This window comes from Mytilus californianus, unplaced genomic scaffold, assembly GCF_021869535.1.
Source record: "Mytilus californianus isolate M0D057914Y unplaced genomic scaffold, xbMytCali1.0.p SCAF_13, whole genome shotgun sequence".
Lineage (NCBI taxonomy): Eukaryota > Metazoa > Mollusca > Bivalvia > Mytilida > Mytilidae > Mytilus > Mytilus californianus.
The window spans coordinates 33,129,199-33,273,377 of record NW_026262615.1 but is presented as its reverse complement, the minus strand read 5'-3'; the positions used below and the strand labels follow the sequence as shown (position 1 = coordinate 33,273,377).

The 144,179-nt window shown below is 33.9% G+C and overlaps 4 protein-coding genes across 4 annotated transcripts; 2 read left to right on the top strand and 2 right to left on the bottom strand.

The window, feature by feature from the left end:
• Positions 1-49,559: 49,559 nt before the first annotated feature.
• LOC127723532 (uncharacterized) lies at positions 49,560-53,205 on the bottom strand. The gene is made up of 3 exons (XM_052230173.1): positions 52,906-53,205; positions 51,821-51,973; positions 49,560-51,262 (listed from the first exon to the last, which is right to left on the bottom strand). Exons 1-3 carry the CDS (start codon positions 53,174-53,176, stop codon positions 51,009-51,011), a joined length of 678 nt encoding a protein of 225 aa, XP_052086133.1. The 5' UTR covers positions 53,177-53,205; the 3' UTR covers positions 49,560-51,008.
• A 7,011-nt stretch (positions 53,206-60,216) lies between these two features.
• On the bottom strand, positions 60,217-63,115 carry LOC127723806 (uncharacterized). The gene is made up of 2 exons (XM_052230540.1): positions 62,967-63,115; positions 60,217-62,026 (listed from the first exon to the last, which is right to left on the bottom strand). The coding sequence occupies exon 2, from the start codon at positions 62,021-62,023 to the stop codon at positions 60,353-60,355; it is 1,671 nt and encodes a 556-aa protein (XP_052086500.1). The 5' UTR covers positions 62,024-62,026; positions 62,967-63,115; the 3' UTR covers positions 60,217-60,352.
• A 2,079-nt stretch (positions 63,116-65,194) lies between these two features.
• Positions 65,195-70,602, top strand: LOC127723531 (uncharacterized). Its single transcript, XM_052230172.1, has 3 exons — positions 65,195-65,501; positions 66,558-66,710; positions 68,087-70,602. The coding sequence occupies exons 1-3, from the start codon at positions 65,249-65,251 to the stop codon at positions 68,302-68,304; spliced, it is 624 nt and encodes a 207-aa protein (XP_052086132.1). The 5' UTR covers positions 65,195-65,248; the 3' UTR covers positions 68,305-70,602.
• A 12,467-nt stretch (positions 70,603-83,069) lies between these two features.
• On the top strand, positions 83,070-139,540 carry LOC127723528 (uncharacterized). The gene is made up of 9 exons (XM_052230168.1): positions 83,070-83,102; positions 96,917-97,008; positions 97,967-98,032; positions 98,485-99,036; positions 100,051-100,638; positions 101,664-101,792; positions 132,712-132,807; positions 135,650-136,819; positions 138,934-139,540. The coding sequence occupies exons 2-9, from the start codon at positions 96,921-96,923 to the stop codon at positions 139,281-139,283; spliced, it is 3,039 nt and encodes a 1,012-aa protein (XP_052086128.1). The 5' UTR covers positions 83,070-83,102; positions 96,917-96,920; the 3' UTR covers positions 139,284-139,540.
• The last annotated feature ends 4,639 nt before the right edge of the window (positions 139,541-144,179 follow it).

Sequence of the window (144,179 nt, the reverse complement as noted above, 5' to 3'; positions counted from 1 at the left end):
CAAAGGGTGCCGGGGTAATCTTCTCTGTGTTCATAATATACATGAAATATTTGCCACTGCCCCTTGTCTGTTCTATAAATTCTAACACTGAGTTTTCTATCTGTTACATGCCAAGAAATCCTCTCTAAAAATTCCGGTGGACCTCCTACGGCACCTATTAGTTGTTAAAGATTTGATTTCATTCAACAAATTAATTTATGACCTGCATGTATGTGTCGCTTAGAACACGGCCATATACCAAATGGTCAATATTAATCATCCATGTAATTTGCTCTATGGGATGTTTGCAAAATTTCAACGGAGTCAATTTCTTGGCATGACGAGACAGCATCTCAGCGATAAAATAATATGTTTGAAAGAACTATGCACTTGGCTACCTTTTTTCTTCAATTCGTTTTTAAAACGTCTTGGTTTCTTCAATTTGAATAATAGAAAATAAAACTATATACCAAACGAAAACTGGATAAAGTGAGAAACAAGTTTCTTTCATTGGTGAAAATTACTGCTTCATTGCTTATCTCAGAGTTCGAACTCTACACGTGGTAGGTAGCTTGGTTCGACTCCAATCTTAATTGACTAAGATTGACAGTTTCCTTGTCGAAGGTCAGTGGTTCTCTCCGGGCGTCCCAGCTTTCTAAACACAAAAAAGCTGTGCGCCAAGACATAGCAAATAATGATAAAAGTGGCGTTAAAGACCAACAATGAATACATCAATCATTGTATATCTTAGACGTTTCACACACATATCATAGTTTTGTTAAACACGAATCTATTTATTTGAAATTGAATTTGACAATAGCAATTTTCCCGCATCGTATAATGGTGAACCCGGATAACACTGTAATATGTGCCGCTGGACATGAACAAGCTTAACTTCTAATAATTTTTGAATAACTAGAAGAATAGATGAGTTTTAAAGCAGAACAATTTAAATTTTTGTCAGCTATTTAAGGGGAAAGCAATAGATAATGAGAAGATGTTCAAGATTTCCAAGGATAAGGCAACATTGAAGGGGCCTGTCTTTAAAGGTTGGTGTGTCCATCATATTACATATGTGGCAACCTTTTGTTTAAGGCTTAAAACAAATTAAACTTTTCAAAGTTATTCAAGTTCCATTACTAACTTAATGTCGACACTTTATAATGTAGAATATCTATTTTAAACAGAAAAGGGTAATTTCTATTTCAAAAGATTGCAAAATTTCTGAGAATGAATAGAGCAGTCCCTATTCGAATGCAGCATTCGCTAACTTAGTAGACATGTCTTTGACAAGCAATACTTTGAACCATTGACAGTGTTTTTAACGATCCCATGCGCAAAAATGACAAAATTAAAAAACAGAGTACTGTCCCTGCTAACCTAAAGAGTGTAGGTTTCAGCTCGACAGTTCCCAATGAAGACATTTTTTTTTCAGTTAAAATATTTGAGGTACATAGTCTACAAAATGAAACAAACGTTGAAAATCTGATGCTCGTCTTGGCGTATACTCAAGAATTTACTTATTCGGAACTGCTTAGACATGAAATGATGTCACAAGACACATGCAACCAGTCACGGCTTTTATAGAACGAGTTGCTCTTCATACACCTTTGACACATAGTCCCACAATGCCCTAATGTTCTAAAGCATAATACAAAATATCTTAAAGTCCAGTATAAAAGAAATAACATAACTAATAATTTTAACCAAAAAATTTGATATGAAAAAAAACCACAGATATTAAAGTTTACATTCATTACAAATGACAGGAACTATATTTGTAGACAATCGATTACGAGCGACCAAACAGGTCATTTTTTGAAAATCAGATCATTTCGTCTTTTTCTATTTTGTTCTTTGAGTCTCGTTTTTGCTTTTTTTTTTACTTTATTATTCATGACATGAAACCTTAACTTCATGTTCTAAAACATGTACGTGTGCATTGTGATTCAATGAAAAAATATGGGGTAAACGTCAATGAGACAGCCACCTAGTGACAGAAATAACCAAAAGACATGTGCTCGGTTTGACGGTAAACCAGATATATGCGAGATTCCCTCACAGGAGAAAGTAAGAAAGACCATTCACAATTTGTCTTACATTTGTTTTTCTCTCTTTTTATTAAATAAAAAAAAAAACCTTTCAAATGTTGAGTTCATATGATAATAATATTCCCTGTGGAACAACCCCACCCCCTTTCTTTTTTTTTTGTGCTCTCCAATTTCAACCCTCAAATAAGGCTTTCCAATGTAATCAAAATTAAAACCTTGCTTTCTAACCAATCTATTCATGTACCGGACCGGGAACTTTCTTTATTCAATAAGAAAATCTACAGTGCCGTTATATAAATGCATGTTGTCTGCTTGGAGTCCCCGCACGAAAAGAAAGAAATAGCCTAACTCCAAGATACTACATTCTTGCATCACGTGATTTTTGCCACGTGGAGCTTACATTAGAATGAATACCGAATATGGAAAGTGAAACTACAATTCGAAACATAAAGTCCGAAGGCACATAGAAGAAAAAGAAGGTCTTTTTTTTTACAAAGGGTGCCGGGGTAATCTTCTCTGTGTTCATAATATACATGAAATATTTGCCACTGCCCCTTGTCTGTTCTATAAATTCTAACACTGAGTTTTCTATCTGTTACATGCCAAGAAATCCTCTCTAAAAATTCCGGTGGACCTCCTACGGCACCTATTAGTTGTTAAAGATTTGATTTCATTCAACAAATTAATTTATGACCTGCATGTATGTGTCGCTTAGAACACGGCCATATACCAAATGGTCAATATTAATCATCCATGTAATTTGCTCTATGGGATGTTTGCAAAATTTCAACGGAGGCAATTTCTTGGCATGACGAGACAGCATCTCAGCGATAAAATAATATGTTTGAAAGAACTATGCACTTGGCTACCTTTTTTCTTCAATTCGTTTTTAAAACGTCTTGGTTTCTTCAATTTGAATAATAGAAAATAAAACTATATACCAAACGAAAACTGGATAAAGTGAGAAACAAGTTTCTTTCATTGGTGAAAATTACTGCTTCATTGCTTATCTCAGAGTTCGAACTCTACACGTGGTAGGTAGCTTGGTTCGACTCCAATCTTAATTGACTAAGATTGACAGTTTCCTTGTCGAAGGTCAGTGGTTCTCTCCGGGCGTCCCAGCTTTCTAAACACAAAAAAGCTGTGCGCCAAGACATAGCAAATAATGATAAAAGTGGCGTTAAAGACCAACAATGAATACATCAATCATTGTATATCTTAGACGTTTCACACACATATCATAGTTTTGTTAAACACGAATCTATTTATTTGAAATTGAATTTGACAATAGCAATTTTCCCGCATCGTATAATGGTGAACCCGGATAACACTGTAATATGTGCCGCTGGACATGAACAAGCTTAACTTCTAATAATTTTTGAATAACTAGAAGAATAGATGAGTTTTAAAGCAGAACAATTTAAATTTTTGTCAGCTATTTAAGGGGAAAGCAATAGATAATGAGAAGATGTTCAAGATTTCCAAGGATAAGGCAACATTGAAGGGGCCTGTCTTTAAAGGTTGGTGTGTCCATCATATTACATATGTGGCAACCTTTTGTTTAAGGCTTAAAACAAATTAAACTTTTCAAAGTTATTCAAGTTCCATTACTAACTTAATGTCGACACTTTATAATGTAGAATATCTATTTTAAACAGAAAAGGGTAATTTCTATTTCAAAAGATTGCAAAATTTCTGAGAATGAATAGAGCAGTCCCTATTCGAATGCAGCATTCGCTAACTTAGTAGACATGTCTTTGACAAGCAATACTTTGAACCATTGACAGTGTTTTTAACGATCCCATGCGCAAAAATGACAAAATTAAAAAACAGAGTACTGTCCCTGCTAACCTAAAGAGTGTAGGTTTCAGCTCGACAGTTCCCAATGAAGACATTTTTTTTTCAGTTAAAATATTTGAGGTACATAGTCTACAAAATGAAACAAACGTTGAAAATCTGATGCTCGTCTTGGCGTATACTCAAGAATTTACTTATTCGGAACTGCTTAGACATGAAATGATGTCACAAGACACATGCAACCAGTCACGGCTTTTATAGAACGAGTTGCTCTTCATACACCTTTGACACATAGTCCCACAATGCCCTAATGTTCTAAAGCATAATACAAAATATCTTAAAGTCCAGTATAAAAGAAATAACATAACTAATAATTTTAACCAAAAAATTTGATATGAAAAAAAACCACAGATATTAAAGTTTACATTCATTACAAATGACAGGAACTATATTTGTAGACAATCGATTACGAGCGACCAAACAGGTCATTTTTTGAAAATCAGATCATTTCGTCTTTTTCTATTTTGTTCTTTGAGTCTCATTTTTGCTTTTTTTTTACTTTATTATTCATGACATGAAACCTTAACTTCATGTTCTAAAACATGTACGTGTGCATTGTGATTCAATGAAAAAATATGGGGTAAACGTCAATGAGACAGCCACCTAGTGACAGAAATAACCAAAAGACATGTGCTCGGTTTGACGGTAAACCAGATATATGCGAGATTCCCTCACAGGAGAAAGTAAGAAAGACCATTCACAATTTGTCTTACATTTGTTTTTCTCTCTTTTTATTAAATAAAAAAAAAACCTTTCAAATGTTGAGTTCATATGATAATAATATTCCCTGTGGAACAACCCCACCCCCTTTCTTTTTTTTTTGTGCTCTCCAATTTCAACCCTCAAATAAGGCTTTCCAATGTAATCAAAATTAAAACCTTGCTTTCTAACCAATCTATTCATGTACCGGACCGGGAACTTTCTTTATTCAATAAGAAAATCTACAGTGCCGTTATATAAATGCATGTTGTCTGCTTGGAGTCCCCGCACGAAAAGAAAGAAATAGCCTAACTCCAAGATACTACATTCTTGCATCACGTGATTTTTGCCACGTGGAGCTTACATTAGAATGAATACCGAATATGGAAAGTGAAACTACAATTCGAAACATAAAGTCCGAAGGCACATAGAAGAAAAAGAAGGTTTTTTTTTTTACAAAGGGTGCCGGGGTAATCTTCTCTGTGTTCATAATATACATGAAATATTTGCCACTGCCCCTTGTCTGTTCTATAAATTCTAACACTGAGTTTTCTATCTGTTACATGCCAAGAAATCCTCTCTAAAAATTCCGGTGGACCTCCTACGGCACCTATTAGTTGTTAAAGATTTGATTTCATTCAACAAATTAATTTATGACCTGCATGTATGTGTCGCTTAGAACACGGCCATATACCAAATGGTCAATATTAATCATCCATGTAATTTGCTCTATGGGATGTTTGCAAAATTTCAACGGAGGCAATTTCTTGGCATGACGAGACAGCATCTCAGCGATAAAATAATATGTTTGAAAGAACTATGCACTTGGCTACCTTTTTTCTTCAATTCGTTTTTAAAACGTCTTGGTTTCTTCAATTTGAATAATAGAAAATAAAACTATATACCAAACGAAAACTGGATAAAGTGAGAAACAAGTTTCTTTCATTGGTGAAAATTACTGCTTCATTGCTTATCTCAGAGTTCGAACTCTACACGTGGTAGGTAGCTTGGTTCGACTCCAATCTTAATTGACTAAGATTGACAGTTTCCTTGTCGAAGGTCAGTGGTTCTCTCCGGGCGTCCCAGCTTTCTAAACACAAAAAAGCTGTGCGCCAAGACATAGCAAATAATGATAAAAGTGGCGTTAAAGACCAACAATGAATACATCAATCATTGTATATCTTAGACGTTTCACACACATATCATAGTTTTGTTAAACACGAATCTATTTATTTGAAATTGAATTTGACAATAGCAATTTTCCCGCATCGTATAATGGTGAACCCGGATAACACTGTAATATGTGCCGCTGGACATGAACAAGCTTAACTTCTAATAATTTTTGAATAACTAGAAGAATAGATGAGTTTTAAAGCAGAACAATTTAAATTTTTGTCAGCTATTTAAGGGGAAAGCAATAGATAATGAGAAGATGTTCAAGATTTCCAAGGATAAGGCAACATTGAAGGGGCCTGTCTTTAAAGGTTGGTGTGTCCATCATATTACATATGTGGCAACCTTTTGTTTAAGGCTTAAAACAAATTAAACTTTTCAAAGTTATTCAAGTTCCATTACTAACTTAATGTCGACACTTTATAATGTAGAATATCTATTTTAAACAGAAAAGGGTAATTTCTATTTCAAAAGATTGCAAAATTTCTGAGAATGAATAGAGCAGTCCCTATTCGAATGCAGCATTCGCTAACTTAGTAGACATGTCTTTGACAAGCAATACTTTGAACCATTGACAGTGTTTTTAACGATCCCATGCGAAAAAATGACAAAATTAAAAAACAGAGTACTGTCCCTGCTAACCTAAAGAGTGTAGGTTTCAGCTCGACAGTTCCCAATGAAGACATTTTTTTTTCAGTTAAAATATTTGAGGTACATAGTCTACAAAATGAAACAAACGTTGAAAATCTGATGCTCGTCTTGGCGTATACTCAAGAATTTACTTATTCGGAACTGCTTAGACATGAAATGATGTCACAAGACACATGCAACCAGTCACGGCTTTTATAGAACGAGTTGCTCTTCATACACCTTTGACACATAGTCCCACAATGCCCTAATGTTCTAAAGCATAATACAAAATATCTTAAAGTCCAGTATAAAAGAAATAACATAACTAATAATTTTAACCAAAAAATTTGATATGAAAAAAAACCACAGATATTAAAGTTTACATTCATTACAAATGACAGGAACTATATTTGTAGACAATCGATTACGAGCGACCAAACAGGTCATTTTTTGAAAATCAGATCATTTCGTCTTTTTCTATTTTGTTCTTTGAGTCTCATTTTTGCTTTTTTTTTTTACTTTATTATTCATGACATGAAACCTTAACTTCATGTTCTAAAACATGTACGTGTGCATTGTGATTCAATGAAAAAATATGGGGTAAACGTCAATGAGACAGCCACCTAGTGACAGAAATAACCAAAAGACATGTGCTCGGTTTGACGGTAAACCAGATATATGCGAGATTCCCTCACAGGAGAAAGTAAGAAAGACCATTCACAATTTGTCTTACATTTGTTTTTCTCTCTTTTTATTAAATAAAAAAAAAAAACCTTTCAAATGTTGAGTTCATATGATAATAATATTCCCTGTGGAACAACCCCACCCCCTTTCTTTTTTTTTTTTGTGCTCTCCAATTTCAACCCTCAAATAAGGCTTTCCAATGTAATCAAAATTAAAACCTTGCTTTCTAACCAATCTATTCATGTACCGGACCGGGAACTTTCTTTATTCAATAAGAAAATCTACAGTGCCGTTATATAAATGCATGTTGTCTGCTTGGAGTCCCCGCACGAAAAGAAAGAAATAGCCTAACTCCAAGATACTACATTCTTGCATCACGTGATTTTTGCCACGTGGAGCTTACATTAGAATGAATACCGAATATGGAAAGTGAAACTACAATTCGAAACATAAAGTCCGAAGGCACATAGAAGAAAAAGAAGGTTTTTTTTTTTACAAAGGGTGCCGGGGTAATCTTCTCTGTGTTCATAATATACATGAAATATTTGCCACTGCCCCTTGTCTGTTCTATAAATTCTAACACTGAGTTTTCTATCTGTTACATGCCATGAAATCCTCTCTAAAAATTCCGGTGGACCTCCTACGGCACCTATTAGTTGTTAAAGATTTGATTTCATTCAACAAATTAATTTATGACCTGCATGTATGTGTCGCTTAGAACACGGCCATATACCAAATGGTCAATATTAATCATCCATGTTATTTGCTCTATGGGATGTTTGCAAAATTTCAACGGAGGCAATTTCTTGGCATGACGAGACAGCATCTCAGCGATAAAATAATATGTTTGAAAGAACTATGCACTTGGCTACCTTTTTTCTTCAATTCGTTTTTAAAACGTCTTGGTTTCTTCAATTTGAATAATAGAAAATAAAACTATATACCAAACGAAAACTGGATAAAGTGAGAAACAAGTTTCTTTCATTGGTGAAAATTACTGCTTCATTGCTTATCTCAGAGTTCGAACTCTACACGTGGTAGGTAGCTTGGTTCGACTCCAATCTTAATTGACTAAGATTGACAGTTTCCTTGTCGAAGGTCAGTGGTTCTCTCCGGGCGTCCCAGCTTTCTACACACAAAAAAGCTGTGCGCCAAGACATAGCAAATAATGATAAAAGTGGCGTTAAAGACCAACAATGAATACATCAATCATTGTATATCTTAGACGTTTCACACACATATCATAGTTTTGTTAAACACGAATCTATTTATTTGAAATTGAATTTGACAATAGCAATTTTCCCGCATCGTATAATGGTGAACCCGGATAACACTGTAATATGTGCCGCTGGACATGAACAAGCTTAACATCTAATAATTTTTGAATAACTAGAAGAATAGATGAGTTTTAAAGCAGAACAATTTAAATTTTTGTCAGCTATTTAAGGGGAAAGCAATAGATAATGAGAAGATGTTCAAGATTTCCAAGGATAAGGCAACATTGAAGGGGCCTGTCTTTAAAGGTTGGTGTGTCCATCATATTACATATGTGGCAACGTTTTGTTTAAGGCTTAAAACAAATTAAACTTTTCAAAGTTATTCAAGTTCCATTACTAACTTAATGTCGACACTTTATAATGTAGAATATCTATTTTAAACAGAAAAGGGTAATTTCTATTTCAAAAGATTGCAAAATTTCTGAGAATGAATAGAGCAGTCCCTATTCGAATGCAGCATTCGCTAACTTAGTAGACATGTCTTTGACAAGCAATACTTTGAACCATTGACAGTGTTTTTAACGATCCCATGCGCAAAAATGACAAAATTAAAAAACAGAGTACTGTCCCTGCTAACCTAAAGAGTGTAGGTTTCAGCTCGACAGTTCCCAATGAAGACATTTTTTTTTCAGTTAAAATATTTGAGGTACATAGTCTACAAAATGAAACAAACGTTGAAAATCTGATGCTCGTCTTGGCGTATACTCAAGAATTTACTTATTCGGAACTGCTTAGACATGAAATGATGTCACAAGACACATGCAACCAGTCACGGCTTTTATAGAACGAGTTGCTCTTCATACACCTTTGACACATAGTCCCACAATGCCCTAATGTTCTAAAGCATAATACAAAATATCTTGAAGTCCAGTATAAAAGAAATAACATAACTAATAATTTTAACCAAAAAATTTGATATGAAAAAAAACCACAGATATTAAAGTTTACATTCATTACAAATGACAGGAACTATATTTGTAGACAATCGATTACGAGCGACCAAACAGGTCATTTTTTGAAAATCAGATCATTTCGTCTTTTTCTATTTTGTTCTTTGAGTCTCATTTTTGCTTTTTTTTTACTTTATTATTCATGACATGAAACCTTAACTTCATGTTCTTAAACATGTACGTGTGCATTGTGATTCAATGAAAAAATATGGGGTAAACGTCAATGAGACAGCCACCTAGTGACAGAAATAACCAAAAGACATGTGCTCGGTTTGACGGTAAACCAGATATATGCGAGATTCCCTCACAGGAGAAAGTAAGAAAGACCATTCACAATTTGTCTTACATTTGTTTTTCTCTCTTTTTATTAAATAAAAAAAAAAACCTTTCAAATGTTGAGTTCATATGATAATAATATTCCATGTGGAACAACCCCACCCCCTTTCTTTTTTTTTTTGTGCTCTCCAATTTCAACCCTCAAATAAGGCTTTCCAATGTAATCAAAATTAAAACCTTGCTTTCTAACCAATCTATTCATGTACCGGACCGGGAACTTTCTTTATTCAATAAGAAAATCTACAGTGCCGTTATATAAATGCATGTTGTCTGCTTGGAGTACCCGCACGAAAAGAAAGAAATAGCCTAACTCCAAGATACTACATTCTTGCATCACGTGATTTTTGCCACGTGGAGCTTACATTAGAATGAATACCGAATATGGAAAGTGAAACTACAATTCGAAACATAAAGTCCGAAGGCACATAGAAGAAAAAGAAGGTTTTTTTTTTTACAAAGGGTGCCGGGGTAATCTTCTCTGTGTTCATAATATACATGAAATATTTGCCACTGCCCCTTGTCTGTTCTATAAATTCTAACACTGAGTTTTCTATCTGTTACATGCCATGAAATCCTCTCTAAAAATTCCGGTGGACCTCCTACGGCACCTATTAGTTGTTAAAGATTTGATTTCATTCAACAAATTAATTTATGACCTGCATGTATGTGTCGCTTAGAACACGGCCATATACCAAATGGTCAATATTAATCATCCATGTAATTTGCTCTATGGGATGTTTGCAAAATTTCAACGGAGGCAATTTCTTGGCATGACGAGACAGCATCTCAGCGATAAAATAATATGTTTGAAAGAACTATGCACTTGGCTACCTTTTTTCTTCAATTCGTTTTTAAAACGTCTTGGTTTCTTCAATTTGAATAATAGAAAATAAAACTATATACCAAACGAAAACTGGATAAAGTGAGAAACAAGTTTCTTTCATTGGTGAAAATTACTGCTTCATTGCTTATCTCAGAGTTCGAACTCTACACGTGGTAGGTAGCTTGGTTCGACTCCAATCTTAATTGACTAAGATTGACAGTTTCCTTGTCGAAGGTCAGTGGTTCTCTCCGGGCGTCCCAGCTTTCTACACACAAAAAAGCTGTGCGCCAAGACATAGCAAATAATGATAAAAGTGGCGTTAAAGACCAACAATGAATACATCAATCATTGTATATCTTAGACGTTTCACACACATATCATAGTTTTGTTAAACACGAATCTATTTATTTGAAATTGAATTTGACAATAGCAATTTTCCCGCATCGTATAATGGTGAACCCGGATAACACTGTAATATGTGCCGCTGGACATGAACAAGCTTAACTTCTAATAATTTTTGAATAACTAGAAGAATAGATGAGTTTTAAAGCAGAACAATTTAAATTGTTGGCAGCTATTTAAGGGGAAAGCAATAGATAATGAGAAGATGTTCAAGATTTCCAAGGATAAGGCAACATTGAAGGGGCCTGTCTTTAAAGGTTGGTGTGTCCATCATATTACATATGTGGCAACGTTTTGTTTAAGGCTTAAAACAAATTAAACTTTTCAAAGTTATTCAAGTTCCATTACTAACTTAATGTCGACACTTTATAATGTAGAATATCTATTTTAAACAGAAAAGGGTAATTTCTATTTCAAAAGATTGCAAAATTTCTGAGAATGAATAGAGCAGTCCCTATTCGAATGCAGCATTCGCTAACTTAGTAGACATGTCTTTGACAAGCAATACTTTGAACCATTGACAGTGTTTTTAACGATCCCATGCGCAAAAATGACAAAATTAAAAAACAGAGTACTGTCCCTGCTAACCTAAAGAGTGTAGGTTTCAGCTCGACAGTTCCCAATGAAGACATTTTTTTTTCAGTTAAAATATTTGAGGTACATAGTCTACAAAATGAAACAAACGTTGAAAATCTGATGCTCGTCTTGGCGTATACTCAAGAATTTACTTATTCGGAACTGCTTAGACATGAAATGATGTCACAAGACACATGCAACCAGTCACGGCTTTTATAGAACGAGTTGCTCTTCATACACCTTTGACACATAGTCCCACAATGCCCTAATGTTCTAAAGCATAATACAAAATATCTTAAAGTCCAGTATAAAAGAAATAACATAACTAATAATTTTAACCAAAAAATTTGATATGAAAAAAAACCACAGATATTAAAGTTTACATTCATTACAAATGACAGGAACTATATTTGTAGACAATCGATTACGAGCGACCAAACAGGTCATTTTTTGAAAATCAGATCATTTCGTCTTTTTCTATTTTGTTCTTTGAGTCTCATTTTTGCTTTTTTTTTACTTTATTATTCATGACATGAAACCTTAACTTCATGTTCTAAAACATGTACGTGTGCATTGTGATTCAATGAAAAAATATGGGGTAAACGTCAATGAGACAGCCACCTAGTGACAGAAATAACCAAAAGACATGTGCTCGGTTTGACGGTAAACCAGATATATGCGAGATTCCCTCATAGGAGAAAGTAAGAAAGACCATTCACAATTTGTCTTACATTTGTTTTTCTCTCTTTTTATTAAATAAAAAAAAAACCTTTCAAATGTTGAGTTCATATGATAATAATATTCCCTGTGGAACAACCCCACCCCCTTTCTTTTTTTTTTTGTGCTCTCCAATTTCAACCCTCAAATAAGGCTTTCCAATGTAATCAAAATTAAAACCTTGCTTTCTAACCAATCTATTCATGTACCGGACCGGGAACTTTCTTTATTCAATAAGAAAATCTACAGTGCCGTTATATAAATGCATGTTGTCTGCTTGGAGTACCCGCACGAAAAGAAAGAAATAGCCTAACTCCAAGATACTACATTCTTGCATCACGTGATTTTTGCCACGTGGAGCTTACATTAGAATGAATACCGAATATGGAAAGTGAAACTACAATTCGAAACATAAAGTCCGAAGGCACATAGAAGAAAAAGAAGGTTTTTTTTTTTACAAAGGGTGCCGGGGTAATCTTCTCTGTGTTCATAATATACATGAAATATTTGCCACTGCCCCTTGTCTGTTCTATAAATTCTAACACTGAGTTTTCTATCTGTTACATGCCAAGAAATCCTCTCTAAAAATTCCGGTGGACCTCCTACGGCACCTATTAGTTGTTAAAGATTTGATTTCATTCAACAAATTAATTTATGACCTGCATGTATGTGTCGCTTAGAACACGGCCATATACCAAATGGTCAATATTAATCATCCATGTAATTTGCTCTATGGGATGTTTGCAAAATTTCAACGGAGGCAATTTCTTGGCATGACGAGACAGCATCTCAGCGATAAAATAATATGTTTGAAAGAACTATGCACTTGGCTACCTTTTTTCTTCAATTCGTTTTTAAAACGTCTTGGTTTCTTCAATTTGAATAATAGAAAATAAAACTATATACCAAACGAAAACTGGATAAAGTGAGAAACAAGTTTCTTTCATTGGTGAAAATTACTGCTTCATTGCTTATCTCAGAGTTCGAACTCTACACGTGGTAGGTAGCTTGGTTCGACTCCAATCTTAATTGACTAAGATTGACAGTTTCCTTGTCGAAGGTCAGTGGTTCTCTCCGGGCGTCCCAGCTTTCTACACACAAAAAAGCTGTGCGCCAAGACATAGCAAATAATGATAAAAGTGGCGTTAAAGACCAACAATGAATACATCAATCATTGTATATCTTAGACGTTTCACACACATATCATAGTTTTGTTAAACACGAATCTATTTATTTGAAATTGAATTTGACAATAGCAATTTTCCCGCATCGTATAATGGTGAACCCGGATAACACTGTAATATGTGCCGCTGGACATGAACAAGCTTAACTTCTAATAATTTTTGAATAACTAGAAGAATAGATGAGTTTTAAAGCAGAACAATTTAAATTGTTGGCAGCTATTTAAGGGGAAAGCAATAGATAATGAGAAGATGTTCAAGATTTCCAAGGATAAGGCAACATTGAAGGGGCCTGTCTTTAAAGGTTGGTGTGTCCATCATATTACATATGTGGCAACGTTTTGTTTAAGGCTTAAAACAAATTAAACTTTTCAAAGTTATTCAAGTTCCATTACTAACTTAATGTCGACACTTTATAATGTAGAATATCTATTTTAAACAGAAAAGGGTAATTTCTATTTCAAAAGATTGCAAAATTTCTGAGAATGAATAGAGCAGTCCCTATTCGAATGCAGCATTCGCTAACTTAGTAGACATGTCTTTGACAAGCAATACTTTGAACCATTGACAGTGTTTTTAACGATCCCATGCGCAAAAATGACAAAATTAAAAAACAGAGTACTGTCCCTGCTAACCTAAAGAGTGTAGGTTTCAGCTCGACAGTTCCCAATGAAGACATTTTTTTTTCAGTTAAAATATTTGAGGTACATAGTCTACAAAATGAAACAAACGTTGAAAATCTGATGCTCGTCTTGGCGTATACTCAAGAATTTACTTATTCGGAACTGCTTAGACATGAAATGATGTCACAAGACACATGCAACCAGTCACGGCTTTTATAGAACGAGTTGCTCTTCATACACCTTTGACACATAGTCCCACAATGCCCTAATGTTCTAAAGCATAATACAAAATATCTTGAAGTCCAGTATAAAAGAAATAACATAACTAATAATTTTAACCAAAAAATTTGATATGAAAAAAAACCACAGATATTAAAGTTTACATTCATTACAAATGACAGGAACTATATTTGTAGACAATCGATTACGAGCGACCAAACAGGTCATTTTTTGAAAATCAGATCATTTCGTCTTTTTCTATTTTGTTCTTTGAGTCTCATTTTTGCTTTTTTTTTACTTTATTATTCATGACATGAAACCTTAACTTCATGTTCTAAAACATGTACGTGTGCATTGTGATTCAATGAAAAAATATGGGGTAAACGTCAATGAGACAGCCACCTAGTGACAGAAATAACCAAAAGACATGTGCTCGGTTTGACGGTAAACCAGATATATGCGAGATTCCCTCATAGGAGAAAGTAAGAAAGACCATTCACAATTTGTCTTACATTTGTTTTTCTCTCTTTTTATTAAATAAAAAAAAAACCTTTCAAATGTTGAGTTCATATGATAATAATATTCCCTGTGGAACAACCCCACCCCCTTTCTTTTTTTTTTTGTGCTCTCCAATTTCAACCCTCAAATAAGGCTTTCCAATGTAATCAAAATTAAAACCTTGCTTTCTAACCAATCTATTCATGTACCGGACCGGGAACTTTCTTTATTCAATAAGAAAATCTACAGTGCCGTTATATAAATGCATGTTGTCTGCTTGGAGTACCCGCACGAAAAGAAAGAAATAGCCTAACTCCAAGATACTACATTCTTGCATCACGTGATTTTTGCCACGTGGAGCTTACATTAGAATGAATACCGAATATGGAAAGTGAAACTACAATTCGAAACATAAAGTCCGAAGGCACATAGAAGAAAAAGAAGGTTTTTTTTTTTACAAAGGGTGCCGGGGTAATCTTCTCTGTGTTCATAATATACATGAAATATTTGCCACTGCCCCTTGTCTGTTCTATAAATTCTAACACTGAGTTTTCTATCTGTTACATGCCAAGAAATCCTCTCTAAAAATTCCGGTGGACCTCCTACGGCACCTATTAGTTGTTAAAGATTTGATTTCATTCAACAAATTAATTTATGACCTGCATGTATGTGTCGCTTAGAACACGGCCATATACCAAATGGTCAATATTAATCATCCATGTAATTTGCTCTATGGGATGTTTGCAAAATTTCAACGGAGGCAATTTCTTGGCATGACGAGACAGCATCTCAGCGATAAAATAATATGTTTGAAAGAACTATGCACTTGGCTACCTTTTTTCTTCAATTCGTTTTTAAAACGTCTTGGTTTCTTCAATTTGAATAATAGAAAATAAAACTATATACCAAACGAAAACTGGATAAAGTGAGAAACAAGTTTCTTTCATTGGTGAAAATTACTGCTTCATTGCTTATCTCAGAGTTCGAACTCTACACGTGGTAGGTAGCTTGGTTCGACTCCAATCTTAATTGACTAAGATTGACAGTTTCCTTGTCGAAGGTCAGTGGTTCTCTCCGGGCGTCCCAGCTTTCTACACACAAAAAAGCTGTGCGCCAAGACATAGCAAATAATGATAAAAGTGGCGTTAAAGACCAACAATGAATACATCAATCATTGTATATCTTAGACGTTTCACACACATATCATAGTTTTGTTAAACACGAATCTATTTATTTGAAATTGAATTTGACAATAGCAATTTTCCCGCATCGTATAATGGTGAACCCGGATAACACTGTAATATGTGCCGCTGGACATGAACAAGCTTAACTTCTAATAATTTTTGAATAACTAGAAGAATAGATGAGTTTTAAAGCAGAACAATTTAAATTGTTGGCAGCTATTTAAGGGGAAAGCAATAGATAATGAGAAGATGTTCAAGATTTCCAAGGATAAGGCAACATTGAAGGGGCCTGTCTTTAAAGGTTGGTGTGTCCATCATATTACATATGTGGCAACGTTTTGTTTAAGGCTTAAAACAAATTAAACTTTTCAAAGTTATTCAAGTTCCATTACTAACTTAATGTCGACACTTTATAATGTAGAATATCTATTTTAAACAGAAAAGGGTAATTTCTATTTCAAAAGATTGCAAAATTTCTGAGAATGAATAGAGCAGTCCCTATTCGAATGCAGCATTCGCTAACTTAGTAGACATGTCTTTGACAAGCAATACTTTGAACCATTGACAGTGTTTTTAACGATCCCATGCGCAAAAATGACAAAATTAAAAAACAGAGTACTGTCCCTGCTAACCTAAAGAGTGTAGGTTTCAGCTCGACAGTTCCCAATGAAGACATTTTTTTTTCAGTTAAAATATTTGAGGTACATAGTCTACAAAATGAAACAAACGTTGAAAATCTGATGCTCGTCTTGGCGTATACTCAAGAATTTACTTATTCGGAACTGCTTAGACATGAAATGATGTCACAAGACACATGCAACCAGTCACGGCTTTTATAGAACGAGTTGCTCTTCATACACCTTTGACACATAGTCCCACAATGCCCTAATGTTCTAAAGCATAATACAAAATATCTTGAAGTCCAGTATAAAAGAAATAACATAACTAATAATTTTAACCAAAAAATTTGATATGAAAAAAAACCACAGATATTAAAGTTTACATTCATTACAAATGACAGGAACTATATTTGTAGACAATCGATTACGAGCGACCAAACAGGTCATTTTTTGAAAATCAGATCATTTCGTCTTTTTCTATTTTGTTCTTTGAGTCTCATTTTTGCTTTTTTTTTACTTTATTATTCATGACATGAAACCTTAACTTCATGTTCTTAAACATGTACGTGTGCATTGTGATTCAATGAAAAAATATGGGGTAAACGTCAATGAGACAGCCACCTAGTGACAGAAATAACCAAAAGACATGTGCTCGGTTTGACGGTAAACCAGATATATGCGAGATTCCCTCACAGGAGAAAGTAAGAAAGACCATTCACAATTTGTCTTACATTTGTTTTTCTCTCTTTTTATTAAATAAAAAAAAAAACCTTTCAAATGTTGAGTTCATATGATAATAATATTCCATGTGGAACAACCCCACCCCCTTTCTTTTTTTTTTGTGCTCTCCAATTTCAACCCTCAAATAAGGCTTTCCAATGTAATCAAAATTAAAACCTTGCTTTCTAACCAATCTATTCATGTACCGGACCGGGAACTTTCTTTATTCAATAAGAAAATCTACAGTGCCGTTATATAAATGCATGTTGTCTGCTTGGAGTACCCGCACGAAAAGAAAGAAATAGCCTAACTCCAAGATACTACATTCTTGCATCACGTGATTTTTGCCACGTGGAGCTTACATTAGAATGAATACCGAATATGGAAAGTGAAACTACAATTCGAAACATAAAGTCCGAAGGCACATAGAAGAAAAAGAAGGTTTTTTTTTTTACAAAGGGTGCCGGGGTAATCTTCTCTGTGTTCATAATATACATGAAATATTTGCCACTGCCCCTTGTCTGTTCTATAAATTCTAACACTGAGTTTTCTATCTGTTACATGCCAAGAAATCCTCTCTAAAAATTCCGGTGGACCTCCTACGGCACCTATTAGTTGTTAAAGATTTGATTTCATTCAACAAATTAATTTATGACCTGCATGTATGTGTCGCTTAGAACACGGCCATATACCAAATGGTCAATATTAATCATCCATGTAATTTGCTCTATGGGATGTTTGCAAAATTTCAACGGAGGCAATTTCTTGGCATGACGAGACAGCATCTCAGCGATAAAATAATATGTTTGAAAGAACTATGCACTTGGCTACCTTTTTTCTTCAATTCGTTTTTAAAACGTCTTGGTTTCTTCAATTTGAATAATAGAAAATAAAACTATATACCAAACGAAAACTGGATAAAGTGAGAAACAAGTTTCTTTCATTGGTGAAAATTACTGCTTCATTGCTTATCTCAGAGTTCGAACTCTACACGTGGTAGGTAGCTTGGTTCGACTCCAATCTTAATTGACTAAGATTGACAGTTTCCTTGTCGAAGGTCAGTGGTTCTCTCCGGGCGTCCCAGCTTTCTACACACAAAAAAGCTGTGCGCCAAGACATAGCAAATAATGATAAAAGTGGCGTTAAAGACCAACAATGAATACATCAATCATTGTATATCTTAGACGTTTCACACACATATCATAGTTTTGTTAAACACGAATCTATTTATTTGAAATTGAATTTGACAATAGCAATTTTCCCGCATCGTATAATGGTGAACCCGGATAACACTGTAATATGTGCCGCTGGACATGAACAAGCTTAACTTCTAATAATTTTTGAATAACTAGAAGAATAGATGAGTTTTAAAGCAGAACAATTTAAATTGTTGGCAGCTATTTAAGGGGAAAGCAATAGATAATGAGAAGATGTTCAAGATTTCCAAGGATAAGGCAACATTGAAGGGGCCTGTCTTTAAAGGTTGGTGTGTCCATCATATTACATATGTGGCAACGTTTTGTTTAAGGCTTAAAACAAATTAAACTTTTCAAAGTTATTCAAGTTCCATTACTAACTTAATGTCGACACTTTATAATGTAGAATATCTATTTTAAACAGAAAAGGGTAATTTCTATTTCAAAAGATTGCAAAATTTCTGAGAATGAATAGAGCAGTCCCTATTCGAATGCAGCATTCGCTAACTTAGTAGACATGTCTTTGACAAGCAATACTTTGAACCATTGACAGTGTTTTTAACGATCCCATGCGCAAAAATGACAAAATTAAAAAACAGAGTACTGTCCCTGCTAACCTAAAGAGTGTAGGTTTCAGCTCGACAGTTCCCAATGAAGACATTTTTTTTTCAGTTAAAATATTTGAGGTACATAGTCTACAAAATGAAACAAACGTTGAAAATCTGATGCTCGTCTTGGCGTATACTCAAGAATTTACTTATTCGGAACTGCTTAGACATGAAATGATGTCACAAGACACATGCAACCAGTCACGGCTTTTATAGAACGAGTTGCTCTTCATACACCTTTGACACATAGTCCCACAATGCCCTAATGTTCTAAAGCATAATACAAAATATCTTAAAGTCCAGTATAAAAGAAATAACATAACTAATAATTTTAACCAAAAAATTTGATATGAAAAAAAACCACAGATATTAAAGTTTACATTCATTACAAATGACAGGAACTATATTTGTAGACAATCGATTACGAGCGACCAAACAGGTCATTTTTTGAAAATCAGATCATTTCGTCTTTTTCTATTTTGTTCTTTGAGTCTCATTTTTGCTTTTTTTTTACTTTATTATTCATGACATGAAACCTTAACTTCATGTTCTAAAACATGTACGTGTGCATTGTGATTCAATGAAAAAATATGGGGTAAACGTCAATGAGACAGCCACCTAGTGACAGAAATAACCAAAAGACATGTGCTCGGTTTGACGGTAAACCAGATATATGCGAGATTCCCTCATAGGAGAAAGTAAGAAAGACCATTCACAATTTGTCTTACATTTGTTTTTCTCTCTTTTTATTAAATAAAAAAAAAACCTTTCAAATGTTGAGTTCATATGATAATAATATTCCCTGTGGAACAACCCCACCCCCTTTCTTTTTTTTTTGTGCTCTCCAATTTCAACCCTCAAATAAGGCTTTCCAATGTAATCAAAATTAAAACCTTGCTTTCTAACCAATCTATTCATGTACCGGACCGGGAACTTTCTTTATTCAATAAGAAAATCTACAGTGCCGTTATATAAATGCATGTTGTCTGCTTGGAGTACCCGCACGAAAAGAAAGAAATAGCCTAACTCCAAGATACTACATTCTTGCATCACGTGATTTTTGCCACGTGGAGCTTACATTAGAATGAATACCGAATATGGAAAGTGAAACTACAATTCGAAACATAAAGTCCGAAGGCACATAGAAGAAAAAGAAGGTTTTTTTTTTTACAAAGGGTGCCGGGGTAATCTTCTCTGTGTTCATAATATACATGAAATATTTGCCACTGCCCCTTGTCTGTTCTATAAATTCTAACACTGAGTTTTCTATCTGTTACATGCCAAGAAATCCTCTCTAAAAATTCCGGTGGACCTCCTACGGCACCTATTAGTTGTTAAAGATTTGATTTCATTCAACAAATTAATTTATGACCTGCATGTATGTGTCGCTTAGAACACGGCCATATACCAAATGGTCAATATTAATCATCCATGTAATTTGCTCTATGGGATGTTTGCAAAATTTCAACGGAGGCAATTTCTTGGCATGACGAGACAGCATCTCAGCGATAAAATAATATGTTTGAAAGAACTATGCACTTGGCTACCTTTTTTCTTCAATTCGTTTTTAAAACGTCTTGGTTTCTTCAATTTGAATAATAGAAAATAAAACTATATACCAAACGAAAACTGGATAAAGTGAGAAACAAGTTTCTTTCATTGGTGAAAATTACTGCTTCATTGCTTATCTCAGAGTTCGAACTCTACACGTGGTAGGTAGCTTGGTTCGACTCCAATCTTAATTGACTAAGATTGACAGTTTCCTTGTCGAAGGTCAGTGGTTCTCTCCGGGCGTCCCAGCTTTCTACACACAAAAAAGCTGTGCGCCAAGACATAGCAAATAATGATAAAAGTGGCGTTAAAGACCAACAATGAATACATCAATCATTGTATATCTTAGACGTTTCACACACATATCATAGTTTTGTTAAACACGAATCTATTTATTTGAAATTGAATTTGACAATAGCAATTTTCCCGCATCGTATAATGGTGAACCCGGATAACACTGTAATATGTGCCGCTGGACATGAACAAGCTTAACTTCTAATAATTTTTGAATAACTAGAAGAATAGATGAGTTTTAAAGCAGAACAATTTAAATTGTTGGCAGCTATTTAAGGGGAAAGCAATAGATAATGAGAAGATGTTCAAGATTTCCAAGGATAAGGCAACATTGAAGGGGCCTGTCTTTAAAGGTTGGTGTGTCCATCATATTACATATGTGGCAACGTTTTGTTTAAGGCTTAAAACAAATTAAACTTTTCAAAGTTATTCAAGTTCCATTACTAACTTAATGTCGACACTTTATAATGTAGAATATCTATTTTAAACAGAAAAGGGTAATTTCTATTTCAAAAGATTGCAAAATTTCTGAGAATGAATAGAGCAGTCCCTATTCGAATGCAGCATTCGCTAACTTAGTAGACATGTCTTTGACAAGCAATACTTTGAACCATTGACAGTGTTTTTAACGATCCCATGCGCAAAAATGACAAAATTAAAAAACAGAGTACTGTCCCTGCTAACCTAAAGAGTGTAGGTTTCAGCTCGACAGTTCCCAATGAAGACATTTTTTTTTCAGTTAAAATATTTGAGGTACATAGTCTACAAAATGAAACAAACGTTGAAAATCTGATGCTCGTCTTGGCGTATACTCAAGAATTTACTTATTCGGAACTGCTTAGACATGAAATGATGTCACAAGACACATGCAACCAGTCACGGCTTTTATAGAACGAGTTGCTCTTCATACACCTTTGACACATAGTCCCACAATGCCCTAATGTTCTAAAGCATAATACAAAATATCTTAAAGTCCAGTATAAAAGAAATAACATAACTAATAATTTTAACCAAAAAATTTGATATGAAAAAAAACCACAGATATTAAAGTTTACATTCATTACAAATGACAGGAACTATATTTGTAGACAATCGATTACGAGCGACCAAACAGGTCATTTTTTGAAAATCAGATCATTTCGTCTTTTTCTATTTTGTTCTTTGAGTCTCATTTTTGCTTTTTTTTTTACTTTATTATTCATGACATGAAACCTTAACTTCATGTTCTAAAACATGTACGTGTGCATTGTGATTCAATGAAAAAATATGGGGTAAACGTCAATGAGACAGCCACCTAGTGACAGAAATAACCAAAAGACATGTGCTCGGTTTGACGGTAAACCAGATATATGCGAGATTCCCTCATAGGAGAAAGTAAGAAAGACCATTCACAATTTGTCTTACATTTGTTTTTCTCTCTTTTTATTAAATAAAAAAAAAACCTTTCAAATGTTGAGTTCATATGATAATAATATTCCCTGTGGAACAACCCCACCCCCTTTCTTTTTTTTTTGTGCTCTCCAATTTCAACCCTCAAATAAGGCTTTCCAATGTAATCAAAATTAAAACCTTGCTTTCTAACCAATCTATTCATGTACCGGACCGGGAACTTTCTTTATTCAATAAGAAAATCTACAGTGCCGTTATATAAATGCATGTTGTCTGCTTGGAGTACCCGCACGAAAAGAAAGAAATAGCCTAACTCCAAGATACTACATTCTTGCATCACGTGATTTTTGCCACGTGGAGCTTACATTAGAATGAATACCGAATATGGAAAGTGAAACTACAATTCGAAACATAAAGTCCGAAGGCACATAGAAGAAAAAGAAGGTTTTTTTTTTTACAAAGGGTGCCGGGGTAATCTTCTCTGTGTTCATAATATACATGAAATATTTGCCACTGCCCCTTGTCTGTTCTATAAATTCTAACACTGAGTTTTCTATCTGTTACATGCCAAGAAATCCTCTCTAAAAATTCCGGTGGACCTCCTACGGCACCTATTAGTTGTTAAAGATTTGATTTCATTCAACAAATTAATTTATGACCTGCATGTATGTGTCGCTTAGAACACGGCCATATACCAAATGGTCAATATTAATCATCCATGTAATTTGCTCTATGGGATGTTTGCAAAATTTCAACGGAGGCAATTTCTTGGCATGACGAGACAGCATCTCAGCGATAAAATAATATGTTTGAAAGAACTATGCACTTGGCTACCTTTTTTCTTCAATTCGTTTTTAAAACGTCTTGGTTTCTTCAATTTGAATAATAGAAAATAAAACTATATACCAAACGAAAACTGGATAAAGTGAGAAACAAGTTTCTTTCATTGGTGAAAATTACTGCTTCATTGCTTATCTCAGAGTTCGAACTCTACACGTGGTAGGTAGCTTGGTTCGACTCCAATCTTAATTGACTAAGATTGACAGTTTCCTTGTCGAAGGTCAGTGGTTCTCTCCGGGCGTCCCAGCTTTCTACACACAAAAAAGCTGTGCGCCAAGACATAGCAAATAATGATAAAAGTGGCGTTAAAGACCAACAATGAATACATCAATCATTGTATATCTTAGACGTTTCACACACATATCATAGTTTTGTTAAACACGAATCTATTTATTTGAAATTGAATTTGACAATAGCAATTTTCCCGCATCGTATAATGGTGAACCCGGATAACACTGTAATATGTGCCGCTGGACATGAACAAGCTTAACTTCTAATAATTTTTGAATAACTAGAAGAATAGATGAGTTTTAAAGCAGAACAATTTAAATTTTTGTCAGCTATTTAAGGGGAAAGCAATAGATAATGAGAAGATGTTCAAGATTTCCAAGGATAAGGCAACATTGAAGGGGCCTGTCTTTAAAGGTTGGTGTGTCCATCATATTACATATGTGGCAACGTTTTGTTTAAGGCTTAAAACAAATTAAACTTTTCAAAGTTATTCAAGTTCCATTACTAACTTAATGTCGACACTTTATAATGTAGAATATCTATTTTAAACAGAAAAGGGTAATTTCTATTTCAAAAGATTGCAAAATTTCTGAGAATGAATAGAGCAGTCCCTATTCGAATGCAGCATTCGCTAACTTAGTAGACATGTCTTTGACAAGCAATACTTTGAACCATTGACAGTGTTTTTAACGATCCCATGCGCAAAAATGACAAAATTAAAAAACAGAGTACTGTCCCTGCTAACCTAAAGAGTGTAGGTTTCAGCTCGACAGTTCCCAATGAAGACATTTTTTTTTCAGTTAAAATATTTGAGGTACATAGTCTACAAAATGAAACAAACGTTGAAAATCTGATGCTCGTCTTGGCGTATACTCAAGAATTTACTTATTCGGAACTGCTTAGACATGAAATGATGTCACAAGACACATGCAACCAGTCACGGCTTTTATAGAACGAGTTGCTCTTCATACACCTTTGACACATAGTCCCACAATGCCCTAATGTTCTAAAGCATAATACAAAATATCTTAAAGTCCAGTATAAAAGAAATAACATAACTAATAATTTTAACCAAAAAATTTGATATGAAAAAAAACCACAGATATTAAAGTTTACATTCATTACAAATGACAGGAACTATATTTGTAGACAATCGATTACGAGCGACCAAACAGGTCATTTTTTGAAAATCAGATCATTTCGTCTTTTTCTATTTTGTTCTTTGAGTCTCATTTTTGCTTTTTTTTTACTTTATTATTTATGACATGAAACCTTAACTTCATGTTCTAAAACATGTACGTGTGCATTGTGATTCAATGAAAAAATATGGGGTAAACGTCAATGAGACAGCCACCTAGTGACAGAAATAACCAAAAGACATGTGCTCGGTTTGACGGTAAACCAGATATATGCGAGATTCCCTCATAGGAGAAAGTAAGAAAGACCATTCACAATTTGTCTTACATTTGTTTTTCTCTCTTTTTATTAAATAAAAAAAAAACCTTTCAAATGTTGAGTTCATATGATAATAATATTCCCTGTGGAACAACCCCACCCCCTTTCTTTTTTTTTTTGTGCTCTCCAATTTCAACCCTCAAATAAGGCTTTCCAATGTAATCAAAATTAAAACCTTGCTTTCTAACCAATCTATTCATGTACCGGACCGGGAACTTTCTTTATTCAATAAGAAAATCTACAGTGCCGTTATATAAATGCATGTTGTCTGCTTGGAGTACCCGCACGAAAAGAAAGAAATAGCCTAACTCCAAGATACTACATTCTTGCATCACGTGATTTTTGCCACGTGGAGCTTACATTAGAATGAATACCGAATATGGAAAGTGAAACTACAATTCGAAACATAAAGTCCGAAGGCACATAGAAGAAAAAGAAGGTTTTTTTTTTTACAAAGGGTGCCGGGGTAATCTTCTCTGTGTTCATAATATACATGAAATATTTGCCACTGCCCCTTGTCTGTTCTATAAATTCTAACACTGAGTTTTCTATCTGTTACATGCCAAGAAATCCTCTCTAAAAATTCCGGTGGACCTCCTACGGCACCTATTAGTTGTTAAAGATTTGATTTCATTCAACAAATTAATTTATGACCTGCATGTATGTGTCGCTTAGAACACGGCCATATACCAAATGGTCAATATTAATCATCCATGTAATTTGCTCTATGGGATGTTTGCAAAATTTCAACGGAGGCAATTTCTTGGCATGACGAGACAGCATCTCAGCGATAAAATAATATGTTTGAAAGAACTATGCACTTGGCTACCTTTTTTCTTCAATTCGTTTTTAAAACGTCTTGGTTTCTTCAATTTGAATAATAGAAAATAAAACTATATACCAAACGAAAACTGGATAAAGTGAGAAACAAGTTTCTTTCATTGGTGAAAATTACTGCTTCATTGCTTATCTCAGAGTTCGAACTCTACACGTGGTAGGTAGCTTGGTTCGACTCCAATCTTAATTGACTAAGATTGACAGTTTCCTTGTCGAAGGTCAGTGGTTCTCTCCGGGCGTCCCAGCTTTCTACACACAAAAAAGCTGTGCGCCAAGACATAGCAAATAATGATAAAAGTGGCGTTAAAGACCAACAATGAATACATCAATCATTGTATATCTTAGACGTTTCACACACATATCATAGTTTTGTTAAACACGAATCTATTTATTTGAAATTGAATTTGACAATAGCAATTTTCCCGCATCGTATAATGGTGAACCCGGATAACACTGTAATATGTGCCGCTGGACATGAACAAGCTTAACTTCTAATAATTTTTGAATAACTAGAAGAATAGATGAGTTTTAAAGCAGAACAATTTAAATTTTTGTCAGCTATTTAAGGGGAAAGCAATAGATAATGAGAAGATGTTCAAGATTTCCAAGGATAAGGCAACATTGAAGGGGCCTGTCTTTAAAGGTTGGTGTGTCCATCATATTACATATGTGGCAACGTTTTGTTTAAGGCTTAAAACAAATTAAACTTTTCAAAGTTATTCAAGTTCCATTACTAACTTAATGTCGACACTTTATAATGTAGAATATCTATTTTAAACAGAAAAGGGTAATTTCTATTTCAAAAGATTGCAAAATTTCTGAGAATGAATAGAGCAGTCCCTATTCGAATGCAGCATTCGCTAACTTAGTAGACATGTCTTTGACAAGCAATACTTTGAACCATTGACAGTGTTTTTAACGATCCCATGCGCAAAAATGACAAAATTAAAAAACAGAGTACTGTCCCTGCTAACATAAAGAGTGTAGGTTTCAGCTCGACAGTTCCCAATGAAGACATTTTTTTTTCAGTTAAAATATTTGAGGTACATAGTCTACAAAATGAAACAAACGTTGAAAATCTGATGCTCGTCTTGGCGTATACTCAAGAATTTACTTATTCGGAACTGCTTAGACATGAAATGATGTCACAAGACACATGCAACCAGTCACGGCTTTTATAGAACGAGTTGCTCTTCATACACCTTTGACACATAGTCCCACAATGCCCTAATGTTCTAAAGCATAATACAAAATATCTTAAAGTCCAGTATAAAAGAAATAACATAACTAATAATTTTAGCCAAAAAATTTGATATGAAAAAAAACCACAGATATTAAAGTTTACATTCATTACAAATGACAGGAACTATATTTGTAGACAATCGATTACGAGCGACCAAACAGGTCATTTTTTGAAAATCAGATCATTTCGTCTTTTTCTATTTTGTTCTTTGAGTCTCATTTTTGCTTTTTTTTTACTTTATTATTCATGACATGAAACCTTAACTTCATGTTCTAAAACATGTAAGTAGTATGAAAAGGCCGATTCTGCCGCAATCGCATTTTCAAGGGGAAATCCTGCATAGGACCCCCAGCCCCGACGGCCAAATGCAAACGGACGGCATCCCTATTGAGCATAGGGTAAATACAAGAATGTCATATGTATTCGATGGTAGAAAAGTCGTTCCAGAGGATAGTGGGGATAAGGATACCTTAAAGGGAAGGATGTCACAGATTAAAATAAATAAAGATATGACATCCGAAAGAAATATGATGGATTTCTTTCTGGAGAATGAAGAAGATTTGGAGGATAACACCCCAACCCCCCAAAGGCAGCAGCAGTGCTGCAATGCTCCAAACATAGTGCAGATGGATGAGCATACCGAGCAGTGTCAAAAATGCGGTTCACAATCCGCCAAGTCGCGATTTGAGCATCATCAACTAGGGGAGCAGAAGACCACTTGCAATGTTCCGCTCAAGAGGAAGAAGGGTCAGTTCTGCAAGAGCAAGCCCGGGAAGGATGGTCTCTGCTGGAGACATAGCAAGCAACCACGCCAGCAGGAGGAGGAGGAGACCATCCCAGTCGAGGGTAAGATGGTGGTAAAAGAGACCATGAAGACCCTCCGTCAAATAGCTAAGGATGAGGGTCTGAGGGGGGTCAGTAGGAAGAACAAGGAGGCCTTGGTGAAGCTCATCGAGGAGAAAACCACCCATAAATTTGCCCGCCAGGAAGTCTTCAGCAAGAAGCAGCTCAAAGCGCTAGCAAAGAATCGTGGCCTCACCAAGTACTCTCAGCTCAAGAGAGACGATCTGATCCAGCTGGTGGAAGAGGACATCAAAAACGCTCCAGTCGAGGATGAGATCAAGGTCATCGATAGGCGGGAAGCTCTGAATGGCGTATTTGGCACGGTCGTCATCGAACCCGCGAAGCCGCACGATATGACCACTTTTCTGAAGGTAAGTCGGAGCACCATCACCAGCGCCATCTCGAATGCACTCGTTCAAAAGAAGGGATTGAAGGTGCACTTAGTGCTTCTAGCAGAGCTGGTGAAGACCAACCTTGCGACCGGAGAAAATACCTACATCACCCCTACCTTCAGATCACGCACGACAATGATCACGGAATCTGACGACCTCGAATTGGAGATTGCCTTCATGATGGAGAAGGTCAAGGAAAATATGGCAAAGTACATGCGGGAAGGGAGCGGGTGGACTTTCAGCAGCGTCGAGAAGCTAGAAATCCACCTCAACCAATTCAAGCCACTCAAGGGGGGCTCCTTCATATCAACCCCATCGGCTCTCGTGAAAAAGAAGGCGATCGTCAATGTGAAAAATGAGGATGATCGCTGCCTCCAGTGGGCAGTGCTGGCAGCCCTTCACCATGAGGAAGTCGACCAAAAATCCACCAACCGCGTATCGCAGTACAAGAAATGGGAAGAAGAGCTAAAATTCGAAGGCATCGACTTCCCAGTCTCGCTCAGGGCGATCGATAAATTTGAGAGGCAGAATCCCACAATCAACGTCAACGTCTATGGCTTCAACGGCGTAAAGAAGGGTGAGGATGAGGAAGAGGATCTTCAGATTTACCCCCTCAGGATATCTAAGAATACGGGCCCCACCCACGTAGATCTCCTCTTCTTGACTCGCGAAGGTAAGCAGCATTACTGCTGGATCAAGAGCCTCTCACGACTCTTGAGCTCTCAAATCTCTGAGCACGGTCATGAGCTTTTCTTCTGTCGCAGATGCCTTTCCCACTTCTCCAGGCAGAATATCTTGGACGAGCATATGGAATATTGCAGCAAAAAAGATGCAGTCAGGATCGAGATGCCGGAAGAGGGGACCACCATAGCCTTCCATAGTATCAAAAAGATGATGAGAGTCCCCTTCGCGATCTACGCGGATTTCGAGTGCTTCACAGAGAAGCTCGACACCTGCCAGCCGGATCCATCCCACTCCTACACGAATGCCTACCAGCTTCAGCGACCTTCAGGCTTCTGCTATCACGTGAAATATGCTCACGGAGACTACAAGGATCCGGTCGTCTACTGCGGGGAGGATGCGGCAAAGAAATTCGTGCAGTGCGTGGAGGAAGAAGTGCAGGCCATCGCCAAGCTATACAAGGAGAATAAGCCCATGGAGCTGACTGACGACGATAAGGTGAGCTTCGCAGAAAGCACGCACTGCTACATTTGCGGAGACGAATTGGGAGAGGATAAGGTCCGGGACCACGACCATCTCACCGGGAAATATCGCGGCGCAGCACACAACCAGTGCAATCTGGATTTCCAGCTTCCGAAGCACGTCCCCATCCTCTTCCATAATTTGAGCGGGTACGACGCCCACATCTTTGTCAAGGAGCTTGGCCACACCGAGGGTAAGATCAACTGCATCCCCAATACCGACGAGAAGTACATCAGCTTCTCCAAGCAGGTGGGTGATCTGGAGATGAGGTTCATCGACTCGTGTAGGTTTATGCTCAACAGCCTGGATACCCTAGCTAAGAATCTCACCCCCGACCAATTCGCGACCGTGAAGACGAGATTCAGCGATCGCCACGAGCTGATGATTCGGAAGGGGGTATTTCCCTACGATTATATGGATGGACCAGCCAAGCTGGAAGAGACTCAGCTCCCACCTAAAGAAGCCTTCTTCAGCACGCTCTCCGGAGAGCATATCAGTGATAAGGATTACGCACACGCTCAGAGAGTCTGGGAGACCTTCGAGTGCAAGACCCTACGCGATTATCACGACCTCTATCTCGAGACTGACGTGCTACTGCTAGTCGACATCTTCGAGAATTTTAGGGATATCTGCATGGCCAACTATGGACTCGATCCTGTCCACTACTTCTCCTCCCCCGGGCTATCCTTCGATGCCATGCTAAAAACCACCGGGGTTAGATTGGAGCTTCTTTCCGATCCAGATATGCTGATGATGTTCGAGAGCGGGACAAGGGGAGGGGTGGCCATGATCTCTCATCGTCAAGGTAAGGCCAACAACCCCTACATGGAGACCTACGATCGCTCCCAGCCCACCAAGTTACTCACCTACCTCGATGCCAATAATCTTTACGGGTGGGCGATGGCGCAGCCTCTTCCCACGGGGGACTTTGAGTGGGTGGAGCCGGAGGAGATCGACGAGATCCTGAGCTATCCCGACGACCACGAATATGGCGCCATGGTAGAATGCGATCTCGAATATCCGCAGGATCTTCACGACGCCCACAATGACTACCCTCTCGCGCCCGAGAACGTGGAGATCGGTAAGGTGCGTAAGCTTGTGCCCCATCTAGGCAAGCGCGAAAAGTATACCCTCCACTACAGAAATCTCAAGATGTATCTGGAGATGGGGATGAAGCTTACGAAATGCCGTCGTATCATCAGATTCAGACAATCCCCATGGCTCAAGCACTACGTGGATCTGAATACTGCTCTTCGCGCCAAGGCCAAGACCGACTCCGAAAAAGACTTCTTCAAGCTGATGGTCAACTCCGTCTTTGGCAAGACCATTGAGAATATCCGAAAGCGGGTAGACGTTAGGCTGGTCACCACCGAGAAGCAGGCCCTGAAGCTCGTGGCCAAGCCCAACTTCGATCGCCGTGTCGTCTTCACCGAGAATCTAGCAGCCGTCCACATGAAGAAGACCAAGCTGAAGTTTGATAAGCCGATCTACCTTGGAGCCTGCATCTTAGATATCTCGAAGCTCCTGATGTACGACTTCCACTACGGATTCGTGAGGAAGACCTACGGCAGTAAGGCCCGGCTGCTCTTCACTGACACCGACAGCTTGGCCTATGAGATCCAGACCGACGATTTCTACCAGGATATCACCCCGCACGTTGAGGCTAAATTCGACACTTCCAACTATCCTCCTGAGCATCCCTCTGGCATCCCCACCGGCAAGAATAAGAAGGTCCTCGGGATGTTCAAGGACGAGTGCGGCGGTAAGACCATGACCGATTTCGTGGGGCTCCGGGCGAAGCTATACGCCTTCAGGATGGATGACGGTAAGGCCACCAAGAAGGCGAAGGGAGTCACGAAGAGCGTCATCAAGCGCAGCATCGCCTTCGAGGACTACAAGCGATGCCTGGACACCCAGCAAGAGATCCATCGACCGATGAATATCCTCCGGAGCCATCTCCATCAGATCTACGCGCAGGAGATCAACAAAATCGCTCTTTCCGCCAAAGATGATAAGCGTCACATCCTCCCCGACGGCATCAGCACCCTCTCGCACGGCCACTATCGAATCACTCACGGGTGAGGGCACTTAGCAGACTCTGACGGGTGCGGATGCCCATCCCGCACTTGGCCCATACCTAGATAAATGAGCATCATTCGCGTGCACAACATAACCCTTCCCAATAAACCTCTTTCGAATGTAGACCTTGTGAAAGCCACCAAGGACCTAGGAATCCCATGTTTCAGAGGGGTATTCATGCGAGATACCCTACCACCCAGCCCGCGCCGCATCGAATGTGGAATCTTGAATCACGATAGCTGGGAAGGTCCTGGAACGCATTGGACCTGCTGGTATAAACGTGGGCCGGTAAAGTATTACTTTGACTCCTATGGATTGCCACCGCCTGACGAGATGGTGAACTACTTACAGCCTGAAATTCGATATAGCACGGATGAATTACAGCAGCGAGGCTCGGTGGTGTGTGGTCACTTTTGTCTGTACGTGTTGAATATGCTGTCGGCGGGGAAGTCGCTAGAGGACGCGGTCTTCTCACTCTATAAATAAATGGATAAGTTTGGATCTCATGCAAGAAAGCGCGCATCCCTTTGGCGAATGCTGCAGGATTTGGATATGAACGACAATCGCATTACTAGCCTAGGACATCCCAAGGACAGCTCGGATGCTGTGACAAAACGGTAGGTAACCCAAGAGTTGAAAGATGGTATGAAAGATATTGACAAATTAGATTCTGAGTGTAAACAGATGCAGAGGACCATCAAGCGAATGCAAAAGGAGTATGACTCATCAATCGGAGAACTCACAAAAAAAGTGATGACTCTAAAAGATAGTAAAGTCGATAAGTCAAAATGTGCCTTAACTAACGGGGGTAAGATAAATGCTGAGCTGGATATGCAAAAGTTTCACGTGCTGAATCTCCCACTCCCAGAAACTGACAATGAACCCGTCACCAAAGCCCTTTACGATCGTCTACAGTCGGATTTGGATGCATTGAGGGTTTTTGTCGAATTGAAGCATGCTTAGTTTTCCAAATCTTTCCAGTCTCAAGGTTGAGACCGGAAAGGTTGTTGAGGATTATTGTAGATCTGATTGTGGGACCCACGAGTTAAAATTCTTAGGATAACCCTTCCACTTCACAAACACCTCATTAATCCCGTTCTTGGTTCGCCTGCGGAGGATCTTCTCTATGCGGTAGATGTTTTGATCAGTTTTTTGAAGTTCGGGCTCATAGAAGGATCCCTGAATTTCCTCACCACTAAAATCCTTGAGACGATAGGTGGGCGGCTGAGTGTTCAACACTAGGGAAATGGTGAATACTTCCTCGGTCCAGCGGGGTGTGTATCCCTTCTCGAATGTACCTTTCTTCTTGGTGATTCGGACTTTGTCGCCAGCACGAAATCGTGGTGGTTTCATGGGAGGTATGCTGCCATAAAGGTTCCAATACACCTTGTTTTCATGCTCCTTGTGACTTGCGGCGACAGGGGTCATTTTGATGGATCGGTGCTTGGTGGTATTGTACTGGCGAACAAGATTATCCAAAACATTGATGTAGGTGCGTGTAGAGTTGGCCGAGAAATATTTGAACATTTTCTCTTTCATGGTGCGATTCCAGCGCTCAACCACACTCGACTTCTCCTCATTTTCGGTGGAGTAGAGCTCAATATCATGCTTTTGAAGCAGCTGATTTACATCCTTGTTGTAAAACTCAGTGCCTTTGTCTGTCCAAAGCTTCTTGGGCATACGCTCCTTGAACACCGCTTGAAAGGCATCCCGCACCGTCACCCCCTTCTTGTTTTTGAGTGGTATCAACCAGCCATATTTGGAGAAGACATCGATGATGCTCAGGATGAACTTATTTCCCTTGTTGTCCCTAGAAAAGGCACTCATATCAACAAGGTCGGCCGCCCAGGTCTCATCCACACCACCCACTACCACACGGCGTTTTTGAAACTTACGTCGAACTGGTTTGTGCAACTCCTCAGCTAAATCATCGGTCCAGCGAACTTTTTTTAATACCCAGACCGAATCGAGCTTTGGTACCGATGATGGGTCCGACGATGCTGCGGTCCATGCGTTCGCGTGTGGTAGGGTTGGGAATGGTGTTAAGCGAGGCTAGCATAGCTTTGTCACAGATGGAGTTGCGTGAAGCGGTATCCTTATGCTGGGCATAACAAAGATCGTGGTGATATGCAGCTTGGTCCACTCGATTAATGGGTTTGGACCAAGCCTTCGGGGTGCCATCGGGGAGTAGTCGCTTGCTAAGTTTAGTCCCTGGCCCGGTGAAGTTGTGTCCGGGGAGATGCATTTCCATGGGTAATCGGTTGATTAGTTTGTTCATGAACCCTGCACCGGTTGTAGCAACAAACTGAGACTTCTTGGCACCGCACACCTTGCAGTTGCCAACCTTCCTCCGTCTTCCGTTGCTGGTAATTGTTTCACCAGGGTTAACTGTGTCCGTCTTCCTACGACATTTCACGCAGAAGATCATCGTTATTTTATTTAAATAAATGAACGTCGAAGACATTTCCTACAGTGCCAACGCCCCCAAGAGGAGCAATCACTACCTCCTACCGCAGCGGTCGATCAGAGGGTTGATCATTGGGAAGTCGGACTGTGGTAAGACAACGCTGTTGAACAACCTACTCCTGCGCGATGGATGGCTCGACTACGATCGATTGTACGTCTTCGGAAAATCGCTTCACCAGCCCATCTACCAGCTGTTGCAGCAAGCGCTGGGAAAAGGCTTCCCTAAGGAAGATATCCGAGACCTCTTACAGTGTAGGGGTAAGTCACCCTACTCGTTGATCGATGTGGTCAACGCCTTACCATCACCACGACACCCGAGTGGTATCGACACTGTTTTCTTCGAGCAAGGGAGTGATGTACCAGACCCCCGAGAACTCGACCCCAGTCGCAAGAACCTCATGGTGTTCGACGATTTGATGCTGAGCAAACAGAACACGTGTGAAGACTACTACGTGCGCGGTCGCCACAACAACGTCGATTGTTTCTACCTGTGTCAGAACTACTTCAAACTACCCCGACAATCGATCCGAGAAAATGCAAACTTCCTCTGCCTCTTCCAGCAGGACGCAAAGAATCTCGACCATATTCGGCGCGATCACTGCAACGATCTTACCAAGGAACAATTTGACGCTCTGTGTAAGCATTGCTGGTCCCAACCCTATGGATTTGTAACCATCGATCTTACAAGCCCCAAGTCAGCAGGGAAATACCGATGCAAATTAGAAGAGTTCTATGAGGTATAAAATAAAAAAAATGGATCACTTGCAGGAATTTTTCCTGGAGAATCAACGGGACTTGGATCGGGAGTTTGAGAATGCTCCCAAGCCCTCACGACCACCCCCTGAATGCAAGCACGAGTGGGACTCGGTCGATATGACAAGTATGTGTTGGAAATGCGGTCGCACGATCATCCGCCCGATCGATAGCAGTAGAGGTAATTTCGACGCATGGAACTCTGACCGTCTGTATGGTAAGGTGCAGCGTCCCCCACAACCCCAATGCCCTGCCAAGACGATTCGAGGCCACCAGTGCACACACCCATGCCAACCGCGTAAAGACCTCTGCCTAAGACACTTGAATCTTTCGAAGAAAAGGGATCCGTATCAGCTGTGTAATACCTTCATGTGCAATTTATCGCGTAAAGACCTTTGCCTAAGACACTTGAATCTTTCGAAGAAAAGGGATCCGTATCAGCTGTGTAATACCTTCATGTGCAATTTATCGCGTATGGACGTTCGAACCAACGCTTCGGGGCGTTCACACCAACGCTTCGGGGCGTTCACACCAATGCTTCGGGGCGTTCGAACCAACGCTTAGGGGCGTTCGATCCAACGCTATGGGGCGTTCGATCCAACGCTATGGGGCGTTCGGACCAACGCTTAGGGGCGTTCGACAGCGTTCGATCTTATAAATAAATGACTTTTATCAAGATTACCGACCCTAAGCAGCGTGAGGCACTTGCTAGGGAGTTGCAAGACACCAAGCGGAAGATTCAAGCCAGTAATATGCAGCATCGTCTCGACAAGATTGGACTCAGCCGAGACCTTTCCAGGGTGTTCAAGCCTGTGGTTGAGGCTCAGCGGGAAGCAGCTTCAAAAATCACCAAAACAATCGAAGATTTACCTCCAGCAGTGCCAGCCCTCCCTCCTCCACCGCCCGAGTTTGCCGACCCACTACCCATCGCACCACCTACAGACACCGTCCTCGGACCTCGAGCACAGCAGTATTTGCAGCTCAGTATGACTCCTTCCGCCGACCACACCTTTGGATTGCGATCTGAAAACGATGGTATCTTCATCGGAAGCTCACCAGTTACTTTTGACGATGATGATATTTTCGTAGATGGTGTGAGGTACAAAGGAACCCTTGGCCTCTGGGAACTCATGGTGAAAAAGAAACCAGAATCGTTTGAGCCCGACGACCTTTACGACTATGCAGAGATCCTGAAAAGTTCCGGTGCCATGTATCAAGGCAATTCCACCCTCTCGAGAACCCCGAAGGCGAATAAGAGTTACAAGTGGAAGGAAATCGTATCCCACATCTACAAGAAGGATAAGTTTGGCAGTGGGCTGCAAACCGTGTTTCTTCCTTCCAACTTCAAGCAGCTTCTCGATCGCTTGGAACTGTGTGCTGCAGCATACCGAGCAGGAAACAATGGTGTGCGCAACGAAATTGTGTCGATTATCGATGCTATGAAAAGGGGTAGACATATCAGCATCGAGGAATATAAGGCACTGCATCGTAGCATCCTATAAATAAATGTTGCAAATCAAGAAAGGTTACGCTCGAAAGTACGCCTACGGTGGTAAAGGACTGTTTGACACAATCGCCAGTTTGGCTGCACGCATGTTTACTTCCTCTGCCGCCCAAACCCTAGGAAGTAAGGCCGTGAGTGCTGCCACCAATGCGGCCTTGAAAGGTGTTGAAAAAGGGGCTTCCAAAGCCGTCGACCATGTGGTTGATAAAGTGACCCGCCCCAGAAAACGCAGTAAAACCCCTCAACAGCCTAGTGTTCAACGCAAGAAGCCAGAGCAAGTTCGGTTAAACAATCTAATCTCCGGCTCTGGTATCAAAACCATCCACGACTTCGTCCAACGCTATAAATAAATACATTATGTCTAACATTCTTACAATCACCGAAGGGTTGACCTTCGACGAAAGTCTCCAGGAATATCAGGTTCGAGAATACGAACCACAAGCCGGTGCCCAGCTGAACAATCCCGGTGCTGAAATCCGAATCAACATCGAAACCCAGGATTTGTTCCTACACCCCGCCGAAAGTTATCTCGTGGTGGAAGGTCGACTTCTCAAGAATGATGACACAGCATATGCCGATGGCGATCTTGTGTCGCTCACCCATAATGGTATCATGTATCTCTTCAAGAGCATCAGTTACAGGCTTTCCGGTCAGCAGATCGAACATATTAACGACCCCGGCATTGCCACCACTATGCTGGGAATGTTAACCTACCCCGACGACTTCTCCAAATCGCAGGGTCTCAACCAACTGTGGTATAAGGATTCTTCCATCGATGCTGAGGCTGAGAACACTGGATTTGCAGCCCGCCATGGATACATTATCACCAAGCCCACCAACAAAGGATCGTTTTCGTTTGCCATCCCCCTAAAACATATTTTTGGATTCGCAGATGATTACAACAAAATAGTGTACGGGTTCAGACACGAACTCTCACTCGTTCGCGATTCAAATGCTAATGCCATTTTGAGAGCAGCTGCCGTCAACGATCCGGCAAAGATCGTCCTGAGTAAACTATCGTGGTTCGTCCCTCACATCACCCCCTCAGACGAAAATAAGATGCAACTGTACAAAACCATCCAAAGTAAATCCAAGATCCACTGTGGATTTCGCATGAGACAGTGTGATTCCATAGCCGTTCCCCAAGCCTCACAGTTTAACTGGCGCCTAGCTGCCAAGAGTGGTCGCGAAAAGCCTAGATATATCATTGTTGCCTTCCAAACCGACAAAAGTGGTGACCAAACCCATAATGCTGCCGTGTTCGATCACTGTCGATTGCGAAATATCCATGTCACCCTCAACGCTGAACGTTATCCAGCAGTCGACTATAATGCAGCTTTCAACGAAAATAGGATCGCCAGAGTGTTCAAAGAGGCCTCCGACTTCAGAAAGAAATTCCATAACATGGACAGTCTCCTCAGTAATGGTGGGATTAATCCCTCCGATTTCATCGACTTGTACCCCTTGTTTGTGATTGATGTGAGTCATCAGTCTGAGCGTCTCAAAGAATCCACGGTGGATATTCAGATCAGAGCCGAATTCGCCCGTAATGTTCCAGCCAACACCGAGGCGTTTGCACTTGTCATTTCCGACAGAATCCTACAGTTTGAATCCGATGGTCAAAAGATGAACGTTGTGTACTAAAAGTAAATGGATAAAATTCACCTACAACTCCTCTTTGCCAGTCACCCCGCCGAAGTCTATGCGATCGTAGTGAAGGCTAGTAAACAACTCAAGGAGCAGTATGACGGTATCGAAGAGTGGAAGCAAAAATATGTGACAATGGTCTACCATAAATAAATGGATAACACATTGTTGCAGCAAATTGCTAATAACACCGACCCAAAGCATGGGTTTTCCTTCATCGTCTCTGGAAACGATAACCAAATCCTTACCCGGTTCAACCCCCCACTACAACTCAAGGAATCTAAGACCTACGAAATGGCATTAGTAAACCTGGAAACCTATAACTCCATCCCCAACATTCATACAGGTAACAATTCCTTCCGCTACTCCCCCGACGATGGTGCCAACTGGTTTCCCATCGCACTAAGCACAGGTTCCTATGACATCGAAGACATCAACAATGAGATCCAGCGGCGGCTGCGGCTCAACAAACACAAAACGAAGATCATCATCGATGCCAACAGGGCAACCCTAAGAGCAACGCTGACCCTCGCCAGACACTATCAAGTAGACTTCAACGTTGTCAATAGCATCAACACCGTCTTGGGATTCGAGCGGCAGATTTACACGTTCGATATGATCACAAACGGCTATACGGAAGGGGAACACATTGTAAATATCATCAGCATCAACAGCATTCTGGTGAATAGTGATATCATCCATGGAAGTTATGTAAATGGTACACAGCAGTCTACCATCTACAGCTTTTTTCCCGCAGACGGTCCTGGTATGAAGATCATTCAAACCCCAAAGAATCTAGTATACTTGCCGGTGACCTTGCGAACCATCAATCGCATGCAAACGTATCTCACCGATCAAGATGGTAGGCCCATCGATTTCAGGGGTGAACATCTCACCATCCGCTTTCATCTTCGTGAGGTATAAATAAATGACTTATCACGAACATGGTTTGAGTTTGACAAAAGGTCAAGCTGATAAACTACAACGGGCTGCCAAAAAAGGTTGTCCGGTCTCCATTCGTTTGTCCCACGCAAACCTGCAAGGTGAACACAAGATGTTGCTCACCACCCGCCAGGTTCAAAAGATCGCCAAGCTCCTACAAAAGGGTACTGGTGGTATGGTCCTAGAGTTGAGTGCGACCCAATTAAAGGAAAACATGCAGAAGGTGGGTGGCTTCCTACCCATGTTGGCGGGGCTGGCAATGAGGGCACTCCCCATGTTAGCAAAAACCATTCTACCCGCCTTGGGTGTTGGAGCCTTGAGTGGTCTTGGTGGTGTAGCCGTCAACAAGGCCTTAGGGTCTGGATTGTACCTGAAACGTGGTGGATGCGTTTGCACCGTGAAACCTAGTGGCAACGGTCTCTACCTCAAACCTTCAAACGCCCGGATCACCTATGGTGATGGACTCTACTTGAAGCGTGGTCAGCAATTCCACGACGGAGCTGGTCTAATCTTAGGTGCTAACAGCCCCTTCAAAAATATTCCCCTCCTCGGTATGCTCCTATAAATAAATGGATGATATAGATTCTGGATACCGACAGACCAGAGTCGAATGTATGGAAGATCAACTCAACGCGGATATACATAAGTATCAACATACCTTGAAGATCTACAAACGTCTGGACAAAGTTGTATCTGTAGCACTGGGTGTTTGTTCTGTGGGCAGTTTGGTGTTAACCAGCTGCACCATGGGTTCAGCTTTGACCGGTATAGGTATTATAGCCCCCCTTCCCCTAGGATCCCTTGCGTGCTTGAGTGCCACTGGCGTGATGGTACTCACACTAATCTCAAGGCGTATCATGAAAAAGAAGAAAAAACATCGCGACACCTTGCAATTGGCACAGTCCACAAAATTTTTGGTTGAACAATATATTAGTACTTCTTTGGCTGACGATGAACAGATCGATAATGCTGAGTTTGGGAAGATCGTTACCTGCCTCAAGAACTACTACAATGAGAAAGATCAGCTGCGACAACCCCTATCCAGTTTCAGTGAGGAGCTTTCGAAGTGTGCTTCCTAATCCCCAAAAAAGGCTTTCCAATGGGTAAAAGTCTCACGCCGTAATACTACTTTCACGCTATAAAACGTCTCACGCCGTAATACTACTTTCCCGCTATAAAAAGTCTCACGCTGTAATACTATTTTCCCGCCGTAAAAGTCTCACGCCGTTATACTCTTTTCCCACCGTAAAAGTCTCACGCCGTAATACTCTTTTCCCGCTATAAAAAGTCTCACGCCGTAATACTCTTTTGCCGCCATAAAAAGTCTCACGCCGTTATACTCTTTTCCCGCCGTAAAAGTCTCACGCCGTAATACTACTTTCCCGCCATAAAAAGTCTCACACCGTAATACTATTTTCACGCTGTAAAAAAAAAAAACCTGTGATACAAGATTAAGACTCTTTTTTAATAATGTGGGTGGTCCTTAAAAGGACCGAGATATTCATGTATTGATTTAATCAAAAGTCACCATTCAAGTTCAATACATATTTCATGTAACATGTCGAGATGTTTGAAAATGTCTCTTACTGGTAAGTTACATTTCAATATTTTCTGATGTAGATCAGCAATCTGGTAAAATTTGACCAGTTTATAAATATAACTAGCAGAATACACAAGTTCGTGCTTTGCGAAGTAGGGACACAACTCATCCTTATGTAGCTTCAATTTTTGTTTCAAAACAAAAATAGTTTCTCCTTGTCCGAACGTATAGAACAGTACATTTCGTCTTGTGTGATCGATTTTCTTCTGTAGATTTTTAATTCTAGTGATACAGTCCTTTTCATTTCGCAAATCAGGCGGTAATTCTGTTAAATCATCATCTTCTTGTTCTTGGTAACTTTCCATCAATTTTCGTTTGAACATTTCCCTTTCTTCCTGCTTCGTTCGTTTCTGTGCAATTTTTTTCCTCTCTTTTTCACATTTCGATATTTTCGCTGATTGCTCAGCAAAGCGCTCGAGTTTTGTCCAGTACTCGTTCAATTCCTGATCGCTAGGATAAGCGTTGCATAAGTAGTTTCTGAAATCATCCATGATTGTACAAAATACCTTCCAGTCTTCTCCGTTCATTTCTGTATAATCCAAACAAAACAACGTCACAAAGGCAGTTAGCAACACTGCAAAACGATAACGTCTTAAAGCCCGCGTAAAAAGGACTATTGACGTACTGGCTATACAATAAGGGCATTACTAAAATCTTGTGCGTATCAAATGCGCATGCGCCGTAAAAAAAACGTCACACATCATTCCGTTACACTTCACTCCACACATCGTTTCACGATGTGCTCCATTCCGCTTCACTTCATGATGTGCTCCGTTTCAAGCATAAAAAAAAACTTTTCCAATCCGGCAGAAATGTTGGATCGGAAAAATTTTTTGTACCCCACCCGGCCCATTATTTTTTTTTTTTGGACTTAATTTCTCACAAGGTCGTAAGAGAAGTACTCCTGCTTGGTCTTTTTGCTGACTTTAAAGCCTGTACTTCTCACGAAGGCTCCTACCATGGGTACTGTCTCTCTGTTCAGTCCACTGCAGGCCCACACCCTATTCGTTTCTCCTTCTCTGTTTTTCAAGGTGAGGATCTTACTCTTTCCAAACTTACCATCTACTTCCACCACTTCCAGGATTTTATAGATCACACCGGTTGAGAGTTCCTTCCATTTCAGGGTTTCCAGGCTCTGATCCTTTGCCTTTTCCTCGAAAACATTATCGTTCATAAAATCGTTGTCTACGATTTGTGGACTTCTGAGTTCCTCCATCTTTTGTACGAAAGACATATTTGTATTTACCCTAGGATTACATCCTTCTAAGGTGTTTGGGTTTTGTGCTAAACTGAAAGACATTCTTGTTTTTACCCTTAGGCTAATTGAAACGTATTGCGTTTGCATTTTATGTTTGGGGTTGGGGTTCCTATGCTAGATTTCCCCTTAAAAATGCGATTGCGGCAGAATCGGCCTTTTCATACTACTCATGTACGTGTGCATTGTGATTCAATGAAAAAATATGGGGTAAACGTCAATGAGACAGCCACCTAGTGACAGAAATAACCAAAAGACATGTGCTCGGTTTGACGGTAAACCAGATATATGCGAGATTCCCTCATAGGAGAAAGTAAGAAAGACCATTCACAATTTGTCTTACATTTGTTTTTCTCTCTTTTTATTAAATAAAAAAAAAACCTTTCAAATGTTGAGTTCATATGATAATAATATTCCCTGTGGAACAACCCCACCCCCTTTCTTTTTTTTTGTGCTCTCCAATTTCAACCCTCAAATAAGGCTTTCCAATGTAATCAAAATTAAAACCTTGCTTTCTAACCAATCTATTCATGTACCGGACCGGGAACTTTCTTTATTCAATAAGAAAATCTACAGTGCCGTTATATAAATGCATGTTGTCTGCTTGGAGTCCCCGCACGAAAAGAAAGAAATAGCCTAACTCCAAGATACTACATTCTTGCATCACGTGATTTTTGCCACGTGGAGCTTACATTAGAATGAATACCGAATATGGAAAGTGAAACTACAATTCGAAACATAAAGTCCGAAGGCACATAGAAGAAAAAGAAGGTTTTTTTTTTACAAAGGGTGCCGGGGTAATCTTCTCTGTGTTCATAATATACATGAAATATTTGCCACTGCCCCTTGTCTGTTCTATAAATTCTAACACTGAGTTTTCTATCTGTTACATGCCAAGAAATCCTCTCTAAAAATTCCGGTGGACCTCCTACGGCACCTATTAGTTGTTAAAGATTTGATTTCATTCAACAAATTAATTTATGACCTGCATGTATGTGTCGCTTAGAACACGGCCATATACCAAATGGTCAATATTAATCATCCATGTAATTTGCTCTATGGGATGTTTGCAAAATTTCAACGGAGGCAATTTCTTGGCATGTTTGAGACTCAATCCACTCAGAATATTCCAATTTTGTAATATCTCACTTAAAAAGCATGAAATTTTAACAAATGAGAGTACACACAAGGTCAAAGGTGCAGCTTCCCATAATATATTAGGTGTAATACTACCATTGAATTTCCCCTATTAGTCTTTGTTAAATTTGCTCTTTTAAAAAAAATGTGCAGAATTTATCTTTGTTTCAAATAAAGAAATACTTGGCATGAGTAAAGTTTAATCCTGTCCAGTACTATAGACAAAATTTCACATAACATTTCACTGCATATAAGAAAATAACCATCACTGGAAGTTAACCAATCAAATTTTCACCCCTTTTTCCCCTGTGTACAAGCTTTAGTAACCATGTAACCCCAAGTTTCCAAAATATTCCAAGGGCATAGCTAGGTATCCAATAAGTTGTAGGCACAAATTGCGGCAGGGGGTCTGGGGGCCGCAAACCCGTACTACGCGTAGTAGCCCTTTATTAAGCAGCACAACCTGTTTCTGATTGAGTATAATTGATATATACGTCAATTGATAATACATTGACGATCCTACATTTAAAGAAATAGGCACGTAAACATAGAGACTACCACATAATAATACTAACTATTGGACTACGCATCGACTATTCATCTTTTGATTTTTAAACCTTTATCCTCCCCCGGCCACACAAATACATACACACACAAACACAGTCGATACGTCATGCAGAAGTTCTGTTCTGTTCATACTATCTAACAAAATTCAAGAAATTCATATTTCTTTATATCCTGTACTGTAAAATCCCTACCTGCTAAGGAATTTGAATAATTATGGTCATTACATGTAGATCTGAGAGTACTCGACTGACAGCTAGTTGATTGATTGATTGATTGCTAAACGTCCAGTGGCAAATAGTTCATGCATGTTCAGGACTAAAACAAATAGGGGTCGTCCAGGATGAAAGTCTGGAAATTTGGAAATGCCATGCATTGGAAAATGAGGGTTTATTGGATAGGAACAGAAATTTGCCTTTCAGTAGACCACCTACGAACCCCTCAAAGAGTTGTTGCAAGTTTCTTAACGTGCAGAGAGCGTGGCATTGTCTCTACACTAGGCATCGGATTGAACTTGGGCCAACAACAACTAATAAAAAAAAATCGTTTATCTAAGTTGAGGTTCATTCAAGTATTTGTTGACAGAAGTGAAATGATATGAACCAAAGTTCTAGTTTAATATAGTTTCTATATAAGGTGGACTATAAAGACATACAGTTCCAATACTCCACTGATTCACTAAGGATGATAGACTAGTGTACAAATGACATTCGATAATTAAAGAGTTTCGACGACTTCACATGCATCTACAGATAACATTGTTTATTATTTTTTTTAATAAATAAAAAAATGTGAAAAAAATTATGTGTAGGCACGTGGTTAAAGTGACTAACGGCAGTTATGCCCCTGTATTCTATTTTAAATAAAATAAATGTGGATTGTGTCCACATGTGGACACAGATGATGCCCCCGCTTGCATATCATACAGTTATAAAGGGACATAACTGAAGAATGGTAAAAGTGACGCTACCCAAATTTGAACTTGATCTGAGTTTTGTGGTAATAAACATTGTGTGTAAATCTCATAACATTTGGTTGAGGCTAACTTAAGTAGAGAACAGAAACTAAAAATTCAGCAATTTTTCTATTTGTAAACACGCATAACTCTAGAACGGTTGTGTATAAGTTTTATAACATTTGGTTGAGACAAACTCAAGTTAGAGAACGGAAACAAAAAATTCAGCATTTTTTATGTTTATAAAGGGACATAACTCAAGAATAGTAAAAGTGACGCCACCAAATTTCGTACTTAATCTGTATTATGTAGTAATAAGCATTGTGTATAAGTTTCATAACATTTGGTTGAGGCAAACTAAAGTTAGAGAACGGAAACAAAAAAATTGTACATTATGTTAGTTTTGAGGTAATGAATATTGTGTATAGGTTTCATAATGTTTGGTTGGGGCAAACTTAAGTTACAGAATGGAAACTAAAATTTTTGCAATCTTCGATTTATAAAGGGGCATAACTCAATAATGTTTAAAGTGACATTAACTAAATTCAACTTGATCTCTGTTTTATCAGTGGAAGGCAAAATTAAACATTGCATTGTATAAAGCAATGATTGTAGTTGATTCAACTATAATCATGGACAAAGGAAGATAGCTCCAATTTTAAAAATTACTTGAATAATGACATTGGTATTTTTAGAAATTACATTTAGTTAAGACAAACTCAAGTTAGAGAACAGAAACGAAAAATTCAGCAATTTTTTTCATTTGTAAAGGGGCATAACCCTAGAACGGTAATTAAAGTGCTTGTAAGCACTGAATGGTAAAGATTGCTTTTATTTATCAGTAGCAAGTAAAATTGAATATTGCATTGTATAAAGCATTGGTTGTAGTTGATTCAACTACCATTATGCACAAAGAAAGATAACTCCAATTTTCAAAGAAGACTTTAAAATATTTTTAGAAATGAAGGGTAAAAATTGCTTTAATTTATCAGTGGTAGGCAAAATTAAAAATTGCATTGTTTAAAGCATTGATTGTAGTTGATTCAACTATAATCATGGACAAAGGAAGATAACAGTTACTCCAATTTTAATAAACTGCTTCGCTGAGCGTTGCTGGATACGCCCGCAGAGGTCCAACCCTGAAGAGTTGGGGCAAAAATGGACACAATATTCAAGCTTGATACAGGTCTGAATTTGGATTGTAATTAAATATTTGATATATTATAGGTTTCTGAATAAATGTAGTCAAATAACTTGAAATTGGTTATATGAAAGATTTCTTGCTGTTGTGCAATACACTGTGCTGTTGCGCAATACTTAGTAAATCTGTTGTCAGACTATAAACAAATAAAATCTTACAACTCAGAAATGTAAAATCGAAAATTTATAAAAATCAAAAGAGAGCTTACAAAAATAGATATAAACAATTTACCAAAGTTTCATAAAAAATGCTGAAAGCATTTTTGAATTATTATCCGAAAACTGGAAAATCCCCCTTTTCGTAATGAATAAAACCCCATAAATCGGAAACGTATAGTCTGAAATTTATTAAAATCAAAAGGGAGCTCATGTCGATAGAAATAAACAATTCACCAAAGTTTCTTGCAAATTGGTGAAATTGTTTTTGAGTTATTGTCCGAAATCTGGAAAATCCCCCCTTTTTTAATGAATAAAACCCCAAAACTCGTAAATGGTAAATCCGAAATTTATAAAAAACGGAAGGGAGCTCATGTCAATAGATATGAACAATTCACAAAAGTTTCATGCAAATTGGTGATATTGTTTATGAGTAATTGTCCGAAAACTGGAAAATCCCCCCTTTTTTAATGAATAAAACCCCAAAACTTGGAAATGGTAAATCTGAAATTTATAAAAAATGAAAGGGAGCTCACGTCAATAGATATAAACAATTCACCAAAGTTTCATGCATATTAGTTAAAGCGTTTTTGAATTAATGTCTGACATGTTGACGACGGACAGACAGACAAACGGACAGACAGACAGACGGACAGACGGTCAATGGTATACCATAATACGTCCCGTAAACGGGCGTATAAAAATGACTTGATATTTAACATTTTTCCATTTGTAAAGGTCATAACTCTATATAGAACAGTAAAAGTGACGGCACCAAAATTCAAACTTGATCTGTATATTGTGGTAATAAGCATTGTGTATAAGTTTCATAACATTTGGTTAAGGCAAACTTAAGTTAGAGACCGGAAACGAAAAATTTATGCAATTTTTCCATTTGTAAAGGAGCAAAACTCTAGAACGGTAAAAGTGACGCCACCAAAATTCAAACTTGATCTGTATTTAGTGGTAATAAGCATTGTGTATAAGTTTCATAACATTTGGTTGCGGCAAACTAAAGTAAGAGAACGAAAACCAACTTTGGGACGGACGGACAGACGGAAAAGGGTAAAACTTAATCCCCCCTCCGCTACAGCGGGGGCATAAAAATAATGGTGCTTTGAAACACCCAAGATAAATGTTTATGAATCAGAAATTTTTTACTGCAATAAAATATAGGATTAATTTCCTACAACTGTCAAATTCAAGGGAATATTTGTTTTCGACCCTTTTTCTTATGCAACCGGATGTGACTTACTATGATTTGGTGGTATTACACCTAAATTAAAAGTGGTCGCCATGATGATCCATATTGTAAAGAGTGTTGAAAGTTCTATTAAATAACAACAATTAATCAATAAATCTTATTCTGAAACTTTTGTGGCAAGCAAGACAAAAAAGAATCCTACTATATTCGAACTTACAATGGAAATCTTAACAAGAAATGCTATTCAAAGAATTTCATCACTGGTAACTAGGCTTTAACAAATAAAAGAAGAATGTGTTCAAGATAAACAGATGCCCCAGCTTGTAGATATGCAAGAGTCAATGTATTAAACATGGTAAAGTAAGAGTGCCAATTTTTATTCTATTAAAGGACACAACTGGAGAATACTGAAAGTGATGCCACCCGAATTTTATTTGTGTTTGGCTTTTATAAGCGTTGTATATATAAGTTAGGTAACATTTGTTAAGGCAAACTAAAGTTAGAGTGCGGAAACATAAAATTTAGCATTTTGTCCATTTATAAAGGGCCATAACTCAAGAATGGTGAAAGTGAGGCCACTCAAATTATAACTTGATCTGTGTCTGTAACCTGATGTTCAGTGGTTGTTGTTTGTTTATGTGGTTCATAAGTGTTTCTCGTTTCTCATTTTTTATATAGATTAGACTGTTGGTTTTCCTGTTTGAATGGTTTTACACTAGTAGTTTTGGGGGCACTTTATAGCTTGCTGTTTGGTGTGAGCCAAGGCTCCGTGTTGAAGGCCGTACTTTGACCTATAATGGTTTACTTTTAAAAATTGTGACTTGAATGGAGAGTTGTCTCATTGGCACTCATACCACATCTTCTTATATCTGTAATAAGCATTATGCATAAGTTTCATTACATTTGACTGAGGTAAAGTAAAGAATAGAAATTAATTTTGGGTGGTAAAGAGGACAGACAAATAATGGCGAACCTAATTGCCCCATCTGCTGGGACCAGGGCATAAAAGGCAATGCCCAGTGGTCCATAAGTAAAATTTCAAAGTAATGTCAACTACCAAAAGACTACTTATAAAAATAGTTGACACAGTACAACTTAATGCTATAAAGTTCTAGGTCAAATATCAAATCAATCTTTTATAGAACAGCTGAGAAATATGCGCTTATAAACAGACGAATAGACAAACAAAGTCATTGTGATATACAAAATACTCTACAAGTTGGGGTTACACAGGAATATTAACAGCATCTGATCTTTTTGCATGCTAAAGGTTGAGAGTTTGATTGAAAACTGGGTCCAATCAATGTCTACAACATTGGTATCTAAAGCTTTTCTCAATTTTATTTTACATACTATTCTCTGGTGATTTAGCAAGTATAAAGTCATGCTAGTATAGGCCAGATTTCTAGTCATGTTCTAATTGTATCAATATGTTTCTGTCTGGTTTACAATTTCCTTTCAGAATAAATCATAACTCAACAATAACAAATTTTAAATGTGTTTTTTTTTTTTATTTTCAATTATGCATGGATTATATTGAACATATTGAAAGGAATTTTCAATCTGAAAAGAGCAATGAAGACCCACACAATATAAATACTAGTGTACAAGTTATAATATTTGTGTTATACTACAAAACTGTTATTTATTATTATTCCCACAAAATTATTTTAATAATTTACAGTAAATTCATGTTAAATACAGCTGTTTCATATGTACTTCGAATAGTTCAGTAGTTTTTTCAATTTTGTCTTCAAATTTTTCAGTATTTCCATTAATAAATAAAATCTCAAAGAGATAACCTGAAACAATTACAATTTCCTACTATGAGCGATGAAAAAATAACAATGTTGAAATGCTGCTATATATAACTTTTTTCTTGATTCATTTATCAGCAAATACAGTTTCCAATGGTTAGCAGTGGAATCCAAGAATGACAAATTAGTGTCAATGAATTTCTTATTTTCAAAAGAAGTTTTGTTTTTTCTATTTTTGTTTTTTTTTTGTTAACAACCCATATCTAATTAATGCTATCAAAAATAGTATTAATACAATAAGGGAAAAAAATCATTCAAAAAGATATCTGAATACAAATATGCAATTCATATAAAATAAGCCAAGCAGTTATACCTTTACCAAATGAATGTTTCTTTCATCAAATTTAATCTTGTTGTCTCCCTTTGTATATCAAAAAAAAATAATTGAAAAACAGCACGTTTTGAAATTCAAGGGTTCAAAGTCTTTTTCTGGATTAACCTTCATCATGAACTCTCAAAGCATAATATTTGAAAACATTTTAAAAATGTTGCGATCAATATCAAGAAGTGTTCTTTGTCATCCTGTCGTAATTTTTTGGATATGTATAAGTAAGTCACATGACTATGTCATAAATTTATACATATTCGAGATCCACAACATGTTGACTGCATGAAATATGATTTTGTGGATAACCTCACCTGACAATAGGTTTTCAGCAGGAAAGGAATCGAAATGTAACAGTGTGATCAAATTTTTTCAGTGGAAATCTGTTTAAAAATTTCAATTTGCCTAATCTGCCTTTGAAAGCCAACTTAGGTTACATAGATATATCGAAAACATGTCACATTTTACAATTTTTTCAATCCCCTCTTTCCTAGAACTCCAGTATTGCTAAAACTATTTGTATGATTAATTTGATAATTTAAGGTATTTTACCTTTTTGAAGTATGATACTTTTTTAATTATAAATATGTAAACCTGAAAATTTCATATGGCATTAGATGATCACATGACTTCTTGTGAAAAAGTTAAGTCAACAATAAATATCAATAACAAAATTTACAACTAATATTTAATGTAAAATCATCAGCAACCACCCTGAATAACAGAAAGATTGATTTTTGTCTGAATCTCAATTTGTGTACAGTAGCTTCCCTTTAAAAGAATAGAATGATGACTGGTGATTTGAATTCTTTGTCAAATTGACATAACAGATGCACTTACTATGAGAGATACATGTATAATATTCAGAGTACCGATATATCAAAATTCTATCCCTGACTACAAAGTACAAAGTTTTAACATATTTGAAGTAATATTATTCTTTGTAGTATTGTTTACTTTATACAGTCAAGTCTGGTAATAACATTAGCTAAATGAGTTTGTACATTCCATTGCAGTACCGTTTCTATAAACAATGAAACATGGTATCTCTAATTGAGAAATATTTTATAGTATTTTATTTTGAAGTTTTTAAGAGATTTTATTTTTAAAAATCAAAAATTCAGTCATATACAGGAGAAATAAACAAATATATTTTAAAATAGGGATTCTTAAGCAGCATTTTATCTTGATGAGAGCAAAAATCTTCCTTTTCGTACGAGACTCACTAATGTTTTCTAAATTCGCATTTTTACATGCTGGGACTCATAATTTTTTTTAAAGTAAATATGGTATGTTTCACACAACTCATCAAATTTAAATTAGTACTAGTACCTTAAAATAAAATACATATTTCAACATGGTAAAAAGATAGAACAATGGCACATGATATTATGATACATCACACAATCTAGAAATATATAATAATCTTGCTTATTAAGATGAATATGTACAGTCATGACAGTTGAGACTCTGTCTCGAGAGGCTTATGTATTTACAAATATATTACACAAAATAATTATTAAAAAATTTAGATATAAAAAAAAATTGGAATGTATTTACACATATTTCCTGATTTTTTTCATTTGATATGTATATACAAATTAAAAAAATAGTGGGAAAGGTTTCAAAAGAATGCTTATATAAAATTTGTTTGCAGGTTTTTTGAAAACTTAGGATGCTATAGAAATAGTATATCATCTATGTATTTTATCCAAATACAGAGCAAGTGTTTATATACATGTATGAAGATGGAATCTTGTTTAAAGGACAATTTTTTTAGGCAGTCAATTATTTAATGCATTTTGCATCAAGCATTTTTTTTTATCTTTATATATTCTCGATATTTCAAAGCTTTGTTTGTACTACAAATCTTTCTTAAAATACATCAAAAGAACTCATGTCAATTTGCCTAAAAAAAATCTCTAAAATTCATTTAAAAAACCTTTTAAGTACATGTACAAAATGTATATGTATAAAAATCATTAAAGGGTCTACTACAACCAATGTAAATGAATCTTTGAAGATCAATCAGATCAAGAATGACACCTGTACATAAAATACATTTTTTTTCAAAATAAAAAAGATGTACATAAATTGAAGTCTGAAGTTTGACCTTTGACCTCTTATGAGTAATAAGGAGGTTCATGTCGAGCTTCATATCCTGCGTATGGCTTGGACCTGTGACTGTACTGGTTTGCTAATCGCACCTGTAGAGCAGATACAATGATACACATTCCACCGAACAAGATCAGGAAACCAGAAAATACAACACATCCAAATGACCAGGACAGGAAGTTTTTATCTGGATTCTCTATCCACTGTCTGTCCACAACCGACTTGGCTCCAAATATAACGGTACATATGGCTGTCAAAATACCTAAAAAATAAATAAGAAAAAATATAATCAATTATTAATTCATCTTAGTTCAGTAACTAAGATTTTTCTATGTTGTGTTTTGTAAACTGTTGTTTGATTTTTGGTTTATTTTTAGCCATGGCATTGTGAGTTTGTCATCGACTTTGAATATCCCTTTAATATTATCCACCTCACTCTTATATTTTCTATATCAGGGATATTTTTATTCCAAGAATAAAATTCACTTGAATTCATAAAAATATGTAAATGCATATACATTTATATCTAAATGCAACAATGTATACAATTTCTTAACATCATTCAAAATTATTTTAATGCAGTTCTTCCCAAACCACTGAAACCAGTAAATCCTTCAAACAATTAAGGGAATAAAATAGCTGCTATCAGTACATATTGTATTAATGGCTATAAATAACAAGCGTCCCTGTTATAAACACTCTAAAATGAATGTGAACATGTACATGAAAGTTAACTTCTGGATCTCCTTGCTGTTAGGTTGCTGTCACATTGAGGTATCCAAACCTTTTCTTTTGTTCATACGATATATATGTACTGTACCTGAACATAATCCTATACCGCCAAGAATAAACAGTCCACAGACACTATTTCTCCCTGGACAACATCCTATCAGGAACAAAGTTGCCAGTAATACCACTGAAATCTCTGCTAGTAAAGCCAGAGTCATCATTACTTGGATCCCAAGGAACCATGCTAGAAATAAATATAAAACATGTACATTATTCTGTTATAGATGTAATATGATTTTTAAGAGACATGTCCAATAGAAAATGTTAATGGAATTCCAGTGGAATATCAGTTGATTCCACTGGAATTCCACTGGATTCCAGTGACCCATTGGATTCCACGGGTAAATCCAATAAAACTAAAAATTCCAGTACAGTTTCATTAAAACATTTGTCATGTATCACAATTTTCTAATTATTGTATTTGTTAATAATATTAAGAATTGCTTCTATATGTAGTTATACTGGAGTTTAAAATCCTTGGGCAAAGCACATTTTGTATGAAGATGATAAAAATACCAGCCTTTCAAGACGTCATTATTGTTATTTGGGCTAGCAAAACAACTAATCACATACATGTACATCAGAAATACAAATTTTTCCTCAATCCACAAAAATAAATTAAGTAATTAATTGATGTGAGATGGAAATTAATATGAAAAATTCTCCTGACACACACGGCATTCAAAATAATTATGACATCTTGAAAGGCTGTTTTTCTATTAAATTCTTCAATGCTCTACAGAAGGCGTCATATCAAAAAATTAAAATAGCCTTTCAAGAGGCATAATTATTTCTTGACTACCCCCCCCCCCCCACAAAATATACTAAAAACAAATGGTCATCCACTAAAAATCGAATTATTTGAATTTTCAAACCACCTATATAAAAGCCAGGGACAGCAGATTAATTCATGCATTATTCCATGTGTAAATGTCGTTCATGACACAAACTAACACAGAAAAAATGACAAACAAGAATGATTCCTTTATTTTTAACATACCGGAAGTAAACAATAACAATGGATTCTCCCACAGGTATTTTCAGGTACAGTCATAAAAACGACAATTTTCTCTATTATTTTTAAAACAGTTTTACCTAAATATAAAGAAAACTTACGAGGGTTGATATAACTCCATATTGGACGATATTCGTAGGAGAATATCCACCAACAACCGTTGTATGTTTTGCCTGTATAGTCTCTGTAATATGCCCAGTTGTTAAAGCACGCTTCCCACAATCCAAGCTTTTCAAACCCACTGTTTGTTATAAACTTAGTGTCCAGTTCCAACCAATGTGGTGTCGCAAAACCAATCACAAGAAAAAGAAGGGCAAATCCCGAAAAAACTAGCCCTGCTACGAGTAGCCAGTCGCCTCTTGATTTCGCCATTTTGAAATTTAGCAACAGGTAAGGGCTATTCTATTTCAAAAGTCAATAGGGGCGCACAGCAATCATGACTGGATTACCTTTCCTATATTTTTTTCGCGTCAAAAAATTTGTAATTTCTTTTATGAGATGGCCTTTCAGTAAATCTTTAAATCTATAATGGTATGACACATTTACTGAGACAATCTTAAATTTAAAACCCTTTTTACATTTGCGTCAATTACGTCAATACAGGTTTTTGGAGAAATCAATGAAATTTGAAAATTATATAACAAATAATGTAAATGTCATGTATGGGCTTTGTTGAAGGCCGTACGCAGTGGCGGATCCAGGGTTGGAACCCCCCCTTTTTTTGACGATCAATGCTTTTGAATGGGGACCTAGCTATGGTTGGAACCCACCCCTCCCTTTATCATGGGTTGGAACCCCCTTTTAAAAATGGCTGGATCCTTCTCTGGTACGGTGACCTAGTTTTTAATTTCTGTGTCATTTGGTCTCTAAACTCGAAGAGATCTTCTTTTTATATGATAGCTCAGCCAGTTTAAAGGATTTTTTTTTTTAAATTGAGCGAGCGAATAATAGCATCTGAATCATCTTGTAGGTACATGTACATTACATTGTAATTGTACCGGCTTCCCTTTTATAAAAGTTGATAATCAGGCAGAAATCGCACATTCAAGTCTAAATATTGCTAAACGTAATCACTCGAATCACCTTTACAAAAAAATAAGAAAATAGGACAGTGACAAGAATTATGAGATCGATTTATGATATGTCGACCAAAGCCTATAGCTTTAAGGGGTTTTATTCAGAAGAAATGTACAATTCTTATATATAAGTAGAACCACCAAATTCTTGGTACCAATCTAATCTAAAAGAAATACGATCATGATGTTTCTCGTTAATAACATTAACAAATTTTTTTAAACCCATCCTTTCTGAATCTAGGACCACACCATTTATCCGACGCCCCATTCAAGGACATTGACTTCATTCCAAAAGAGTACAAATGACAGATCCCTTATATATTGAGCTATCAAGATTGGACAGTTTTGTTTTGGAAAAAAAGAATATTCTAATTTATAAGTTAATTGCCATTCTTTAATATAGAGCAAGTTCAAGTTCAATATTTGATTTATTTACAGACACAATCTGCATATACTATAGTTTGTTCTTGTATGGTGTGCTGTTACACGGCCGCTGTCCAATTAAGACAATGATGGTGGTATTGTTGTTGTACATTGTAGTTTTTGTTGATTGTGGTGGTGCTAGTCTACCATTTCTATTACTACTACAATTGCTGCTGCTGCATCTGCTGTTTCTGCTGCTACTACTGCTGATGTAGCTGCTGATGTGCTGCTTCTGCTACAAATATACCGTGGCGTACTTTTCCATCAACTACCACTGCCACTTCAATCACTACCATTACGTCTGTACCATAACAAAAACTGCTACTTAGTTTTTTTTTAATTCACAAGTTTTGTTATTCACAAAGACGATGGCTAGTTTCAGTTCTGTTATTTACAAAGACGATGACTAATATATATAATTTCAGTTTTGTTATTTACAAAGGCGATGGCTAGTTTTAGTTTTGTTATTCACAAAGACGATGCCTAATTTCAGTTCTGTTATTCACAAAGGCGATGGCTAGTTTCAGTTTTGTTATTCACAAAGACAATGATTTCAGTTTTTGTGTATCCACAAAGACAATACTTTCAGTTTTCTTTTTTCGGTTTCATATTCATCGTATGGAAGCGAAACCGGATATTGGTACTAGTTGAAGCGGAGAGAGGCTGTAAAATTGTGTAATCACAGGTAAAAGAGAGACGAAAGATACCAAAGGGACATCACGAATTTCAATTTTTATGTATTATACAATTGATGTCTTTTGATGTGGTAAATATGTAGTTTTATTGACTTTTGAAAAACTAATATTCACTGAGGCCAGCGTAAAAACCACATATTTACCGAAACAAAAGACAGTAATTGTTGTATTCCATATTCCGAGAGAGTACCAAGAGAAATGTATATAATTACAATTATTTACCAAAACCAATTGTACATCAAACGATTTTAACATAACGTAAAAGCACACGACAATTTGCGCGGTTAAATATACTTTTTTCCCCAGGTGAATATGCTTATTTATTCAAAATCCCAATCATATAGAAAAAACTACTAAAGTTCTATCAATATGGAATAATATAGAAAAAAAAAATATAAAAGTTCTATCAATATGGAATAATTATTCCATATTAAGGATAGAACTTTAGTAGGTTTTTTTTCTATATGAATGGGATTTTGAATAAATAAGCATATTCACCTGCGGAAAAAGTATATTCACCGCGCAAAACGTCGCGTGCTTTCACGTGTATAATTATGTTAAAATCGGTTGATGTACAATTAGTTTTGGTAAATAATTGTCATGACATACATTTCTATCTGTACTCTCTCGGAATATGGAATAAAACATTTACTGTCTTTTGTTTCGGTAAATATGTGGTTTAATTGCAGGGGCGTAGCTACCCGGAGGCACGGCAGCACGTGCATCCACGTCGTTTTCACAAAAAAAAAAAAAAAAAAAAAAAAAACAGAGAGAGAGAGAGTGAGGGACAAAGTTAACATATAGGAATTGGTCTTTCTATGTATGCATTTTAAAAACTGCACAAAGAATAAAAGCAAGAGGAATACACATGCAGTGGAATTTTTAATCCTGTAAGTAGATATAAGAAGATGTGGTATGAGTGCCAATGAGACAACTCTCCATCCAAGTCAAAATTTAAAAAAGTAAACCATTATAGGTCAAAGTACGGCCTTTAACACGGAGCCTTGGCTCACACCGAACAGTAAGCTATAAAGGGCCCCAAAAATTACTAGTGTAAAACCATTCAAACGGGAAAACCAACGGTCTAATCGCTATAAAAAACGAGAAACGAGAAACACTTATGAACCACATCAACAAACGACGACTACTGAACATCAGATATGTGTACGATAAATATACATACAACAGGTGTAAACTTAGAGGAACTTTTTATATTACGGGCATTGTTTAGAAAATACCAGCTACATAGTTGTTGGTACCACAACCATACCGTATACTCGCTTTGAGTGCAAAAAAAAAAAAAAACGTAATCCCTTTAGGGTTAACAAAAAAACTTGAAAATTATTATTTTCCGCTTCGCCCCAAAGCACACATCTTACTAGAATGAAGACTCTTCAACTCGTATCGATCCGGGAATAATGACTGTTACCTTGTGAACTTGTTCAATATTGACTAAGTATGTAGGTCTTGACAACACAAATAGTTCATTTTCACATCACGTCAACGTATCTCTCCTGTGTGCATGCAATATTTGCTACCGGACATTAATAACCATTCAATCAATCAATAGTTTCCGTATACTAGTAGATGAGAAGTTGGGAACTGCTGTTATTATAAAAAAAAAGTACACATTTTCCAGTACATGTTTTACGTTTTTATTTTTACTGGACTATTAGGTCATTCAATTTAAAAAAAAGAACTGTCTGTCTGAGTAGGACACTAAACTGCTGATTCTTGTTCGAAAAATACACCAAACTTTTATTACACGTACCTTCACTGTTAACATCTAGATATTGCCATACAACTGGTCGAATGCATATGCATTTGTTAATTAGCTGGCTAATTAAAAACGCAGATCATGAAAAAGATCGTGATCAAAGTACCATTTCCTCTGAAAAAGTTCATTAATTTCAACTTCGAATATTCCTAACTACGTAAAATTCGAAATTCCCATCTCTCTCTTGTAGAGTTTACCCACAAAATTTTTAAACATCTAAATACATATGTTCAGCAAAATATATGAGAATGTGTCCACCAAGTATTTGGTATCCATGATGTTTTTGCTAACAGAAACTCCACATATAGTATTGTGTTTATGTTTATTGTTTTTTGTTTTTTTAAAACTACTTTGCTCAATACAAATACTAGCATATGGAACAAATCTCCGTGATTTTAAAAGCTTTCACGTACAAAAAACGCAAGCGACAATGTTAAGTCTTCATTCGGCTCGAAGTTAAACAAATAGTTGACCAAAAAACCACAACAAAAATGTCCAAGTTTTATTTCGGTTGTGATTGTTTTGAAACGCTATATATGCGGAGCTTCCGGGGGCTTCGCCCCCTTGCCCCCCTACCAGTGCTTTGCCCTGGACCTACTTGGGCCCTTGGGCGGCCCCAGACCCCTCGCCCCTTTAGTTTGTGATTCCACTTCATTAAGAAGGTAGCTACGCCCCTGAATTGACTTTTGAAAAAACTGTTGGCCTCAGTGAATATCAGTTTTTCAAAAGTCAATAAAACCACATATTTACCTCATCAAAAGACTGTAATTGTATATTATTGCACGTGTAGATTTGTATTATGGTTGACCTGTTATTTAAATTAACAGACAATCAGCAGAGAGAGAGAGAGAGAGAGAGAGAGAGAGAGAGAGAGAGAGAGAGAGAATTTAATAACTGTTACAAAACAATTTACGAAAGACAAACATGAACCAACGACCAGGCTCCAAGTCCCCTGACTTGGCATAGTTTAAGAGTACATAAGTTCACCTTTATCTAAAAGACTTTGATAAATTTACACAGCTTCTATTTTTTTTTACAGTATTTATAGAATTTAATAAAACATTAAATGTGTATGTACTAAGATTTTGTAACACTCATGGTGGTTATATGACATACTCTATTGCCTCTTGAAAGCCGGACCATACCATATTCCTGTCTCAACTGGCAATCGGTAGCTATCCCATCTAAATTTGCACAAATTATACAAATTATTAATTGGCAAAAACATGAATATTTCTCAAACTTAATTTCTGTTTTAAAAAAAAATTATGTTGGTCATACATCTATATATATATCTGACAATCACGACAGTTTATATTGATCTTTTAATGTTTGTTCAACACTTTATGATACCCATTCATCAGAAATTGCATAACTATATGTTTGACATTCCACTTCCGTTTAGAATATATTTTACATTGACAAGCCACTGGTTTTTGAAATCCATAAATAGTCAAGTTGTTGAATAAAAGTTCAAGATATTCATCTTTCTTTATCATTTTAAAATAATCTGCCACAGACATTTACCATATATACTTTTGTTTTCAAAGATATCGGATATGTACCAAATTCGCATAACTAATAACATTTGGGTATACTTTGTTTAAGATGTAGAATTAATTTACGAAATCTGAGTCGGATATATACGTCCAAACCAGTCAAAATTTGTAAACCCCATATTTCTGGGCTACATAAAACAAATTGAGAGTTGGCAATACTGCTTTATAAAAATATTCAACTGTCCCTCATTCAGGATCTGGATAGGGGGTCATTTAATATTTCTGTATTCTTTAATCTATTCTTTATATTTTTGCCCATGCATTATTTCCTATTCTTTATATTTTAGCACCCATTATTCTCTATTCTTTATTTTTAGGCCTATTTTTCTGTATTTTTTATTTTTGGGGTCCATTTTTCTGTAGTATTGGCCCATTATTCTCTATCATGTAAACCCCACCCAGACCCTCTGCAATAGATAGATGGTTTTGTCTGCACTTTATAAAGAAAGTGTACATTGTTTTCGTGCCTTTTTTATACATGTATACATATGTTCTTGTTGAATGAAACAGAATCTCTTCTTGCGTTGATTAAAACAATCAAATTTGTGAAATTCTACAGCATGTTTTTTTTTTTTTAAATTAATTATCAGCTTCTATTTTCACAATATACATTTATGTTGAGAAAGCATTTAACATATTCTGTAAATCAGAGCTTGTTTCTGCTAATAGAAAAGTGTCATCAGCATATACCCAAAAACATATATCTTTTAGTAAACTGTGAGATCATTTTCCATATTTGAACTTTTAGATGTCAAACCAGTTAATTATATTCTATCTCAGACTCTCGAAATGATCTTCTATATCATTAAGATAAACTGAAAATAAAACAGGAGATAGGTTTTCTCACTATCGAAAACCGCATAGATGAAAAGACTGGTTTCTAATTATTATGAGTCATAAGTGACTTAATATTTTTGGACATGTTCTGAATAATTCGGAAAAGGTTCAGTCTATGTCATTATTCAACAGTTTGCATAAAAGTAAACTTTTCTGAATAGAATAAACGCTCTTTGGAAATCAATAAAAGCACAACGTTACTTTTTCTTCTTTGCTTTCAATAGATTTAACAATGTGTATAACGAAAATCTATGTTCATTCGTGATATGCAATACATAAAACAGATGGACAGCTGGATGGACAAATTGGTGGATGTTTTGTTTCAACATGAGAACAAGAATTTATAATTTGTACAGTAAACTTATTCAGACAAAATTGTCCTTAGACGGATTTTGCTATTATTTTGGGGTCCTTATTGGTCACATAGCTTTTCAACGGTTTCGGTTCTTATACAGCCTTGGCTTTCAAATATTCGGCTTTGAGCGTTCCTGATGAATACAGAAAAGCGATTCGGACGAATTGAATTTATAACGTGACGTTTTCTTTTTTTTTCGACATCAATATAAGTATCTGATGAATACCTTATACTATACTCTGATGACATGAACTAACAATGTGGCCCTTTTCTGAAATTAAATTGACTGTTAAAAATGTTAAAATCATTCGGTTCATCACTATCCCCCCCAAACGTGCAAAGGGATTCAGTCAGATTTGCCACACCGTTTATAAAAGCTGCTGAATTTTGTAATGATTTTCAGGGGCGGATACTAGATTTTCGAAAAGGGGGCGTAATTTTATAAAACTGTATATAAACCGCCGAGCGTAGCGATGCGAACATTTTTTTGGACGACTTTATCATAAAAAAATCACATTAATCGTGAGATTTCATTATTTGTTTTCGACCTCTACGAACCCCCTCCCCCCTTCCCCCCTTCTAAGCCACTGATTTTGGTTCTGCAACTTGTATGAATCGAGTGACACTGATAAGTGTGATGTAGACGATAAGTGTGTCTGGCGTAATTAATGATAATCCTGTTATCTTTGATAAGCTTTTATTTACCAGTAAATTACAAAGATATAGAACTTTCAGTTTGACCATCACCAAAACATATAAAGCACTAAATCTAATAAAATGTCCAAGCATGGACCAGTGATGCGCTATTGTCCGCGGAAATCATAAGTCAACGTTTCTTGACATTGAAAACACGTATGTCGTAAAATTTGCATGCCACATAAAATTTACTGTAGTCTTTGCTGAAGGTAATCGCTATTGGGTAGTATAACTGATTATCGTCTGAGAGGACAATATCTATGAACTTCCCGTCACGTGACAGATGATGAATGTTGTGAGAGTCTTCTCCGACAATGTATATGTGTCCATCATTGTCAGCTGTAACATTTTTGGTCTTCACGAGCTCAGGAGACTGGTAGCTAAAAACTAGATCCCCGTCAAATGTTACGCATTTTGTTTCGTCGGATCCATCACAAAAACAAATGCTGTTGACGGAAGGAGTGCAAATGTAACTGACTGTGCCTTCAGCTGGAACAGTGATTATTTTCATTCCTGAGCCGTCGTGATCAAGCACGTGTATTTTACCATCGGCTCCAACCAAAATGCTTTCGTCAGTAGTAGCAATAGCTCCCTTTGAACTATCTCTGACTTTAACGTTCTTGATTAATGACATTTTTTTTAGGTCTATGAACTGTATGCTGTCTACGTCACGTGATGAAACAACTGCACTACTTTGTCCAAGCGAGGCTATATCCCAGGGTTTGTCCGACAATTTGATATAACTGCGGTAGATATCTGCAGTATCAAATAATATTATTCTGGATTTCTTGATGTCGCATAACATGAGTTCGTTTTCTCCAGATATGGCCATACCTGTAATTGTGTAATTGGGGGACGCACTTAACAGTTTAAGATCCAATTCTTTCAGAAAAACAAACGAGAAATCTGAACTTTTCCTTCCGACAAAAGACTGTGAATGACGCAAAACAGACGACGCAAACGGATTTGTCCGTTTTGTTTCTATCAAATCTAGCTTCCCTATTTCTGTAGCAGCATCTTCGAGGGAACTTCCAACGAAAGAAATCTGCAACTGCAGAGAGTTACCATCAAGTTTGGCCACTCTATCTTCTATTCGAGTTAAACTTTCTTTAGAATTGTGAATTAATAAAAACGCTTGCCTTTCAGACCTGTTTTTCTGGACGAAGTCAAATGCGTCTGCGTGTTCTTTTGTTAATCGAAGAATTTCTTCTGTTTCTTTTATTCTTCGTTTTGTTTGCTTCAAATATGCTTGCGTTTTCTGTATAAGTTCTTCCAACATAACCTTTTCAAGCGACTCAATATGCCGAATCAAGGCTTCTTTTGTATTCGCAATTTCTTCTTTTATTTTCTTTGTATTAAGTTCAATATTTTCAATATTAGAAGACAATTCATTTCTAAGTCCATTCAGCGATTTAATGATATGATCAATTTGTTTATTTGATTCAACAAAAATATGTGACGTTTTTATTCCGGTAGATGCCTCGTCGATATGCATTACATTCCTACAGAAGCCACCTTTATGATTTTCATTCACGCATTCCGGGCAGCACATGACATCGTGGTCTACACAGAATAACTTTAGTAGTAGACCCCCATGTTTGTTACAACTCTGTAAACTCATGTTTGTAACGAGAGGAATATCTTTGGCTTCTATTATCTTACAATGTTGAAGCTTTCTCATGCTTCTATGACTCGCCGTACACTCTGCACACATAAATTCCTCGCATTGCAAGCACCAATTGCTTGCTTTTGATTGTCTCTTTCTTTTCATGCAAGGTTCGCACTCGAACTGGTCCGCCATTTCCTGCAATATATTAAACAAGGATTACAAGTAAGGGCAAATTTTCTCAATACAAACAAACAAAGAAAGGAGACAAACGCAGAAAAAAGATTTAGAAAAAAACAAGCATCAACATTGCAAACAAACAAAACACAAACAAACAAACAAACAAACAAACAGACAGACAGACCGACAGACAGACAGACAAGCAAGCAAACACACAAACAAAAAGGCAAGTAATACACATGTAGATCATTTGACTGGTCATTTCAAAACAAACAAACTATTTTTTAAAATCCTACAGCGTATATATATATATAAGTAATGATATTTTATTATTCAGTTCTGATATGTACTTGAAACGAAGTAGTACGTTTTTTTAGAATTATAATTATACGTTCAAATTATATTTCTATCGAATTACATCGTTAATACATCCTACATTGTACGAACTGTATAATTCATACACATTATGTTTATATCAAATTACATTTTACACAAGAATACTATCATGACTATGCCTGCACAATTCTATTAAATATCGATATCTTTTTAGTTCAGTATTGAATACCGGGCAGCTATCCTGTTTCAACTCACCTAACCCACAAGTCTATTAGATTTCTACCGGATTTTTTATGTCTGTTACTTGTTAGTCTTCTATATTTACTTATTGTTGAAAATATTGTCACAATCATCATTTGTTCGAAGGTCAGTTTATAAAGTCGTTTCTAGTATTTCCACTGACCGTGCGAGACCTCCATGGGTATATACATATAGTAGGGACTTCCCTTTATTAAAGCATCGACTCTTGGTGCTTACTGCAGATTAGTCATAATATCCTTTGTTAAATGCTATTGCAGTATACCTCATAGAGATTTCTATTCTTTACAACTAAATTAAAACTGAATGTTTTCTTCAAATAAAATGCAATGGAAATTTTTAGTAATAAATTTATTCTACTCACTGTTTTATTAAAGATGTCCTGATATAATTTACAAAAAATATCCTTCTTATTTCAAGGTAAATAATCTACCGTTTTACATGTATCAACAGAATAGATCGTTAAATGTAATTTCACGGTTAATCGATTAACAAACACTCTTAGTATTTTAAGTATGCATCTCTATGACATACATAACGAAGTTTTGTGCTCTCACACAAACTATTTTAAATTTCCTATTGTAGAGACATGTCAGAAGAAGTATTTTGTGTACATTTATAATACAGATTATTACTTTCACCGAACATTGGGGGGCCTCGGTGGCCGAGTGGTCTAAGTAGTTACTACTGTAATCACTAGCCAGTCAACACTGAGGTTGTGAGTTCGAACCCCGCTCGTGCAGGTGCACTCGACTCCAATCTTAATTGACTAGGATTGTCAGTTTTCCTATCGAAGGTCGGTGGTTTTCTCCGGGCGCTCCGGCTTCTTCCACCAATAAAAACTGGCCGCCACGAAATAGTCCAAAAGCGGTGCTTAAAAGTGGCGTTAAAACACCAAAAATCAAAAATCAAAATCACCGAACATTGTGTTATTAAATGTCTCCTTTTAAAATTAGATGTTTTTGAAGGAACTTGATAGACAATGCTTTTTATCAGCGTGTTTCTTTTTAGTGGGTTAAATAGGAGCCAGTGTATCGGAATAATTTCTCCAGATGATGATGAGGAGGAGGGGGAGGAGCTAAATGAAATTGATGTTTATGTGATGTGAATAGAAACCCTTCAAATTATTCTTACTAGACCGATGCGCTGGGATGGATTGTAAACATGCTATTCATTAGTTACATTATTCTAATTCCGAGCCGACCATTCTTTTCCCTTTCTCCTTAATATTGTGCGCTTATATTGGAGAAAAAGCAAGTACATGTTACCATTTAAATGTACTCGAGACTAACTTCCTACCACGGTACCATCCCCGGCGGTTCCGGCTTCCTCCACCAATAAAAACTGGCCGCCACGAAATAGCCCAAAAGCGGTGCTTAAAAGTGGCATTAAAACACCAAAAAATCAAAAAATCAAAAATCCCCGGCGATTCTTTAATTATTGTAGTTCCTACTAGCTTAAATTGAACGAAGCAAACATAATATATATCTTATATGCAACGTACATGTATTTCATTTATCCTAGTAAATAGAGTTAAACCAAGTTACTATAAAACACAGTTTTAATATAATGTTAATGTTAATGTTATTCCATTAACATGACAGAAAGTCAAGTTGAACATGTTGAAGGAAAAGCTAGATATTTTTTTCATATGTTTCACTCATACAAATAAAGAAACGAGCTAGCAAGTCTTGCTAGCTCGTTTCTTTATTTGTATGAGTGAAGAATATGAAAAAATATCTAGCTTTTTCCTTCTTGCCAAGAAGTAAAGAGAATAAAAACTACGCTGAAAAACAATAAGGATAGGTTTATATGAAGGAACGCGATGTATGCATACACCAAAGAGACAGCAACACATTGACAATAACAAAACAGATTGTATCATTTGCAATCGTACCACATCTCCTTATTTTTATATAGAGGGCAACATGAATTCTTTAAAACGTTTTCTCCTTTGAATTGTCATTCCAGGGCTTTAATTGCATACACATTCACAACGGTATTTGTTTTGCTCATTGTTGAAGACGGTATTGACCTTAATTTGTTTACACCTTCCAACGGTCCAATGGTCACTCAGTCAGGCCAGGGACAGTCTATACTAACTATAGTTAGTATATAAACTGTCCCTGGTCAGGCGGATAGTTAAACAAGTTGTCTCATTGGCATCACCATGATCATGCTTCATCGCCTTCATCTCCTTCGAGTTGTTTCAATAACAGTTTATTTTTACTCACTCTGATTAGCACATATATAGCAGCTACTCAAAATAACTTTAAATTTAAATTTGATATCGTAACAACTTGATCGATAATGTTTTAATTTGCTCTTGATTTATTTTTTTGTGTTTTTTTTTTCTTTATAAAATTATTTGATGTCATTTTCATTTTGATTTATTGTGTTTTGATTTTTTTCATTCTTTTGTAAATTTTTCTTTTTAGTTTTTCAACTGTTGCTGTTGTGTTTTTTTTTTCTTTACATTTTCTGATCTTTAAAGAAAAACTTACCTTTTGTTTGTATTGGATTCGTCCAGGTTGTTGACATTCCTGGAGAATGACATTGTATACTGGTTCCCGGTTACGTTACAGTTATCTTTACAGATGTAATTCGCACCTGTTCAATAACAGTCGAAGCAGGTAAACTACTAAAATGGCCGAAAAGAAATCGGTAATTGGTTTAATTTTCGCAATAGCGGCTGTGGCGTTTATGGTTGGATCATTCGCCAGCCCGTATTGGATAGAATCTTTTTCTAAATCTGAAAACAGATTTGTCAAATGCGGATTATGGGAGTTTTGTTTCAATGACTACACGTTTTGGAAGGACTACAATGGAAAACGATACCTTGGTTGTTGGTATATCTTTTCTGACCAATACAGACCAATCTGGGAATGGCTATCACCACGTAAGCCTGAATTATTTTTAGTTTCAGATTGTAACACAAATATACAGAGCCAATATTTTAAATTCACATGGCAGATACCACAAAGTTTATTTGTTTACCTGTCCATTTTCAAATACCGGAAGTGATTTTTACACAATATATATATACCTTATTTCCTACAATTTTGTTTCTCCACCCGAATAATTTTAAAGGTACATGTTAATCTGTTTAACATTAACAAAATTATTGACAAATAAATCAACTGACAAGATTCCTGAAAAAAATAAAAAAAAAATATTTAAAAGCCTTGAGTTTAGAACAGATCTATATAAAAAAAAAAGAAGCAGATGAGGAAATGGGAAAATGCAATCATTTTATTCTAATAGACAACTTTTGAGTTTGTTGCATTTCTGTCAAAAACTTTGTTTTTTTTTTAAATTTGATTTAAGATCCTGACCCTCCCCCATTTAATCTTGGACTTTAGTAGACTAATGTCAAATGAATGTATGATTTACATTTCAGCATGGTTTATTGTCTGTCAAGTTATGGTCAGTGTGTGTTAGGAGACTTATGTATGATTTATCATTTCAGCATGGTTTATCGTATGTCAAGTTATGGTCAGTGTATGTTAGGAGACTAATGTATGATTTATCATTTTAGCATGGTTTATCGTATGTCAAGTTATGGTCAGTGTATGTTAGGAGACTTATGTATGATTTATCATTTCAGCATGGTTTATCGTATGTCAAGTTATGGTCAGTGTATGTTAGGAGACTTATGTATGATTTATCATTTCAGCATGGTTTATCGTATGTCAAGTTATGGTCAGTGTATGTTAGGAGACTAATGTATGATTTATCATTTCAGCATGGTTTATCGTATGTCAAGTTATGGTCAGTGTATGTTGGGAGACTAATGTATGATTTACATTTCAGCATGGTTTATTGTATGTGTCAAGTTATGGTCAGTGTATGTTAGGAGACTAATGTATGATTTATCATTTCAGCATGGTTTATTGTCTGTCAAGTTATAGTCAGTGTATGTTAGGAAACTATTGTATGATTTATCAATTTTCAGCATGGTTTATTGTATGTCAAGTTATGGTCAGCGTATGTCTGCTGTTTCATGTCATCATCACATTTGTTCTCATTCTTATGGTGCTGAACTGTTTGCCGTACTACCTGAAGGAAGTTATCCTCATGGGAATTAGTTTTGTCTACTTTTTTGTTGGTGAGTATTAAAAAGGATAATAATCTGATATATGATGCTTGAAATCAAAATAAACAATTTCACAAATTATCTAAATTTAAGGTGGTACCTAACACTACAGGGAGATAACTCTGTAAAAATCAACTAAACGTTTTAATCACGTTGTATTGTTAAGGAAATATTAAGCTTCTCAATGATCAAAATTAGTGTTTGTCAAACTGCTATATAACCAGTGAAATTTTTCTGATAAAGTGGTTGGTTCAAATTATTCGAAATTTTTATATTTTTGTCAAAGGGTCAAAGTAAACTTTTTGTCAAAATTTTAGGAAAATTAAACAAGCCAAATTAATATTAGTCAAGGTGTTGGGTACCACCTTAACAGACTCTGAGAGACTCACTGTCATGTCACTGTCATGGGTAGTCAATGTCTTTGTAAACCCCTGCAGTAGTTCACACATTACAATGTTTTCAACAGATGAGCTGCATCTGATAGAAATATGCATACATGTATAAGACTTTGATTGATTTTGGAACATTCAAATACGAGATAAAAGATGAACTTAGGCCTGTGTTGTAGGCTAGGGTTCTTATAACAACTCAATTTTCACACATTTACAGACTTTTCATAGAGATTTTTCAAACGGAAAGAGGTTAACAGATGTATTGATATTCATTTGCATAAGGTCGATTTCTATCTGACGCAGCTTAGATAATACCAGTGGTGTCACAACCAATTTTATATAAAATCCTGATAAACAAGTAACTTTAAAATAGCAGCATTTAAAAAGAAAATATTATAGCATCAATAAGAAAAGTATTCAGATAGCAACACATTCGTAGATACATGTAACATCACATTACCATGATGCTAAAAGATCATAGGGAACATTTAAGCATATGGTAAAATAAAAATGGGAGCATGTGTAAAGTGCATAAAAGTAAGCTAACAAAAAACTGAACTCCAAGGGAAAATTCAAATCTGAAAGTTCCTTATCAAATGGCAAAATCAAAAGCTCAAACACATCAAACGAATGGAAACAACTGTCATATTCCTGACTTGGTACAGACATTTTCTTATGTAGAAAGTGGTGGATTAAACATGGTTTTATAGCTAGCTAAACCTCTCACTTGTAAATGATATTTAAGGTATATAATTATATACAATGAGTCAACAGCCCAGAAAAAAAAAAAGAAACAAGCAAATGATATCATACATGTCGCACAGTCTAACAATAATTGAATGACTTCACAACATGTTCAATATGTCAAATTCTGGATCTTACCGAAGCTAGAAGAATTAAAAAATATATTAATCCAAGATAAAATATTGATAACACATGTATGTATATTATATATATATATAAGTATACATTATTATAATTTAAATTTTTTTTCAGTGCTGGTGGGATTCATAGAAATGGTTTTATTTGGAGTGAAAAAAGAAGATCGAGGCTGGATGCCGAGACCAGACCAGAACTATTTATCATGGGGATATGGATTTTTTGTTATTTCCATCATTTTCACACTGATAGCAGCAGTATTGCTCTTGCTTGCTGGCAGGAGCATCAAAAATGAACTAAGGGAGGATTATCCTCACAAAAACTATTACAAATAGACCATTCATACTTATCTCTCAAAAGACACTTTCTCAAGCAATGTATAAAAAACAAAACTTATTTTAACATACCAATTTTTCAACTTGATTTTTGTCGAGCCTTCCACTTTTATCGAAAAAGCGAGACATAGCAATCCTACATTCCGTCGTCGTCATCGGCGGCGTCCACAAATATTCACTCTGTGGTTAAAGTTTTTGAAATTTTAATAACTTTCTTAAACTATCCTGGATATCTACCAAACTTGGACAGAAGCTTGTTTATGATCATAAGATAGTATCCAGAAGTAAATTTTGTAAAAAAAAAATTCCTGTTTTTCCATATTTTACTTATAAATGGACTTAGTTTTTCTGCCAGGAAACATTACATTCACTCTGTGGTTAAAGTTTTTAAAATTTTAATAACTTTCTCAAACTATCCTGAATTTCTACCAAACATAGACAGAAGTTTGTTTATGATCAAAAGCTAGTATCTAGAAGGAAATTTTTATTAAAATTTTGTACTTGTTTATCCATATTTTACTTATAAATGGACTTAGTTTTTCTTCCAGTTAACATTACATACAGTCTGCAGTTAAATTTTTTAAAACATTTATTAGATTCATAAACTATCCTGGATTTTTACCAAACTTGGACAGAAGCTTCTTACAATAAAAAAATTGTATCAAGAGGAATATTTTTATTAAATTTTTTCCTCATCTCATTTTTGTTGAGCCTGCGATTAACAGCAAAAGTAGGCGAGACACTGGGTTTTGTATAAATTCATTGAAATTTGATTAAATGGATAAATGGATTATTTTTTTTTTCAAATTTTGCATCAAATTGTTTTTACTTTTTACTTAAGAAAACATGACAAATTTCAGATGATATATTCACATTATGCATATCTTTTTTCAGGTGTTTTTATTTTAAAGGGCTTTTTTATGTTCTTCCCTAAATAGGCTAGTCAGTAAAAAATATCAGAAAGTAAAAGTCTTTATAGTTTCTAGGTTTTGTCTTCATTGAAAATGTGAACATGTATGTTTAAAATATCATACATTATATTGCAAACTGTTAATTTAAATAAATTTCAATTTTTATTTAACATTAATATTTAAACAAAATCAAATTTTATAGAGAAAAAATGTAAATGTTTAAATGATTGTGGTATTATTTAGTATATTTTGTATAGGTTGTAATATGTTACATGTATTAATTGCATGTGAAATGAAATATATCAGCTGTCATATATATGTTCAGGCTTTTTATATGTTGCACATTGTATATATCTTCAGTAAGTGCCATTTTAATTCTTTGATCATTTTGTAAAGATATTCTAATGTGTTAAAGTTTAGCACATCTTGTAGAAATAGTTTTTATCATTGACATTTTTCTCTTTGAAGAATTATACACATGATACAGGAATAAAACACTTTTAACAATTTATTTTTGATCAAAGGGAGATAATTTTGTATAATTGCATTATTTTTGCTTTCACAGCCTACAACTTGGATTTATGTATATTTGGATCTAAGTTATTTGATATTGTTTCATACAAATAATAGCTGACAAGGGGAATTTCACAAATCAAAAAGTTAACTGGTGAAGATACATGTAGTACCAATTCAATTTTTTTACAAAAGAGTGCAGTATAAAACAATCCTTTTAACTAGTCAGTTAAAATGCACAGAATTAACAGATAAGAAACAGCATTTTGTCATTATATATCAAGGGTGTATATTTGGCCTAAAAGTAAAAAGAAGGCAAATTAGCTACTGTAATTATTTTTCCAATAAAACAGTAGAAGATACATTCCATTTTTTGTGTAGTTGAACATATCAATTGTTATATAATGTGTAATTGACTGTGTGTACATTACTTATATGTACAGAAAAGTCGTTTGTAATTATTTTTATAACCTTTTTTACTCAAGTTTTGTACATATGTATATACCAGAATCATTCATTTTCATTTTAGTACGATAAATTAATATTTACCATTTCTTTATGAAATGTATATGCAACATACAATTTAAAAAAAAAAAGTTAGTTTCTTATTGGAAAATTAAATCAGAAAAAAAATTTCAATTAGAAAGTCATTAAATTCAAGACATGTATAAATAACTTTTCAGAGATACTTATAAGAGTCCACCAGATCTAATATGGTTGCTATGCTAGGTGATTAGTTAGTTTTACTTTGAGGATAGATTACATGTATTATAAATTATGCAAATATGTTTTTTTTTAATTGAGATACTTAATTCATCAGTCATCAAAAATGGACATTTTATAATCGATGTAAAGAATAAAATTATCTTTCTAATTTGTTTTAATTTTATATTAATGAACTATTTTGAATGTTTACAGTCTTCAAAGAATGAAATATAAATGATTTGGACAAAATGGCCACATGTATAGTACTATAAATTACTCTTAAAATCAATAACCCTACTAGTCAAGATACAGAAATAAGTATAAAAAGTTGACTCGTTGTTTTTTTATTGTAATCAGAAGTTATCAATGAGAAATCCATTTGACACGGATTTAAGGGAACAGCTTTAAACAATGAGCAAAACCCATACTGTATAGTCAGCTATGAAAGGCATTGACATGACAAAATGTGAAACAATTCAAATAAGTTAACCATCAACCTGATTTATGACAAAACAATTATTAAAAAACAAATATGACAGACAGCCACCAATGAAAACCACTGAATTACTGTCTCCTGACTTGGGGACAGAAACATACAAATTGTGGCAGGGTTAAACATGTTGGTTAGTCATGGAAATTTATGTTGCCTGTAAACTTCTTGCCAAAGTCAGACATAATATAAAAAAAATTTGGTAGGATTGCCAATGAGACAACTCTTCACAAGAGACCAAATGACATAGAAATTAACCACTATACTGGTCACCTTGTGGCCTTCAATAATGTATTAAGTATCACAAATCATGCACAAAATACACATTTTAGATTAAATTTCTAGACTCAAGAACAAGGAAATCTTTACATTTTTGTCGCGCCTGTGACAAAAGTAATAGAATGCGAGACATCAGTCAGGGGACTTATTGAAATAAGTGATTTTTAAATCACTTATTTAAGTAGCAAATTCTAAGTTTTGTCACAAATTGTGATTTTGTAGTTTTACCAAAATTTTAAACACATAGGTTTAGAAAATATCTTTTCATTAGTAAAATTGAAAAAAATGAACTTTTTGCTTCTTTTAAGCAGCAAGGTTTATGCCTTTGATGCAATCATTTAGCTGCAAATTCTATTTTAGTTGAAAAAATGCTACAAAAATGGCTTTACATAATGAACTGATACTTTCTTAACAGATTTTTCCCAGCAGTGGGAGTATTTTTCCTGTAAAATTCAAGGTTTCATCTTATAGATTATGTAATAAAATTCTACTGTTCGCGATCAAAATTTCACTGTTCGGGGGTGTTGAAATTAGTGGGGATTATTAAAATAATGATACTTAAAGAAGTGATTTTTTGGAAGGAAATTGAGGTATGATACTTATACAAGTGATTTTTATGTCATTTTCCTAGATTTAGTACAAGGTCATCACCTGACACGACCCGGTCATCCTATCAACACAGATGTTGGTTCTGATAATTTTAGCAACATAATTAGTCCCTGGATCATTAGTATTCTATATTTAAAGCTACAATAAAATTAAATCACTTAGTCTAGTGATTAATTTGTACTACTTAAATAGGTGATTATTAAAGAAAGACAACCCTTACTTCCAACCTTTATGGACATAATGTTACTTGAATCAGTGATTTAGAAAATCACTCATTTAAGTAAGTCCCCTGACTGGACATAGTCTTTACAAGATGGCTGTGGCACTGGCATAAACTATTTGTATTAAGCTTTATATTTTTAAGGATAGTAGACCTGGAGGCTTTGTATACAGATGCCTTATATTACGAAGTTTCTGTCTGCCATGTGTCCATTGTCCTTGACCTCATTTTCATGGTTCAAAGTTTTGTTTTTTTTGTCATATAAATTTCTCACTTATTATTAGTAATAGGATAATCATATAGATATAAGAAGATGTGGTATGAGTAATTATATTTGGTATATGGGTTCCATGTTTAGGTTCGTTTTTCAGATACTGTAAGCAGTAGGTCAACTTAATTTGGTGCATGGAATGATTGCAAGGTGAACATATTTGTCTGGCAGGGTTCATCCGACCTTGTCCTCATTGTCATGGTTCATTGGTTAATAAAAAGTTTTCCTGGTTAAGTCTATTTCTGGGGTACTATAAGCAATACGGTCAACTATATTTGATGTATGGAATCATTATAAGGTGTACATGTCTGTCTGGTAGCTGACCTTGATATCATTTTCATGGTTCGTTGGTCGATATTAAGTTTTCATGGTTTGGTCTGTTTCTTGTGTACTATAAGCAATAGGTCAACAATATTTGGTATATGTACTAATTGTAAGGTGTACATGTGTGACTAGGCTTAGTTTATCAGACCTTGACCTCATTTTCATGGATCATTGATCAATGATTGAAATGTTAAGTTTATGTGATACTTGTATTAATACTTTTTCTTTAGGACTATCAACACACAATGAATCATGAATATTAAAGTAGGCGAGACATTTCAGCGTGTGCACTCATGTTTAAATAGTTAAGATAGTTAAAATACATTGTAAGACCAAAAAAATGTTAGTTTCTTAATCTTTTTGATAGACAAGGGACATGTTTTAAAACTTTATTTCACTGAAGGCCTCAAATGTGTCAAGCTAGCACTAACATGCAATATACACGAGCATAACGCACAGACATACATATGTGCATGTACTGAATTGCATGGGAAGGTAAGAATCACTTGCATATAGACATCTTGTTATTTTTATATCACAATCGTACAGAATTTTGATAAAAACCAGTAAGAATCTTTTTTTTTTTCTGAGAAACTAATTACGTATATCTACAAGTAAAAACGTTTGTCTCTCATATAAGAAGAAAGTACATTCAAATATATAACGAAATTCATCATCCAAATCTTCTTCCTTACATAAATCACAGACTCTTAATGATCTATCAACACTAAACAAATCTGCCACCTTCAATTATCTAAAATTGCATAAAAGTTGTGTCTTGAAATATGAAATTTTATTAAAAACTTGGATTATCTTCCTTTAAACGTCAACTTTGGCAAATTTTGTTATATATGCCATGTAGCATTATATGATTCCATGTCAATCATAAACGCACTAAGTCAGGCATATATAATGTTCAATGCTTAATAATTAAAGTTAAATAAGTTAACGTTATAAAACTAGAGAAGAGCATGCACCTAGTTTGTAGGTAGAAAAATACTACAGGAGACTGAACTGTCTAAACATCAAGGATAATGCTTAAATCGAAAAGCTATGGTAGCCGGTTAAGGCCATTTCGCATTTTCGCGTTTTCGTCCTTCATATTATATAGGGCGATAACGCGAAATCGCGAAGTTGAAAACACGAAAACGCGATATATTTTTCTTTCCGATTTCGCGTTTTCGACTTCGCGTTTTCGCCCTATAGAATATGAAGGGCGAAAACGCGAAATGGCCTTAACCGGCCACCATAAAAAGCTGCATTGTGATTGCCACTATCAGTAATAATGAAGAAACAAAGATAAAGGCTGATACATATAATTAGGTTTGACGATCCAGGAGACTAAAGGAAATAAATGATCACGAAGTTGCTTTCTGTTGGTTAACTTTCACAATCCGACTATATGGTCAGACTTGTAACTGAATAAATTTAGTCTTATAAACTGATAAATACATTGAAAATGTTTGCTTTGTATTCAATGTATAAGAAATATTCCAATTAAAAAACTGAGAAAACCAATTTGTACCAGATTGTGCAATAAAAAAATAGTCCTATTTTAATGCACCTGAAGCGCATTTCGAAAATTAATTTCGCTTCAGTATCTATAGTCTAAAATAGTTTTAGAGTTTATATCTCTAAGTTGATAAATGTTTTGTTGACAAAGATTTGATTTATTGAAGATTATGGTATTATAATACTTCAACGAGACAGCAACCCTGGGATAATAGTCCCAGAGCAACCATATGACACAAGGCACCAACAAATCAGAATTGTTCTTTGTTTGTACATGATTGCAGCTACAGTTAGTTAAGTCATATAATTGAGTTGTAAATGTTAGCCAAAGCTATATAAACATGCAATACTAATTAAAAAAAAAAGATTAAACCAAATAGTATCAGTATGTTCAAGTATATATATCGTCTCAAGAGATGTTATATAGTCCTGATGTTCCTAGAGGATTCATGATTGGTAGTGCAGTATGTTGTTGGTTTTTATACCTAGTCAAAAGACATATGAAGCTATCTACAAACATACGGACTTTGTTTTTGTTTGCTTGTCTATTGTTTTACGAGGGTCTGGATTAGGTATCCTTCATATGGGTCATTTTAGGTCATTTTTCTTTATTCTTTATACTTTTTGCCCATCATTATCTATTCTTAATATTTTAGCACCTCACTATTCTCTATTCTTTATTTTTGTGTCCATTTACTCTATTATCTATTCTGTAAACCCCCAACCACACCCTCTTTTATAAGAGTCTGTTGTTGTGGTATTTCGTGGTCTATTTTTTATTCTGTAGCGACATTGAACGTTTGAAAAAGAAACTTTATCCCTTTTATGCATTATTCATCAAAGACAAGTAACTGTCTAAAAATATGCCAGTCTCTAAATCGCCCCGAGACTAGAAAACTTTTTTTTTTGCGAAATTAACAGCGACTATGAAATTGATATGAATCTGTAGCGACAAAGAAACTTTAAAAAATTGAGGCATCCGAAGTGCGGTTAAGTTTTCATCTACTCCATGAAAGCTCCAAACTAATATTTGTTGAGAGTCGCATCATTTGTAATAACATTTTTACATAAAGAATTTCGTGTCATAACTGACGGAAGTAAGAAGAGTTTATGTGTCAGACTAACAAGTCAAAATCCATATATATATTCAACCAATTTATTAAATTTTTACAGCTGTCTAAATTTTTGTATCTGAAGTTTGACTTTATATAAAACCATGTATTCTTGGACCTGTACAGGAAGTTTTATCTAGCACTAATTGTATAGTTTTATTGTTGATATTCACCCCATATGTATCAAGTGTTAGATTAGTTTTATTGATATTAAAGAGATTTCTTGGTATTCCTAAACGGAAGATTTTATACACACAGAAGAAGAAGTATATACTTAACAACAAAATTATTTTCATTTACCTGTGTATGATATGACGCAGGTTTTTTCAAAAGTGATGATTTTCTTAAAATTGTTTGACATTTCACAGTGATATCATACTTTAACTTTGTTTAAACCTGTTTATTTACTTTTGACTTTAATTATTTATCCCTTGTAATTTTTTATTAACTGTGTATTTGCATTCAGGTGTCACAGGTCAAATTTATTCGTTCATTGTGTGTTAATTTACGTTTTTTGATTGAGTTAAGCCTTCCAATTGATATCTTAAAGTGTGTTTTTCTATGTTGTGATGTTATACTATTGTTTCAGAAAAGGGAGAAGGTTTGGTACCATCAAAACGTTTAATCCCGCTGCAAATGTTTGCATCTGTCCTAAGTCAAGAATCTGATTACAGTAGTTGTCGTCTGTTTATGTAGTTCATACGTGTTTCTCGTTTCTCGTTTTTATATAGATTAGACCGTTGGTTTTTCCGTTTGAATGGTTTTACACTAGTAATTTTTTTGGGACCCTTTATAGCATGCTGTTCGGTGAGAGCCAATGCTCCGTGTTGAAGGCCGTACCTTGACCTATAATGATTTACTTTTATAAATTGTAACTTGGATGGAGAGTTGTCTCATTGGCACTCATACCACATCTTCCAATATCTACATCATACATTGAACATGCATCACCTTTCTACATGCCAATTTTCAACCAATGTTTACAATCTTGTAGTGTAGCACTAATGTTATGAAGGCAACTGCTAAAATTAATATAAATAACACCTGGTTTTCTGGAAATTTTACTGATGTATACAATAGAGCGCATTGATCCTTTATTTTTAATGCAACCTCATGGAAAGTAAAGTTTGGCCCTAAATGATCTAAACATATTAAAATTCGCTTTCACAAAAATTTCATTTCTTCAAATGGGTTCGTTAGTTTAAGTACACAGTGCCATCAAAACGTTATTTTATGCCAGGGAATGGCTACTTTACATAAACAATATGAATTGTTCTAAATTGTAGTGGCTGACACCTTTAGGTGAATTTATTTCATTTGTTTTTAAGTGACAATTTTGATTGTGTAATTCAGCATTATTTCTGTGCATGTCCAACCAAATAGTTTGTTTAATCTATATAAAAACGAGAAACGAGAAACACGTATGAACTACATAATGTATTTCCGATTAAATCTTGTTTTAATAAGTGAAGGAGACAGTTATTCTTCCTAAAATAAAGCAATCGTGAATAAACGAGATGTATGCAAGACAGCAGTCCATGAAAGACACAAGTATCAACTAGTTATCTAAGGTCACGATAACTGTAAGCTAGCTATAAATCGCTTCTAAAAATCTGACATGTATTGAAGTTCTGCATGCATAATATTACTGATGTATCAGAAGTTCTTTTCAAGATACGATTATCAAAATGCATTAGATATAATATATCATGTTTCTCCAACCCTCTAGAAAAAGTGTTGCCGAGACAGAGATGAAAATATGTACCTTTCAAAGATCAACCTTTATTTTTGTTCCGCTGAACCGTTTTTCGATCGAATTTATGCAGATGCATTGTCGAGATCTAAAAATTCTTGAATCATACGCCTGCATTAAACTTTTAAAGCCCACAGAAACAGAGAATCCGAATATGCCGATTTTTCATTTAATAATAAAGAGTAATTTTTTTATTGTTTAATTTTCACTGTGCAAAATAGTTTCTGTTCGGGTATGCAGGCGACCAAGAATAAGACAAGTGTATCAATTGAAGAATTTAGTAAAGGTTTTATATAATTTGTGGTCACGAAATGCCTGACTTAATAATTTACCAGTAATACAAAGATTACGTTCATTAAAATCAAAAACGTCAAAACAGACACGGACAATGTGAACAAGTTGTGATATATAATTACCGTAAGATGGTACCACTGGAACATCACCATCCGAAAAGGAAAATTTTCAATAGGGATCGAAAAATCGTCCCTTTTGTCGTTAATTTTAGTGTGGAGTTTCCCCTGTAAAACTGATATATCTAGATCTAGGTAAGGACAGTTATTATCGTTTATATTTTATATATTTAAATTTCGGCAGTATAATTAGAAGATTCTTGATTATTCAACGAAAAAATATCTTCAAGTTAACGGTAAGTGTTGTTGAATTTATCAATTAAATGCAATTTAGACATGTCTTACTGAGTTTGGTCATGAACTGTGATTCATAACAGTACAAGAACAAGTCTGCTATTAAAGAGGCACAATAAGTGCCCAAAGGAATACCTTCAACCTGTCGATAAACTTTGTTGCCGATACGTACATAAATATTATCAAGGAGAAAATTAACAGCTTCAATCATCCCATCACACCTCCAGTAAGTATATTTAACATATTTACCTTTCTCATTAGAGAAGAAGGCTTTAAATGAGTTACAGCAAATATAAAATTGAGATTGGTCGGGAATATGTCAAAGAGACAACAACCCGACCGAAGGCCACCAATGGGTCTTCAACGCAGCGAGAAAATCCCGCACCCGGAGGTGGTCCTCAGCTGGCCCCTAAATAAAATTGTGTACTGGTTCAGTGAAAATGGACGTCACACTTAACTCCAAAACATATAAAGGAACTAAAATTAAAAAAAACCATACAAGACTAACAAAGGCCAGAGGATCCTGACTTGGGACAGGCACAAAAATGCGGCGGGGTTAAACATGTTTTGTGAGATCTCAACCCTCACCTATACCCCTAGCCAATGTAGAATAAAGAAACACATAGCAAGAAGTCCGAGTCCGATGTCAGAATAGATAACAAAAGAAACTAAGCAAAATGACAATGATACATTAATTAACAAAGGACTACTAGCAGTTACTGACATGCCAGCTCCAGACCTCAATTAAACTGATTGAAAGATTATGTCTTTATCATATGAAAATCAGGTACAATCCCTCCCGTTAGTGGTTTAGACTCATACCATCATAAAATATATGAGAAGAACATAACCCGTATCATGCCAACAACTGGTTTTAGAATAAATGTGTTTATTTCCGATGCAAAGACCCTATGAGCGAATCAATATTAATACTAAAATATGCAATCCTTAAAGATCTGACAACAGTATCGTAACTATATCCCTTCCGAATAAGTCTGTTTAAAGGTTTGGTTAGCTTTTGAGGTGAATGCCGACATTTTTGTGTTTTGAAACGATTATTACCATAAAATATTGGATGTGAAATACCTGAACGTATAAGATGTCTGCATGTTGATTTATATTTACGAATGATGTCCTTGTACCGATGATAAATTTTAGTAAATGTTTTGACTAGTTTGTGATATCGAAAACCCTGGTGTAATAATTTTTCAGTAATACAGAGATTTCTTTCGTTGAAATCAAATACGTTGTTACATACACAAGCGAATCGAACAAGTTGAGATATATAAACACCATAAGATGGTGACAAGGGAACGTCACCATCTAAAAATGATAATTAACAATAGGAAATGAAAAATCATCTCTTTTATCATAAATTTTGGTATTGAGCTTCCCATTAAAGATATAGATATCAAGATCTAGGAAAGGGTAGTGTTCATTGTTAGTATTAGCTTTATTTAAAGTCAGTTCGGCAGGATAAATCTCTTTAGTGTACATTCTGAAGTCGTCATTAATGAGAGCCAATATATCATCTAAATATCTAAAAGTGTTATCAAATTTTTGAATCCGATGTTGTTTCGATGGGTCTTTGCTGATTTTAGTCATAAATTGTAACTCATAACAATACAGAAACAGGTCCGCAATAAGTGGTGCACAGTAAGTTCCCATGGGAATTGCGATAACCTGACGATATACGGAATCTCCATAGCGAACCAAAATGTTATCTAGTAAAAATTCAAGGGAAGTTATAGTTTCAAAGCAGGTCCAATTGATATAGTTCTTTTGTTTGTTGTTACTAAAAAATGACACATATTTGCATTCAGATTTATTAAACAACTATTGAATTAAATAGGAAAACTTTTGTTTGATAAGATAGTGTGGAAATTTAGTGTAAAGAGTTGAAAAATCAAAACTGACCACAGAATAAAAAGAACCACCAAACATGCCAAAAGCAAGTAATTTATCTAAAACATCCAAAGAATTTTTTACACTTTTATTCTGAAAGGGACACTAGCTACGAGACATATAAAAAATCTAAAATATAATTTTTTTTGTTCAATCATAGTGAAAAACTAATTTGCTTTTAACAGTCAGTATGGTTCAATTTTGTCAAAATAAGCTAAGAAACATTGATGATGAAATATTCACTTGCAAGTGAATAATTCGACCTCATTGAATCCGTATTCATGTGAACTTCAATTTAACCCCTTAGCTAGAAATGGATAACGCATGAATTGTGCGCGTTCATTTACTTAAAGGAAAAGAATGTCAACATTGAAAGTGAAACAAAGGTAAATCATTTGATTGACTGATTCGATCCACAAAAAATCATTCTTATACAGGTAAAAACGATGATTAACATATATTTTTTAATTTGTAATATGAAATTAAACGGACCTAGAAAAATCTAATTGCATGAGTTCGCTATCTATCTATTTATATCTATATGTATGTTTATATATCGCTTATATGACCATTGGATGTCTTCGGATGTCAACTTGATATTTAATTAGATGGCGTCTAGACTAAAATACACACGAAACGAAGCTACATATTACCGAGCCCATGTCCTGTAAATTGTTTATTCTAGACGTTTTATAATTTGAATAAATGTTTGACATTGTTATAAATCAAATCGGTGAACATGAATATGACAGCATATGCCCCTTTAAGAACGTCCGTGTAGTATTTACGGCATACCATCACCACATTGCTGGTTTCTTTGTCAGCAGGTACAAAACAAAGCGCTTTGAAAATTCTTGAAATTTTTTTCTTATTCTAGAAATAGGCGTATTATGTACTCTTTTTTTTTTAAAAAGCGACTCGCTTTATTATGATCCGCGTTTATACAAGAAAAGTTTTTATCTCCCAATACTGCAGCTCCATAGCTGATAGTTCTCCAAACTGTTGAATCGTATAGTTTGGGAAAGTTGCGAAACGGAAAACATCCAAACGCTTTGTGTTTCGAAATTAAAAGTCCTAAAGCTCTGCGGCAGCTGCAACATGTTTAGTCATGATCTGTTATTCCAAATGATCCGTTAATACGAGTCCAAGAAAGGTATTCTTATCGACTGTTTGCAAAGTTATATTACCATATTTTTAAAATTCGATTCAGATCTTGGTGAAGAATTTGGACGAAAATGTACGACATTTGACTTGTTTCCATTCACTGTCATTTTGTTGTTGACGCACCATATATTCATTGAATCCAATAACGTCTGCAGTTCACTTTCATGGTTGGCAAATAACACTAGGTCGTCAGCATATAACACCGAAACTTTTTCTCCGCCAATATTAACTAAATTTAAAGATGTTAAATGTGTCACTAGGTCATTAATATAGAAATTGAAGAGTAACGGCGACAACAAACAGCCTTGTTTAAACCAGTCTGTTTTGCAGCCATTTATTCTCACACACAATTACACACTTTTATACAAGGATATGATAGAGTTATATATATATTCCTTTGAATACCAATACTAGTACTTTGAAGTTTACGAAATAAAATGGTACGATCAATACAATCATATGCTTTGCGGAAGTCTATAAATTCAACAAATGTTGATAGCCGGTTACATTTTCTGGTTTCTATGATTGATTTAAGCGTTCTGAACATCACATAAAATGTTATTCTCGGATTACCATTCATTCAGTCTATTATTAAACACATGACAATAAAGTTTATAACATAAAGGAAAAGGTAAAATCACAAAAATACTGAACTCCGAGGAAAATTCAAAACGGAAAGTCCCTAATCAAATGGCAAAATCAAAAGCTCAAACACATCAAACGAATGGATAACAACTGTCACAAACAAATTTGTAACAAAGAAGCACAAAAAGGCAAATAGACAAAGCACACTAGCAAAAATGAAAGACAAGAATACAAAAATTTACAATAACACAATAACACAATGACAGGATGTTAAAGTACAGATCCACGTCATATGTATCAAGGAAACACAAAAAGGCATATAGACAAAGCACATTAGCAAAAATGAAAGACTAGAATACAGAATTTATTATAGAACAATAACACAATGACGGGATGTATAAGTACAGAGTCACGTCAAATGGATATCACCAAAAATAGACTAAACAGTAAAAGTGTTATTCATAAAGGCAAATTAAAGGATACTAGAACACATTATTTAGATGATAAACAACGTCAGTACCAAGAATCTATACTTGAAGACCATCGTGTATCATTTGTGAAGTTTATACGGATTAGAACCAACGTTATCTCTCCGTAATTCAGCGGATCCCGCGAATTTCCGCTAGACGATTTCGGAAAAGGGTGTATAATTCCTTTAGCTTAAATCTCTGGAATTATTCCCGTGGAAAAAAACATTTATTGAATAGTTTATGCAATAACGGTAACACGTTATCTTTCTAAAAAGTTTAGCTGATATTTCATCCACACCGACTGCTTTGTTCAATTTCAAGCTACGGACTGCTCGCTGCACTTCATCAATACTTATTTTATCATTTAGTTCATTCAATATCAGGTTTGTGAATCCGTTCAATTGAATTTCCCCTGTAACCTATGTTATGTACAATGTGCAAAAGAAATTATTAATGTTCGTATTGAATATTATGAAATACTTTGATCAATTATATCAAATGTTTTGTATAACATACTATGTATTTGTGCTTTGTCTGTCCTGTCTCGCTATGTATTATCTTATGTTTGTAATTATATTGTACTCTTGTACACCTGTTTATGTCTGCGGTTATGAATACAATTATGAGAACTTCCATCAAATTACTGAGACACATTTACCTCTACTCCGAAAGGAAGAATGTAAGTTGACGCCTTGCGTTTATTTTGTAATCGGTAATGCAAATTCTAATGATTATGTAACAATGTGATTGTTAATGTTTTTTAATCAGTCTCCAAACCAAATAACAGCGCTTGCACTAACAAAAAGAAGAAAAAAATGCGTGCTTCTGTCTTAACAATGTTTAAATTTAAATAACTTTTAGATTAAAAAATAAATGATATTTGATTGACAAATAACCCTTACATGTACATTATCATGAAATATCTTTTGTATGTTATGTGTTTAACTAAAAGACCTTTCTTGCTGATAACTTTTTAAACTATTCATATCTTAATGTATAGAATTGATATCAACTATTAATCCGCTCCTATATTAATTTATTTTCATTTGATATTGCAAAACAAGTGTTGGACAATCCGAATTGTAATGTCGAACAATCCGAACTTGTAATGTGGGACAATCCGACCTCTAAAATTTTAAAAAGTGGGACAATCGAGAATAAACCAAAACCCACGTTATCTGAGGTTCAAAATCTAGTAACACATCCCTGACCTCAGTAAGTAGATATGTGTCCGACTAGTTTTTTGGAAATCTAATATTTGTAATGATTTCTAATCAAAATTCAGACATGCGCAAAAATAATTTACTTCCCTTGTGGACTAGAATAAGAAGGTATTTTTTTTTTTGTAAACTTATGAAATAACATAACACATTAAATATTATTAATCAACATAAGTAATACAGATGGAATATTCCAGTCTTTTAATCATAATCTTATTGTTAAATACTATCAATTTGTAAACACATATGGACGTCTTGTAAAGATAAGATGAAATGACGTATAATATTTTATGGATTATGAATAAAAAGGTATCAAATGGTAATAATCTTTATATACCAAAGTAATAATAACTATAGGCATACAACATATAAACTACATATAGTATACATAGATAACAGGAGTGTATGTGAAACATGTTACAACATGTCAAATCTTAAATATTGGGCACGAAATATGATACATAGCTCTCAAGGATTATTCTACCTTCGTTAAATAAAGAATTTTATTTATTTATTTATTTATTCGAACTCAATAATTGTATTATATATACAAAGATGGTTTTCTGCAATAGTTAGGTTAAATAGGTATGTTTTACATGTGTAATTTTGAGGTATTTACTTCATAACGCTGATAAGTGAGTATTTAAAGGACACCAATGATTGACCCAGTTATTGATGTTGTTGAACAGGAATTATTTGTCATATGTATTTATAAATACATACAAATACACTGAAATATAATCGATTGATCTACAACGATTAACAATCGACTTTGTAATGTTAACCAATGACACAAGCGCATATTAAAAAAAAAACGTATATCACATTTGTTTTTTTTTTAATAATTTCATTTCAATTATTTTAATTTCTTTGTCATGTATGGACATTTTACTCGGCATTTTATAACTTGCTATGCGGTATGTGTTTTGCTTATTGTTGAAAAAATGCCACGAAGAATACGATTAATAGTTAAATACATTATTTTATAAAAACATATCTTAACATCCTTATATAAGCATCAATTTTAAAATGTTAGGCTTAATATATGAAATTTCAAGCAAACCATATTAAAATGTTTAGCACAATATATCAAAATTAAAAGCACAATATATTAAATTTTTAAGCACAACATATCAAATTGTTAAACACAATAAATCACATTTTCAAATATTTTAAAATATAATTTAGATGACATCTACTACTGCACATTTACCCTGTTTTTCGACATGCACATCTATTTTTATAACATCGGGTTTTGCCACAACATCCACATTTTGTAAAAAACCTAATCATAAACATTATGAAGCTGATTTTAGCTCGTCTAAAAAAAATGATTTTTTTTTATTTCAACAGTACTAGTTAGTCAAATTGATTCTTTGTGTATGATCCAAGGAAAATTACATGTGTTATAGCCAGGTGACATCGTTTTTCAGTCTATTCGTGAACAATGACCATTATATGTCTGGAGTCTTCATTTACTTAATCAATACATGTAAAGCTACTTCTATTGGTAGACTATAAGTCCCCACGGTATCATAAGCTCAATAATCAATAATTCCGTCCTGACATGATTTATAACAAACCTTTCTAAAATTGTCGAATAGATTTTGACATTTTAAAGAAACTATTATTATAGCATCCGTAGATTGATTTGACCATTTTTCGGTCCTTTTGCAAAGTAACTTTTTAGATTTTAAATCTATCCTCACCAGCTCTAGTTGTTGAACTATGATGTAAAGACAGTAATCATGGTTATATGTATACAAAATAAGGGATAATACGAGCCTTAAAACAATTTAGTTACTGACTTTTTACTTTACTAGATACTAATAAGTAGGAGTTTTGTCTTCTTTCCTTGGTTCTTTTTCATCAATGTAAAAGTTGTCATAGTGATGGTTTTCCCTCTGCAATCTGCAATAACTTTTAGGCATACGTTTGCTCGATACCAAGCAACATCTGTGCCATATGTATTTGCTTGCAAGCTAATGCGGTCCAACATTTAGGTAAATTATCACCGGAAAAAACCACTGAATTCAGATTTACCTAGTAGAACAGTAATGTAAACTGTTCACTTACATTTGCAACGAATAATAATTACACATAATTAATTGTCTATATTGGATTCTACGATTGTTTTTATTATCAATTAAACCCCTTAAATCATTATAGGGAATTTGCAAAATAACTATTATTTAAATGTTCGATACTATAATAAATCACATGTCAATTTCAGGCATTATATATTATATCACTACAAACCAGTTGAAGTCTGAAATAGCATATATTTGTACTCGACTGTACTGATTTTTACTCGACCAGTCTGAATTGGTCTGAATTTTACTCGACATTACTCGACCCCAGTCTTAACCATACTCGACTTTACTGATTTGTACTTGACCCTTATATTTGCCATTAAAAATAGTCTGAAGTATGACTTGACCAGTCTGAAATAGTCTTCCTAACCCATTCGCGACCTGTACTCGATCTATTTTTTTCAGTCTTAAGTCATACTCGACCAGTCTGAACCATACTTGACCAAATAACCTCTACTTTATTTAAATCTAACTGTTAAAATAAATCTCGTTTTAACTGACATGACAACAGCCACAATAAAATGAAGATATTATATATATATAAAACAGAATTTTACATCCTTACACGATTCTCAGATTTAATAAAATAGAGATAGTTAAATCAAATGATCTTATATATTAATTTAATTATATTGATTTTAAAGTTTTACAGTTTTAGAGTTTTGTTAAAAAAAGATTCACTTTTACCTAAAAATCCCAACTATACTGAGGGTTATAAAACCTTATTAAGGTGCTTCTTCTTTGGCATTTGTGTCTTTTTTAACTTAGTTTTCCTAAATTCCTAAGTAAAAACTACATAGGTTTCATGGTTACATACAGGTGTAATACCACCAAATCATAGTACGTGTCATCCGGTTGCATACGAAAATGGATTGAAGAACAATATTCCCTTGAATTTGACAGTTGTAGGCAATCTTCCCTTAGTTTATTTATTTTGTATTTACATTGTATCATAGATCAAATTTATTTGTTCAGTGTATGTTCACTGGTGTTAATATGTCCTTTGATTGAGTTAAGCCATTTCAGTTGATATGTTATAGTGTGTCTTTCTATGTTGTAATGTTACACTATTGTTTTAGATAAGGGTGAAGGATTGGTACCATTAAAAAGTTTAAACCCGCTTCAATTGTTTGCACCTGTCCTAAGTCAGGAATACGATGTTCAGTAGTTGTCGTTTGTTGATGTGGTTCATAAGTGTTTCTCGTTTCTCGTTTTTTATTTAGATTAGACCGTTGGTTTTCCCGTTTGAATGGTTTTACATTAGTAATTTTTGGGGCCTTTTATAGATTGCTGTTCGATGTGGGCCAATGCTCCGTGTTGAAGACCGTACTTTGATCTATAATGGCTTACTTTTATAAATTTTGACTTGGATGGAGAGTTGTCTCATTGGCACTCATACCACACCTTCTTATATCTAATTAATCCTACATTTAAATGCAGTAAAAAATGCTGGGTGATAAAAATATATCTTGAGTGTTTTAAAGCACCATAATTTTTTTATTTGGTGTTTCTATAGAATATTTTGGAAACTTGAGGTTACATGGTTACTTAAGCTTGTACACATGTATAAAAGAGGTGAAAATTTTATTTGCTGACTTCTAGTGATGGTTTTTTTCCTATATGCAATAAAACATTATGTGAATTTTTTTCTATAGTACTGGACAGGATAATACTTTACTGAGGTAATTAAACCTTATTAAAGTGCTTCTTGTATGTCATGTCTTTAATATTGACAAAAGTTATTAAAGTTTAATTTTTTAAACTTTAGAACACATTTCATTTTTAAAAGGTTATTAAGGATTGCTATAGAAGTTCTTTTATCATGATTATATTATATTTTTGGTTTTACAAAACAAAGGTGAGATTTTGTAAATTTAGTCAGTTGCTTTATATACTATTTTATATATATTTTAATAAAAAAAATGGTCACTGCATTATTAACTAACCTCAACTGACACCATCAATCTATGTTAATGGTGAAAATTGTCCAGTAACCAAAAATCTATTTGAGACATTCAAAAATTTTGAATAACATTAGTCACAATTCAGTTTTGAGATTATTTGATCAGATTGTTTTATTTTTATTTCAAAGGTGATATATGTATATATATATATATATATATGTAAGTGTTGATGGATATGGTGTTGAAGTTATATTATGTTTATTGTGAAATTTTGGTTTCAATGCTATATTGAATAAATTTTAAATTTCAAATTGTTGCTCAAATTTCTAGCCAGGGCAAATAGCTGTTGTTAAAAACAGTTCCTAAATTGATGAAATACAATAGATAGATAGAAAAATTAGGTCTATGTTGGTTAAGACTTGGTCTAGAATGGTTCAGACTAGGTCGAGTATGGTTCAGACTAGGTCGAGTATGGTTCAGACTAGGTCGAGCTTGGTTCAGACGCGTATAAAATGGTTAAGTACTGGTCGAGTTCAAGTTCAGACTGTTAAGTATGGTTGACTACAGTCGAGTATTATCAAGTTAATTTCAGACCAATTCAGACTGGTCGAGTAAAAATCAGTACAGCCGAGTACAGATTTCAGACGTTTACTGGTTTGAAGTGTATCTATTTATCACTATTGGTTTAAGTGATAATGCACAAAACCTGAAAAACACAAAGATTCTATATAATCCCCGATTATTAAAACTTACTGTTACATATAATATATGACCTGACGTGTCATGCCGAAATACGGGCGAATGTAATGGGACAGCCGAGGGTACATATTACGATATGTATTGATTGATTGAGTAAATGCATGTGTCAAAATGACGTCCCCTTGAATTCCCTCTGTGACATAAAATACGTATACGTATACTAGACGTATACAGTCTCCTAGTAAATTGTTTCTTTTGCGAGTGAACGATTATGTAAAATTACTGTTTACGTCACAGTTCAATTTGGGTTCCTCATTGCGGTGCACGTGTAAGTCATGTTGATTTCTTGCAAAAACAAATTCAACGATTGGGAGAAAAAAATGTATAAAATTTTTTGCAGGATAAAGACAATAACTGTTTAGTGTCTTTTAATCTCAGCTGTATTTGTACTCCACGCGAAACAGGAGTAATAGCTTGCTGAAGCTCGTATTACATCTGTTTCTTCGCCACGTGCATATACAGCTGATATTTAAAGAAAATTCAGTTATTGTCTATCTAATACGCTCCTGCATTAATCTATTTTCATTTGATATTGCAAAACAAGCAACAATTATATTGTTTATTTAAGAACGTGCAACATCATAAAATAATGTGGGACAAGCATTACTTGTGATGTGGGACAACACGAACACTAAAAGTTTAAAAAGTAAGACAATTGAAATTGAATAAACCAAAAATCACCATTATCCATGTTATCTGAGGTTTTAAATCTATGTTGTGATTTTAAATACCATATAGTAACGCATCACTAATCACAGTAAGTATATATATGTGTACGACAAGCGTTTAGGAAATCTAATATTAATAATAATTAATAATCAAAGTTCAGACATGCGCAAAAATAATCTGCTTCCCTTGTGGACTAGAATAAGAAGGTATTTGTTTTGTAAACTTATGAAATAACATAACACATTAAATATTATTAATCAACATAAGTAATACATATGAATATTCCAGTCTTTTAATCATAATCTTATTGTTAAATACTATCAATTTGTAAACACATATGGACGCATTGTAAAGATAAGTTAAAATGACGTATGATATTTTAAGGATTATGAATAGAAAGGTATCAAATGGTAATAATCTTTATATACCAAAGTAATAATAACTATAGGCATACAACATATAAACTACATATAGTATACATAGATAGCAGAAGTGTATGTGAAACATGTTACAACATATCAAATCTTAAATTTTGGGCACGAAATATGATACATAGCTCTCAAGCAATTTGGGTTCCTCATTGCGGTGCACGTGTAAGTCATGTTGATTTCTTGCAAAAACAAATTCAACGATTGGGAGAAAAAAATGTATAAAATTTTTTGCAGGATAAAGACAATAACTGTTTAGTGTCTTTCAATCTCAGCTGTATTTGTACTCCACGCCAAACAGGAGTAATAGCTTGCTGAAGCTCGTATTACACCTGTTTCTTCGCCTCGTGCATATACAGCTGATATTTAAAGAAAATTCAGTTATTGTCTATCTAATACGCTCCTGCATTAATCTATTTTCATTTGATATTGCAAAACAAGCAACAATTATATTGTTTATTTAAGAACGTGCAACATCATAAAATAATGTGGGACAAGCATTACTTGTGATGTGGGACAACACGAACACTAAAAGTTTAAAAAGTAAGACAATTGAAATTGAATAAACCAAAAATCACCATTATCCATGTTATCTGAGGTTTTAAATCTATGTTGTGATTTTAAATACCATATAGTAACGCATCACTAATCACAGTAAGTATATATATGTGTACGACAAGCGTTTAGGAAATCTAATATTAATAATAATTAATAATCAAAGTTCAGACATGCGCAAAAATAATCTGCTTCCCTTGTGGACTAGAATAAGAAGGTATTTGTTTTGTAAACTTATGAAATAACATAACACATTAAATATTATTAATCAACATAAGTAATACATATGAATATTCCAGTCTTTTAATCATAATACTATCAATTTGTAAACACATACGGACGCATTGTAAAGATAAGTTAAAATGACGTATGATATTTTAAGGATTATGAATAAAAAGGTATCAAATGGTAATAATCTTTATATACCAAAGTAATAATAACTATAGGCATACAACATATAAACTACATATAGTATACATAGATAGCAGAAGTGTATGTGAAACATGTTACAACATATCAAATCTTAAATTTTGGGCACGAAATATGATACATAGCTCTCAAGGATTATTCTACCTTCGTTAAATAAAGAATTTTATTTATTTATTTATTTATTTATTCGAACTCATTAATTGTATTATATATACAGAGATGGTTTTCTGCAATAGTTAGATTAAATAGATATGTTTTACATGTGTAATTTTGAAGTATTTACTTCATAACGCTGATAAGTGAGATTTTGAAGGACACCAATGATTGACCCAGTTATTGATGTTGTTGAACAGGAATTATTTGTCATATGTATTTATAAATACATACAAATACACTGAAATATAATCGATTGATCTACAACGATTAACAATCGACTTTGTAATGTTAACCAATGACACAAGCGCATATTTAAAAAAAAACGTATATCACATTTGTTTATATTTAATAATTTCATTTCAATTATTTTAATTTCTTTGTCATGTATGGACATTTTACTCGGCATTTGATAACTTGCTATGCGGTATGTGTTTTGCTTATTGTTGAAAAAATGCCACGAAGAGTACGATTAATAGTTAAATACATTATTCTATAAAAACATATCTTAACATCCCTATATAAGCATCAATTTTAAAATGTTAGGCTTAATATATGAAATTTCAAGCAAACCATATTAAAATGTTTAGCACAATATATCAAAATTAAAAGCTTAATATATCAAATGTTTAAGCACAACATATCAAATTGTTAAACACAATAAATCACATTTTCAAATATTTTCAAATTTAATTTAGATGACATCTACTATTGCACATTTACCCTGTTTGTCGACATGCACATCTATTTTTTTTCACATCGGGTTTTGCCACAACATCCACATTTTGTAAAAAACCTAATCATAAACATTATGAAGTTGATTTTAGCTCGTCTAAAAGAAATGATTTTTTTATTTCAACAGTACTAGTTAGTCGAATTGATTCTTTGTGTATGATCCGAGGAAAATTACATGTGATATAGCCAGATGATATCCCTTTTCAGTCTATTCGTGAACAATGACCATTATATGTCTGGAGTCTTCATTTCCTTAATCAATACATGTAAAGCTACTTCTATTGGTAGACTATAAGTCCCCACGGTATCATAAGCTCAATAATCAATAATTCCGTCCTGACATGATTTATAACAAACCTTTTTAAAATTGTCGTTAATAGATTTTGACATTTTAAAGAAACTATTATTATAACATCCTTAGATTGATTTGACCATTTTTAGGTCCTTTTGCAAAGTAACTTTTTAGATTTTAAATCTATCCTCACCAGCTCCAGTTGTTGAACTATGATGTAAAGACAATAATCATGGTAATATGTATACAAAATAAGGGATAATACGAGCCTTAAAACAATTTAGTTACTTACTCTTTACTTTACTAGATACTAATAAGTAGGAGTTTTGTCTTCTTTCCTTGGTTCTTTTTCATCAATGTAAAAATTGTCATAGTGATGGTTTTCCCTCTGCAATCTGCAATAATTTTTTTAGACATACGTTTGCTCGATACCAAGAAACATCTGTGCCATATGTATTTGCTTGCAAGTTAATGCGGTCCAACATTTAGGTAAAATATCACCGGAAAAAACCACTTAATTCAGATTTACCTAGTAGAACAGGAATGTAAACTGTTCATTTACATTTGCAACGAATAATAATTACACATAATTAATTGTCTATATTGGATTCTACGATTGTTTTTATTATCAATTAAACCCCTTAAATCATTATAGGGAATTTGCAAAATAACTATTATTCAAATGTTCGATACTATAATAAATCACATGTCAATTTCAGGGATTATAAATTATATCACTACAAACCAGTTGAAGTCTGAAATAGCATATATTTGTACTCGACTGTACTGATTTTTACTCGACCAGTCTGAATTGGTCTGAATTTTACTCGACATTACTCGACCCCAGTCTTAACCATACTCGACTTTACTGATTTGTACTTGACCCTTATATTTGCCATTAAAAATAGTCTGAAGTATGACTTGACCAGTCTGAAACAGTCTTCCTAACCCATTCGCGACCTGTACTCGATCTATTTTTTTCAGTCTTAAGTCATACTCGACCAGTCTGAACCATACTTGACCAAATAACCTCTACTTTATTTAAATCTAACTGTTAAAATAAATCTCGTTTTAACTGACATGACAACAGCCACAATAAAATGAAGATATTATATATATATATAAAACAGAATTTTACATCCTTACACGATTCTCAGATTTAATAAAATAGAGATAGTTAAATCAAATGATCTTATATATTAATTTAATTATATTGATTTTAAAGTTTTACAGTTTTAGAGTTTTGTTAAAAAAAGATTCACTTTTACCTAAAAATCCCAACTATACTGAGGGTTATAAAACCTTATTAAGGTGCTTCTTCTTTGGCATTTGTGTCTTTTTTAACTTAGTTTTCCTAAATTCCTAAGTAAAAACTACATAGGTTTCATGGTTACATACAGGTGTAATACCACCAAATCATAGTACGTGTCATCCGGTTGCATACGAAAATGGATTGAAGAACAATATTCCCTTGAATTTGACAGTTGTAGGCAATCTTCCCTTAGTTTATTTATTTTGTATTTACATTGTATCATAGATCAAATGTATTTGTTCAGTGTATGTTCACTGGTGTTAATATGTCCTTTGATTGAGTAAAGCCATTTCAGTTGATATTTTATAGTGTGTCTTTCTATGTTGTGATGTTACACTATTGTTTTCTGATAAGAGTGAAGGTTTGGTACCTTTAAAACGTTTAAACCCGCTGCAATTGATTGCACCTGTCCTAAGTCAGGAATCTGATGTTCAGTAGTTGTCGTTTGTTGATGTGGTTCATACGTGTTTCTCGTTTCTCGTTTTTTATATAGATTAGACCGTTGGTTTTCCCGTTTGAATGGTTTTACATTAGTCATTTTTGGGGCCCTTTATAGATTGCTGTTCGGTGTGAGCCAAGGCTCCGTGTTGAAGACCGTACTTTGATCTATAATGGTTTACTTTTATAAATTTTGACTTGGATGAAGAGTTGTCTCATTGGCACTCATACCATATCTTCTTATATCTTATTAATCCTACATTTAAATGCAGTAAAAAATTCTGGGTGATAAAAATATATCTTGAGTGTTTTAAAGCACCATAATTTTTTTATTTGGTGTTTCTATAAAATATTTTGGAAACTTGAGGTTACATGGTTACTAAAGCTTGTACACATGTATAAAAGAGGTGAAAATTTGATTGGTTGACTTCTAGTGATGGTTTTTCCCTATATGCAATAAAACATTATGTGAATTTTTTTCTATAGTACTGGACAGGATAATACTTTACTCGTGCCAAGTATTTCTTTATTTGAAATAATTATAAATTCTGCATACTTTTTTGAAAAGTGCAAATTCAACAAAGACTAATAGGGGAAAATCAATGGTTGTATATCACCTACAATAGTTATATAATTATCTTTTTAATGAGGTAACAACAGCCAACAAAATCACTAAAATTGTTTAACCTTATATTAGAAATATATCTATTATTATAATTTGGGATATATTATATATCATATATATCAAAAAGGGATAAAAAATTAAAGAAATGAATAGAGGTGTTCTTCTGATTTGTGGTAAAGTATAAATTAATACCTCATGCTTGGAGCAAACTGATTAAAAGGGTCACACCTGGCTAGAGAGTATTAAATTCTAAATAACATTCATTCAAAATTGCAACATCCTGTAAAATTTAAATCACAAGGCCCTTTTAATTCACTAGATAAGTAATATACGAGTTTAAATAAAATAGGATTTTAATTTTTTTAAACTTTAGAACACATTTCATTTATTAAAAGGTTATTAAGAATAGCTATAGAAGTTCTTTTATCATGATTATATTAAATTCTTGGTTTTACAAAACAAAGGTGAGATTTTTTAAATCTAGTAAGTTGCTTTATATACTATTTTATATATATTTTAATAAAAAAAAACTCACTGCATTATTAACTAACCTCAACTGACAACATAAATATATGTTAATGGTGAAATGTGTCCAGTAACCAAAAATCTATCTGAAACATTCAAACATTTTGATTAACATTAGTCACAATTCAGTTTTGAGATTATTTGATCAGATTGCTTTATTTCTATTATATATATATATGTAAGTGTTGATGAATATGGTGTTGAAGTTATATTATGTTTATTGTGAAATTTTGGTTTCAATGCTATATTGAATACATTTTAAATTTCAAATTGTTGTTCAAATTTCTAGCCAGGGCAAATAGCTGTGTTAAAGACAGTTCCTAAATTGATGAAATACAATAGATAGATAGAACAAATAGGTCTATGTTGGTTAAGACTTGGTCTAGTATGGTTCAGACTAGGTCGAGTATGGTTCAGACTAGGTCGAGTATGGTTCAGACTAGGTCGAGCATGGTTCAGACGCGTATAAAATGGTTAAGTACTGGTCGAGTTAAAGTTCAGACTGTTAAGTATGGTTGACTACTGTCGAGTATTATCGTGTAAATTTCAGACCAATTCAGACTGGTCGAGTAAAAATCAGTACAGTCGAGTATACGTACAGATTTCAGACTTTTACTGGTTTGTAGTGTATCTATTTATCACTATTGGTTTAAGTGATAATGCAAAAAACCTGAAAAAAACAAAGATTCTATATAATCCCAGATTATAAAAACTTACTGTTACATATAATATATGACATGACGTGTCACGCCGAAATATGGGCGAATGTAATGGGACAACCGAGGGGGTACATATAACGACATGTACTGATTGATTGAGTAAATGCATGTGTCAAAATGACGTTCCCTTGAATTTCCTCTCTGACATAAAATAAATGTCTTAAGTTTCCTATGAAACGATACGTTGTAATAGATCTGACAAGGTTTCTGTGTCGGAATATAACCACATGAATTTATGCTGTTTACTTAATTGAGTTTTCTCTTTCAATCCTTAAAAAATCACAATGTACTGCACGATCATACATAAAGAAAGAAGTGTTATTTGAAGCATTTATATATCGTAAATGATTGTTTTATTAAAATAGTACATGGTATTGATTCGACCCAATGTTTTGGGTTTGAAATGTAACATATGATTGCAATGAAAAGTATATATAGAATTTCAGCTGAATCACATACAAATGTTATATGGTTCGTATTTTTCAAAAATGAATAATATTATTTTCCTTTTAACAAATACATATACGAGAAATCGTTAATCATGCATCTATGCTATCATGTATGAATATATTAACATGTGCAATGCATATACTTTTCCACGCCGCAATCCGAAGAAGTATCCTAATTTTAATATGGCGTTTAAACTCACCTTAATCGTCTGAACTATGTTTACATTTGTATTATATAATGGTATACATCATATTTTTGGAAAAGCATAGGATAAAGTAGCGTGTTTAAATTCACGGTAGGTATAGTGTCCGTGGTTTTTCGAGAAAATCGGTCCACTTTTGTCGAGTGTAGATCGGGTTTATTTCGAGTGAAAAAACATGCAATAAGGTTTATTAACTGCTATTTCGTAATTATAATAGTTGTTTACATGACAACCCATCATATTTTGAATACTATAATGTTTTTGGCAACAAAGAAGGACAATTCCCATGTATTTAACCAAAAAATACAATGGTAAATATTGTCCGGGTTTTTCGAGAGCAAAAGTGAAACGGTCCGGGGTTTTCAACAAATGGTCCAGGTTTTTGAAAGAAAATATGAATAAGAAAAAAGTTATTCTTGACTTTTTCTAGTTTATAACTGTAATTAAGTGACAATATCATACATTTCCAATAAACATATTACTACGTTGGTTAAAAGTAACCTTTTCAATTTAATGAAAACGTTTTACAACAACTTTCCAGTATTAAATTTGAAATTACTGGATCCTTATTAATATTTTTGTGATGAACCCGGAGTTTTTATACGCCCGTTTATTGGACGTAATATGGAATACCGTTGTCCGTCCGTCCGTCCGTCCGTTCGTTCGTTCGTCGTTAGCATGTCGGACAATAACTCAAAAACGCTTTAACCAATTTGCATGAAACTTCGGTGAATTGTTGATATCTATTGACGTGAGCTCCTTTTCAATTTGTATAAATTTTTGATTTGAGGTTTCCGAGTTATGGTGTTTTATTCCTTAAAAAACGGGGATTTTCCAGTTTTCGGACAATAACTCTTAAATGCTTTCAGAAGTTTTCATGAAACTTTGGTGAATTGTTTATATCTATTGAGATATCCTCCTTTTCGAATTTTATAAATTTAGATTGAACGTTTCCGAGTTATCGGATTTAATTAAACAAAAAGGGGTGATTTTCAAGTTTTCGGACACTTTTTTTAAGCGCTTTGAGCAGTTTTCATGAAACTTTGGTGACTGGTTTATAGATTAAGATAACCTCCAGTTAGTTTTTCATCAATTTCAGATATGACATTGACAAGTTATTGAACATTATTCTTAAAAACTATTTTTGGAATAAAAGAACTGTAAGGCTAAATTTTACTTTTTTAACAAAAAATTGTTGGATTGATAATATCTTTTTATCTCAAATACTAACACACCTTGTAAAACCTTTTAAATTTAACTCAAGCTTCTATATCACGTCTTGTCAGAAAGGAAGTCTGTTTGTTTACATTTTTTATCAGATTCACCCGAGAAAAAAAAGTGGTCAAACTCGAAAAACCCTGATTAAATCACTCGAAAAACCACGATCCTAGCCAGACACTATATCTACCGTAACATTGGTGTATTAAAGTTCTTACAAATATATTGCTTCGCAACTTTAGCTGGAATAAACATCTGTTCATAATTGTCTCCTCATACAGTAACCCTTTTGTATCACAATGGTGAAACTAGGCTTCATCAAAAGAAATAGGTGAATTTGTGAAGCACAACTATCATGTAGGCGAAAATATCTCATTTCTGAATGAATCAGGCCATTTAAAACTGATAATTGATTATAGATCCATGGATAGAAGAGGCAAAAGACCTGCTGAATGGGAAGATCCCATTGGCAATACGAAAGTGAGACGGTTGAATTCAACGTCGGAACTAGGTATGTTTTTCCTTCAACTCTACACGCGCCTCCCTAGAATACAAACTACTTACCCTCACACAGTATCTGCGTTTTCTGCAGGTTTAATGTGGAGGTTCGTGATCCTCAAATCTAGTTTTCTGTGGAAATGTCATTTGTCTCTTCAGCTTTTCTCTTACTTTAACTCTCTGCAAAATTCACCATGAATATCATAATTGCCATCAATATCATTGTGTTTACCGTGAATGAAGAATTGACTAGAAACTGCTAGAATGAATACAGTAGTCCTCAAGCAACTATACATTATAAGATTTAACCCGGATTCACTTCTCACACAGATCGTTTTTATAATACGAATTGTGAATTCCTTTTATATATGTTAAACATTGAATATCGTCATAGAAAAAATGATAATACATTTCGAAAGATTTTTATGAACACAATGTGCTAATTTGAGAGAGAAAGGTATGATAACAAGAAACATAATCTTTTAAGTTCTCTAATAAAGTATATTATGCTAGTATATTTCATAAAAAAACATTCGTACGTAAAATTGTGTCGAAAGCTTCCAAAGGGATATTCAAAAGTAAAAAAATATATTGACATTACAATGGCAAAAGAACTAGAAAAAAAAAAACCAAACCACAGAACAATATACAAATAGCAACATAGAAAACTAAAGACTGGGCAATTGAAACGTAGCAGAATATTGATTTGGAGTCAACGCAAAAAGACAATTCTTTATTGTTGATAGCCGTTTATAGGTCGCCAACTGTGTTAAGCTATCATTTTGTGTCGAGGTAAATGACTCATCAGCATAATCTGATACTGGTATAACCTTTACTTAATGTTTGGGGAAAAACATGTTGTCATGATTTTCTATGTGGGTCAAGTAAAAATGTGTTTGCATTTGCATATGTTAATTAAGTGTGTTAATTTTTATTTCATACAGCCAGTTCATATCCATTACGTTTTTCAGGTAGGAGCCAAGACTCAACTGAAATTGATCAAGATATTAAATTTCGATATAATTCTGTTGTTAAAGGTAATAACCGTATAAATAATAGTTTATATATATTTCAGTTTTCATTTGTTTTGAATTATGTTATTATAAGTGCAGTCAGTTTATACTGCGTCTTATCAATCAGGTAAACATAAGCCGTTTCAAAAAAATTACTTTGTAATAAAGTTATACAGACCCCTTTACGGACTTATTTTCAAAGACAAACAAAAACCGGAAAGAATTTAAGAAATTGAGATCATATAATCAATCGAATAATAACAAAAATGTTTATTTATGCTATTTACTATCTTGCAACATAATGTAAATATATGAACAAAAATATTACCGTAAGATGAATTCGATATTAAACATCTGTAGAATGTGGAAGCATTAACTATTAAAAAGAAGATACAACAAAGATGAACAATACATTTTAAGTTCATTTCAAATTAACACAATTCATGGATTATAAACATGTTTGTTCTTAATTCAAGGTTCGCCACATTACTTCACCATGATTGTTTGTATGATCCTAAGTGTGGGGACATCTGTATATCGGAATGTATTGAAAAGAAAAATGCCAAATATCAAAAATTTTGAAAAAGAACTTCTTTCGCTGGAACCCTGGCTTAACAATCATCAAAAATCAATCTTATTCCCTGAAAAGGGAACATTCAGCGGAGACCTGAATAAATTGAATATGGAGACAATATACATTATTCTAAAAGAGAAAGGCGACTTTAAACCACATTCAAAGGGATGGGGTGTGCTTCCAGAAGATGATGATCACAGTACATCTGCTAATTTAGATAGAATTGAGTTAATACGAGCAAAGACTATAGGTAGGTGTGCAAATACAAACATTGAAGAGTCGGAATTCAAAACGATCTGTTCAATTCTAATAAACGCTATAATAGAATTAGGCGCCAGCATAGAGAGGCTTTGTTATATTTTACATAATAAGACATATACAGAGCCCCAAAGAAAGGGACAGAAGCAAACTGGGAAATTGTCTTCAGAAAACAGATCATCCAGAAATGAAAAGGGTATGTATTTCATATAATAGATAAACAACTCATTATTTAAACGAATAGATTAAACGATGCACTTCATAGAGTAGAAATTCGAGATAACCTTGCATTTCTTTTTTATGAATTATTAAAAACTATGTTGACCCATCCTTCCAAAAATACAATTGAAATCAAACACTTTTAAACTGATTTTAGTTTAAAACTATCAATTTGTCTTGCACGACATTCATTATGTCTGAAATAAAATATGTTACTATGTTCAGTTATCTTAAGAGTTATGGGTAGTTTTGTGGAGAATACAGTAATGTTTAAACATTTCGTTAGCCGTGAAACGAGAACCGTTAAGTCTCCTTCTTTGAAAATTCATGTTTACAAATGCATGATATGTGAATTTCATCTGCATTACATTCAAAAGTGGGCCATGTGATTAATTAATTATTTTCCTACATCTGTCAAATTCAAGGGAATATTTTTGTCGACCCTTTTTCGTATGCAACCGGATATGACGTACTATGATTTGGTGGTATTACACCTCTAACACAAGTACTGCTTTTACTGTGGTAGAAAAAGCCAGAAACTGACTTAAATAAGTCTGAATTATGATCGTTCACATGACTTTTGTATGATCCTCTTTCTGAAATATTGTTAATTACCCAATGGATGATATTATTAAAATAGAGTTTGATTGCAATTGTTGGTTACACGATATGTCATGTTTGAAAATGTATATGATCATAAATGTATCGGTTAATTGTTATTGTTAGTTAAAGTTTATATCGTATCAATTATACAAACAATAAGTTTGATATGTTCTCTGATACATGAAGTTGTTGAATGTTATGATTCTCTAACAACAATTTGTAAAATAGAGTATTGCTGAAGCAGAGTTATATATAACAAATGTTACTGAAGCAGAGTTATTAACGAAATAATTATTTAAAACCTTATTGAATTTTTACTTGTTTTTGTGAATCTACATTAAATTAAATCTTTTACATAATTTTTATACTTTGTTTTGTATATTAAAAGGAAATCTGAAGAGAAAGAATTACTTTCTCATTTTACGGCTTACTTTGGATATTGGAACCAGAGTTCTTCGCGAAGAATTTGAAAGTCGATTTCCAAAGAACAGATCGTTTGGACAGATTTTTAAAATCTATAAGTCTGATCTAAAGCCAAAACTCGATAAAACTTCTCGAAAAATCATATATCCAAAAGAAGGAAAGTATACCGGAAACCTGAGAGACTTAGCTATTCCTACGCTTTATTCATTATGCCGATGTGCTGCAAACATTCAACCTCACGATCAAGGATGGGGAAATCCTCCGAATGAGGACGATAGGAGTCTGTCTGCGAACATAGAAAGAATTCGAATTATACGGAATGAAATAGTGTCTTATCCAGAATGCAAAATGGACGAAGCAGAATATAAAATGAAATTGCGTTCACTGAAGCAGACTCTCCTAGGATTAGGTGCAAAGGAAAAAGATATTAATGATATTATCGACATTTCGAGTGGCCAACAATTGCGTTATACGAGCAAAGTTGACAAATGGTCAGATGAACAAACAGATGAAAGCACACAGTTCTGGGGAAAATCGTCTAACCAAAGAAAAGGTTGGGTTTTGTCATTTTTATGTCAAAATTTCTTCAGTATTAACTCATACCTTAATGAGTAAAGAAAAACGTAATTTGAAAAAGAGAAGTTAAAGATAACAAAGGCATTTTCAAACTCATAATTTGGAAATAAACTGACAATTAATGCTGTGGTAAAATCACTTAAAACGAAAAATAAACAATTAACAGTACACAAAACACAAAACACAACATAGAAAACTAAAGACTGTACAGCACGAACCCTACCTAAAAAACGGGGTTGATGTTATGTGCGCCGAAAGGGTAAACAGATACTTCTCCACATGTGGCACCGTCGTGTTGCTCATGTAAAAACAAATTCGATAATAAGTTTAATTTGGAAGGTCACATTTGTGTAATTGTGGTTACGACAATGAGAACATATCCGTCGTGGTCCGAAACAAATATTCTATAACGATCAACCAAGTCATGATGACGTCCGTAAAAGTGTCCAAGTGATGATTTTCAACTTTACCACGTCACCACTCTTGGTTTGGTAGCTAAAAATAGGAAACGCATGCTCTGGAATGTCGAAAGTTCACAATTATAGTCCGTTTCTACGTATGTTGGCGTTTCTTTTTTGTTGCAGCTCATTATTTCTGTTCCGTTGTTTTCCTCTTATAGATAATGGGTTTCCCTCGGTTTTGGTTTGTGACTCGAATTTGTTTTCGCTTAATTGATTTATGACCATTGAACAGCGGTATACTACTGTTACATTTATTTGTTCTAAATCATCATCAGTTTGAAGATACAAGGTAAGATATGAAGAATATTTAACTATATCTGTTGTATCCTTTATTTCAAGTTCGATGTGATAGATGCGGCCCACATAGTCAGTAACTTTTAATCATCCATTGAGAGGACATCATTTATATAGAGGAAGATTTACATACTTATACTTAGATACGATGCAATGTAATATGAAATTATTTGTAGGAAGTAATGACATTAACCAATCATATCTGTGGTACAACTTTCGTCATATTTATACACTTCTGGTTTTTCAGAATGGTTCTTCAAATTACCGATTGTATGTGATGAATTAGTGGTTGATTGTATCATAGATAAAAGACTTCAGCACAACTATAAATCATTAGAGAAAATAATAAAAAAAAGGGAATTGAGCATCATGTCAGGTAATAGCTAGTTTTGTAAAACCCCATGTTCCACTAGAAAAATCCCTAGCATATACCATATATCAGACACTGTTTTGGAGGTACTCATCTTTTTCGCACCACTTTTAAGCAAAATGTCTTATATGGGTATATTTTACAGAGTTTTTGGAGTTGAAAGTTAGGTAGTGATGAAAATTTTTTCGATGGTCGCTGTTAAATACAGTATATGTTCATGACGATCAAACACTTGGGATAATATGAAACTTGACATATTATATCCACACCAGTCTAAGGAATGGTCTTAATGCCCTCGCGAAATCCTGTCGATTTGTTTTACGCTAGGGTAAACTCTTTTTATTAAGTTCCAAGAAAAATACATTTGTTTTCATATTATGACTTGACACAGAGAATTAACATATACTACAATACTGGTGATACAAGATTCATTGAAAATTTTAGAAATTGTATATTAAAAACTTTGTAACGTCTTTTAAACTTCATCAATGTTATAATTCAATGAATAATGTTTTATGAAATATATAAGAAGTAAACAAAGATAATAAGGCCCCATTTTTATGTACATGCATGCTTGGTGTGGTAATAATATATTTGTTTTATTATAATTGAACATTTTTTATCAAGTCTGATTTTAATAACTGGTAACTGATTTCAAAACATTGTTAGCAGGCCTTGATTTAATTATTAAAATTATCTTACACAAAACTAAGATGACAAATAAATAAAGATGAGCAGCAAATTGATTCCGCTGTATTAATTACATTGTGCAATACATGTATAAGACGAATTGGAGGTTAATGCTAAGTTTTGTGTCTTAAAAAAGGCCGATATCTATCTTTTTAAACTTGTCCAATTTTGTAGACATCTGAAGACTTCTATGAAAAGGAGGTACGTTGCCCAGCTATAATTCCGAAAAATAAATAAAGATGTTTCCATATTTTTCATGCCCCCGCCGTACTGGAGGGGGCATTAAGTTTACCCATGTTCGTCTATATGTCCGTCTGTACGTCCGAAGGTCCCAATATTGGTTTCCGTTCTCTTACTTTTGTGTACTCAATCAAATGTTATGAACCTTATACACAATGCTTATTACCATAAAACACTGATCATGTTTGAATTGTGGTGGTGTCCCTTTTACTTTTCTAGAGTTATGCCCCTTTTGTATCTGTACCCCTATTTTTGACATTTTTTCCCTTTATGTCTGTTTGTTTTGTTCACACATCGTTGTCAATATAATGGAATTTGATGCGACTGTCATACAAATGAGAGTTTTATCTAGCTATAAAACCAGGTTTAATCCACCATTTTCTAAATAAGAAAATGCCTGTACCTGTCAGGAATATGACAGATGTTGTCCATTCGTTTGGTGTGTTTGAGCTTTTGATTTTGCCATTTGATTGGGGACTTTCCGTTTTGAATTTTCCTCGGAGTTCAGTGTTATTGTGATTTTACTTTTTACAAATGGAAAAATTGCTGCTTTTTCGTTTATGTTCTTTAAATAAAGTTTGCCTCAACCAAATGTTATGAAATGTATGCACAATGCCTATTACCACTTAACACAGATCAAGTATGAATTCTGGTGACATCACTTATACCGTTCCAGACTTATGCCCCTTTACAAATGGAAAAAATGCTGAATTTCGGTAACGTCACCAGTCGAGGCAAATAGGAAATACCATAATATTATGAAAAAGCATAATTCTACTTACATCTTGTGGCAAATTTGAGTTATCTTTCTTAGACTCACCCTGACAATTAAGACATGGGAGATAACAACTTTTGTCTTAAAGGAAGTTGTAAGGAAGATAACTTAATATTATCATAAGTATAATTAAGATACAACATAAATTTGTAATACTTATCAAGTTTGATAATCCATATATCCATTCCATATCTGTTTTACAATGATTTATTTTTGTACCAATTTATGAATTGATAAGACTTTATCGAATTATCATGATTTTTATAACTTAAATCTTTGCATAGGTTATAGTTTACAATGTTTAATCTTGCGTTCCAATCATATTATGTTTCCATTTTTATTCACAATTGCATGTTTTTGTTGTATAATTCTTTGACGCTATCGGTAAATCTTATCAGTGGTAAAACGGCAAAACCCTCGTGTTTTTATTATTATTATTATCATTATATGCATAAACAAATTTCTGTCTGTGTTTTTCTCGTACAATAACATTTGTTGGAATTGATTGTAATTCAGAAAATATTGCATAGTGCAAGGAGATTTGGTGCCACGATATCTCAGTAGCATGAAGTCCAATCCCGACCAGGGAAGAACAAAAATTTACAGATCCAGCATTGTTGGCCTCACTATATATATATATATATATATATATATTCATTATCATCCATGATTATTACAAAGATGTGAAACCGGTTGGTGAAAAAATGTAGAAGATTAAAGGACTTTAAGAGCATTTTGAAATTTAATTTTATTTCTTTTTCTACTAGTGTGGACGGAGAATTCAATTTTAAGTATATATATATATATATAACTCGTCTAAACATCAGCCCAACAATGTTAGATCTGTAAATTTGCTTTCACAAATTTTTTGTTCTTCCCTCGCCGGGATTCGAACTCATGCTACTATACAAATCTAAATTGAAAACAACGTTCAAAATTATTATTGCGTTGGATAGACAAAGTATATATATAGGTAAAAAAAATATAGGAAAAATAAGGGTGAAAATGCACGATATATTCATATTCAATACGAATATTCACATTTTGTCTATTCAAACATCAAATTGTTGAAAAATGTTCCAATAGAATTCTACTGGTTTCACTGCTTAACAAATACTCATGGATGAATTGAATATAAATACTTGGTGCATTTTCAGCCTTAATGTTTCCCCTTTTTTATGCACAGCGTGGACAAAACTTAAAACTTCAATATATATATATTCAATAATATAAGATAAAGAACATTAAGACTTAAACCAAATGTCGGAGTTGAATTTTGTAAATCAACTAACAACACAAATTATCTTTATAACCAATGTTAGTGATAATTTGATATAAGGTCCCAAAGCAGATAAGAAAGTGAAGTTTATCAACTATTAGGTTTGGGTTCATTGTTGAAGGCCGTACGGTATCACCTTTAGCAGTTATTGTTTTGTGTTATTTTGTCTCTTGTGGAGAGTTGTCTCTTTTGAAATCATACCACATCTTCTTTTTTATATTGTATAGTGTATTACGAACTAAAAAAATTAGTAAGAGATATTAACAAGTAATAATATGTAGGCCTAAGTTTAAATAGATACCTAGAATTAAATATACTTTTCTCTGTATGTGTGATATGTAGTTTTATGTAAAAAAAATTGGAAAATGTAGAAACCGTACGTGTTCAACAGACGGAATTGTGTTATAAACTTTATGATGAAATGACTATTAAGTTAAATGGAGTTTTGTTACACTCTGGATTCTTTAAAGTTTTGACACAACATAATGCAGCTTCAATTCTTCCTTATCATAATCAAACATCCTGTTTGTTAAAAGCGGTACCACAAATAATTACAGTCTTTCGCAAAATTCTACCTTTATCAAGGTTGTGGTTTTGTCTTGAAGGTCAATATCAAGTAATAATTTTTGTAAACTCATTCAAACATTGGAAACCGATGCATAGAATAGCATGCGTAATTACATGGTTGATAACGCCACAAAGATAATACCACAGTATTAGCTATTGATAAAACACACACAATTATACATATGTTACTTAAATGCGTTTAAAAAGGTAGATCTGAAGATCTCGGGGCCACTTACTATGTAATGAGTGGTAGTGATGAGCTAAAATAGGTCACTATTTCATGAAAAGGGTGAGAAAATCAGATTGAATACATCGCGATCGATAGGTTGATATAATCACTTGCTTGATTATATCATAAGTATCTGATACTAATTATATGTCCGTATTTATTTTTGATGCGGCTGCCGTAAATACATCAGCTATTTGTCAAACCAATTAAACTCTATTTACTGAAATCTGGTATTTCCACTGATGCTATTTATAGATGCAATAAATCCGATCATTTTGATATGTGCACCTAATTCACATTAAAGGTTTGTTTACATGAAATATGATAACAATTATTTAAAGAAATTCCTTTGTGACAGCTAGCGTCCTATAGGTTACAATAAACCATTAGATTTTAAATTATTGACTGGGGTCACCTCTGATAAAAAATTGTGAAAATTCAGAGAGAAATGCCAGAACGTTTTGAAGATGATTTTTGTGTGGCATATATATTTGTGCATCTAACGAACTATGAATTGCATGATTCTAGAAAGTATTAAATACCGTATAGGTTACAATAAACCATTAGATTTTAGGGGCGCAGCCATTTTATGAGCATAACTTGGTATTCAGAATTAAGTGTATAGCTAATCATGATTGGTTGATATGTGCGCCCGTTATTTTTTGACTAGTGCCAAGCTATCCAGCAATTCTCATCCTGCAATTCTTTTGCGATAAAGCTATCCTGCAATTCGTCATCCTGCAATTGCGTTCGAAAAACAACTTGAGTGACATTTTTATTTTTTTCAAAATCATGGATTTTTGACTTGTTTTGTTTGAAAAAAAAGATAAATATAAAGTTTTTTATATCCCATTCACAAATTTCTAGCTTCAGTTTACAAATTTCTAACTCATCTTTACGGTCTATAACTAGAATTTACCATTAGAAAAATCATGACGATTCAAAAAGAGATATATATCTGTGAAGTCCCGGATATGGTTTCGTTTTTATGCATGTTTAAGAATTTCTTGGGTAAGCTTTCTTAAAGGCCCAAAATTTCGTTCGAAACACGGAAATAAAGCCAAATTCGATAAAATACGCTCTAGGGTCACCCACTTTCCAACCAATTGTCTGGGTAGTTCCTTATGGCTAGGGATTAAAGACTCTGCTTCAATGAACAGCTATTATATAGTACTACAACGAGAAGGTAACAAATTTTTGGGGTAAGCTTTCTTAAAGGCCGAAAATTTCGTCTGAAATATGCAAATAAAGCCAAATACGATATAATACGCATTTCGGTACCCACTTTCCGACCCATTGTTTTGGTAGTTTTTATGGCTAGGGATTAGAGACTCAGCTCTAATAAATAGCTATTGAATATTACTACAACGGGAGGGTAATGAATTTCTGGCGTTACTATTCTTAAAGGCCGAAAATGTCGTCCGAAACATGGAAATAAGCCAAATTCGATAAAATACGCTCTAGGGTCACCCACTTTCCAACCAATTATCTTGGTAGTTCTTAATGAGTAGGGATTATAAACCCTTCTTCAACGAATAGCTATTGAGTAGTACTACAACGGGAAGGTAAAGAATTTCTGGGGTTAGCTTTATTAAAGGGCCAAAATATCGTTCGAAACACGGAAATAAAGCCAAATTCGATAAAATACGCTCAATGGTCACCCACTTTTCAACAAATTGTCTGGGTAGTTCTTAATGGCTAGGGATTAGAGACTCTGCTTCAATGAATAGCTATTATATAGTACTACATCGGTATAGTAGAGAATTTTTGGGGTAAGCTATTTTAAAGGCCAAAAATTTCGTTCCAAACACGGAAAAAAGCCAAATTTTATGAAATACGCATTGGGGTACCCACTTTCCAGCCCATTGTTTCTGTAGTTCTTACTGGCTAGGGATTAGAAACTCTGCTTCGATGAATAGCTATTATATAGTACTACATCGGGAGGGTAAAGAAGTTTTTAAGTAAGCATTCTTTAAGGCCGAAAATTTCGTCCGAAATATGGAAATAAAGCCAAATTCGATAAAATACGCTCTAGGATCACACACTTTCCAACCAATCATCTGGCTAGTTCTTAATGGCTAGGGATTATAGAATCTGCTTCACTGAATAGCTACCGGTATTATAAAGTACTACATTGGGATAGTAGTGAATTTCTGGGGTAATCATTCTTAAAGGCCGAACATTTCGTTCGAAACACGGAAAAAAAGCCAAATTCGATGAAATACGCATTGAGGTACCCACTTTCCGACCCATTAATTTGGTAGTTCTTTATGGCTAGGGATTATAGACTCTGCTCTGATAAATAGCTATTGGATAGTACTACAACGGGAGGGTAAAGAATTTATGGGGTACGCTTTCTTAAAGGCCCAACATTTCTTTCGAAACACGGAAATAAAGCAAAATTCGATAAAATACGCTCTAGGGTCACCCACTTTCCAACCAATTGTCTGGGTAGTTCTTTATGGCTAGGGATTAAAAACTCTGCTTCAATGAACAGCTATTCTATAGTACTACATTGGGATAGTAGAGAATCTCTGGGGTAAGCATTCTTAAAAGCCCAAAATTTCGTTCGAAACATGGAAAAAAGCCAAATTCTATAAAATACGCATTGGGGTACGCACTTTCCGACCCATTAATTCTGTAGTTCTTTATGGCTAGGGATTAGAGACTCTGCTCTAATGAATAGCTATTTGATATTACTACAACGGGAGAGTAAAGAATTATCTGGGTAGTCATTACTATAGTGTGTCAACTTCATATGTGAATCAGTAAATAAATGATTTATTTATTAAAGAAGAACATACATCATACAGTACCAACATTCGGCACTGTTCATTGTTTCGTTGACAGTAAACGAATAAGACCGATCGTGCGTCCCATATCTCTTAGACCACTTTAATGTCATTTAATGTGCTAGATCTTCATCAAACACAAACAATATTTCAAAGATTCGAATGTTCGCATCTAAGGAATGTATACGCCAAAAAATCCGATTATATCTTAATGTAGTGTTATCTAATAACTTTTTCACTATATTCATTTTGGCAGTCATACTGTGAAATGGCCTTCCATACTCTCGGCATTCTCTAAAGTAGTTCCGAAAAAATAACAATATGTCTATGTTGAATGAGTAACTGATAGTATCTGTATTATAGCAAATGTCTTGTAAAACAAAGCAGAAAAAGTGTATTACACATTTTTCGTGCAAGTGGCTTGCGCTTGAATTTAATACGATGGTGGGTTTATTTTTTGTAATCAATGTATGGCAAGCAAAGAAAAAAAAATTAATTTGACTTATGACGCACTATCCCGTTCTAGTTGAATCCAGTGCATATTTTATCAAATATGACTTTTTTCCGTGTTACGGACGAAATTTTCGGCCTTTAAGAATGCTTACCCCATAAATTCTTTACCCTCACGTTGTAGTACTATCCAATAGCTATTCCTTAGGGCAGCGTCTATAATGCCTAGCCATAAAGAACTACCGAGACAATGGGTCGGAAAGTGGGTGCCCCAATGCGTATTTTATCGAATTGGGCTTTATTTCCATGTTTCGGACGCAATTTTTGTCCTCTAGGAATGCTTACCCCAGAAATTCTTTGGCCCCTCGTTGTAGTACTACCCAAAAGCTATTTATTAGAGCAGAATCTATAACCCCTAGCCATACAGAACTGCCGGGGCAATGGTTTTGAACAAGTGGGTGACCCCAGTGCATGTTTTATCAAATATGACTTTTTTCCGTGTTACGGACGAAATTTTCGGCCTTTAAGAATGCTTACCCCGAAATTCTTTACCCTCACGTTGTAGTACTATCCAATAGCTATTCCTTAGGGCAGCGTCTATAATGCCTAGCCATAAAGAACTACCGAGACAATGGGTCGGAAAGTGGGTGCCCCCAATGCGTATTTTATCGAATTGGGCTTTATTTCCATGTTTCGGACGCAATTTCGTCCTCTAGGAATGCTTACCCCAGAAATTCTTTGGCCCCTCGTTGTAGTACTACCCAAAAGCTATTTATTAGAGCAGAATCTATAACCCCTAGCCATACAGAACTGCCGGGGCAATGGTTTTGAACAAGTGGGTGACCCAGTTTTAAATAGAAGTTGTGTTGTAGGTATACCATGAAAAAAATCTTTTTACATCAAAATTCTGTATTTTTAGTCGTTAATATGAGTTTCGAAAATCGCAAATTTGGGTTTAACATGGGTTTATACGAATCACATACTGGACTTATTAACGGATAATACTTTGTTTGAATCGTCATCATGATAGTATTGTAAATGCTAATTACAAAACCGTAAACATGAGTTAGAAATTTGCAAACTAAATTTAGAATTTTGTTAATGGGATATAAAAGTCTTTGATTTTCTATATAAATCTTGTTTTCGAACGAAAAAGTCAAAAACTATGGTTTTAAAGAAAAATAAAATTGTCGCTCAAGTAGTTTTCCAAACGCAATTGCAGGATGACGAATTGCAGGATAGATGTTTATAAAGAGAATTGCAGGATGAGAATTGCTGGATAGCTTGACACTAGTTATTTTTTGTTATTAGAGACTTCGTGCATTCTGCATTATACCAAAGGCCAAATAAATTATTTTCCTTAGCCATAACGGAACTGAGATGTCTTTTAAACGCTAGGATGAGACACGTATTTTTAAGTGCAAAATTGATAGACATGGGAGATATGTACAAATTACGCTAAGAAAAGCAACGCGAACCTATATTTTTTGGACCAAAAAATACTGTCCTAATAACTTTTCTTTAATTCTAGCAAGGTTTCGTTAAAAAAAATCAACTTTCTAAAGCCTGTATCTCGAAAAAGGCTATCATTGTCGCCTATGGGGAAATTAATTGTTTATTTCAATCTTTAAGAGGGAACGGCAAAGTAACTTTTTATCCGTTTTTCATTAATATTAAACTCAATGAAAGTGTTAGCTACTGTCTGGGCTGTTAATTCATTTATCTGATCAAACATCTTTAATTGTCTTTTGAAATTAAAATTTCTTCATAATAAAAGATATAAAAGGGGTAATAGAGAAAAGTGTTAAAGAAATGATGAATTTATTTGAAAAGCAAGGTGTTATATTTGGAATAAATACTCAATAGTAATTATTTCGTGAAGAATATAATTATAATCTACAACATAATTATTCTTCCTATTTTGTATTTTGGGACACTGACAGGAGGAGAGGGTATTGCAGAAAGGATTTAAAATTCGAGAAAAAAGGAGTATTAATGGATGGGAGAAAAAAAATCCTCGCTAATCCATAAAAAATAAAGCAACTTGCTATTTCTTTTTTTTTTCGAACTCAATAGTGACGAACATTTCATTAAAGGTGTGTTTACCCGTGTTCAGAACTTTTGGACGGGTTGTACTGAATGCAAAACTGACTGATACAATATTACGGAATTTAGCTGGCGGGCGGGCTGACATGCAGTCGAGCAGGAGAAGAGGGAACCCGTTTTGAGCAATAAACTCCTAATCTCTAGTGCCTCAGTAGCCCTTATTGGACATTGGAAATGATTTTATATATACTAATCTGTTAATACCTACACAGGAATTAATTTCCTTTATCTTATATTCATGTAAAATGTGACTGGTTCGATCCGTTGTGGACACTAGAAATCATATCATGTTCACACGGAGTAGTTTCTTATATCAACAGGATGATTTTCAACAGTTTAATATACTGCCTTTTATTTGCCACGTATGAAATAAGATTTCCCTGGAATTTAGTCATATTAGGTAAAATAGAAAATACCGCATGTCGTTCTCCGTTCGTTATCCTCTATTGGCGCCATCAACTTAGAGCTACGTGAAGAACAAGAGCAGAAAAAATATAATGTAAAAAATAAACTTGCAATTATCGTTCGGGTGTAAGGTATACTTGAAACACGCTATTAGACGCTGAAAAATTCAGTGGAAGCCTATGAAGAAATCTGCAAAAAAATCAACTAGACTGTATAATTTTGTACAGGTTTTGCAGAGATTGATTGAAAGTTGTTTGTTTTTTTCGTCCAGTGACAAATATTTCATGCTTTTTCAACTTCCAAAATCGGTGGAAGCCTATGGAGACATCCGAAAACAATTCAATCAGACTGTAGAGCTTTATGCGGGTTTTGCCTAAATTTATTATATTATATGGAATGTTGTTTGGATGTTTTGGTCCAGTTACAAATATTTCATGCTTTTCGGAACGAGGTACAGTAGTGGAGTGACAGATTGATATCGTAATGAATAAAGTAAAAAAATCCCCCCCCCCCACACACACAAATACTCACACCTTGCCCATCCTATGATCTATCCAAAGCAATGATATCAGAAACTGATTATACTCAATTTGTATAACTTTTAATGAATCAAGACTTGTGTGTAGGATACCCGGTTAACATAACTCAAATTGAATTTTACCTGTTTTAATCGATAATCAATGTTTTGACACAGTCTCCTCATTTTAAGTCTTATTTGCCAACCTCAGCGTCGAGTATATACCTTTTCGTAACACGTCTAGTATTACGACTGCGTTGCTTCTAAACAAGAACCTGACGATGAGCGGAACCCCAAAAAATCTACATAGTTATGTACCAGAAGATGAAATATATCCAAATATATCTATAGATATAAGAAGATGTGGTATGAGTGCCAATGAGACAACTCTCCATCTAAGTCACAATTTGTAAAAGTAAACCATTATAGGCCAAAAAATAGACTTGCTACAATTCCCTTTCTTTTATTTCTTTCTTACTAATCTATATATTTACTGAAAACTGTCAGTATACTGATTGTCCTTAGAAACAGACCTTTCTCTGCAAATGTCAGTATGATGGTAATCTCTTAGTTGTAGTAGTAAAATTGTTAAAGGAGAAAATTGAAAATAAAAATAATAAGGAAGGGACATGTAGCAAGTCTAGTCAACGTACGGTCTTTAACACGGTGCCTTGGCTCACACCAAACAGTAAGCTGTATAGGTCTGTTTTTTTTTTGTTAATTGTGTATGATAAGGTATATATTTTTTTAAACAAAATATATGAAAAGGGTTGGGTACTTGGCGTCTCAGCTGCTCATTCCTACTAACAAAAAGTTTGAAATTTCTAACAAATATTTCAAACACTGACTTATTATTTACTATTTACATACATAGTTTTAATGAGTTTTTGATTGAAGTTTTTGGTATAATGATCTAACTCATGAAAAACCATTAGAATTATTTTCATTCAATTAGACATGGACCATTTGACTTTCTTTCTTATATCAAGCCAGATTTTTTTTATCATGCAAACCGAGCAAGAATATTTTTTTCAGTCTATCCAAAGCAAGAATATTTTTTTTCAACATTTGAATGAACCAATCCTATATATACTCATACACACTCTTAGCATTTGATTTTTAAATTCTTTTTCTTTTTTGTCCTTTCGATATTTTATCATAAATGTCTTCTATGTAAATATTTGTTTAAGTGTTCAGTTAAGGTTTAACAAGTGTGTCCTGTCCTGTATGTCGGTTTGTCCATAGATCTTGAAAGTGAGGTACTAGTACACTACAATCTGACAATGTGTGGATAATCTTTTTAGCGAGCGAAGAAAAAATAACATCATACATGTCATACTTGCTGTAGATGAAGTCATAATATTTTTTAGCAACTGAATAGGCCAGATTATTTTTGTTTCATAAAAAAGAACAGCATATATGTGCTTCTTTTAATGAATTTGTAGGTAATCATATCGTGTTTACGTTCTTTATTACCCATGGGTCGGCATCGCTTGACATTATATAAATAACACATAGCTGTGAGGGTGATAGAGCAGATTGTTACCCCGAGAAAACATTGTCAACTGAGGCGAAGCCAAGGTTGACAATGTCTTTTCGAGGGGTAGCAATCTGCTCTATCACCCTCTCAGATATGTGTTATTTAATTTATTATACTGAATGTTCTGTTATTACTGTCGATTAAATTTCAAATTCAAAGTAATAAACTATGGCGTCTTGTACATAACAACCATCCGTATTTAATAAAGCGCACACTTGATCAAGCGTCTCCGTGAAGGGTAATAGAATATTTGCCATAGGATAGAGTCGTATTTGATAAAGCGCACAGTTGATCAAGCGTCTCCGTGAAGGTAATAGAGTATTTGCCTTAGGATAGAGTCGTATTTAATAAAGCGCACACTTGATCAAGCGTCTCCATGAAGGGTCGCTTTCTAGTCAGTGATTGTTATATAAGTTATTTAATGCATTATATTTGTAGGTGTAAATCCAATCCGTAAAATGAGGCAATTTTTTTAAGACAAGGTTGAAATTTCCCAATCATGAGACAATTTGTAAACACTCTAAAACGGAACTCTTCAATTGTAAGAACATTTTCCCGCTTTAACAGAGTAGTTCATTAAAAAAATATGGACACAAATAAATCGATTGGAAGACAGTAAACATTACATGTGTAACACGTTACTCTGACTCCGATCCGACTAGTGTTTGCTCCTACTCCTAAAGGACACGTACTCAATTAAGACGCATCAAATAGCAATGTTCAAATCTTTAGTTGGACTCGGCTGTACTGTCAATTTGAGATTGTGAGTTCAAACCCCCATGAAACATTTGCGTTTGACTCTCATCTCAATTGAATATAATTGCATGCCAGTTTTCTTGCCGAAGGTCGGTTGTTCTCTCCTGGAACGCCGGCTCCTTTATCAATATAAAGAGCCAATAGTGATGAATGTGGCATTAATTACCAACAATCTATCAATCAATCATAGAGTTGCAAAAGTGCTCTTTGGTGTCTATAATCAGTAGATTTCAGAGTATGACTTAAATAAGATTTGAGGAAGATGAATTGTATGTAATAAGAAAACAATATAATACCCAAAAGGCAAAAAATACAACAACTCACAAGCCAAAAACCATCTATAGCAAATGGTTTTCAATACATAGATATAAGAAGATGTGGTATGAGTGCCAATGAGACAACTCTCCATCCAAGTCAACATTTATAAAAGTAAACCATTTGGGGTCAAAGTACGGTCTTCAAAACGGAGCCTTGGCTCACACCGAACAAGTAAGCTATAAAGGGCCCCAAAAATTACTAGTGTAAAACCATTCAAACGGGAAAACCAACGGTCTAATCTATATAAAAAACGAGAAACGAGAAACACTTATTAACCACATCAACAAACGACAACTACTGAACATCAGATTCCTGACTTTGGACAGGTACAAACAAATGCAGCGGGTTTAAACGTTTTAATGGTACTAATCCTTCACCCTTTTTCTGAAACAATAGTGTAACATCACAACATAGAAAGACACACTATAAAATATCAACTGAAATAGCTTAACTCAATCAAAGGACATATTAACACCAGTGAACATACACTGAACAATAGTCTATACCATATGTCATGCTCTATACAATTGGGAAATAGTTATTACTAGTCATTCATTTCTACAAGCCAATAGGCGTTTACATGGAACTGTAATTAAATTGTAGCATATTTCTAATTTTGATATTCATGGAAGCTCATCAAAATCTTTCATATCATTCATTTTGTTTTTTTTTTTAAATCCAGTTTCGTTATAAAATGTAGTTGAGGTACTATTTTCGGTGTTTCATAATAATAACGACCAAACTAATTGAAAAGTGCATTTTTCTTCATTACATTTGTTCAAGTCTAAAATTAAGCTAAAATGTAGGAAATAAATTTGTATGTGACAAAAAAGAAAAGAGGCTTCATGGGGTTAACAAAATACAAAATTATGGGCAGAAATAGAGAGTATAGGGTGCACAAAAAGTGGATAAAAGGCAAAAACATAAAGGGTAGAGGTAAATATGTCAAAAGAAAAGAGAATACTGGTGTGCTTTTATATATATTTGTATTCAGAAGAAAGAATATGAAAAAACAACAAAAATATAAAGAAGTATATGTATAGCCCACCAGACACATACACACACAAATTAAAACATTTTAACATATAGATGAATGGATTCAATTTTTGTTATCTTTATTTAACCACATACCGCATGTTCTGTGCTGTATCCTTCTGAACATGCGATAGAGACTAAAAGCATTAAAAGACACACACAAAAATGTTTGAGTGGACTAAAATGTTGGTTTTTTTCAGATCTTTTCTATGAGTTATGCTTATTTAGTGACCAACGGTAAAGGTTATTATCCCGCTTCCTCTAGATTAACTATTTTTCTAATTATTACAATTTCCAATTTCATACTATTCTTTTGCCCTTAGTAAGATTGTTTTTTACATTATTTTCCTATTGGTAGAAAAGATAATTTTGTAATCTTGGCTTCATACTGTTTTTTTAAAGAAAACAAAAATCTCTTTTGAAGTTAAATTGTCGTTCCCTAACTATTTTTTGCATGTTTATATTTACAGAACAATATACAGTCAATAGTATGAAATCAATTTGTGTGTAACTTATTTAGATTTAGGGGGGGGGGGGGGGGGGTACTAAAATACTTAATTCAGTGACAGGGGATGCCGATGAGGTTCTTTTCGTATAATTTAATTCTATAATAAGGTATACTTTTTATTACATAATTGAATTGTAAAATAACTTGTATGCAAATTTTGGTAAAATGTATTCATTGTGGGATCGAAACTGTATTGTATGCCCTTAAATATCAATCAGAACACATTCACCTTGGTTTTAGTACAAAGACTGCGTTGACAGTCAGAGAAAAGCTTAGCCTTCTGTTCACTATTGTTTCCTGCATTTTGTGTTGCAAAATATTCTAATCCCACCTTGTGTCAGATTATTTATCAACAGTTCTTACCAGGCCAGCAGTATATTTATTTTCACTTCCCCTCATTAAATCAGTCGGTTGACTTGAAAAAAAGGGGGGATACGTTCTACATACAAGGTGATAGGACGTGCCGCTGGAATAGGTTATACATTTTCCGGCTTCAAAATATAAGTATAGGTGGGGAAAACTATAAGAAATATACATGATACATTACTTGTAATTATATGAAAAGCCCTCACGGTAACTTTCTTGGTGTTATGACTGTTTTGTTATCCATAAAATTACCATTTATTGACAAAGGTGAACATTTTTTAAAATAAATTATATGAAAAGAACCTCAGCGCGGCACCTCTATCAATTAAGTATTGAAGTCCCCCTTCAAATCTCCAAGTAAACGCAAATTGATTAAAAACTATTGATCGACCGGATATTGTTATGTAAATATAAACATGCAAACATTAGTTAAGTCATCCGATATTCTCATCTTCCTATAGATCATCTAATTAAATTGTAATATCACTGAATGGCATTGCATCTGTCTTTTGTAAAAACTATTTATAATTACACGGTATTTATTCTAAAATCTTAATGTTTGAAATAAAATGTATATATTATAACTATAGGCAACCGTTATATCATTTTCATCACCCCCTCCCCCCCTCATCTAAAAAAAAATGCTATCTACTCATTACCTCTTCACGCGAACCCCAATTCCAATTAATATTAAAAGTAATTAAATAAACGAATAATTTTAAAACGATAGTTTCAACCATTGTATTTAAAAAGTTAATTATATAGGTATCCTTTTCGAAACTTTTGTCTGCCATAAATTCATCTTTTTAAATGCAATCTATCTTTTTTTAAATTCAAGAGAGAGAAAGAGAGAAAGAAAGCGAAGTGGATGTATCATTCAAACTATTTTGCATCAATTATCAAGCCAAGACTTTTGTAAGATAGGATTCGTTGTATAAATCAAGTGCGACTGCAAAATATATCATTTGTGTGTTTTCAATACTATACCGATTAACTGTTACACATGAACTTATAGTCTGGGAATATAGAAGTCAGCAGTTTATCTTGATTACATCAAATTAATCATGTCAAAACTGTTGTAACTGCATGAATGGGGTTTTCTAACCACAAAGATATCAAATGCCAAGCCTATCCTTGATCTAAAAATTCTGGCGGGATCTTTATTTTTATTCAGTAGAACAAACTATATAACATACATATATATATATATATATATATATATATAACAAATCTAAAAGGGTACAACATCACAAAAAAAATAATTATTAAATCATGAACAAATTTCAGATATTTGGGATATAATTATATATGTATATATAAAGTGCCTAGAAAATCAACCTAACGATGTAAGAGTAGATCTCGTTATATATATATATATATATATATATATATATATATATATATATATATAATGATTTGTTTATATTATGTCTGAAAAGTAGATATTATATTTGTAATGCTTTCGTACAAATTCATTCATGTTATTTATTATTATCATAGCTGCTGTGAACATATTATCTTTAAAATTATTCTTGTGTTTTCCTCTTATTGTTAAATCAAACTTTTTAATTTGGACACTTACAGAGAGGGGACGACCATTTGATATCATTTTCTTAATCCTCCTATATCCCCAGAGAAAATCAAATGGTCGTCCTTTTATATTAAGCAAATATTATGAAAACAAAGTGTCATCAAGGACAGACTTTAAATATGAATAAAAAGAAAAATGTCGTATGCATCAACAAGACAGTAACTCAATGACAAAAAAATTGACAAATAACCAGATTGCAGAATAATTATACAGTTAGTATATGTAGGAAACTACAATGGTTTGTTTTCTTTTTTACTTGCTTATAAAAGCAAAAGTACTATCATTGTTGTTCTTAGTAAAAAAAAAGGACAAGAAATCGTCCTAAATATGCATGCAATATTTGCCACTGGACGTTGTGCAACCAACAATCATTCATATATTGAGGAACATACATTTGTGTATTCTTTGTGAACTAGACGTACGTTGTCTCCTTTCCTTTTTTTTAGGGGGAGGGGAAGGGGGTGCAGTTATGTCTGCAAAACAGGTCATTATTTTTTTATACAAAAAGGAGAACAAATATTTCTAAATTCCAATTGACTGAATGAACACAAGAAACCTTAAAAGGAAAAACATTACATTGAACTAAAGTCATTTTTTTTTACCGATATACGTATTTTGCTAAGGTATGTTGGTAAACAATTTCAGACATTTGTCTAGCTACACAATTTTAACTATCGCAAGATGGAGTCATCTAAAACAGGCAAATTGACTTCTAAAAATATTGAACGCTTATGCATCTCTTTAAGATATAAGTTGGACGCAAAATAAATGTCAATTAATGTTCTTAAAAAATCAGTTTTTTTGTCCGCAAGTGAAAAAAAAAGTAGGACGATTTGGCAATTAATAGCCTGTTGACCAAATGAAAACGTCATCGGAATGCAATGTGAGTGATTTGATTGGTTAACCTCATTTATTAAACATTACATGTATTCAAGACAACTTCTAACGAGCTTGAAACAAAGAACATGCATGCAATTATATATTTATATATACATAAGTACGTCTGAATAAGTGACAACTCTACAACAGATTTATTCATCAGATCACCAGCAGTGATGGTGATACATGGCTGTGTTACTGTACATTCTGTATATACAACTCGTCTAAACATCAGCCCATCTAAGTTAGATCTGTAAATTTGCTTTCGCAATTTTTTTTGTTCTTCCCTCGCCGGGATTCGAACTCATGCTACTGAAATATTGACACCAAATCGCCTGCACTGTATCCGACGCGCTAGACCACTCGACCACCTTGGCTTCACATACATTGTTGGGCTGATGTTTAGACGAGTTGTATATATATATTTACTAAAGAGACATTAATTGTCGAAATCCGGATATGGTGTACAATTTTTTGCACCTCATGTTTGCGGTATACCATCTTTTCCGCAAGTTTATTGTTTTCTGTTTGGTAATAAATTAATAATAAGATCTATGTTGTTACATTTTGTGATCCGTTTAATTGGCAATCGCCAATGGCAGTCAGCAGGGTTTAAGAACATCAGTTGTTCGACCTGCTAGTCGAATGCGTTTTGTTAAAATATACGTTTTCACTCATTTGGTCTTTCGGAAAATGTTGTTTGTGCTGTATTTAGACCCTTCTACCAAGAAATTTGTTTTGCATGCACACGTATATAACAATTGCGTTTTTATCCAACGCAATCATAGGTTTGAACGTTGTTTTCAATTAAGACTTGTTTATATTTTTTCGTTTGGGCTTGAATTATATTTGCCTTCGGGTTTATATGATCCGTTCATCCTATTTTGACTCTTTCAAAATTCAAGAGTCTATCCTAAATTGAGGTAAATTATATGGCCTTCCAAATACCGTTTCGATTCCTAACATCACTGAAGAGACATTAATTGTCGAAATCCGGATATGGTGTACAAAAACCTTTGCACCTTTTGTTTGTGGTATATTATCTTTTCCGCAAGTTTATTGTTTTCTGTTTAGTATTAAATTTTTGATTAAGATCCATTTATTACATCGGTGATCCGTTTATTTGGCAATCGCCAATGACAGTCAGCAGGGTTTAAGAACATTTGTTGTTCGACCTGTTATCCAAATGCGTTTTGTAAAAATATATATATAATATTTGTTAAGCCGAAATATTTGTCATCAACACGATTTAATAACAACATCTTCGTATAATACCATTATAATGTTTTCCTTATCTGCACAGTATCGTCTATTCTAGACGATCCGGTACATAGTAAATTTGCTGGTTGGTCCTTTTTATAGACTTCTATATATATAGTAAACACCACGGCCTTTAACATTGAGGAAAACCCATACTGTATAGCGGTTTATAGAATATGATTTATTTTAAACTTAAAGTATGACAAGAGTACTGCCACAACACGCCTGTCACTAGATGAGGGAGGATGAAACGTTCAAAATATGATTAAACCTGTTATAATATTTATTATGTCTGTCCGAAACTAGCAGTGGTCGTTAATTACTTTTTTTTTTATAGTTTTTAACATATATTTGATCGTTGGTTTGCTCTTTTGAAAAGCATATTTCGCATTATGTTGTACCAGTGTCTTTTTAAAGTAAACTACACTCTACTGGTATTGCTCATAGTTCAAGACCGTACGATTGAATATATACAAATGTATGTTTGCCGCTTTCAAACAGTATGCTACAATGTACATTTATAAAAATAAGAAAATAGATTTTATGAGTTGATTAACTAGCAGGACATAATTGTTCAATGAAAGGGTAATAGTGTTTTTATATTGAGAATGTGTCAATGTGTGCACGTATATGTACATATACATTTTGAGATGCATTTAAATTTTCAATCGGACTTAATTAAGTCCGTGTTTGAAATTGCCTAGTGTCTTAAATTTCCAATTCGTATTAATATTTCCTGAATAGCAATCGATTTTGTTTACACTTTAGTCTATTTTCTGAATAAAACTGCTGAACGTCTTATATTCTGGTATCGTAACCTTTGCTTGAGATGGACGTCCGTTTAACTGTGCGGGATGTATAAATACGCAGCCACGTTCGATCGGAACTTGGATGGATGCTTTATGTCTATATGTTCCTGAGGGTTGACATGCTGGTGAAATATTGCTAAATAAATATCTGTCCTTATCAATACCCTAGCAGTGGCTGTCTCCAATTCCTAACCTTCAAACGGAACAGCGTTTTCTTTTAAAATCAACATATCGCATCCTGTACATGCATGACATATTTGACACTGGACGTAAACCATCAACTATCAGTCCTAGTATTACTGCTGCGTACAGATCAAGTAAAACAATAATGAAGGTTGGTACCTAACGATATCATTAGCACACCAAATATTGTTTATTAATTTCATAGCCCTCTGTTCTCACATCTTTCTATATTCATAGCGGTATCTCTGGTAAAAAGCCTTGAATTCCCGTATTCTTTTGAAGGGTTTCTATTGAATTATGACAGATATAGATGACTTTATTAAAAATTGATTAAATTTCTTAAAGACGTAAAGTTTGAAAGTAAAAAATACAACCACAAATTTACATTGTTAGGCAACAAATTTAAAGAAAGTCATTATCGAACTGAAAAAAATTCTACATTTCTTATTTATAGAAATAAAATTGAGAATGGAAATGGGGAATGTGTCAAAGAGACAACAACCCGACCACAGAACAGACAACAGCAGAAGGCCACCAACAGGTCTTTAATGCAGCGAGAAATTCCCGCACCCGGAGGCGTCCTTCAGCTGGCCCCTAAACAAATATTTATACTAGTTCAGTGATAATGAACGCCATACTAAACTCCAAATTGTACACAAGAAACTAAAATTAAAAATAATACAAGACTAACAAAGGCTAGAGGCTCCTGACTTGGGACAGGCGCAAAAATGCGGCGGGGTTAAACATGTTTATGAGATCTCAACCCTCCCCCTATACCTCTAGCCAATGTAAAAAAGTAAACGCATAACAATACGCACATTAAAATTCAGTTCAAGAGAAGTCCGAGTCTGATGTCAGAAGATGTAACCAAAGAAAATAAACAAAATGACAATAATACATAAATAACAACAGACTGCTAGCAGTTAACTGACATGCCAGCTCCAGACTTCAATTAAACTGATTGAAAGATTATGTCTTCATCATATGAATATCAGGCACAATCCTTCCCGTTAGAGGTTGAGTATCATACCATCATAACATATATGAGAAGAACATAACCCGTGTCATGCCAACAACTGGTTTTTAAATAAATGTGCCTAGTGCCGATGCAAAGACCCTATAAGTGAATCAATACTAACGCCAAAACATGCAATCCCCAACGACCCGACAACAGCATCGTAACCACATCCCTTCTCAATAAGTCTACCCAAAGGCTCCGTTAGCTCCAGAGGTGAATACCGACATCCCTGTGCCCTACAAAGAATATTTCCACAAAAAACTGGATGCGAAACACCCGAACGTACAAGAAGTCCGCATGTTGAGCCACATTTACGAATGATGTCCCTATACCGATGACAAAATTTAGTAAATGTTTTGACCAGCCTTTGACACCGAAAACCCTGGTGCAACAACCCTTCAGTAATACACAAATTTCTCTCGCCAAAATCCAAAACATTGTCACACACACGAGCGAACCGCACAAGTTGAGACACACAAACACCGCAAGACGGCGACAAGGGAACGCCACCATCCAAAAATGGACAATTAACGATAGGAAATGATAAACCATCTCCTTTATCATATATTTTAGTATCAAGCTTTCCGTCAAGTCGAGTTGCAAGTTACGAAAGTAAAGTGCGATTTGAAAGAGTCAAGCTGCAAGTAAAAATAGAAGATTTGATAGTTAAGCATGTTTATAGAATATTTCAAAATAAAAATGATGTATAGTGGACAGTCTTTGAAATAACCGACATTCGTATGAAAACATGATTTGATTCAAACTAATATTGCTACATCATTCCAGAACAAATGAAAAATCTAAAAGTCACTGCAAAAAAAAAAAAGAGTATTTGGCACAGCAATTTATCAAAAAACTAAAAAGACCTTCGAATGAAATAAATAAAAACGTGAGGACCTGACAGACTTAACAATGTGTACAAACGATAAAAAAAAATTAAAAGAGAAAAAGCGTGGAAAAGTTGTAGTTATACGTAATGAATCTAAGCGTTATGATTGTAAGTTATTTAATTCCAATAAAAAGGCCAATGGCTGAAACGTATGGAATCTTCAGGCTTATACTTTCATTAACTGCAATTTTTTTTAGGTATAACATTATATTTTAACATAGTTTCATTTTTACATAATGTGAAATTAACGCGTTATTACAGAGTAAATTGTTTTAGTCTGAACTAAATTGTATTAAACATTCGTGAAAGTATTGTATAAAATTATGCATGGAAATGGGGAATGTGTCAAAGAGACAAGAACCCGCCTATAGATTTAGTCTTAGATGCATGATTTTTTTTATTAGTTGCTAGTGGCTTTGGACTAGCTGTCAGTTACTGCAAGTACTCTCAGATCTGTACTTATATTGTCTTTTTGTTGTTGGGATGTACAAGTACCCTGCCACGTCCACTCTGTGTACAGTTGTATTTGTATGTATATCCATCTGACGAGTTAAGATTTTTTCAACTGATTTTTATAGTTTGTTTTAATGTTGTACTGTTACACTACTGTTCAAGGTTTGGAGGATGGTTGGGATCCCGCTAACATGTTTAACCCCGCCACATTATGCATGTTTGTGCCTGTCCCAAGTCAGGAGCCTGTAATTCAGTGGTTGTCGTTTGTTTATGTGTTACTTATTTGTTTTTCGTTTTTTTTTTTGTACATAAATCAGGCCGTTAGTTTTCTTGTTTGAATTGCTTTACATTGTCATTTCGGGGCCTCTAATAGCTGACTATGCGATATGGGCTTTGCTCATTGTTGAAGGCAGTACAATGATCTATGGTAGTTAATTTCTGTGTCATTTGTCTGTTGTAGAGAGTTGTCTAATTGGCAATCATACCAATCACGCTATCTACAGTATTTATTGTTAACATAATGTCGTTGAAATAATGCATGAAATATTTGGCACTGGACGTTATGGCTCTTGTTTGAGTGTCGTTAGTGATGCTCGAAACCTAAAATTTATTAAAAAACCTGATAACAGTTTTTGATTTGAACGGTTTTTAAAATACCAGAACTGTTGATAACAGGTAGTAAAGTCTGCTGAAGGCCCGCCGTGGGATTAATATAAAAGGCATCATCAGAGTTTATTAGTAACACTTAATTTACATAGTAAACGATTAATTCAACTACACTAGAACTGTTTGTATGTTCGCTCTAAATGAGCATGAAATAATTGCAACTGAACAATAAGCAATTTCAGTCAAAATTTAAGGACATACATGTATTAGTGCTAAAAGACGTGAGACGTTCTGGCGTTTAACAGTGGACACGTTTTGGCGATAACAATTATTGGACACGTTTGGGCAATATTGAATATTACGAACACGTTTGGGGAGAATAGACACGTTTTGGGGAATCGGACACTTAATCTTAGAATGTATTACTACAGGTGAAATTCGATGCATTCTAAAAACAAATTTTGTTTAAGTCCCAGTTATCTTATCTGTAACACTTAGAAAAGTGGTGAGGCCACATCCTAGCTAAGATAGCTTCGATATACAGTAAGTCGGTACTCAAAATAAACTTAATTTATTTCAAAGATAGATCTTAGGACAGATCCTAAGACAGCTTCGATAAACAACGCCCCTGATCACACTTAGTTAATTTATAATATTCACCTAGACATTTCAATATTTTAATATATTAAAAGTTTAAACGAAAGTGAATAGACCGGTGTGCTTGAAAAACAGAGTAGTAAAAAAATGAAAGACTTTGTGAAAATAAGATTCCAATTACGTCATATAACAAGTTGAAAATAAATTTATTTAAAGAGTTTAACATTTGTTTTTTTTTTCTAGATCAATTTTCACAACATGTATAAAACGTCTAGATATTTGCCAACGACCTTTCTAACGAGGGCACTGTATCATTAACGATACATGTACACAATTAATAAATTATAACAATGATATATCAAATACTTTATATCGATGATATACTGTGTTTTTTTCCAATTATTGCTCAATATCCCTTCTAATCTTTAATTACGTAAATAGTTTTGAATAGCAAAGTTTTAACACTTTCATAACGATAAGAATAGTAACTAATGTCCCTTTAATAATCATCGCAAACATCTGTTTCTTATAATGTAGCTAAGTATTATGCTATAATTGCAAGCTTATCATACAGAACGTTTTTCTACAGGAGTGTGTCTCCCAAATCTGATTAGATTATAATATAGATTGTGAAGAATGCCGTATATTCAGAAGATTATCATTCGTTAACAAATACGCTGCTTTTTTGTTATGCTTCTTTTTTCTTGCATAATTTGGATTGTAGACAGGTTCCCAGTTTGTATTAAAAAACATAATGCACAATCTTGTATTTTTCGATAAATCAAAGCTATATGGTATGTTTTCAGATGTCCTGTTTACTCATAATGTAGAATATAAACACATGATATATGGATTTTATCGTTTTTGAATTAAGAGAAAATATTGTTTGTATCAATATTTTATTATTGTTTATATTCATCAAAGTTATATTTTTATTTTTCTGACTATTGTGACTGTTCAATTTATCATTTGACATCTGTCTTTTTTTTCGCAATTTTAATTTCAACTTCATCGAATATTAAGCTATTATGAACCAATTGTACATAATTCCTGACATCTTCTAACCATGTGTTACATATAAAAATAAAATCCCGCACCCGGAGGTGGTCCTCAGTTGGCTCCTAACTAAAATTGTGTGCTAGTTCAGTGAAAATGGACGTCACACTAAACTCCAAAACATATAAGTGAACTAAAATTAAAAAACATACTAGACTAACAAAGTCCAGAGGCTCCTGACTTGGGACAGGCGCAAAAATGCGGCCGGGTTAAACATGTTTTGTGTGATCTCAACCCTTCCCCTATACCTCTAGCCAATGTAGAATAAAGAAACAAAAAGCAATACGCACAGTTACATGTACATGCATTATTTCCATTTCTGTAGACATTAATTTATACTTTTTTGTTTTATATACACCTTGAGGGCGTTAGTCCAAATGGGTGTATCTAATGTACACCAATATATTATTGTCAATGCAGATTTGTAGTTGTCAATACTTTAAAGGAGGGATCTTTCTGCGATTCGACCATATATAATTGAAAAGCATGATAAATGCAGGATATCTAATTTCATTTAACAGTATCTTTGTGTACAATTTATATGCAACTACACGTTCAAAGATCCAACTTCTATAGACATTTTAATATATCATTGTACATCCTGTATACGTTATTTAAATGGGTTTCATCAACTGTTTTTCTTTCTACCATTTTACATTCGAAAGAAATAGAAATAACATTAAACTAAAAAGGTAAAACAATGTTTATACCGATCTAGTGGTGTATGGTAAGTAATTATAATAAATTATAAACCTACATTCGGCACAATATGTACGAAACTCCTGGATTCATAACAAGGTATAAATACTCAATAGAAGAATGTCATAATAAATAAGTATGATACGGACGACACTTGCAATCTCGTATTTCTAATGAAAACAAACAGGAAGCAGTATTATATACTGGGTAGATATCTATTATATATTAATACGGTCTTGTCGAAAGATATTCATATAATAACTATAAAACGAAAATGCTGTAAGACTGCCAATGAGACAACAGTCCACTATAGACCAAAATACGTAGAGGATAAGAACTTACAGTCGCCGTATGGCCTTTAACGATGAGTCTTAAAAAAAATGTTTTGATCTACTCATGAATAAAAATAGATAAACAGGCAATGTCATTTAAGATTTAACTTCGTTTTTGTCGTTATTTTACGGAAGTGTAAAAGTCCCATACATTTGTTTTCTTATATGTCTCCTAATGTTTGCGTTATAATGCAAACCTTTGCGAAATAACACAAACAATTGCGTATAATGCGAACCTTTGCGAACTAACGCAAACATTTGCGAAATAAGGCAAACCTGTGCGATATAACGCAAACATTATTTTTTCTTTCTATTTCTTATGTTAGATTTAAGGGAATAAGCTGTTGTAAATAAAGAAAGGTACATGTAGTAAAATTAACCACCCTGTGTACTTACTGCAAAGTAAAATGCCGAGCGTTATGTCCATATCATTGCATAACATTATATATATATAAACTAGTAATTATTGATTGATTGATTTTTCGTTGCTTAACGTCCAGTGAAAAATATTTAATGCATGTTTAGGAAGAGAACACGTTAACAATAAATACAATAGGCAGGTCTTGTATAAGTGGCCATCCAGGATGAAGGTCGGGGAAATTTGGACTGGCACTTTAAAATGAGAGTATTTTGGATAGGGACAGACATTTTGCCTTGCAACAGGCCACCTACGGACCCCTCAAAGAGTTGTTTTAAGGGTTCTTAACTTACTGATAGCGTTACACTCTCTTTACATGAGGCATCAGACTTAACGTCCCCATTCTGACTGGATGTGACTGCAAATACGTACATCCCGCAGAGCCAAAAGGACTTTGTCAAGCGTTTTACTGCCGGTCGAAAGAAGACTACGTGACCATACTTCTATCCCCCAGTCACCCTTTGGGGTCCCTGTTAATGTAGCCGAAAAAAAAACACTTCCAAAGAAAGCGCTTGTTTGAGCATTGTGAAAGATTGGTTAGATCTTTACAAACTACCATTTTGAAATAAATGTATAATATGACGATTTCTTATTATCATAATTATGTAGTATATAATAATTTTCTACGCAAGCATCTTAAATAATCACCTTACTAGATTGAAGTTCAAAATCCCCATATTTTTGTCAATTAAAGAAACTTTATCATATACTGAAATTCGATAAACGATTTCGTAAAACAGCACTATTTTTTTTCCTTCTTCAAAGTAAATCATTTTGAAGCCGAAAGATCGTTTTGTCTACTTGACTCGAGAGTTTCGCAATTGTATGAACTTTTTTGATGCTCTTCCCTACTTTGCCACTTCCCTGTAAATTAAAATTATCGAAAGAGTAGTCTTTCAATTAAAATTGTTCTATTCCATATCAATTTTCAGGTTATATTTATATAATTTTCTGATACAAAAATATTTCTTAATTTGTGTATAATTGTGATACAAGTATTCCTTTATTTTTATGTATATTTATTATAATGAGTTTGTCTGATTTTTATGCTCTCTTTCTTAACTAAATCACAAAAAGGCAGACGGACATGCAAATGCAGATATTTACAAACACCACTTTCAAATTAAATAAAAGAACATAAAATTTAAATTCAATAGAAAAGTTTTTAATTATAAAATATTCAAAACTTAATGAATCATTTAAATCAAAACGTGTGCGTAATATAGCAATTGTGTCGTTAAAAATATGTACAAATGTGTGTTATTAAAACAACTACTCCTTTTTACAACATAAATTTTTTACAATCGTTTCTTTGGTAAACAGTAACTTTTGTGGTTGAATCATACCAATATGAGTTGTTATTACATGTTGTACACGCTACATATCTTTACAGCAGTGATGAAAATAAACCATGATACATCTTTATGCACTTAAATGCCGTATCTTACGATTTAATCTTATCATAATTATCCGATCATGGAAGTAGTTTATTGACAATATAATACTTCCATGATCCAATTAATAGTACCTAAATCAACAAAAGAACACTGTAAAATATTTAAAAAAATAATTCTAAAATTAAAAGAAATATAAAGTTTCTACACGCGGTAAAGAAAATATCGCTATTTACAAAATTAAGATCAGACATATGATTTTAGTTGTTAAATAATTTTGTTATTTGGCATTATTTTAGTTAACAAATACATCGTTATGCATTAAATAAACTTTGATAGATAATATTTTATTTGGTGTTTTGATATTTTATTGTTTCAACATGCATATGACAACAGCATATTATAGCAATAAAAAGATCGATTTATCAAAGAACTATAACCGCAAGTTGTATTTTAAACCGATACTAGTTGTCTCCCTTTGTTAAATTATTTACAACAAACAAAGAGGGTGGTGTCGGGAGAATTTAAGGCGTGTCGATGAAAATCTGACAGTTGTTCATTATAACCTGGTATAAACGCCACTCAAAAATAACTTTTTTTTTCTAGAAATTTCCCAACATTAGTCACGGGGCCCAAAAAACGACTGAAAAAAATATTTAAAATTATAAAATTTTTCTTATCTTATGTATTTCCATAATTTTATGAATTACGAAATCCCATAATATAGTTACAAAATTAGCCGATTATCTAATATTATGAAGTTTCATAATAATGTGTTAAATTAGGATATTTCATAATATTATGCAATTTCCTATTTGCCTCGACTGTTTTACCGTTCTTGAGTTATGTCTCATTATGATATTATATTGAAGCAGAAGCATAATCTGTGTCTCATGGAAACAGTCCTCATTTATTTTACTTATTGAAAGTTGTATACCTAGGAACCCAAATACTGACTCGTAGTCTTATAAAAGAACAACCATTTTAAAAGGTCATTAGGTACGATTTGGACAAAAACATTTAAAACGGTTCTTTTTGTTTTAAGTATAAATAAAAGCGGAATTTGGAATAATATTATATTGTAAGCAATCAGTTCAGCCAAAATAAGGTCCCAAAAAAATCGCTGATACATTATAGACTTGCAAGACAATATTTTAGCCTCTTTGAATCTGAATTTATGTGACCGTCACGTTAACCCCTTAGCTGGAGATGGGTTATGCATGTACTAGACGTGTTAAGCTATTAAAAGGAAATAATATCAATATTGAATGGGAAACCTGTGTGAACCATTTTGTTGACAGATTCGATCCACAAAAAAATTCATACACAGGTAAAAACGATGATAAACATAGTGTTTAAATTTGTAGCTGAAATAACAAAAATATAGAAAAATCTAATTGAACGTACCCGATATTTACTAATATGCATATGTATGTTTATATCAGGTTATATAACCGTCGGTAATCTTCGAAGGTCATCTCGATAGTTAATACAATGACGTCTAGACTTAAACAGACACGAAACGCGGATACATATAATTGAGTCCATGCATTTTTAGGAAGTTGTAAATCAAATATTAGAACTTGATTCAAATCGGTGAACATGAATTTGACAGCTAATGCCCCTTTAACATGTTCAAGTAAAAATTGATTTTCAGTTAACGTTTCATATTATAAAGTCCGTTCACAACTGACAGAAAAGGAAATAACTCGTTTTGATATTGAAACATATGTAATTTCAACGAATGTATCTCACATGACCCTATTCAAAGTACAAAACGTTCGTTAACTTTTCCCTAACTGATTGTGACACAAAAGATCATTACAAACATCAGGATTTTCAACATGAATCTTTATCTTAGGAATACTTGTATTTAAGTGTTTGTAATAATGTTTCAACAAACATCTTGTCATACATAAAAATGCTGATAGTTATTTTCGGATTTACACAGATTATGTAAGAAATATAGATTACTCAAAATAGTCTAATAGACATTTTAGAGGAAACAAGCAATTTAAAAATCGACGAATAAATTTCATAACGTGTGTTTTTTTTTTAACAAAAAAGAAAAAGAAAAAGATATTTTGTCATAATTGTTTCAAATAGTTGTCAGTTATCATTTTTTATCAAGATAATGATTGATCTAAAGCAAAATACAATATCTAAAAAACCCTCCTAACATGGAAGACGATTCCTTCGTGGAGGGCAAACAAACAATTTATTAATACATAAAAGAAACATTTATACCTATATCAATCACTTTTACAATGTTTTAGTAAGATAAATATACATTGTACAAAATGATGTAACTTCCACATTTTCACTATATATGCAATCCAATACAATGTAAGTTTAAAGAACAATATATGTTCTTTTCATTTGTACACTCTGTGTGTGTATTGTAGTGTATGTTGTATAATATTCTGTGTTTCTCTGTTTTTAAATCCATAGCATAGAGATTAAGAATACTAAATCATGTAGATTTAGTATTCTTTATCTCTATGCTATGGATTTAACAACAAATATACGAACTACAAATCATTTTATGTGAATTTGAGGATTAATTTTAAGGATGTTCGCTCCTCTTGTTTTTGAATTTCTGCCAGATTTTCGGAATCCTCTAGTTTTATCCATGTATTGCCATTAAAAATTTTTGCCCACTAACCCCTACTTTTCTCTCCATAATATGATTACATATACTTTAAAATGTCAGTTTTGAAAATCTTATAAAATCCTTGTTATTTTTTCATAGTTTTTGAGTGAAAAAAGGTACCAGTGTTGAATGTATGAAAAATCTAGAGAGAATCATTTCCTGCCAAATTTTCAATGGCTTATATCTCGAAAACAAATACACGGACCCTTCATTTTTTTCTGCTTTTTTAGTTTCTTTATTTATATACTATCAACTTATAACAGTCTTTTAAAAAGCTTGTTATTTTGAAACACAGTAGCGAACATCCTTAAATCAAAACTATCATGCAACATACAGAGGGGCGAATTATACCAACTGGATAATCAAACTCATAAGTCTGAAACAAATTGACAAAATCAAGGCAAATAATGTAATACGACGACAAGAAAAACAACAGTACACAAAATTCAACACAGAAAACTAAAAATTGAGCAACACGAACGTATTTTTATTTAAGTGTTATTTGCAGATTTGAATTCATTAACTCTGTTTCCTTGTTTGTTATAAATAGAACTGCAATGTAAATTCGGTGTTACCTTAAAATCTGTATGCCCAAATAACACATGTACAATGCAATGACAATTTTGAAAAAATTACAAAATTCTTAATTTTGTTACGGAGAGCACGCACAGTAATCGATGTTAAATTGTATTGTGAAATAAAACATACTTTTGGCAACTAAAAAAATGCAGAGAAATACTAATCAATGCCAAAAGAAAATACGACACGACTGGAGGTTAACACTAAATAAACAACTAAAGACCGAATACTGAAGACCGAACTCTAACAAAAACTTGCGGTGATCATAGGAGCTGTAGAAGGGTAAGATGATCCTGCTCCGATAGTGAAACATCAATGTTTATCAATGCAAGAATACATATACATCGCATTCGGAGAGGTGATGTATCAATGGAGGGATAGAGAACTTGATTGTAAATACGACATTACGTCCGTCCCAACTACTGTATGTTTGTAAAAGTATTTTACTTTTTAGACGATGTTGTATAAGTTAGTTGTGCATATAATTTACGTCAATACTTTGCGCAAATAATAAATATCTTACATGTCTCTTAACTGGGATAATGATCATATCGCTATTTAGATAAATTTAGTTAATGATAAAATTAATGTATTTCATAAAGTAGGTTTTGATAATTAACATATGGATCGGACGGATGCTTGATAATTTCAAGATTATACAATGACCTTGCAAGTTTAAGGATACAGGGGTTCAGTTTGTCTATAAAACCATCAGAAATCAGAGTATAGATTATTTATCTGGTAATGGTATTGACACAAATATACCACAATGATCAACCAAATTGTAGTGGAGTCCGTACAACAAGATATATTGTAACGCAAAGATCTAGATAGAATAAAAATATTTTTTTTTAAACTGTTAACAGGTTTATTGTTGTGCACGTTAAAATTTGTATCATACATTTATTTTTATCTTTGCATTGTAACGTTTTTCAGGGAGACCACCAGGTGTATGCGACCAAATATTTGAAACCGAACAAATTGATATGCAACATTTCATCCATGCCTGTGAATTCCTCTATGACAGTATGGGTAAATAAAAAAATATAGCCTTTGATAAGCACCAACACAATGGAAAATGTTAAGATAGGACTATTGTTTGATTACTGATAACTATACAGTTATACTGACGAATGTTTAGGTAGATATTGAGTATACGTTACCGAGACAGCAATTCAACGACAAAAAATCTAACAAAAAACATCTAACAGCAAATTAAAACACTTAACTAATGTCTTGATTTCTTAATAAGTATTTATTAATTCAAATCGTTCTGTGTTTTAAAAGTTGTGAATAATAATTCTATAGAAGCTATCAAATAAACTCATCATAGATACCAGGAATGAAATTTTCAAATCTACCATTAACACAAAATTCTTCATATAATGAAAATAGAATGTTCATTTACAATTTAATAAAATATGTCCTTTATTTACAGGCTAAAAGATTATTTTCATTTACTTTTATTTACATATTTTTACTGTAAGATGTGCAAGGTTTATTAAATCAATTGCCGATTAAACTAATAGATTATCTAGAACTTTTTCTATCGCAGATCTGTATACCTCAAAATGACCGCGGTCGTATAAATGAATTGTATGACGTTGTTGTCGTCGTAGTCGTCGTCGTCGATGTCGTCCAAAGACATTCGGTTCTCAGACAATAACTTGTGTACAAGTGTATGGATCTCTATATGATTGTACCACAAGGTCCTTTATCACAAAAGTGGGGTTGGTATTGATTTTGGGGGATTATTGTTTTAACTGTTCAGAATAAGGGCCCAAAAAGAGACCGACAAAAAAGCATTTTCTTGTTCAGGGCAATAACTTGTCAATTAGTGTACGGATCTCTATCATACGGTCGATACCTCAAAAGGAAGGTTGGGATTGATTCTTTTTTTTTTTTTGGGGGGGGGGGGGGAGAGGGGAGGGGGTGTGACCAAAACCTTTTAGGAATCAGGGAACAAAACGGGATAAAAAAAAAGGATTTTCTGGTTTCCGGACAATTCCTGCGTATAAGTCTATGGATTTCCATTAAAATGGTATCACCATGTTCGATACTAAAGGTTGCACTTTGTATATACAGCTGTTTTTCAAACCAATCCTCTTTTAAGGAGATATAGAATATTCATAGATAATTAATTTTGTTTGCATACTGGTTCCCAGTTATGATCGCCATGTTTCATCTCATAGAGACATAACTTGGGAATGTTACCAGTAAATATTCTTTGCATATTGTTTATATTGAAATCTGTGGTAATCCTACAGTTAAGGTAGGAGTAGTTAAGAAATTTAGTGTTAGTTTAAACTCTTAGAAGTTCGGGGAATATAAACGTTGAAAATATGCCGGACAGCCCTATATTTTGATCTTTGAAAAAATAGTAGTGCATATGAACTTTCCATTCTTGGATATGATTTCTTTCAAAACTTCATAGTAAAAGTGGTACAGTTTTAGCCGTAAAAGGAGTTCCTATGGGAAGTTGCATTGTCAATATTTACAGAAATGCAACTTAAACATGGAAGGTTGGGATTGATTTTTTGGGGTAATGGCCTTACCTGTTTCGGAAAAAGGGTTCAACAACAATACTTTTCTAATACATTGCATGAATTACTCAATTCTTGACTTGATTTTGTTCTTTGATATGCTGAATCTAACTATGTAATTAAATTTTGGATATTGGACCATATTAGGTCCAATTTCAAATATTTAAGTTTTTACACCACATTCATTCTGTGTCAAATATTAAATCACAATCGGAACCCAAAGCTTCATCAAGCTTTCATGTTGTGTCCATACTGGTTCCAACTGTTCAGAGTCCGACATCTGTGGTTTATCACGCTTCGCCCTGCAGAACATTTAATTCGAATTTTGCTTTTGCAATTTTTTAAATCCTGTAATTTGTAACGTGTAAAAAAAATGTCACTATTTACGGTAAATTTATTTTTGAATGTTTCATTTCTGTCCACATAACTGTTTAATGTATTGTGTATTTGCCGTTACTACAACAGTTTCATAATATATTTTTTCAATGACGGCAAATCGTAATACTTTTATCCAACATCACGAATGCTGTCTTTTGATATGATTGTGAAAATCATTTTTATTAAATCGGTTGGCAAATAATTTGTGTTTGATTCTGACCACGGGATGAAAGTAACAAAATTAATATATCTTGTTAGGTTTAAAATTTTCAAAATACTCATAAAGGTAAACGTCCATTGATAATTCTCTGAATAAAGGAGGATTAAGACCAAACGTCAATGACACAGTAGATTATTTAGTTCAACAGAAAATTGGTTTTTCACATTTGTATTATTCTGAATTCTATTATCATCCTATTTTATAATTTAATCTTCCAGTTTTTGGTAATGTAGATAAATTCCATTTCATATTTTTTTTTATTTGACCTGTCGTTGTCTTGTTTCTCTTTCGGATCTTCTTTCTGATCATTGGCAAATTTGTATTCTAGGTATTTTATTACAATTTAGACACTTAGTTCGAAAAGCAAAAACGAGATGGTTTCGTTAGTATCTTTTGAATCTAAGTTTGATTTCCTCAACTAACTATAATTGATATTTGAACAAATTCATATATATATAACATGTCCACAAATACGTATCTTTCATTATCAGCGATTATGTTATTTTCTTGGCTTTGTGGCATTTACTGTCACACATGGTAGCTAGTATACTAAGATCTTAATATTATGTTTACCTTTTATACCCACAACTTTTGATACGTTTACTGAACATCAGTGAACTAACTTTTTGTTCATTGATAAGCTGCAAAAACATTTAAACAAAAACAAGCTTCTCATGTAATGTATATCAACCACACTAAATTTTAAAATACTTCAATGGCATTGTTCTTTCAGATAGAATTCGCTTGCTGAAGGATTTTACAGTCTTATATCTTCCATCAAATGTGGAATTTGAAAAAATATTCATCTTCCAAAAGGTTATGACATCTCGTAAAGTAAACATCAAAGGTGAACTACACAACTCAATTGAGTCAAATCAGATCGTTCTATGTCGACATATACTCATTAACTTCAACAAAAGTGTCATGTGTCCACTATTACAAGAAGCTTTAGATAAAGCTATTAAGACTAAACGTAGAAACACAATGAAGGCTATGACTTCCCAAATCATTAAATACTTTTTTCAAATTCATGAGAAAGTGTTTGACAGACTAACAAGTATTTGGTTAGGCATCGAATGCACTTGTGAGACATCAAAAGTTGTCAGTTACGAAGATTGTCTGTATTCCTCTTCAAAGCCCAAAATAATTATTGAAAGATATCCTTCACACTTTAAAGAAACATTCGAAGACAAGATGTTCTACGGTTTCTCGATAAGGATTATAGAAACAAACTCTAAAGAAGCAAGATTTGTTGCAAATCAGATTTTTCAAAATTCTGGAACTCAATTGATAGAGGGAAATATATCCGGGAAAGTAGCAAAAGATCTATTTGGAAAACATAGTAATTTATCTATTATATATCCTTCTTCAATGAAGTCGAAAGGTTTTAAGAATACTGGATCCCATAAAATCGAGAATCTGAACTGTATTAACCTCGTTTGTACTGTAAAAGGAGTTATACCTGTAGGAGATACTCATTTTCCTTTAGAAATTGAAGGTGTTGAAACGGATGTGTTAGAAGGAGCAACACATTTACTTGGCTCTTTTAGAATTGGTGATGTGGTTGAAAAGATGAATGCTCAATCTTGTGGTACGCTAGGAGGATTTGTAAAATATTATGGATTGGACACATTTTTAACATGTGCTCATGTTGTCTTTGGAGCGGATATTGTACATTCAATAACAAAAAATAAGATACATCTTGAAAAATGTCATATGATGACGGACAAAAACATTTCCGATATAACAGAATGTATATTGATTAGGCATACATTCAAACACGATGATCATAATCCATCTGAAACGAGTATCGATGCAGCCCTGGCAGTAATCAATGGTGGCGACCTTAACATGTTCAACATTGCAAATGACGATAGGAGAAGGCAATGCTGCACGGATTTAGGTATGCCAACTTCATGTGTATGCATTAAAAAACTGAAAAGCAACCATATATTTACACGTTGAATTTTCAAAAACAAAATAACACTACATTTCTAGCAACACAGTTATACTGGTTAGAAAAAGTGATAACATATTTAAATTACCAAATATGTTTGATAAATTTTGAGATCAAGACACTCATAACGAGAAAAATTGAAAAAAGCTTTTATGTTCTGCGATTTTTTTGGAATTAAGACAATCGCGATTTGGGAAAAACCTATTAGCATTCTATTTTCTAACCAAATTTTTGCAAAATGCTTCTTTCGCAATAACATAAAATACAACCCGCGCGAAAAAATGACAGAAAACAAAAATATGTATGTTCAGGGTGCATGTGACGTTGTTGATAAAATTCAACACCCGTGCAAAAAAATAATGTATCGAAATCGCGAAATCAATCATCAAAAAGACACATTAACAGTATCAATTAATTCACACCCTTTCAATATTAACATCTTTTATATTTTTTCCTCATTCCTAAAAATATGTTATAGGATCATATATTACGTTCATTGACATATTCAGGAATAACAATTCTTCAATTAATACTAGATTACTATGTTTTACAAAGTAACTGATTATTTAACTTGAAAATTTATTGCACTTTCCCTATACGAGCCATTGGTTTTCAAGGGGTATTAGTTGTCAAAATCATGTTCACCGATTTGACTAGAAATCTCATGTTTGATTTATAATATACTAAAACGTTTATTCAAATTACTATAAGTCTAAAATTAAGGAATAACTGTACTGTAGTTGAGGAGTTGCCACCGTCAATTGGCAATTTGACGGTCGCAAATGCAGTTTTACTGGCGACGCGTAGCGGAGACAGTCAAACGGATATTTGCGACCGTCAAATCAAAATTGACGGTGGCAACTCTTCAACTACAGTACTGTTATTCCGATTCTAATGCATTACAAAAAGAAATAATACGTTAAAGCTTGAAAAAATGTATGAATTTGAAATTTAATAAAATTCCGCGAAACTTCATGAATGATTTTGGCGCAAAGACGTCATGGCTAAACATGATGTTATACAAATGAAAACTTAAAAACTGAAGGTTATTTCGTTATTTCTACGATTCAAATTTGGATAAAATCACATCAAAACGGCAATTTTGAGGTAGGTGTTGTTTTATTTTCGATAATATTGTAGTAATCGAACATTTGTTGATCCATGAATTCAAAATGGCGGGTCCCTCCTTAGTTACGACTGGTCAACTGTGGATTTGACGGTAACTTTTAGCCAATGAAAAAAATTGTTACATAAAATTGCATTAGAATTAGCAATAAACGATGCATGGAGTCGAATATATAAATCATTATTTCGTTTGAATCTTTGTCTAGACGCAATCTAGCTAATTAACCATCATGAAGACCTCTAAAGTCTAACTTCTGTCATATAACCAGATGATAAGATGAATAGAAAAACAGATAGATAGTGACCACGTGCATTTGGATTTTCCTAGGTCTGTTTAGTTTCATGTTAAATGCTAAAAAATAAGTAAACTATCGATTTTACCTGTAGGTTATAGATTTTTTAAGGATCGGATCAGTCAACGAAATAGTTCACCCTTGTTTTGCTTTCAGTGTTGATTCTTTTTCTTTTACATGTTGTAATAGCTGAACACGACTCGAACATTTTTTTTATAGCTATTTTGACAAAATTAGGCAAAATTAACTGCTTATCACGAAATATTACTTCAAAATTCCGCTTTTAACATTACTTCAAACAAAAAGATTCGTATCTAAAATATTATCTATATTGTAGTTTGGGTGTGAATCAAATATGTAGGGGAAAGATTGTGGGTAGTTATTATTCGTTGAATACGATTGTTTTTGGTTTTCGTGGATGCCCGGGATCTACGAATTTCAATGTCTAACGAATACAAATTTTCTATAGGAATTTAGGTAGACTTTAACAAAACCATGAAATCAAATATCCATAAAACGCTATGTTTCCTCAATTCACGAAAATTGGCACCCGCGAAAATAAATGAATCCACAGTATATTGTATCTATTGCCAAGAAACAAAACCAATAACGAACTGTTCCTTTGTCTTTTCTTTTTGTCAGGTTTGTCATCACCCTATTTGAATAACAATGCTATCGATCCAGTAACATTGCGAAATGCTAAAGCATTTTGTGGAATTTCCGGAAATCAGATGTGTGATTTAAAAACCGAAAAAAAGAATATTCTTGTAAGAACCGGTACACATATTCAATCCAGGGGAATTAAGATGTATAATCAGCTATGCATCTATGGAATGGAGTTTCATGAAGGAGATTCAGGGACTTGTGTTTATGTTCATACTTCGGGTTACAAAAGACTAACTGGTTGTATCGGGATGTTAATAGGAAAGTCAACGTGCGAAAACTATGTGTTAACACCGATGAAAGAAATACTGAAAATATTTGATTTGTAAATCATATATTACTCAAATGATAGGTATAGGCAAGAAAATATTTCGAAAGGATTTGCATGACGCTTTTTTTTTGTTCAAAGTTTCAAAATAACGTATGTATACTTCTACTTATTCAAAGTGAATAGAGAAGTATGGGTTCAAGTTTGTGCAATTTGCTCATAACTGTTTAGTCTCAAAGCTATGTTGTATATATTGTGATTGACATTATCTAACTGTAGTATGACATCGTATCTTTATTAAACTATCTGTAGAATTAATGATTTTGTTTTTACAATAAAATAATGTGAGAAAATTACAATAAGGCAATAAAAACAACAAGTTGACTAAAAAGAAAACAAGAAGATCAAAAAGACTGAAAATTGGACACGAAGAAGCAAAATGAACTTACACACGCATTTGGGCGAATATCGGTACTCCAAAAAAAGGCCAGAAGTTCGCACAAAATGTCCTGTAACTCTTTCTAAATCTATAATGAGGTCACCAGACAGTGATTGTTTTTAGTCTGTCTTCAATGGTAATTTTTATCTTTTATTTATCTGAAAAATCTAATATAAAAAACGGAAAGTGTTGTTAAGTTATTTTTTTAAGATATTTCTTGTTGAAAACAAAAATCGGTAAGGTTCAGACATTTAGCTTGCGTTCAATCTTTTTCTTTTACAAACAGCTCAGTTGTCTTCAGTTGTTACATCAATTGTAACCTTATTCATATTACCGTTACTTATGATATAATTTATTAAAAGAGAAAGAAACATTTTGTTTTTGTTGGATGGAAATTATAATAATTATAATACTTCTATATATAAACAAATAAAAGAAAAACATATTTTTGCTTCTAGTAATTGATTCAAAAGACTATTTGCCAGTTGAAAAAATTCAAAGACGATTACACCGGTTAATAGATTTCGGATATTTTTCATACTTATATGACTTCATTTTCTATTCGTGTGGTTTAGACTTTACAAATGGAAACTTGAAGACTTAAAATATTAAAAACGGTATAATGTGTATGTGTCTGTCTTCGCAAGAACAAATTTATATTAAACTTGCAAAGAGAATTGTAAAGAAAAAGATAATAAATGTGATTGATTAAAAGAGCTGCAACATAGAAAAGGGAATGGTATGGGTCGGTTATCTTCTTTATAATTTTACATTATTTCTGTTGTACTGTAATATAATTTAGTTTGCAGTTATTATACGGATGATAATTTTACACTAGGAATACTGGTTTTGATTACAATAAATAAGATATTTACAAATGCCACACCTGTAAGAAATGTATACAAAAATAGGAAGATATAGGAAAACTGCTAATGAGACAACTCATCAGCAGAGACCAAATGACGTAGAAGTATGTCACTGTACGGCCTGCAGCAATGAGCAAAACTCACATAGCAAAGGAAGCAATAAAATGCCCTGAAAAGGAAAATGTGAACTTTCGAACGAGACAACTAACAGCCTTATGTATATACAAAACAATATACAAAAACAAATATGATACACAGCAACAAAGGAATACCACTGAATTGCAGTCTCATAGCTTTAGACAGCCAATATAGAATTTGGTGAATCTAAACATGTTAGCAGCGCCCAACCTTCCTCTTAAACCTGGGATTGGGGCAATAGGAAATCAAAAGAACAAACTGAACAAAACAATAAAAAAATAGCAACAATTAAACGACAACCGCTGAATTATAAGATCCTGCCTTGAGACAGGCACATTTGGAATGAGGCAGGATAAAACATGTTTGCAGGCGTTCAACCCTTCCCATACCTGGGAAAGTTGTGTAACAGCACATCATAAGAACAAACAGTACATCATGTGGATATGTACTGTTATTTCAGAAATTAGGGTGTATATTTATTATTGAGATTAACGCGACTTGGAGAGTATCGTAATAATAAGAACTCGTGTTCTGATAAAAGGATACATACATCGGTATGCAGATTTTCCTAAAATTGCTATAACTAATCTCCAATTTTTGTATTTTCTCCAAAATTCGCAATAATAAATATACGCCTTAATTCCTGAATTTACAGTACATATCCACATCATTCTATAATTTTTCTTTTGCCAAGTGGTTTCTCAGGTAGAGAATCATTACATATCTTCCTATTTTTGTAATTCAGAAAGTTTTTTTTGTATGACAAAACACTTGACATCAACTTATGTGGGGTTCGCATCATGAAAATGCATAACAAGAACACAACATTTAATATATAGGAAAGGAGATAGGTGGTTACCTCAATGAGACAATTTTCAAACGAAAAATAAAACATCTACAGTTTCACATACATGCCAGGCATAAATCGCTATGAGTTAAAAAAAAAAGGAGTTTGTAAGCAATTTTAACAATTGTTGAATGCCGTAACACGTTAAGATCCAACTACCAATTACCATTGACAATGTTTCTAAAATGTCAGATTGAGCAAAAACATATGGAGCTGCCTATTTCAATTGAATAACAAATGATTCACAGAAAATATACAATAAAACCAATTTACTGTGTAACAGAAATAACACTTTAAAAACATACTTTAAATTTGGTTTAAAAGCAAACAAAAACATGTGCAGTGCACATATAGCATTGAGAAAAGTTGTCCACAATAAACAAAAAGAAATTATCAGAAAGGGAAGGAAATTGATTCAGTAATTGCTGTTTGTTTAACCTCAAGTTGCAAAATGTTTCTGTATGTTTTTGTTGTATATCATATTTGTGTTTTGTAAACTGTTTTGTACATTATACTTTAATAGCTTGTTGAGAAATTGTAAGAACTTGTCATTAGGTTCGAACACTTTATTTATCATGAAAAATCTAAGATAACTTCCGAATGACCATTTGTTGTATACTGTTACTGTAAACAAAATTTCGAAACTAAGAAATAGCACATGGTTCTTAGATTTGGAAGTATGTACTTTTACGTCAAATTCAATTTCAATGCAAGTTACTTACCAATTTAAATAAATATTTTACTGTTGGATTCTAATATATGCATTTAACAGAATTTCAGAATTGTCTAATAACAGTGAATTCATTACAAGTATAACTTAAAAAAGTATTTTGAATATCAAATTACAAGAAACTACAGATATTCTAAAGGTAGAAAAACAAATTAAGGACATTTGTTTTTATAATTTGTATTAAATATATTGTGTGATTTTCAAGATATAGAAACAAAACAGATGTGTCCAAATGTGCATCACAACTGTTAAAGTGTCACAGCAGGCAGTACGTATTCAAAAATTTGAATGATACAAAAAAGATAAGCATAGGACGAGACGCAAATTCGTGAAACGTTCTGTATCTTAAGAGAAAGAAAAAGGAGAGAGAAAAAAAGAGTTACACATATTTAACAATTGGTCAAATAAACAGACTCTGTACACACGAAGTCAAACGATAGACTAAAGAATAAAATGTTGATTGACATAAGACGATTTTTAAATAATCCTTATTTCACACATGTAGGTGTATGTCCACTAATTTGGTCTCGGAGGTACTACCAATCCAAAATCTTTGCTTCTGTCAATACGTATATATCCTGAACCACTAGAATCACCTGGGATCCCTTTAGAGTAGGTCATGGGTGTACCATCAAAGAATGTCCATGCATTGCTTACATCAGTTGTATTCTTTCTTTGTATACAAACACCCGTCGGATAGAAAAAGCCAATATTTGCTGTAAAACAAAAAAACACTGTTAAGGTAAATTTGTTTTAATTTATTGCTCATAACAGTTGGACATCGCGCATCAATGGAAATGCTTAATGCAATTTATCATTTTAAGTGATAAGTAATAACAATATATGTGATCGAACTTAACTACTTACTGACTGTAGTTTGTATGGGTGTTAAAGAGGGGCGAAAGATACCAGAGCGACATTCAAAATCATAGATCGAAAATAAACTGACAACGCCATGGCTAAAAAAAAAAAGACAAACAGACAAATAATAGTACCCAAGACACAACATAGAAAAATAAAGACTAAGCAACACGAACCCCACCAAAAACTGGGGGTGATCTCAGGTGAATAGGTGTTAAAGCGTTATCCTGAACGATAAAATAAACCATATCTTACATCGTGAGATTAATATTCAAGAGTATAGAAATAAAATGTGGTATGATTTTTAATGAGACAACTCTTCACCAAAGACCAACTGACATAGAAGTTTACAATTACATTTGTTTCGTTAGGGGAAACATTGTATTTTGGTGAATCCATATTTGTAGTTTTACATGCACTTTCTGAGAAAAGCTTATAGGAGGTTTGTACGTTGATAAACATACATTCGTGTTAGGTTTATATTCACGACATCATTGGAAATAAGTATCTTTTACACAAATCAATAGTAAAAATATATATGTTTCTCCAACATGTCCTAGTTACCCAGCGTTTTATCCGAAGAATTCATAGCACAAAAAAACGTCTCTGGGTGTATGACAACGAACAGTATTCGGTTTTACCTTATATGCAATATATGCAAGTTTACCAAACTGTACAAGATTGTTAAAAACTATTTGCTTAAGCTTTTTATTCAATTCTAGTCGGATTAATTTGCTCTATTTAATCAGAATGATATTTTTTGAAGAATTGTATCCTTTTTGTTACGAAGATGTTTATTTGAATTTATCATTTACGCTCTTAAAATGATTAATTTTAAATAAATCGGAGATATAGTCCTAAGATTGATAAAATATCCATTTCCGTTCTCTTATAATAAAAATTTACGAAAAAATAGCAAGCAGGCTAAATTATTTTGTCATGTCTTTGCCTTTTACAGACGGCTATTCGGTTTTGGTTTCTATATAATTGTAATTGCCCTAACAGGAAAGCAGTGGGACATGGCTATTGTATGTAAAAAAAGTGTCCATTTTCGTTTTGATCTTATTACAATATAA

Coding starts and splice junctions, on each gene's coding strand:
- LOC127723528 (XM_052230168.1), top strand. CDS start 96,921: ATGGATAGAAGAGGCAAAAGACCTGCTGAATGGGAAGATCCCATTGGC. Junction 98,033..98,484: donor ATATAATTCTGTTGTTAAAG/GTAATAACCGTA, acceptor TCTTAATTCAAG/GTTCGCCACATTACTTCACC. Junction 99,037..100,050: donor ATCATCCAGAAATGAAAAGG/GTATGTATTTCA, acceptor GTATATTAAAAG/GAAATCTGAAGAGAAAGAAT.
- LOC127723532 (XM_052230173.1), bottom strand. CDS start 53,176: ATGGCGAAATCAAGAGGCGACTGGCTACTCGTAGCAGGGCTAGTTTTT. Junction 51,974..52,905: donor ATGGAGTTATATCAACCCTC/GTAAGTTTTCTT, acceptor ATTTATTTCTAG/CATGGTTCCTTGGGATCCAA. Junction 51,263..51,820: donor CGGTATAGGATTATGTTCAG/GTACAGTACATA, acceptor TTTATTTTTTAG/GTATTTTGACAGCCATATGT.
- LOC127723531 (XM_052230172.1), top strand. CDS start 65,249: ATGGCCGAAAAGAAATCGGTAATTGGTTTAATTTTCGCAATAGCGGCT. Junction 65,502..66,557: donor CTGGGAATGGCTATCACCAC/GTAAGCCTGAAT, acceptor ATCAATTTTCAG/CATGGTTTATTGTATGTCAA. Junction 66,711..68,086: donor TTTTGTCTACTTTTTTGTTG/GTGAGTATTAAA, acceptor ATTTTTTTTCAG/TGCTGGTGGGATTCATAGAA.
- LOC127723806 (XM_052230540.1), bottom strand. CDS start 62,023: ATGGCGGACCAGTTCGAGTGCGAACCTTGCATGAAAAGAAAGAGACAA.